Source organism: Betta splendens, chromosome 4 (genome assembly GCF_900634795.4).
Source record: "Betta splendens chromosome 4, fBetSpl5.4, whole genome shotgun sequence".
Lineage (NCBI taxonomy): Eukaryota > Metazoa > Chordata > Actinopteri > Anabantiformes > Osphronemidae > Betta > Betta splendens.
In genome coordinates, this window is record NC_040884.2 from 20440183 (window position 1) to 20583441 (window position 143259).

Consider the following 143259-nt stretch of genomic DNA (forward strand, 5'->3'; position numbering starts at 1 on the left):
CCCGAAGCTAATTGGTTCTGGGCAATATCAGTCAGAGAGGCTGTTAATTCCTGCCGAGGGAAGATTCTGAGGATGTTTTGTTTTGTTTTGCCAGTAAATCGTTCAGACCCAGAATGTGAGGCCTGAATGATTTTAGATTCCATGGATCACGCGTGACTCGGGCTCCTCTGTGCACCTGTAGCCTAACATTTACAGAATTGATTTTAAAATGCTTTTAATTATGTGGAAGGTATTAAATGGCTCTGCTCCAAGCTGCATTAGCAATCTTTTTACACTGCTTAACATTGTTAGGGCACTCAGGTTCTTGGCTGAGGACGGACCTTCCATTCTAACAGGACTGAGCTCAAGGAGGAAACGTAATCTGACACCAGGGGAGTCTCATTCTGTCACAGCTGGAATCTTATTTTGACAATTACACAGAAATAATCAATGGCTCCTTATTAGTTTATTTCAATTTTAGAAAATTGTCAAGACAATAAATCCAAAGTTTTTTTTTTGTCATTATAGGGTCAGGTCTGACACCTGAAACACAAATTACTGGTAAAATAATTATTTTTCTATAGAAGAAGATGAGCAACCATAGTGAAATAATTTGCTTGTGTCTCTGTCTAGACTTGTTAAACCACTGGAACAGCATCTCACTCACACACAGGACGCAGTGAAGATGAACAGAATTAATCAAGAACAGTAAAATAAAGACGAAAACAACATTAGTCAAAAACGACTCCTGACCTTTTTCAGCTGTAATAAACTTCACTTTTAGTTCCCACTAAATCGACTGTAAATGGGAACAGTCTGAAATGTAAACATAATGGACCTTGTTAACAAGCCGCCGCATCCTCCGAGTGCATCACCTCCTCATTAGACGCCTCTCTGTTCTCCGGTCCAGGCAGTTTATGCCGTTGGAGTCTGAGAAGCTGAAGCGCAGACTTACAGGTTGTTCCACAAGCTGTGTGACTGGAGGTGCCGTCCCCAGACTGAGCAGGTTAAGCCACAGCAACCTCGCAGTCGGTCGCACCATCTGCGCGCAGCCTCGCCTTTTATTGTGATGAGAGCAGATTATTTCCCATTGGTGGCTTTTTTCATTAGTGCCTAATTAGATATCATGCTTTTATGTTTTGTTTGCTGTACATTAGACTTTTTCCTGCTTTTTAGGCATTCTGTGTGTTTTCAGGCGCCTTCTCAGAGACTTGATTGTTTACTATTCGCATCTCGCTTCAATTCGAGTCAAAGGCGAAGCACTTTAGTAAAGTGGAATACCTATTCACCACTGGAAGGAGACGGGGAGGGAGTTTAATAATACAAGATCAGACAATAAGTCTCAATAAACACGTCTGAATCATAACTAATTCCCTGGAAATGTCAGGACAATAAGGCAGCAGCTGTTTGAAAAGGCTGGCTAAATAGGAACATCTGATCCTGAGAGATTAGCTGCAAGGCCTTAATATAAAGTACGGGGGAGGAACTGTGACCAGCAGCCTGCCGTCTGTGTTTTAGAGAAGCTGTGCAAAGATAGAAACAGTCCAAATACTACACGGAGTGACAACGCACTTCACTTCTTCTTAAACCCAAACCCAGGCTCCATTTGTCAAATATGCCACAGATTTCTTCATCATATATTTAGCTTCAAATCCTGAGCGAACATCTTTGTCTGTCTCTTACACCAGAAGGAAGAAAGCGTTTGTCCCGTGCCATAATGTGGAATGTCAGTCTGACTTTCGCGTTCAGCCGATCCATTGAAAATGAATTGTAAGTGATAGAAAATGTGACTTTGACAGTAATCCAGTGTGATTTCCCGAGGATCAGGATGCATTTGTGGCTCGGAATTCACAGCGGCTCCCGAATAGAAAAGGGAAAAGTTTAGACAGACGTTTCTTTTATTAATGATATCTGCAGCTGCTGAAGGGTTCATTAGCAGAACACGATCCCTCCGCAGTTTTTCTAAACCTTTATGAAGAATTGTCTGGGAATCAGCTGGGTCCATTACAGAGCTGAACGTTTTGCTGCGGACGACTTGGTGCCAGATACTCGTGACCTGGTTTGGCGACGATGGAACCGATGTGTGAAAGACAAATAAAGAGTCCACATTGTGCGTTTTGGAGCTTCTCCTCTGCTGCCGTTTAGATTCACTGGGGGACATCAATCAGAGAAGCTTAATCGCCCCTTTGAATAGCACAAGTCTCAGGCAATGGTGTTTTGTGCTGCTATCACCACTATTGTAATGTTTTACCTCAGAGGAGTCTTCATCAACATATTGAATAACAGGTGTTGCTTGTAATGGATTAATTACAATCCTCTGCAGAGATGGAGAAATTGCAGAGCGAAACCAAATGATTATAATTAAGCCATCATTTTTCAATTGATATGAAAAGAGCAAAATGCTGAAATAGTCACTGGGATGCAACTGAAGTGCAGTAATGAGAACAGAGCAGGTCTTCCTGTTATGAAACACACTCTCACCGACTTTGGCTCCACGTATTTCAGATTACACCGCCGTGAAATTAGCACTGAAGCGTCCTGTTGCTTTGCAACCCTTCACAAGATCTATATTTAAGACGCAGCTGCACAAAAGTCAGCTCATTAGTGGGAGGCCGGTCTGTTGTAGGATTTCATGTTCCGTGCGTCTGTTTTTGTTTGCGGGACGCGTTCAGTGCTTGTGGGCTCCGCCAGCCTTCACTTTCCTCCCAGACGCTCGGAGAAGAATTGAAGCTGGACTTTCAGCCTCAAAACGCTGCAAAGGTAGCGGACACTCACCAGATCACTTACTGCCGCTGTACGTGCTCAACCAGGCCGCGGAAAGATGGAGGAAACTTTAACTTCGTCTAAGCTATGTACAAATAAAGGGTCCAGGACAGGACCGTGTAAAGCAGAATTAAAGCTGTATTCACCAGTGTGTTTATCCAGTTTAATGCTGCTGATTGTGTAGATGAAACACGAGCAAAGTGAGCTCGACACCCCAGCACCAATCACATCCTGAGGGACCTCTCTGCACAATAGGTGCTTTGGCAGCAATCTCTCAGTTTTCCCAACAACTCCTATAACACGACTCAGAGCTGCAGGAAAAAAAAAAAAGCAAACAGCCTCTCACACACGCGCCGAAAACTTCCAAACAGCTCAGACACTCGGGTGAGATCTAGTCGTTGGTCTCAGGCAGCTAATCAGAGCCGCGTCAGACAAGTGGGGCTGAGTGTGTCATTAGTACTATGCTTGTGTTCGGATGCAATAATCTTGCTATTGTCCTCACTCTGATTGCGTGGATGAACCCATTAAGTTGTTTACAAGCATTGTGGGGAAGTAGCATGTTAATAAATCCTTCTTAATTCAATCTTGCATGCTCTAATTGATTCAATACAATAATGATGTATCTGGTGTAGGACATAAGTGATTACAATCATTTCCTTCGCGTTCTTACCTGCACTCGCATTAATTACACAAAGTCTCATTGATATAACGCAAGGCTACACCCCCTCTGTTGATTTTGATTTCACGTGCTTCAAGTAAAATATCTTGGCACCAGTCAAATCTAAACCTGTGTCAGACTGAGTGATGGAGCACGTCGTCTGTCCACGCCGTGCTCTGCCTCTCTTTCTGTCTCTTAATTTCCTGTCACTCGTCGTCTGTCAGACATTAAATAATGACTGGTTAATATTCTACAGGAACCAGTTCCTCTGAAAACAATATCTGTTCTGTTGAACACTTGAAATCTGGACGATAAAACCTTGCACTCCCTCCGTCTTATCAAAACTTCATAAATTAGTTGGGCTTTTTTTACCTTTAGACACTCAACAGACCACAAATTTAGAATTTTAATCATGTTTTTAATCATTTTCATCATGTTCAGGAAACAGGTTGCAATGTAATTCATATTAATGCAGAAGCCAAGGAAGGTACGAGATATGATGTAGTGCAAACATATAAGAGATAAATAAACTGCCGTTTTAAAACACGGGCTGTTTCTGCATTAATAAATCTTTTTTTCCTGCTAAACACCATCTAATAATTTCTAATAAGCGTTAATTGTATTCATCTCTAATCAGAGTTATTCAAATGCAGTCGTTGCCCTTAACTTTAGAGCTCCAGCAGACGAGGCAAAGGCTTTTTACCAGCAGTGAAGTGTGAGCCGTTCCCAGACTTCAGCAGCTCTAATAAATAAAACATGGAATTAGCAGTAGGTATTATTCTGCAGTGATTTCTTAATATATAACACCAACACACACACACACGTATCATAAATGTTGCATAACCATAAGTAAAACCATTATAAATCTCTGGGGCAAAAGGTCTCTATAGTGACCGGGAGATTTGTCTGATATAATGTATGAGGAGACGTATGACCTCAGGGATCATCTCACTCAGAGACCAGCATGATAAATAATGCAGCATAAATACATCATCACTTCGTCCAACATGTGTAGTCGTCAATTTTGATCAGCGCGAACCCGCCTAGCCCAATGTTATAGGACCGCGGTCCATTTTATGTTTATGCATGCATGAAGACAAAACAGATGCTAAACATTTCAGCCCCTAAGGCGCGCGAAACCTTAAAGCTTGACACGGAGACGCTGGCGTTTCAGGAATATTATCATCACACTGAGCGAAAGGGCTGAGCAGCTGTTACTGCACATGATATTAGACTATTCAGAAAATAGATTACAACATGGCCTCAAAATACCAATTTAAATATCTGCGCTTTCATCAAACCGGCGAAGATCTGGGGACCCGCCCCTCGGTTTCTGACTGACAGATCAAAAAGGCCTTCATTTGCATTCAGAGTTTTCACTGTCGGCGAACATGATGAGATGTCTGAATATTTAAAATATCTGCTGGTACTGAAAAGCACCTCGGTGCTTCGTACTCCACCTGAGCTCTTTGAGGCACCAAGGTTGCAATAACAACGTATGGACTCAATGAAACTCAATGAAATGCGAGTGAGTGGCACAGAGTAGCCGTCATTTAATCCATTTGGAGCCGTTTCATTTGGGACGTCAGGAGAAGCTGTGGGATTCTGTTATTTTATCCCCGTTCCACTGAGCAGGGAGCCAAAGGGTTTGGATTGAAGAGAGATGCTGGTGCGCCTGCTCCATGGGCCGGAAAAAACACAGGCCTGGGAAGTTTGTGTGGCTGTGTGAATGAGGAAAAACATTTTGGCGCATGGTCCAATGAGCAACTACTTTATTGTGAGATGCAGGGTTCTGCTTGGAGACTGAGCTGAAACTCTCTCTTTTATTTAGAATAAGCTGTGGATTCTGTCTGCTAAAGAGGCAAGCTTGGATTTGCACGTCCATGCGTTTACAGGTACCGGCCTCAGATAAGTCAGAACCGCCTCTTGTCCTGGCGTTTCAATCGTTCCCTCGGCGAAGCAGACGTTTTGACCCAGCTTTAGCCCATTCAATCTGTGGGGTCGCACCATGCGAGCGTGGACCAACACGCTCGCTGAACCTGGGCCTCCGAGGCGCCCGGGCCTCCGGGGTCTTTATCTCTGCGGCGTCTTTTTTGGATGTGAAAGTCAAGAAGCGCTCCGTCCACAGGCCAGGCCCCGCACGGCCAGCCTGTAATAGCCCGATCGCAGATCTTTTTCTCACTTCCGGGAAATGGGCTCAGGGAGAACAGTCATTTGCCGTTTTTAAATTGATCTGTACTTTTGGTTCCAGCTCCCCTGAGACAACCCATCTCAATTTCAGCTTCGATATTGCTATCAATACGCGCCCAGAGTCATTGAATCGGTTATTCTGTAGAATCTCATTTGCATAAGTGTATGCGTTTCGCTGCAGCACCGAGCTGGGCAGAAGTTTCTAATGTTCACCGTGCCGGAGAGCACTGTGGGATATTGTTGTAGTTCCTTTGGGCGAGCGCTCTCCCAGTTATGTCCCTTCCTGCCCAAACATTTTAGCATCATCCGCCGCGGACTGGGACAGAAAAGCACAGGGGAGGATTTGGAATACATTTGGCTGAGGTAACAAATTAGATTAGTCTATTTATCTACTAGCCGCCCTCTCATCCTGCTTCACCTCCTCTCTTTTCTCAGCAGGAGGCCACAGCTGTGTCAGTCCCGTCTACACTCCTGTTTCCCCTCAGACAAAACTGTCCAAGCTGATCAGTCTCACGGCTGCTCAGCGACAGACACAGAGGATATAAGGAATCAGAGGGGGAGAGATTAGCATCTTGTGGCCAGATCATGAATATATTCAACACGCAGGGAAGAGAGTGCGACCCAGCTGTTATAAGAACATTTCATATTACCATCGTCTGCATGTGAGGCAATAATTGTGTGAATGAAAGCAATGCATATTATATTTTCATTTCCCTTCGCCCCTTTCAAACACCGGCAGCTGTGGACTTTTATTTGACTGAGCTAAAACCGTGGTAATAATGCCACATTTTGCTGCTGCTGCTCTCATTCTGGCTGAGCTCTGTCAATATTCTCTCAAGACCGTTGTTATAATGTACAATAACTGAGCAGTAGGTGTGTTGTACAATAAAAATCGCATTTTGCTTTTATTTCACACAGTGAAAATGCTCAGTGAGGCACAGCGCCACCAGGTCTTGCAAACTGCATTAATGTTTATTTAGGCACTTAAAGTAATATGACTGAATCATCTGCCAGGATGTGATTGTTTGAAGCATATTGAGTACAAGAAAATAAACTTTATTCAAACCACGCTGGGTTTTACAAAGCCACCGAGCTGCATAAAACCGGAACACACCTCACTAATGACAGCAGTAGAGCAGGTGGAAGCTGGAGATGTTCTCCTGATGCATTATGGGCTGGACAGTTCTCTCTGTTGCTCAACAAAACGGCTTAATTAAAGCCAATCTTAATGAATTCATAATGACCGTGAATGATGACACTGATGGTCAGGCTAAATAAAGGCTCCGCCCACTTTTGCCCACTGACCCTGGAGCATTCTGAGACGCTGTATTTGTCCAAAGCGCTGGATTAAGATTTGAGCCTCGGACCTGCGGGAGGGGCTCATTTGGCAGCACCTCGGCGATGTATTGATCATCATGTACAGTAGACGTGTTTTACCTCCACCCAGTGTCTTTTGATCATTTCTGTGTGTTCGCAGCTGTTTTGTGTTCCACCGTTTTTGACACCATTTAGTTTCTCTTTATAACCATCCTTTCATCCACCTGTAGTTTTGTTGGCTCTTTGTACTCATTGAATTGACTTTACGGCTTGAAATGTTCTGGTCATTTTTTTTCACAGGGTCCAGTCCAGCGGCCTCTTTGTGTAATTCACCCTTGATCCCCAACGTGTGGAGCAGAACCAGGTAGATGCAGGGAAGGAAAGCATCCGTCTGCTACGAGGCAAGGCTGCTCCACAGCTCGAGCTCGGTTGACACTTCTGGGTAAACATTGCCTTTCTCTATCTATTGGTGTCACAACATGAGACTGTGGAGGTCTGGCTTGTGTTCCAGCTCTGCCGTGCTCTCCCACGAGGATCCCACTCCACGGCAAGAAGAACACTTAAGAGATACGGTCTCATCTTGCATTATACAACGAGACAACTTGTACAAAAGCGTATGAGTGCTATGGAACGTGCCTCACATACACACAGGAGGGTGTTAAGTCTAAATGAAATATGGCGACAATTATCTAGTCGCCTGATATTAGAATTGGCAGCAAGATGGGGCCAGCATGGCAGAAAGATGTTATAGTGGTAAAGCCTTTGTATGACAACCAGTGACTGTCACTGCTTCTGTTGACCTAATTCAATTTTCTTTTCAATTACCTGTAGTATATTACCATCAGAGCCACTGGTATTGTGGTATAAATCACCCGACCGGACCCTGTGGCTACGGCGGACAGGCATCCCACTGGGTGATATAGAGCTGTGTCCTGTCTGGCCCCTGTCGCCCTTAAATATATTTTAGATTAAGGGAAAAGAACACAAAACACTCACGACCCACATTTCAGCAGCCAGACTGTGCCGCCGGGCTGCTTCATAGGAAGGTAAAGTAGCATAGGACTACCGTGACTCAAGGTTGGACGCAGCGACTGGAACCTGAGACCAGATCTGAGATCTGAGAATAATTATTCAGGTGTTTGTAATTAAAAAAGGCCTGAATGCTCTCTGTTTTGCACCTTTGCTCCAACGTAACGTAATTTAGGCCAACGAGCCTAAATTACAGGTCCAGAGGGTGGGAGGCCCATTGACTGGCCTCCACCGGCACCACCTCAGCGTCCTACAGTACCTATTGACCCATCGATTCAACGCAGGCTCACCTGGACCAGCCGGTTTGAAACACCCTTTAATCAACGGGGACGATTTATCCACTGTGCTTAATGTGCGGGAAGAATTAGCCGCGACGGCGCGCGAAGCGGGTACAGACCTAAACCGATACAACGAGCAGGCAGCGGATGAAATGCCACGCCGGCTTCTGAAAGGTCATGTGCATCAGAGGCGGAGGTGTTTCTGGGTCTGATTGGCAGGCTACAGTACGTTTAGGTTAACAAGCTCTCTCCTGCATGGAGGCCGTACAGTGCGTCAGGTCTCGGAGCCTATGTCCACGTGTTATTTAGGACACGCCGTTCACCACCGCTAAGCGGCTTTGTAGAGGCTAGCTAATTAAACGAGATGCCTGAGTTGACTTGCCAAAACTCGCCGCCTTAATGGGGTTGATAACCGTGTTCAATTTAATTAAGCTCTATTGTCTTTGACAGCTTCTAAATAGAGCCGTAGCCGCGGAAAACAGGGCAAATCGCCTGTGAAGTCCTCGGACCTTTGGTTAGCGATAACACGGTCGGTTGCATGGAAGCTAACATGGTGCAGAGCTAATCACTGACTAATGGCTGCAGCATTTACTGTACTGTACGTTTGCTGCACAACTAACAAGCTTCTCATCGCTGGTCACTATAATAATGCAGATCACTAATTTTATCACATCTGTTTCTCAAAGCAGCCGTCACTGCTGCAGTTTGTGCCTCACATTAGAATATTAACTGAATGTTTTTATTTATTTATTTAAATATATATTCACATTCAGAATATTCGGTTGGCAGCCCTGCAGCACGTCAGGCCCTAGAGCTTTGTGCACCATGACAATAGATAGTCTTGCTCTGCCAAGACACTTAATTTAGATACAAATAAACACCCAGGCACAAAAATCTAAACAATGAGCAGGAAGACTGTGAAATGTCTGCTGGGAACAGCAGAGTCTGGAGATACATATCTGTTTATGTGGCTAATAATGACACCAATTACATATACACAGGTGGACAAAACATTATTAGCACTTGAAGTTAATGTTTAATTTATTGGTTATTGGTTTTTGAAGCAACAAAACCACAATATATCACCACAATATCAGCATCCTAGAAGATCATCAAATGTCCAGCCTCCGCTGTGTTAGCGCTAACGGTAGCATCATCACGAGGAGTTTTAGCTGCATTGATTTGCATGAGGAGCTGGGAAGGAAATCAAGTTTAGTCGGGAGGACAGAGCTGAAGGGAGGCCTGCAGAGACAACGTGCAGCGCTTTATTTGCATTAAGTAAATTGGAGTTTTAGTCCGCTAAACATTTTTCAGAGCCAGAGCTGCTCCACGGACAGAAGTAATCTTATTAGTTTAGTTAAACCTGGCAGTGGTAAATGACCAAAGTTTGCTCGTTCCCTCCGTGAGGAAAGCGAGGGTCTGTGTGCTGGTACATGTACACGGTTATTGGAAAAAAGTTGGTTCTTCACTGAAGGAAATAATAAATAAGAAGACGATTCTGTCGTTGGACTATTTTTAGGCACTTTTAATTAAACACCAATGTGCTGTACAGTTTGAAATATGCTTTTAATTAAACAAAATGGCCAAAACACTTGTGTTTCTCTAAATGAGGAATCTAACAGTCATTCATATCGACATGCAGTAACATCTCTCAGAATAGCGCGTCTTTAATTGAATTCATGATGTGTATGGAAAGTAGTAAAGATGCACGTCTGTAGAATTTAAAGTGCAGATACTTGAGTCCAATTAAACCTGCTACTGAGACGTTACAGTGAGACTGAGAACACGAGCCGTAGTACGGCAAACAGCCTTTAAACCCAACTCATGTCTAATTATTTGTGTTTTATGTTTGTTCCAAGAAATACCAGCCTGTTGTTTATTGGACAACCCCCCAAAAAATCTGGGAAAGTACGAAGACGAAGGTCCATAAATATTTAACAGGATTGTCTTGTTCTGCTGTGAATTGCTTTTACCCTCACGGTTTGTTGTGGTGTTGTGAGTGGGAAGGAAGCGCGTCTGCCAGGGAGCTGGTCCATTTTATATTGAACCCCAGCCAGCCCGCGTGTCATTGACTGGCGATTAACGAGCGCACCCTGTAGGTGGTTCGCTGTCAATTGCTTAATCAGAGCCCGGATCCCTCTTTACAAATAACGCCTGGCTTATTTTTTAAGTCCCACCACATCAGCGGCTCTGGTCGGTCAGAGTGTGCTGCTGCTTTATGTCTAATTAATCTACAGCGTGTGCTAACAATGGTAGCGAGGTCATTTTGTTGATGGTGGAGGAACGCGTGTGGCTGGAAAAAGTCAAACCCTCAGAACAAAAAGAATAAAAAACACGCAGAGAAGCAATAGCAAGCAACAAGCAGTCACAAAAAGACTTTTGGTGCAGATGCCGTGTTAAACTGTTAAAGCAATGATTGCATTTTGGTTTGCAAAACGAGAGGAACAGAAAAGTATTTGGCTCAAACTGGTAATTATACTCATATACAGTATAACATGTAGGCATTTCAGGAGAGTAACTCCGTAAACTAGCCATTAATAATGTTACAAATGTGGTGATGTAGTGTAAATGTTACATGTTTAACCTTTAAGCAAGAGTGAGTATATATATATATATATATATATATATATATATATATATATATATATATATATATATATATATATATATATATATATATATATATATATATATACAGTATATAAAATATTATTATCTCCCACACTACTGACCTTAACAAGACTAGTTTGAATGTTTGTTATCAAAGTTACAGTGTACTGCCAAAATGCATGCTGGGTATTTCTGTGCACTCACTATAAGCCAACATGTCTGTAAAAAGTTGCTGTACAGAAGCAGACTAACAGCAGACTTTGCGATGATTCCTTCTCACTGCGTTGGTTTTGGACGGTTCATCTGGTCGTCTGCCAACTCACACGTCCGCATTGTCTAAAACGCCTGATTACACCTACATGTTCCACACGCTTAGTCCGATGTCAGTGCGTATTGGTGCGTGCGTGGGTCCGCGCTGACCGCACGTGGCCCGGTGTCAGACCTTGTGTTTCACACTTCCACAAACCGCGGGGAACCGCGTCCGCCGGAGTCTGCAGCGAAAAGCGGCGAGTGGTGGTTTGTTCCATCTAAAACCGCAATTAGGAACAGAAACGTTGCACCTTCCTGTTTCTACAGAACTTCAGCACTTATGTAAATTGTTTTGATCTGTTTAATTAGCTCCTTCCCTAAGTAATTGTGTCTCCAGGTGATTTTCATTACGCGTCTTTTTATGCTGTGTGTTTAACCAACCCGCTGATCTAATATTTGTTTTCCTCCCACAGACGCTCGCCCTGTGACAAACGGGGATGGGGACCACCTCGCGCCGGCTGTCCTGTCACGTCCTCGCGCAGTCGGCGCCGCAGACCCGCGTGTGCATGCGTGGCCCATTAAGCGTGTGGGAACGCACACGCCACCTCGACGGAGGCGCCGGTCGCCGCTCGTGTGCCGACGGACGCTCCCCCAGCAGAGAGGAACCCTCAGCAGCTCGCCCTCCCTCCTGAGCAAATAAGATCAGAGTCAAATTGAATATTATTACCGCTGACATCTTTATCTGCGCTCTACCTTACTTAATAACCAATTGCTTTCAAGGCTTCCTGGAGGAGTCGCCTCTTTGCTGCCTTTTCCTTACGTGCGCTCCGTCGCCGGAGGGGAGATGCTGATTCATAGCTGTTAGCCGCACAGTTACACGCCGCCTGTCACCTCGCCCGCTATTATGTGTGTTCTCATAAAGCTCTCGGGAGGCGTCTCACCAGGTGAAGGTGCTTTAAATAAAGCCGGGGGAAGCAGTGGAATGAAAATAGGTTGAGAGGTGTTTGCATAATTTTCACTTCCATAGTTTGTCTTTGAAAGCAAGAAAATGAGTCGTGATTAATCATTTATAGCGTTTACTACGTGCCTCTTTTTTCATCCATTGGATCAATTCATATACAAACCTAACTGAGGCTGTGTATACTAAGAACGGGCCTACTGGTATATATGTGCACATGCTCTGGCAGGTCAGTTCATCATGTTTACCAGCATGGTTAGCAGCTGCCAAAGTGCTGGAAGAGGTTACTTTATTATAGTTCATTTATTTGAGGGGCTCCGTGGTGGTTCAGTGGTAGCGTCAGCACAGGGTCAACAGTTCTCTGAAGCCCCCACACAGTCCACGAGGTGTCACGAAGAGCCTGAGCACCAAACTGAGCAGTAGATGCTGTAGGACAGAAAGCGCCATCACTGTGTGTTGCTTTGTGCATTTTCAGTTTACAGCCATTAGTGTTTTGTTTTTTTTTACAATCAATTCATACTAATGTTGGGCACTAAACCCTAAAAAAGCAACTGGAGATGATGGGACTGACACCATAATAGATCATAAGACTAAGGTAAAAGACACGTCTGATCAGGACGATAATAAAATCAGATGTTTCCAGTAAATATTTTTAGTAAAATCACCAGAGCATTTAATTCCACTTGAACACGAGTCAGTCGGTCGGGCAGCGCTCAGCTCAACCTTGACCTTTAAACCAAGCAGTTTCCTCAGAGTGAAGCTGGATGGCGTGTCTCTTAGACACTCCTATTGGAAACCGATGCAAACCCACTGATGAATGAAGTTTCAGTTTTAGAGCAGAACATGTGTACTGTGGAGGCTGTGATTGAGAGAGGATTTACAATTAATGGTACAGCAAGAGGGGTGGGGCGTGGGGTGGTGTGTGTGTGTGTGTGTGGGGGGGGGGGGGGGGGGGGGGGATCAATTGCAATTAGGTGTCTGTAACACACTGTGGCTGATAAACATCCCCATCATCGATCAACGTGCCGACAGTCGAGTCTCGTGAACCCGGAGGCGCTCGGCGTCTCCGCGCTGCAGACGTACAGTAATTGACCCCACAGGGTCAATGAACAAAGCTCAGGATTTGTCTTGGCTGCAGGATGATCCCCCGTGTGAGGGGGGGGAAATAGCAGAGCCCGCATTTGCACTCGTACTTATTTTGATGCAAATGTCCAACAACAATATATGATGACATGCCGCTGTATGCTAATGCTAAGCATGAAGCCTGTGGCAGGTCCGCAGCGCTCAGCAATCCACAGATTAGCTCCTGGAGGCGACGCCTGTAACAGAGTGGAGCGTGTCTAGGTCGGGTCGGGACACATCCGCACCGTCTCCACCTCTCTTACATTAGATATCAAACTATGTAAGTATTGACTCCTGCATCTGCCTAAAAACAATAAAAGCTGTATTTTTCTGTGGTTTATTCTCGCTGCAGCTCCACCAAATCAAGGGATTTCAGCTGCATAAACCTGTGTGTGCTGAGCTGAACACTCGAGCGCTTTGATCAGCCGGTTCCTGTGCATTGATTAGTTGCATGAACAAGTGCCGCGAGTGGATTTTGGGGAAAAAACTGTAGTAAATATGTAGTTTTAGATCGTGTACAAAAATGAAAATGTCCAGCAAAACATCAGGTTATTATTAAATGCTGAAGCCCAAGAAAAGAAAAAAGCACACTCGCAATTTTCTGCACAAACTTTTATTTAAATTGGATTTAAAAACACCACTTAGGACGATTCATGGAAATGTAACTGGGAGCTAGAATCACTTGATGCACTGATGCAGACTAAATTTCCTTCAAATATAATCATAGTTTTAAAAAATGTAGTTCAGATGGTTGTTAAGTCATTTGTCGGGACTCAAAAGACTCTGACTCTAATCTGAATCAATACGGTTTCCACTGGCGCCAATCACGGCAGAAGTGAGGCAGAGACATTGCAAAGCCCAGAGGATGCTGACCCCGTCAGGATTTCCAGAAATGGAGAGGAAGAACGGAGGCAGGGAGGATTAAGAGGGAAGAAAAGAGCATTCAAGAGCTGACGGGGACGGAGCACAGGGCAAAGTGAAGGAGAAAGAGAGCAGCTCAGCAGAAGTGTGGGCCGGAGACACAGGAGCCAAATGTCACCGTTTGTCAGATGTGTCCAGTTTAGGCCACAGACGCACACAGTGGCCACTGGGCTAAAATACCGGCATAACCTCTGAGGTCTGTACTCGCTGCCAGACGTGGAGGAAACACAAGTACTGCGACACACTCTGTCTTTTACTTCTAATCTTCACAGCTCCATCGAGGTGGAAGTGTTGATTGTTGACAATATTATAGATTGGACTTTAGCGAAGCACAGCTTGGACTGATGTAATTTCATCTGCCGATGTAGAGCATAACAAGCCCAGTCTGAGACGTCATCAATTATTGATGATACAGGAAACGGATAATGAGAAGACAGACTCTTCGTCTGTTTCATATTAAAAAGTTTTTTAATTAAAACGCCGCAACACGCAGCTCAGAAACAAACACGCCTAAAGTTAGAGACGCGGTGAAGCGAAGGAGGCGAAGACGTCCACCAGGACACGGACGCTCACGGATGAGCGGATCCGGTCACCGGATCGACCTCAAAGTTCAGTCAGCGCCTCGTTTTCATCACATTTGCAGGTTTTCTCTGAGTTAAAACGAGCGGATGCCGAATCAGGAATCAGGGAGACGCTGTTCTGTGAATTCTGCACCGGACAGGTCTGATGCATGTGCACCGACACCTCACCGCCTCCGCCGTACAAGTGTGCGATCACTGACCTTGACCTTGAATCGCGCCTGTAGATTAATACCGGCGGCTTCTCCCCGGAGCATTCGCGGCGCTGATTTATGATTTAGAGATGTTCTCAGCAGCGACGCACCTCAAAATGTCTCTCTGAGCGGAGATGTTTGATACCAGCAAAAATTATTTGTCAGAAACCACCAAAGATGCAGCGGAATAATAACCAAACTCACATTAATACTAATAATAGGTGAGAGTCAGGGTTTTAACACTGTTGTCACATTTGACTGATGATTTAACAGCACAAGTCTAATTGATTGTGTTAGTACAGTATGTGCAGCTAATTATCGCCCTACATGTAACTACATGGAAGAAAACAAGCATTTGCAGCTTCCTCCTCCACTGATAATTATTACTTTGGAGAAATATGACTTGATTCATTCAGTACGACGCCACGTGTTTCTGACTAGAGCACATGGAAACTGAGAGCAGACACACGAGACGCCGCTCTGCCTCCCGATATTTGATATTTGATAAGAGGTCAAATGTAGCACAACACAGACACAATGGCAGCAACACATATGTTATAATATCACATTATATCAAATTTTATTAGATTTATTCCACTAGTTCGTATCTGATCCCGCGCAAATGGGATATTTGTTCATTCTCAAAGTGACAAATAAAGCTCTTAATACCTCTCTAATGAAGAACGCACACTGTAGCCGCGCACGGCTTAAAACGGGCTTCTGGGGGAAGGAGACCTCCAACACGGAGCCTCCGACTCCGTGCAGCGTTTGTGCAGAATGCAGCGCCACATTCCCTGTTTCCCGGCGCTAAATGCGTCCGAACGGGAATCTCAGCGGGAACCCGCCGTCGACACGCTTTGGCTTTAGAGGCGAATTCTCCGTCTTGTGCCGAGAGGATTACACGGCTCCCGCTGTAATCGACGCGTCTTTTCTGGCGCGTTCAAAGCACCAGCGTTGCTCAGTTTACGGAGGTTAATACCTGGAGCGTCCTCCGTGCGCGTGAACGGGCCGCTGTGCTGTGGATGCGTCTTATTGTGAAGGTTCTGAATCCGTTACCAAGTAATTGATCTAAATGAGACGATCCAGTGTTTGCTTAAACATGCACGTGGTAGGTCCACCACTGTGTTCTTTGTTATTTGTCCTGACATCTTCAAAATCCTCTTGTTCCAAAGGGTTTGTAGCTCTTTTCTTCGGACTCGTGGGTCATTCTGAAATCCCTTTGATGCTGCCGGCCGCTGGACGGCGGCTCGTGCTGCAGCATCATGTATTGCATCATGTGAGGCTGCCACTTAAAGGACACACGCTGCATTCAGGGCCCGCTGCCCGTGTCTGTTATCGCTTTGTGTCATCTGTGGCTTGCAGGGAGGAAGTCATGTGTGCCTCTGTCTCTTGTCATCATGAAAGCGGCAGAGACACAGCAACTATTGCAATTATTCAATTTATTCTGATGATCCTGATGTTCCTGCGTTTCTATTCTTTGTCATCTATGATGCAATAGTTGCACAAGGTGCATCAATAAAACATTACACAAATGTAAAAGCCAAAAGCTGTGTGACATGTGAATATGCTGATGAGTCGACTTTAATGTTTTAAATGGTTCCTAACTTCACTAAAGATGCGCTCTCTTCTCCACCCAGATACATCATAGACGGACAGAATTGGGTAAAATTAATCTGAGGTGGCGCCTGGAAGCCCCCGAAGAGAGCGCCTCTGCTCCACTCATTACTAGCAGACTGAGATGTGCTAAGTTCAGCTGAGCCGCGTATGAAACGAAGAGCGAAGAGGCCGCGCTCACATCAAAAGGAAAGTTCGAAGAGGTAGAGATTTGAAAAGTCAATCCCCACCACCCTGTTGGCCCCAGATACACTCCCTGATAAGGTCTTTGGATCGATAGACTGATGGACATGGTGACAGAGCAGCGGCGGTTCTGTTTCTGAACCGCCGTCAGAGCGCCGGCTCAGAACGTGGAGCGTGACGGCCCCTGAACATCTGTGGAAAAGCATTTCCTGGAAATAACATAACAGCCAAATTAGCACTCTCTTAAAGCCATAGTTCAACAAGTAATCATTCAAATTCACATTTGTCCTGGGTCTGTGTTTTTGCATATGCATCATTTTTAATATTTTAATGGTATTTTAGAAATTCTTGCTTCCATGACTTCAGTGTCCTTGTCCATTAGAAAAAGCTCCTCGGGTCCCAGGTGAACCACAGCTTGACCAGCCTACACAGCGCTCTGACCTGAGCCCCATCCGCCTCCTCAGGGATTGTTTGGGACGCAGAGTGTGAGCCAACATCACTGCCCGACCTCACTAACGCTGCTGTGACTGACTCGGAGAGAAGCCGAACAAACAGAGAGGAGGCAGGTCCAGCAGCAGATGTCTGCCCCGGGCTCTGGAGTTGAACTAATGCGTTTAGGTGCAGAATGCATCACGCTGTAGAAGGTGGTGTGTGTGTGTGTGTGTGTGTGTGTGTGTGTGTGTGTGTGTGTGTGTGTGTGTGTGTGTGTGCCTGCCAACAACAAGGACTGCTCTTTATGGGCAAAAGGTGCACCGGCCTCTCATCCTAAAGCTTTTTTTAGCATGATTTGAATGTAACACATACAAAAACAATAAGTCACACATTCTGCTAATTATGAAAGCTCGGTGAACTGAACTCCGCTCTAGTGGAGATTCTGCTGGTATTGACAGCAGGTCGGCAAGACAAGAAGGCCCTCCTCCGTCCTTCCGTCTGCAGACTCCCTCTGTTTGCACCAACAGGGGGGAGACTAGGGTTTGATATACTGTAAATAGATCAGACAGACATTTGGTGTTAGAGCTGCAGCACCGTCAAAGAAAAAGAAATTCACTCTAAACAAAAATAAATTGATTTGGTAACGACACCTTTGAGCTAACGTGAGCACACTCAGATCACAGAGCCCAACGTCCCACATGTACAGTCACAGGGAACAGATACAGTAGCATCAAAACCCAGTACAACAACTAGAATATGGATCGTTTTATAATTTTATTGCATCCAACCATTAGCTGTTGAGATGTTTGAGTCTAGACGAAGGTCATCCCTGCAGACTCCACTCTGGAAAGACTAAAACATTAAAGGCTTCAAAAAGGGAAGAGCTGCGTGCACGTCGCACAAATTCTGCCGTTTCCCGTCTTTCGACAATTAGCCCCATTCACCAGAGGCCAAGTTAGCGCTTTTGTTGAGCTCTTATAAGAAGGAGGACAGTGGTCAGTACATCTCTGAGCTGCTGCTTTTACATATTGCATGGACAGGTTTCTTGTTTTTTGTGAAGGAAACTAATGTTAATGACAAATAAACACATTTGTACTAATATAATCCTAAAATTAAAATTCAAGATTGAAGAACATTAATCCCAGGGTACAGAGCTACAGCTGTGATCTTCTTCAGTGTTTACTTCAGTCCATTTATTCCTACTGTAAGTCGACTTTTAATAAGTCTGATCACTTTAGCTTCTCTTTTGTTTAACTTTGTAAACACTTTAAAACTAAATCCACATGTGGTTTTCTATTTTTATGCAAATCTCAATGGGGAAGAAATTAAAACGTAATTGGTTTCGTAAAATAAATAAAAAAATCTCAAGCTGTCAAAATGGAGATTTTTCACTTTCTAAACTATGTTCTAAACAAGTTGTTGATTTTGTTGTAGCTTTAATGTGATGCACAGTGTTGTACCATTTTTGAACCTGAATGATTATGTATTAGGTGAACTCAATATAATAAAAAACACTGGATGGAAAGATTTAACAACACTTCAGTTTATTGCCCGATTATAAAAACTGACTCTGCAGCTGTTATTCAATTGGTTCCCTTCAATTTAAAGTGATTTATTCCAGCGCTTCCAGAGCGAACCTGCTCTGAAGACGTAAGAGCCGCAGGGACGACAGGTTTATGACAGAGAAGAGAGAAGCCGGCGTGTTTCGCTAATGACAACAGGTGCTGGTCGCAGTTTAAATGATATCACACACTTTGTGACATTTTGAACGAAACATTTAGCAGCTTTGAGGTTCGTCGTGACGGATATGTGCAAAATCAGCGTAACTGTAACTGGCTGCTGTTGGTCCAATACAACAGGTGCAAAACGCTTTCAGCAGAAAACCAAAGAAATCACCTGCCTGAAATAGATTTAAAACATAAACCAGTACAGTAAGACAGACACCTGTTCCCACTGCACCACATTGTGTCATTGGTGACTTTAAATGTACAATCTAATAGAGTTGAATTTATTTGTTGAAGCATAAAATATTTATTTCAACAGCAGCTCACAATTTCTTGTGCCTGGAACCAGCTGTGTGACAGTGGAGCCTTACAGACAGAGCAAAACACATAAGTGCACGATAAATCCCCAAACTATTCTAAAATATTAGCTAATCTTCCTGCAATTCAGAATGACATGGATGGGGATTCTGTAACAGGTGCATTACTACTGAAGAGCCTCGGGGGCAGAGATTAGCTACTGTGCCACTGCATGGCTGCAGGGCTGAATGAATAATGCCACGAGCTGAGTATTACTGAGGCTGCGACTATGAAGACGGATTCTGCTGCAATCTAAATGCCAATATTCAGCCTTATACTGTATTTCCCCCACAACTGACACTTTTTCACCCTGCAGATATTTTGCAGCTTAAGAAATAATGTCAGAATCTGTAGTAATTTGTAAACTCATCTATTATTTATCAGCCCGAGTGATGAACTCCTCGGGCTCGCAGTGTATCTACACGTTAACGGCTTACAGTTTGTGATTATGTTTTTATTAAATATACACCGCTGTCTTTTCTCGGGCTGTAATAAATAGGAGAAACGTCGGAGGGGCGACTGCGCCTACTCAGCCTGGAAAATAAGGCAGAAATCAGGGTGGCACCAGTTAACAAGATGTGCCGTTCTCTGCACTTGTCAACATGTGTCAAGATGCCCTTTGGCTCGTACTTTCACTGCCACGTATCCTCAGGTGAGCTGCACGTGGCTGTGGAAAGTGCTTCCTGGGGTAGGTAGCGTGGCGCCAGCCTTAACTGTGTGAATGCGCCCGTACGCGGACGTTGGTTGAATAGTCAAATCACATGCTGTTAATTCATTTGTGAGCTTTCATTTCACTTTGTTTCGCCCCAGAACTAGAATGGGCTCTAAAAGCACCACAAGCACATGCAGCCAGATGCAGAGGAGCTTAGCTGACAGACTAATTATACATACATATATGTATTATTTAGCTTTTCATTTAGGATTACTGCCTTGTAAATTAAATAAAGCCTCACCAAACATACGTATATACACAAATTAAACCATAGTTATTCAGTGGTTCTTGCCCTTTGCAATAAGAGTCCTGGGTTCAATACCCACCCTTTATAACACTCATCAACTACACATTACATCAGTCATGCCAGAGAGTTAGTAGTATTTTTTTTCACAATGTACTGTACTATGTACTACTCACCATATGAGACTTTTTTCATGAAATATTAAATTATGACACTTTTTTCACCACATTTAACACTTTTCATCACATAATGTACTATGATAATGTTTTACACCACACTATACTATGTACAGTACTACAGTACTCTACTATACTACAGTATGCTCACATATTACACTTTTTAACCACATGATATACTATGACTTCATCAAATTCTATATTATCACATATTTTTAACTACTGTACATATTATACTATTGTATGAGCATTTTTTTCATCACATACTATGATCGGTTTGGTAACATACTATGCGATCATATTTTTTTACCACATACTAAACAAGTAAACACCTTTTTGACAACATACTCTAATATTACACATGTTTTCATGATTTTCTATATTATAACAAACTATACTGTGACAATTTTTTCATCACATACTATAATATGACTCTCAGAGAACACATCAAGGCAGTATTAAACCTGGGCTTGTGAGGGCGAAGGTCAATTGTCTAATCATACAGTAGCTGAAAAGTCAGTTACATGTAACTACAGTCTACCACTAACTCTGTGTCATGACCGTACTGTATATAGTGCAAAGTGTGATTAAAAAGTAGTAAGAAAGCAGGTGCCCAAGGTGGGATTTGACCTAAGGACCTTGGAAACTGTCTAACCATTAAACCTCAGGGTCATTTAGCAACAACCTATTCCAACTCTGTGGTATAGTCTGAGTGATCTACTTTATAAAGATGATAAAAGGTCACCTCAGGAGCATATGGCCTAGCTGGGTATCAAACCCATCTCCTCCTGCAAAGAGTAACTACAGGGGCTACAGTAGTTTTGTTGGTTATGAGTTTTCCTAAGAACTCTGTGGCATGACTGATAAATTGCAGAGTGTTGAGTAAAAAAGGGTCATAATATAGTGTGATATTATTAAAATTAATAAATAGAAAAGCATCATGGTATCCAGGGCTAACTACACCGTCCACAGGATGTTGTCAGCAACCTGCCTTTATAAAGTATGTGGAGTGGCGTGCTGGTGTTATTCTAGTGATGGATCTCTAAACAGTTCTTAACTACTCCGCTGAGTGACTGCTGCAGAATGAAACAGCTGTCTACCCGCCCTGCCAGCACAAATCACTCATTAATCACCTGTTTGTCTTAAATACTGCAGCTCGGAGGTGCCAAGAAGGTGCCAGCAACTTTTATGTTTTCATTAGCAGCTAATAGTGATGATTACCTGAAGGCGTTTGAAGGTGATACCAAAGTTTGATGGAATTCGCAGAATATTAACTCGGCGGCCGCGGTCACAAAAGCGGTGCGGCAGCAGCTTGATGGGGGATACGCCGTACGTTTTGGTGAGAGGGAGGCAGGAAACTGCTGCCGTGGCACAGGCCGGATGACAAAAGAGCCGAGGTGTCGACGCCTCCCTGTTGTCCTTATATAAGGCATTCTCGTCGCAGCTCTTACACTTAGCCGGCCACTTTTGTTGGCGTCCCCAGAGGTGGCTGCTTTCCCTCCAACTCACGGCAGAGGACATTGTCAGGACACGGTGGCTTATACATGTTAATGTTCCCTTTTTCCTATTCCGCTCCTGTTAGATTGATGGCTCAGCAGTGGTTCTCATTGATCAATCAGACACAATCTGCGTCTCCAATGAACCCAGGCCACGGGGATTGTGAATTCTTCCAGGGGAACCGCATCCCTAAGGGCATGACAGTGTGGCGCGCTGGATCGATTGTTTTCTACTTATTTGTATAAATACTTTGTAACCTTGCCGATTTATCATCCGCATTTCTCTGGCGCTGAGTGAGAAAACTACAATAGATATTAGCTCGGCTGAAGTCGCGGGCCCCCGCTTCTAATTTTCATCTTTGCGGTCAAGTCGAGAGAAGGATTAGAGGAATGATGAGAATTAATTATGCATTTCATCAGCGTGATGGATACCGCGCGTTCCACTCCAAACTATATTTCCCCCGAGAAGCTTCAGGATGGAGTCCTCTGAGAGACGGCGTCAGTTCTCACTCTCACAAGATAAAACTGTGCTGACATTAAATAGAACAACAGTGATATGACTATTTGTAACCGCAGCGGTTCAGGCAGGTGGCGTCGCTCGTAGTCGGCTGAAAATCACAGACTGATGTCGAGAGAAAGCGCGCTAATAATAAAGTAGACTTCACACTTCTAAAATAGACTTTTGTTTTTGAGTATTTATTGCCACTGTAAAGTTGCTACAAATTAGTTCATAAAATTCATCACTTCCCACCTTGAGCTGCTGTATATTATTGTAGAACTCCTTCTTTCCAGCCAAACTAAGAGACGTGTGATTTCGATGCTCAGCAGCAGAGTCTGAGCTCGTTTGAAGGCTTCGTGGACGATCGTGAGATGTCTCACATGCGACCGTCCAGCAGCTGCTGTAATTCTGCCTCCCAATGTTTAAAAAGCATTGAGGAATGAACTGAATAATGGCTGCGCGTCTATTCGACTTTCCAGTCGTGACCCGTGTGTTTCCTCCTCTATCAGCACAGACGGATGGCATATGCTCAGGCTGCTGTGGGGGAGGCAGACCCTGGGAGAAGACGCTGACGCTTCCTGCCGAATAGAGAGATCCGCCTCAGACAGCGGCGGCTCCATCCTTATTTGTCATAAGTGTCTGCTGTTTCCCATGGCTATAGACAAAGGCCAAAGAACGCACAAGGAACATGCATTTTTAATGTGACATCCTCATCAAACTCACCACGGCGGACTGAGCCGCATGCCAATGACGCTTTGTTCCTCTTCCAATTACAGACGGGCGAAGCACCAGCGCCGCTGTAAGCTGTGAAGGGCACATCTGCCGCCGGCACCGCCGGCGCCGAGCAGCACGGTTTGGTCGGCTGTGAACTTTGTGCTGAGGTGCGTTTTTTTGCGTGTGGCGAGAAAATAGCTTGTTTTCACAAGTTTGTGGGAAAACGTAAAAAAAACAAATCCCGGGTTTAATGTCAGAGCAACATTATCCTCCCTTTGCGCTGCCTCTGGAGAGAATGATGTTTCAGTGAAAGTGACTGATACAGGATATAAACCAGCTGTATATCACTGTTATAGCTTACATTATTCCTACAACATGACATCCTGGTGAATGCTGATTTGACCAAACTCACCTTTATCTTGTAGCAAATATGCTGACCATTAGTGGGTGCCTATTATTTGACAGCGCTGAAATGTCACCGGAGACTGAGAGATAGTCGGATTCAGCGCCGCGCTCGGAGGGAGGAAGACACCGGGAATGTAAATAATTCTAGCTGGCACCAAACCGCAGCTTTCATCTCTGATGTTCTTTTGCAGTGGTCGGTCTACACTCCATCATTATAATGAGGGAGGCTCAATTAGACAAGGTCTACAATGGGGGTTTTAAATGTCACAGAGCAGGTCCTGACATTTCTCTGTTTGATATGGAATCAGAATGGGAGTCGCCGGGTTCACAGACAGAACTAATCTCAACTTCGGAAATAACAAAAGTGCAGCCTGTCAGGCAGCTCTGAGGGAAGCCTGCCTCGACACCTCCTCCAGCCTCCTAACGAGCGGCTCTATTAGCATTGTTTGGGCTCATAATTAGCCCTCACAGGTTCATGTGTTTACGAGAATGCGTAATGAATGCTCTTTGGGTATTTTATCGAAAAGGTTATTTGGTCATCAAATTAAAAATGACTCAGGAGTGACAAAACTTTTAACCCGCGGTAATTGGACTGACCACAATTACCAGCAGGGCTGTGGCCGTTTCCACCTCTCCGATTATGAAATAATCTTTGTCTTTCGCCTCCCGTGGGCCTTTCAGCTACTTTACACTTCAGCTCTAAAACAACTGGTCCTCTGGTTGTTGCTGCTAAAACCTCTTACAGTATCTTCATCTGACAGTGCGTTTGCTCCAAATTGCACCTCTTACCCTTTTCACGCTGCAGAGACACTTTTAGTTTGGCACTTATCAGCTATAACAATGTAAGAATGTTACAATATTCCTGTTTTTTTTAACACAAAAACATGGCTTTTCAGAATAAAAGTGGATAATTGCATTTTTTACAGGACAGCTCGGGGCGGGCGTCCATCTGCCTCGACCCGTAGAGCTGCAGGAGGCCGCGGGCACGATGTATACAACAACTAATATCTCCACTGATTTCACAATTCTGTGTTCAGTTATTGCATGTGACTATTTTAGGACCGGGAAAGCAGAAAGAACACGCTCGCTTGGCCTGAATGTCAAAAAGCAGATGTGCTGTAATGAGCAGAAACAGTGGCGTTGCAGTGGACGGGCTAGCATCCCTCCATGCTTCAGGCCGGCTCTAATAAGCGTGGCATTGTTCAGGAAGAAACAGGGAGGGCAAGCAGATAGGAATCCATTTGTACGTCTGGGCCCACACTATTTGCATGGGCATGAAGGCCCTGAATGTTCACCACTATTCTGATGCGAGCCCAAGACAATGGAGCCTGTGTTTGTTCTCCAGCAGGAAGTTTGAGGAGCAGAAGACGAAGAAGAAGAAAAGGGGAGGTCATGGACGGAGAGCGTGACGCAGTGATGGAGCCACGCACATTCGTGGTTTCCAGCACCGGGGAGTGCATCTGAGCAGACTGTGGTTCCTTCCACCCAGGGAGGATCTTCTTAGATGGCAGCCGGTGACGAGTGGCCCGGGACAAGAGACGAACACAAACAGGTGGGTGTGGTGAAGAGCTCCATGCATCATGTTAACGCATGGCTTTGATTAGAATGTTAATCTGACGTGTGCATAGATCTCTGCAAGAAACTTTCTCACCTCTGGAGGGAGAGAGGGACACAATGCATTTCCACGACCTTTATTTAGCCAAAGAACTTCAGACGTGTTTGAAATAGTTGACTAACCAAATATTCTGGTCCAGTCGTCGTAACGACAGCGACCGGTGAAGCGCAAATACTCCATCTGCCACTGGACAAAGGCGCAGCAGGACAATAGATTATCCAGAAACTAATATCAAATCACACGGCGGCATCTTAGCAGCTGTTGGGCCTGTAGACAATAAAAGTGAATGAAAACGGCTCAGCCTTTAAAACAAGGGTTTTGCTCATGTCACATATTCACTGAAACCTGGTCTCAAATATTCGTCGTGAACTTCTTTTCAAGACAGTAATTATCATTTCATATCGAATTTCTTTCACTTTTTTAATGTGGTAACGTTCGACGGCGTCAGTTAATTGTTTATCACATTATAAAAGAAAACGAGCAGATAACACAATGTTGCTCTTCTGCTGATAAATGTCGGTGGAAATTCCTGACACTTGGCTGAACACTAATGATTTCCACTCGTGCACATAATAAAAGCGAACAAATTACTTTACTAACAAGTACACGACGGCTTGACATTCCCCTGTTGTTCTGGCTCAGTCTCTGGACTCATTTGAGGTCTGGAATTAGGAAACATAAACCGCACGACGGTGGTATTGTTTTACGGAGCTGAACAATAAACATCACAGGCTCCCAAATGACCAATTAAGCACATTTTGTCTTGGAAGGTTGATTTTTAAAGAAGCAAGACTCAACAGATGGATGTTTTTTTCCTCAAGATCTCGAAAAGCTGCAGTTAAATGAGAGATCTGACTCTGTATTTACATCCACCGTCACCGTCTGAGCTTGTCAGCTATTACATTTTACAGCTTTTCTTTCTGCAATTATACAGACGTCAGGAAAGCCATGCATTAAAAGATGCCACCGTCAACTGTACATGTGGATGCTGACACGTCACCCACAATGTCAAGTAGAAGCTGCTCCTTCGTTACTGCTGCGTTTCAGCGTCGCCACATTACACACGTTTTAATAGCATCCTAGGAGCCACGGCTGCATCGCAATATAGGAAAGTAATGTGACGGTCGCGGAGCATCTCGTGCTTAACATGGTGAGACCGCAGCTCGTTGTCGCCGTGCGAAGCGCCGTACGTAGAGGCTGCAGGAGGTCGGCTGGAAATGGGAGGAAGTTCCTGTTAGAGGTAATGAACGGCTGTCAGCCACGGGGCACTCTGCGTGCACCGCATGTCACGGAGAGATGACGGTGTCGTTTGACCATGGGCCTCAATAATGGCTCTTATTTTTAGTTTTGCTCGATTTTATACACTTGTAAATGATAAATGATGGATTTTATTTTGAAGGGCCGTGTGTTACTTTTAAATATGAGCCTTTGGCAGGGCCACTGTTATTATCAAGCACTATCATCATAGCTGTGAGACGTGGACATGTGTTCAGCCTCCTCCCTAACTCCTTTACTATTTACAGACCTGGAGCTATGGGCTTTTTTGGACGTACCCATTAGTTTCCAAGAATTTCATCACTTATTTCTCGAAGGGCCCATCTTGTTAAATTGGCACCTAAACGTCTGTTGACCTGTGCACTATTCCATCCACATCGGTTACATCTGATACCCCCAGGAAGATTTTCCGGCGGGCTCGTTGGCATGTTGGCAGCCGAGCCGTTGCTCGGAGTAACATCATTGAGGGCTGTTGTCTCGTTTTGGCTCAAGGCTCTCAGTTTGGGCGCGTGCTCAGCCGCCCTGTGAAAGACCATAACAGCTCACGATTCACTGGCCACTAATTGGAATGTCACTCCGCAACGCTCGGAGATATGACTGCGGCCCGTAAAGACATACATAAGCACAAACACATACTCTCGTCACATTCTGTATCGAAATTGAATTTCAGAAACGAAAGCCGGTATCAGTAATTGATTTTACCAGCTCATTACAAATGGGACTTGACAGCTAATTTACTTTTACAAAATTAAACATGAACATTACGAGCTGTTAAAGCATTAATACTGCAACTACTCTAACAGCTGAAACAACCTCCTGCGATATATATTTTACATTTCCACCCAGCCCACCCGGGCTGGAAAGCAAACACCTACTTTATGAGGCTGTATATGTAATGTGCTGATATTACAGTATCAAATAAAAGCTGCCATGACTTGTAACCCTGAGACTCTAGAAAAGACTGTGTAATCTGTTTGAAGTGAAGTCAAACGATTTCAATAATGTTACTAAGCAAAGTCCTTTCCGGCCCACGAACAAGAAACAACAGCATCTCCACCTCTAGTTGTGTCCGGTGCCGATGCTTAGACGCGTAAAATGGCAGCACACCAAATCGAGAAGCAGCTGAGGAGGTGCTGCTTGCGTTTGCGTGGCCCTAACTTGTCTGACATTCGTTGTCCTTTCGCTCTTGACCCTGAGCTCGGTGCTTGTTATAATTGGCGCATCGATTCAACTCGTGGTCCGTCGGAGGCATGCGCGTCTCCGTTTTCCATGTCTGGGAAGACATTGATCTAATTAGAAGTCTTCATTAGTCAGCCGCAGAGTCGGCGTCATGCTTAAGGAATGACGTTCAGGCCCTGCACAATGCGGGGCCTTGTCTGAATTCACAACAGAGCGCTGCTTTCAGCCGCCTCTGCAGGGCCACACAGCCAGTCAGAGCTCAGACAAAGGCTTTGTCTTTGTGTGGCAAGCTCCAAATCGGATCTCGCCTTCGCGCTTACGTCACACGAACAGCAATGAAAGCGTTGCTGTGAAATGGACTCGACATAATTCAGACAAAAGGACGTCATTGCTGAGCTCGGGTAAAACAGTGGATGGCATCCTTTAATGTCTGACAAATTAAAAATATAATACAATCATATTAATGCGGTAGGTTTATTACTAGAAGAGTAACAATGCGATTTATTTTGATGTTGGAAACCAGGACCAACTGCTTTAGAGACATGAGTTCACACATGAAGCACATCATAACAGGATGGGACACAGCGTTGCCGGGATGATGAACTACACCACTGCCGAATGAAGGACTGGTAGAACTGGACCGCTGGCGCCTCTATCTGTCCAATATCCATGAGAAGTGCAGAGGCAAAGCACAAATGGACGGTAAAGATGAGCGTGGCCGGTGTTTTGGCTGCGCTCACCGTCTTGTCCATGATTCCCGGGGGGCTGCTGAGCGACATGAGAGGCACTCAGGGCCTGGAAGCCCAACAACTGGCCCAGGGGTCCACTCATCTGCAGCGTCGCCTGAAGAGAGGCTGGATCTGGAAACAGCTGTTTGTCCCCGAGGAAGATCCCACTCCTCGCGTCATTGGCCAGGTACCCGCGCAAATTGAATGCCTTCCATGTCCTTGATGCGTGTTTCCTCACTTACGTCAAGCCTCCCGTTTGGTTTTTGCAGCTCAGGTCCGATTCTGACCGAGGCGGCTTCTCCATCAAGTACGTGTTATCGGGAGAAGGAGCTGGCGACGCGTTCGAGATCGACGAATTTACCGGCGAGATCAAGACGCTGAAGAAGCTCGACCGCGAGGAGAAGGCCTTTTACGTCCTTCAAGCCCAGGCGATCAACAGGAGGTCCAACGAGCCGGAGGAGCCGCAGTCGGAGTTCATCATCCAGGTCCAGGACATCAACGACAACGTTCCTCAGTTCCAGAACGAGCCGTATGTGTCCAGCATCCCAGAGATGAGCCCAACTGGTACGTCTGCGAAAGATGAGAGAAAATTCCCCAGACAACAAAAAAAAAGTCAGAATGAAATGTAATGTCCACACACACACACACACACACACACACACACACACACACACACACACACACACACACACACACACACACACACACACACACACACACACACACACACACACACACACACACACACGTTTAACGACTAGAGTAGCCTACATCCTGATCTAAACATCTGCCTAAAAGTTCATGTAAATGAACGCCTCATCTACGAGTTGTTCTCGTTCATGAGTGTTTGCCTGCTAAAAAGCTTTTTGGGAGCGTGTTTATTCCACTCTCTCCTCCATTCACATCAATTATTAACACGCTACTACTGAATATATTTTAATTACAACCGAGTAATCAGCCAAACATGAGGCGTTTCCTTTTACTATTTACTTTAAAATATTTAAGTGCGCCACCGCTTTGCGAGGTAACCTATATAACTTTTACTGAATGCTCGTTGGTGTGAAGTCAGCAGTGAGCTGGGATCTGTGAGGTTAGACCCATCAGCGTCTTACAGGAAATTATAGTTTTCCAATTTTAGACATAAAAGCATAAACATGCACAAATAAAAAGTTATCTATTGTTTCCATAGATATGCTTTTCATATGACTACTTTTAAAATATAATCTTTAAAAAATAAAGCTTTACTAAAAACAATGAAGTAAAGGTTATGAATGTCTGTCATCTTTCCCCGTTCAGGACGTTTGGATGCCTTTGGAACCGTTCCTTAAACATTTTTATTATGAACACTGGCCTTTTCATATCACTAACATTAGCATTTCAATTTAAATGTAATCTGCTTTTGTAGCATTCAGTAATATCTCACTAGTGATAGATGATAATGTGCGGGATTAAGAAGACAAAGTACAATGGGGAGGTTCATCAGGGAGGAAGAAATGCTGCGCTACAGCAAATCCCTGCCTGTGTGAAAGACTTGGCTCTTTCTGGGGAAAGAAAAGATGATAAAGGAGGCGAAAGATACTGTAGAGAGCAAGGAGAGGAGAATGATATTGTCTGGGGGGAGAGGGGGGTAATAAGTGTGTGAAATGGAGGTAGAACCGATCCAGGAGCACAAAAGGACGGAGAGCGAGGAGCAGGTGGAGAGAGATGTTGCTATACTATAGAGCTGGAGGGACTGTCACACATGTCTGTGCCGTGGACGACCCCCGCCTCCTCCCCCAGCCTCCCCCACTTTGTCAACAACCCCCCTACCCTGCCTCAACCTCACCCCCTTCTCCTCTTCCATTCCCGCTGCTCCCGCCCTGGGCCAGACAGACAGGCTGCGGCATAATCACTTTATCTCCCTGCCGACCGGGCTAAGTCTCGCTGTGCGATCCGCTCGCCCCCCACAGGGACCACGGTGGCCCAGGTGACAGCCACAGATGCTGATGACCCCATGTTTGGAAACAACGCCAAGCTCATCTACTCCATCCTGCAGGGGGAGCCCTACTTCTCCGTGGAGCCAAAGACAGGTAGCCAAAGACAGGCGTGGAGCCGTTTCATGGAAGCTGTGCAAATTTTATAAAGCACGATCCTACAATTTATAACGCGTACACTTCAAGACATGATGGATGCAGATGTCTCCATTTTTTTATTCGATTTTAGCAAAGGAAAATGTGCAACCCATCAGACACTCTCTGTTTGAAAAAGGCTTCACCTCGACAGTTGTTAGTCTTCCAGTAAAGGTTGTAGCTTATGTCACTAATTAGACGGTGGGGACGTGTCTATAATTAATCCATAATCTCATATAAAAGGTGTTGTTTCTTTAGCCTTTTATTAAAATGAAACATCATGTCATTTTCCAGTAGGACTGAATGAGAAGTAATTAAAAGGCACCAGTCTCATCTTTGGGCTTTGTTACCTCACCAGGTGCCTTTCAGAGCTGCTGTTTGATACAGGTCAGATGTGCTGGGAGCAGACGCTTATGTCACGATTACTCACTGGAAATGACGACGTCCGGGGGCAAAAATAGCTGATAAATTAGCCGCTCTAATTCTCTTAATTCAGATCTGTTTACTGTTGCCCACAGTCTCCGCTTTGGCGAGACTGTGGGCAAAGCGGAGACTGAAAGCCCTCTTCATATTTCTTGGAGTATTGATTAAATTTGCAGACTTGAAGTTTAGTGCGCTTCCGTTTTTTACTGTGCTGCACAGAAGTCGTTAAGACCAACTGGGGCAAAGTTTGTTTAATTCCATATAAAACTCTGGACATTGCTGGACTCTGTGCCCGCAGGAATCGTCGTCACGTCCTGGCCCAACATGGACCGCGAGGCCAGGGAGCAGTACCTGGTGGTGGTGCAGGTGAAGGACATGCTGGGCCTCAGTGGCGGGCTCTCGTCCTCCACCACGGTCACCGTCAGCCTGACCGACGTCAACGACAACGGGCCCACATTCCAGCACCGTGAGTCACTGCAATGACTGCCAATGACGCAAGCGCGAGCGCTTAGGGAATCGATGAAGCATCCAGGACGTGTTTAATGTCGTACCTGAGATGGTTCCGCGGTTCTGGTGGTGGCGTGCGCTGCGGCTGTTGCGGTCTTTCTTTTTTTTTTCCACATTCTGCTGAAAATTAAAAGAAGGCAGTGAAGAAAAGAGGGAGGGAGAAAGAAGACAAAGGGGTGGGGAAGTTCTGTTCATCGCCCAATGGATGAATTTAATCATTCGCACGTGAAAGGACATTTGTCATGACCTTTGGAAACAAACCGGCCCTCTCAGCAATAAAGCGGAGTAAATGAACGCCCCAGGAAGAAATCAATTCTGTGGGAACGAGACGGAGGATGATTCTGTTAACTATTAATGCCACATTCATTGCAGGTGCCACAGTCGCTCTGTGGTGGAGGAGGCCTCGTAAATATTATCCAGTCACACGTTGCTTTGAACCGAACTCTGTGATGTCACATCAATGCAACATATTAGGGCTTGTTTTCTGGAGCAGTTTGGTCACGGTTCAGCAATGGTGCTGCTCAAAGACACAATGAAACTTTCTGATCTTCTTATTAGAGTTAGGGTGGGATTATGTAGAGATGCTACAAACTCAACCTGCACCACTACAGTATGTTCCCCCTCCCAATCGCTCTGCACAGTCTCTTGACTGGAAATTAGCACTTTGGCGTCAGGTTCAGTTTTCTTTTCTCTCTAAAAAAATCCTATTGGGTAAAACCCACTTTTGTTTTCCGTTTGATTTGGAATCCCAGCGTTAAGGTCATTTTGTTTTGTTGTTTTTGCAGACATGTACATGTTTCTCATCAGGGAAAACGCCGCCGTGGGCACCACCGTGGGGAGGATTATGGCAGAAGATGGAGACACCGGCATCAACGCCAGGATGACCTACAGTCTGGAGGATGATCTGGAGGAAAGCTCCACATTCATCATCGAAACAGACCCGGTGACGCAGGAGGGAGTTATCCTGCTGGCCAAGGTGAACGCACAGGGTATATTTATGATATATTTATGAAATTTGTAGAGCTCTAGTCTCATTTTATGCTTCCTGTTCATTTTAATGACACTTCGAGGGCAGTGGTGCAGTCACACATCTTACTATGGATAATCATAGCTAACCACCGGGTTACCTAAGGGTCTAATTAGAAGTGTTAAGTATACAGACAACAACAGCGAATTATAAGTTTTATCTCAAAGTGGTGATGATGACGTCTGGTTGGGAGATCTGTGTGCAGAAGCTCCAGGTTCTGTGTTTCTATCCAGAAGAACCATATCTCCCTGCGTTTTAGGTGATGGAGGCTCCAGGAAACTGTAGGTGGATAAGGAGTCACACACACACACACACACACACACACACACACACACACACACACACACACACACACACACACACACACACACACACACACACACACACACACACACACTTGTCAGAAGCAGTGATGTTTATTTCCATATGTCAGACATACTGTAGCAGTGCAGTGAGTCTGGGCCCATATGTGCACAATATATGAGTGTATAGGCGGCTACAGGGCGACAGGTAATAACGTGGATCATTTAGGTGATGATGGTGCGTCAGTGATGAAATTAATTACAGTCTAATTATTCGGCCGGTTCAGCTTCAAGGAGAGCGTGGTGAGATTTTAATGGCCCGAGCCCAGACTCTGAGCTGATCCCAGGAAGCTGCTGGTTCTGGTGAGGATCAGCCACATGTTGACCCACAGCCCAAACCACACACGTCCTAAAGGCAGCTGCGTTTGGAATTAGAACTTTTCTACTCAGAAACTCAGGTCTCAGGTCAGAGGAAGGTGAACCTATTAACTCCTATATGAAAATACTCAATCACTCATGTAGCAGAATATTAGATTTCACGGGTTTTGTGTTAGACTTGTTCATCAGACCATATTTTTCTCACATATTGAACGCTTCACCTTCATAGCACAGGAGATTTCAATTTAGATGCAGAGATAATGAATAAAATAATAAAAAAAAAAACATTATTGACTGTCGGTGAATCATTTCGGGAACGCTGTAATGGTTCGCATGCTGTTTTCTTATTACTGGAATCATGATGTTAATCAGAAACACAGCATTATTTAAGTGCACGCTCACAGCTGGTAACTTATTGACACTGACTGAACAATTTGAACATCCAGTCTGAGTCATGTCCAGCTCCCGGTGGAATAATCATCTGTCTTAAGCACACGTTGGCACAGCACATTTGAAAAGCTATTACTCTTCAAGCTCCCTTAATGATGATGAACCAGGTATTTTCTGCTTATAACGGCCGCTGTATTAATACCAATTGTTAACGGCGTTCCGTTCCTCCGCAGCCGGTGGACTACGAGACCAAGCGGCGCTTCGTCATGGTCGCCGAGGCCGCCAACGACCACGTGGACACGCGCTTCCTGACGCTGGACGAGTTCAGCGACAGGACGTCGCTCAAGATCTTCGTGGAGGACGTGGACGAGCCGCCCGTCTTCCTGTCGCCCGCCTACGAGTTCAAAGTGCCGGAGAACGCGGCCGTGGGCACCGCGGTCGGCAGCGTCGGCGCCAGAGACGCCGACACGGCCGCCAATCCCATCAGGTACAGGTGGAAATGAGGAGGAATGGCACAAGGGGACCTCCCCGGACAGCTTCCTCCACGCGGTGAAAAATCATCCCATTTCAAACAGTGTCACTGCCTCGGTGCATCCGTTTCTACCCTTGATCTCTGGATACCCTGTACATGGTCATATTTATCTCATATTACTTTAGTCGGAAATGAGCCCTGCTGAATAAATCATGAAGATTTTTTTTTTTCATACCTCACAGGCTTTTCTATCTATTGCCGTGCTATTATCACAAAGCAACGTGGCCAGACGTGGGAATGTAATAAAGCACCATACCAGGTAGCATATGGAATAGAGATTTGCAGTAATTTGCAAGTGGGGCACGTTGCAGGGGAGACGGCAGCACCGGCGCCTGTAGTCCATCTCTGCAGAGCTTAAGAGTGGCAGGTGCTGCATATCATCCTCAGTACAGCGTCTATTACTGTCCCCCCGGTGACAGCGTCTCATTGATTCACGCATTCAAACAGCATTTTACACGATCCCCGATTCTAGTAAATATGATTAAGTTCACGTTCTTGAAATTGACACTAGCGAAGAAACAGGACAAACGACCCTGTTTGTAAAAGAATTTGATTTGAGGTATAGATTTACATTATTTTTTTATTTACATACATTATTAATATTGCAGGTGCTCAACATAAAAACTGGCTTCTTGACTGTGAGCCTGTGCCACCTGTAGCGCTGCGAGGCTGTTTTACATTTCCACACTCAGGAGCCAATAAAATATCAGGGTCAGATTAAAAATAATATTCAATTACATCGTGCGTTTGAGGCGCTTTGTTTTCCCAGCCCTGTCGCTGTCACACCAGTTTGTGTGTATATCGTCTTTGTTGGATATCTGTCAACAGATTAAAAAATTGAGCAGTTTGCCTAATTAATTTCCCAGTGGCGCCGCAGCGTTGTGTTTGCCCAGAAAAACAAGCTCGATTCTGCGATTCCTCCGCTAGATATTCCATCGGCAAGCGCATCGACGCCTTCAGAGTCGACGCGCACAACGGAACGCTGACGGTGGCGAGGGCTCTGGACCGCGAGGCCGCGGCCTGGCACAACCTGAGCGTGGAGGCCATAGAAACAAGTGAGGCCAAGCGTCCAGTGCAAAGACTCTCATACATTTATCAGTCCTAAGTATTATTTTGACAGAGCTCTTCCGAAGCTTTTATGATACATGCACCCCGTGGACTCTTTCTTCACTGCTGCAGAGCAGGGCCATTTGTCCTCCTCCGTGGCGGTGTTCATCAAAGTGCTGGACATAAACGACAACGTGCCGAGGCTCGCCAGAGATTACCGGCCGTACATCTGTGAGGGGACGCAGGCGGGAGAGGTATGTAGATGGTGATTTACCCCGTTCTGCGTTTCGCACGCCTCCTCGCTGATGCTGCCTCGTTTCCCGCAGGTCATCCAGGTGATCGGCGCCGTGGATCCAGACGAGCCCGCGGAGGGTCACCACTTCTACTTCTCCATGGTCCCGGAAAAGCACATCAACCCCAACTTCACCATCAGAGATAATCAAGGTGAGCTTCCTTTAGATAAGAACAGGAGGTTGTCAGTGTTCATTCAGGACCAGAGTCAGGAGCTACAAGCTGTCACAAACTGAGGGCTCATACAAAGACAGAACGGAGGCGTCTTTTCCGAGGTAATACACACTTTCATTTAAATTATTGCTACGTACCTGGAGGTGTTTTGACACATTTACAAATGAAATTCCTCAGCAAGTCACTTTTTATGTCTGACAGCCTCTGGATTAAGTTTTTCGAAGCATAATGCCCTGCACTCAGTGGGCAGTGGAGTTTATAATGAAAAAAAAGCTAACAAACACTCGCTGAAGTGCACATGAGTGGGATGTTGGTATATGTCGAATGGGCCCAGGTAAAATATGCTGGTGCAGTGTATGGCTGGTTAACCAGGCAAGTACAACAGTCTAGTCAGCAGCCAGGCAATGAATAATGAATTGAACACATTTCCATACGCCACCAGGCAAATTTGACTCCCACAAACTTATTGTTGAGAGTCTTGATGAAGCATTACCTCAGTCCCAATCAGAACGGACGCGGCGCAGACCTTAAATCACATTACACGCCTCGCTTCCGTCGCTATCGCTTGTTTCTAATTCGTCTAAAACACACAGCGGGCAGAACCTTTTCCTTTTTTAAGCCCGACGTGATGTTTCGCCTCTCAGACAACACAGCCAGCATCCGGGCCCGCAGGAGCTCCTTCACTCGCCGGGACCGGAGCCAGTACCTGCTCCCCGTGGTGATAACGGACAGCGGCGCCCCGGCCCTCTCCAGCACCAGCACTCTGACCCTCAGCGTGTGCAGCTGCCAGCCGGCCGGCCACTGTCCGGCGGGCGGGGTGGAGGCCCTGTCGCTGTCCATGGGGCTCAGCCTGCAGACGCTGCTGGGCGTGCTGGCGTGCCTCGTCACGCTCACAGGTAACGAGCGCCCGCTGCTGCCCGCGTTCCCGTTCCATTCCAGGCGACCCAGAGCAATGGTGCACAAAGAAACACACAAACAAAGGGAGCTCCACGGAGGTCTTTGCTCTCTGACCTCAAATCGCCCCTGGCTGCGAAATTTGTTGTAGTTATTCTATAACGGCAAGTAAGAAATGTGCATCAACTATTTTTAATTTACTTTCATTTTGTAAGATCAGTTTTTTTCACAAAGGACTCCACTGATGTAGACTGAGATATGTTAAGTGATAATCGCTGTACTGGTATTTTTTCAGCTGGTATGTTGCGATAGAGCAGTTCCGCTCACGTCCTTTTGGCAGGTATGAACGGCAGAATTCTTCATTAACAACCCCCCCCCCCCCCCCCCCTTAAAACCTCACCAGCGTGCCTTTAACACGCGCTTCTGAACTCCTGCAGAGCAGCAGTGATGTCACCTAATGAGCGTATTGGTTGCAATACATCAGTAGCAACGGCGTCCTGGGACACGACGGGCTTGCATAGCGAAGAGCTTTATTATGACCTCGGCTGCTTTGTTTCCTCCCCGTGCCCATCACATGAAAGTTTAATGACAATACCTGCTATGCTAACATTGTGTCGGGCGAGCGCGACACCCAGAGAAAATATGCCATCATGAATAATCACTCTTAGCATTTGGTGCCATGTGGAGCAAATAAAAGTTTTCCATTTTATGTGCGAGCTGAAATTAAAAACACATAATTTATAGTCTAATTTGTATTTTGACTTTTCGCATCCACAAGTTAGAGGAAAACAAATCCAGCTGCCATTATTTTGCATGTACATTCTGTGTGCATGCTCCATCAGGCACCCCCATGCTTTCCTCCCCTCACTGAGCTCGTGCCCTGGTGTTTATCTGTAATGATCTCCCACCGCGTCGTGTCTGCAGTGCTGTCTGTTCTAATGCTGATGGTGAGGAGACACAGGCGGAAGCGGCGGGAAGGGGTGGAGGTGCCGGCGAAGGGGCTGGAGCTGGAGCTGCCGGAGACGCTGTCGCAGAAGGTGCTGTATTACGGGGAGGCGGGAGGCTTCCGGCAGCCCGCCGCCCCGCTGCGCTCCCACCCGAGGAGGAGGGAGAGGAGGCTGCGGAGGGAGGCCGTCAGGGCCAGCATACGGATGTCCCTGCGGGAGTCGCACCTCATCGGCCCCGAGGACGAGGTCTTCAGGCAGTTCATCATGGACAGGCTGGCCGAGGCCGATCAGGATCCTCACGTGCCCCCGTTTGACTGCGTCACAGTCTACGCACACGAGGGCTCGGGGTCCCCCGCCGGGTCCCTGAGCTCACTGGAGTCCGTAGACTTTGGGCCCGAGCCGCCTGTTTGTCATCCCAGACCTTCCTTAGCGCGACTCACACCGTGGTGTGGCAGTGGAGACGAGGATACCATCTTCTGAGACATGGCTTAAAGTGAAATGGCTAAGGTTTTTTTTTGGTTGATTGACTTGGACAGTGCATTTATCAACATGACAGTAAAATTACTTAAAAGCTTTTGTGTTAAGTGTTGCTCTTAAAGGAAGAGTCAGACCGTTTGGGGCCACTAGCCAGACTCATCCGCTGGCTGGAGCGTCATACAGTATTTACTGCACGGTCAGCAACAAGGCAAATACATGCATCTACCACAATGTCAAAGTAGCCCTTCAAAATAAAATCAACACTCGCTTAAGCAAAGCTGTTTGACGTGGTTTGTGGAGCTGGATCCACGTTTACTTCAAATTACATGTTACTGGCAAAAATAAGTTTTGGTGGATGGTGACACATAAAGCTGTACAGCATGCGGTGTGTTGATGGTTATATTAGACCATGTGTTAGTGCTTTACAATCAAAGGGCAAGAGTCACTATTTTACAGCTCTGAGACATGACCCGCCGGGTGTCACCAGCATAACAACACCAGCTGCCACTTGTACAAATGCTAAAAATTGCAACTTACTGACAAGTGACCTTTTGTGGTCTCGTGAAAAAAAAATGTCTAACAGTAGCATGGGCTGAAGCTCCACATCTGATTGGGCAGCACACAGGACACGCTCTTCACAGACTGTAACGCATTGTACATCCCTGCTCTGGCCTCATTGAGACCTTTTCAAGGCCTCAACGCGTTCTTCATCCTGACACTATATGAACAGCAAGAATAGCTCCGACATCATCACATCATTATTCCTGTATTATTAACGACTGACGAAGTCTATATTCACTCACTGAATTAGTTGTCCACCATTTGTCCGACACGACACACGTGCAGTCGGCTGCGATCAGGTCCAGTCGCCCATCATCCTCTCATCAGCGGTTCTCAAGCTGAAGTATAGAACAGCAGAAGCCTCTGTTGAGACACAGCTGGACACTTTGAGGTGAGAGGATCTATGGGAAACAACTAATTGAACGGATCTGTTCGGCTTCACCGTTCTCGATGTGGTTACTTCATGAATATGTGTCCCACTCAGCGGGGCAATTCTCAAACACCGCTGCCGCTGAGCTTCAAATAGTTTCCGCTGTGTGAAACAATCTATCCAGCCGGTGCTTGTTAGACTAAATCATTGTCTCACAAAGGTTCCTACAAACACAGGTGTTCACAAAAAACTCTTTTCAAACAAATCCCTGCAGTCCATCATGTAGGGTTTGGGATTTGCCCATAAAGGAACTCTTATAATTCCCTTTTCAATAGTACCTTAATGTCAAAAGTCATTCAGCTCCTGGTGTCGTTTAACCTTCTGAATTTCTGTCATTAACCACAGTGAATATCACGGCTAATTTAACCTAACAGCCCCTTTCTTTGTGTAATTATACCCATTATAGCAATGTGAAGGATTTCACTCCGTCAACTGTCTCTGTCCTCTGCTCCCGAGCACAGGTTACACATTCAGCTCTTCTTTTCAAACCCGGTGCCAAACTCATCACGGAGCGCCACAATGCTCACTGGAGGGTCTCATTTGGCAGACAGCGGGCTGATTGAAAAGATGCCTAAAAGGATTCACAGAGCCATTTTCAAAAGTCATTACTAACACGCGTGCCTTAAGGTTTGCCTGAAGAGCAGATAAAAAGCATTCATGTGTAATTTGGTAAAGCGATAATAATTACGGAGTATGAAGATTAAGATCTGGACACGATTCTGACAGTGTCAATGTGTGTAATTGTGGCCATCCAACATAAGGAGTTAATGGATAGTTGAATAGACATTATGCATGGTGTATAAATCCCCAACTGTAGGACATGCTGAACTAACGAAGGCCGGGTTCTGAGAGTAATTAACATAAAACAAGTTAAAAATTAGACTTAAAAGGAGAAAATGAAAACTAAACTTTAGATAGATTGTGAATGGAGCAGAAGCAGCTCTTTGAAGTTCACAGATTAACAAGTAGTTAATCTTGTAAAATCCATTTTGTCAGTCCAAAGACACCACAGACACAAAGGTTCAGAGGAGTTACATTGCACTGATACACTGTCTCTCTAACTGTCCACACCAAGAAAACTACTGTAGCAGACAAAATCCAAAGACCATAACTAACCTGACTTTTGTATCTGTCCACCTAACGAAGCCATTTAGGTCAGGGGAGAAATAAAACCAGCCTGGAATCATATATTTGGTTCCCTAAACAACTACAGTATGCTGAGAGTGAGGATGAGTAGTACTGTAAAACTCTCAGATAGAAGATATTATAATAATCCCTTCAAGGATAGCTGTGCTGTATGTCTTCATGCAGAGCTAAGGCGTACGCACATTCCCTCACTCATTCCAGTGGAGAATAATAATAATGCAGGGTGATAAACATGGATCCTACAATGAAGTATTAGCTTGTACCAGTGATGTCACGGAAAGGAACGATGTTGATGATGGGAGACAAGTGCAAAGTGAAGTAAAAAAGAAAAAATTAAATATCACTTAATTAATTGAACTGAATTGAAGGAAACGAACTCACAGTTAGGAAGAACTGTCTTGCATGTGTGAACCCTTTCACATAATCAAGCTGCCATCACCCAGCATGTGTGCTAGAGTGGAATCTGACAGCAAACGTGTTAAAAGATTAGGCAAACTTTCAGGATTTGCAGAATATATTTCCGGCAAGTTATTACATGAAAGCTTTTGCTGTTCTAGTCCGTTATTGAGCTTCCCCCTATGTTGCAGGGAGACTTGGGGATTGTCACAGTTTGAAATGAAATTAATAGATTAATAAGTAACAATATCCTTCAAAAACTCAGAGAACTTCTTGTTGCCATCACGTTTGTAGTAGTTTGCAGTCCTGTTTGCAATTTGCCATCACACCATGAGGAAGCAGATTATTATCTAAACACGTGGGGATTTGCTGCAGTGTTTGTTGGGCACCAACACAAATGCCACTGTTACCGGGTTTACAGCAGCAGAGTCGCTGGTTGAGTCATCTCACTTTGCCCGTCGGTGAAGCCAATTCAACGTCTCGAACATTTAAGGTTAAGCATTTGCAGCTTCGCCGTATAAAACTAATGATGAGGTAAATTCAGGAGGCAGGCGTTTGGAGGCACTAGTCACACTGCTGACTTCATCCAAAAATTAGAGAGAAGCAGAACCGCCTGACTGTGATTGGAGAGTTAGTGAGCCTGTTGCTAATCACCAATCATCATTCTGACTCCGGCATAAAAATCAGGCCATTTTCTTTGACAAATCAGTCGGCAATTCAGCACAGCTAATGAAAACTGAAGAGCCAGCGACGCGAGAGGCAGCGGAGTGGGGCCGTAAACGTTGGCGGGGTCATCCTTCAACAGGAGCCCGGCTTCCGAGCCACTGTTATCAGCCACGTAGGCGCTGAATGTACAGTACTGCCTCCTGTTTGCCCTTTACTCCTTGGTGCGCACATTTACTGTAACCTTGCGCTCGGATAAGACATTCAAATAAATGAGCTGTCCCAAGATTATATTGATGTTGATGAGGTGCTTAAAGTGATCAAAGATCTTGGAGCTGTCCATTCCCATTTCATTAATTAAATAGCCTTAAAACGTGTTTCCTCAACCAGATGCTTAGAGGAAACGATGAAGTCAGATTGATGCCTTTGTGTTTGTCCTCACAGTAAACAAAGCCTCCTACACATACTGGAACCAAATATGAAATGATTTGACAGAATGCAGAAGAGACAGCAGCGCGTCAGGACACATATTTACAATCAGAAAGAACATGTTAGACACGTGAGACGACATATATAAGAAAAATATATACACAAACTGTACCTGAACAGAAGGAGCCACGCTTCACAGGATACAGGAAACTGTGGTGGCCTCCAGGCTGAGATGCTGCCTGTGGGTAAGGAGCAGAGCTAAGCTAGGATAAGCTAGGCTAAAGCTCAGGGACAATACCTGTGCTTTAGCTTTGCCCACAATTCACAGCGAGCCCAGGGCCGCTACAATACAACACTACTGCACTATCTACTGCCCAGAAAACTGAGACCAAAATTTAAAAAATACAAAGCGAGAGGAAATGAGACAAAGGCATTGTGGCAGAACAGGTGTTTTAGAAACAGGAAGTGGGCGTGGCTTAAGTCTGTGCAACAGTAAAGTGATCCAAAAGATTCTCAAATCCTCATCTCCTGACAATCAACTTCAATTATGTAGTCAAGCTGTTTTAAAACACAAGTTAAACAACCAGTTATTTTATTTTGTACATTGTTTCCTTGTTTCAATCAACTTATCCCTCTGCTCTCCATGATACGTTTTCAACAAATTAAATCACAGCGACCTTCTGTTTAAGCTGTTCTCACTTGAGCTTCCTCCATGTGCTGTTATTTTTCCTATCAAAAGGTCCTGCTGTATCTAGAAACACCTCCCACTTATCATTCACAACACATCCACTTGATCTGATTTCATATTGTTCTTTCCTTAGTCCTGTAGTATGAAAGTACTACTATGGAATACCAAAGGCCTCGGGTCCAAAGTGAAAAGTCCCATTAATAAAGAAGAGATTACTTTCACTCGCTGTCAAGGCCCTGTGCTGCTAAAGGATTGATGCTCTCACATTAAATCAGCCCCTTGAAAGGTCCTTCTAAAACTGTAGGTAATTTTTTTTCTCATGTTCAAAAGCACTATGAAGGAACTGATAGTGAGATTTTGTTTAGCTTGTTTTTTAATTGCATGTTTGTAATATTTAACAAAAATTTGTGCATACTGCACTTTTTCTTTCTTTCTTTCACTCTTTCCTTCTTTCCTTTTTTTCGTTCCCTCTCTCTTTCTTTCCTTCCTTTTTTCTTTCTTTTTTTCTCTCTCTCTCTTCTTCCTTCCTTCCTTCCTTCCTTCCTTCCTTCCTTCCTTCCTTCCTTCCTTCCTTCCTTCCTTCCTTCCTTCCTTCCTTCCTTCTTTTCTGTGTATAATGCACTTTTTTTTTCTTTCTTTCTTTCTTTCTTTCTTTCTTTCTTTCTTTCTTTCTTTCTTTCTTTCTTTCTTTCTTTCTTTCTTTCTTTCTTTCTTTCTTTCTTTCTTTCTTTCTTTCTTTCTTTCTTTCTTCCTTCCTTCCTTTCTTCCTTCCTTGTTTTCTCCTTCCTTATTTCTTTTTTTCTCTTCTTCCTTCTTCGTCCATTTCTCTCCTCAGAGCCACAGGGTTTGTTGTTCACTTTTTGTTGTCTGAGCCATCATTCAAAATGCAGGGCTTTCTTCTGACAGGCACTGAAGCAAGGAAATGAGAAATGACTTACACAGTTTAGCTCCTCTTCATGTTCACTTGCCTTATTATTATCAAACGTGCACACGCCACGTTCACACGTACACACACGTGCACGCTCGTGCGCGCTGGGGTGTGCGTGTGCGCACGCACTTTCGCAGATGATTAGTGAAGTCTCCTCAGCAGAAAGACGCCCAAATCTGTAAAGTGCTGAGAGGTTTTTTGTCAATGTCCACATGTCATGACACACAGCACATGTAGCAGACTTTGACACAGCACAGAGCGATGGTCCCTGCCCACCACTAATTAGCTGTCATTCACAAGTGATTAAGGCCCAAATGTAAATAAAAAATGAAAACTGAATTTTACTTGGGTTGCCTTGTCAACTACATTTACCCAGCGCTCAGCTAATACCGGATGTAAACATGCATAATTCACATAATTGTGATAAAAGGTGTCATGTGACTATAACAAAGCAAGAATTTTCCCAGTGTTAACATTTTTTTTTTCTGACTTCCACATCCTGAGGAGATGAAACACAGCACTTACTCTCTCTACTCTCTGAGTCTGTCTTGACTGGACTTTTTGTACTTAGAGCAGAAAGAAAATCATTTTGCTGTTTTTCACCTTTTACTGTCTTCTTCTCGTGCAGTATGACAAAAAGTTGGCTTGTGGGTTTTACACTGGGAGAATTATTGTCAATAAACAAGCTCAGCCTCAAACTGATTAGTCAATGTTTAATTATTGTAGCTCCATCTAAGAAGGTGAAAATGTCCCATTTAGCCTCATTTTGTAGATTCGGGTTTTTTATGATCTGGATCCTGTAGATTTAGCTTCCATAGGTTTTTATTTCATTCATTGATCTCAGCAGATCATCTCCAGCTCCGTCAGACGGGATGATTTGGTTTTTGGCACCCGGATGGATTTGAACCGGTACAGCATGCAGTTAAGAGTGTGTCCAGTGCGTGAGCGTGCATTTCAGACTAGAACTCCGTGCAGGCAGTATTAGCAGTCGCTCCAAGCCAACGGTGCCTTCCCACGTCTTGGACGTGTGTGCGTCTCCATTGTGTATGCACGTGTTGTGAGGAATGTGCTCATCGAGTTAGAAAAAAGCCATCGATGCAGTCCTCAGAAGTAGCACATCATTAATAACGGAGGGACCTTTGAAGATCCTGCATAAATGTCTAATTAGGTTTGGTAACCTTTAGGAAACTCAAGTGGGTGAATACTAAACAGGCCTGGAGATCTTGTACTGCATGGCAAAGTAAGCACTCAACATGTGGGAGGGAGCGTTGACATTGAGGAGGTTTGTTCCCCTGCCTGAAAGGGCACGCAATTTAAGCCGCATTACAAGCGCGTCTGAACTCATTGGCCAATTTATCGTAGTTAACCATCCTGTGTATGCACATCATCGCGGAGGTGGAACAAAAATATGCAATTTTTGCGTCCTGCCCTTCAAGCTGTGCGGATCGGCGTTCTGCATAAGCGTGTGGCATTTAGCAGAGCCTTCCCTGCGAGTGTTTGAGGGACCGGCCACGTTCACGCTGACCTAGAAAACAGCGGAAGGGGCGCACGCGCTCAGGTTCAGGCCCGCGTCCTTGTCAGTCTAATAACGCGTATTAGGAGACGACAGCATGTGACAATAGGAACGTCCTATTATCATGCGCAGTAGACAAGCCTCAGTGTCTGAATGCGGCAGGAACCCGTGTGAAATGCTGATGTCTCCCTGCGACCGTAGGCGAAACATCAGCTCTTTGAGGGCAGTAAATGTTGCCTGACTAGTCATTTTGTTCAACCCTGGAACTAGTATAATACATACAAAGCACATTGTACATGTTTCAGGTGATGTAGGACTCAGTAGTCAACACAGAACCTTGTGTGTTGGTTTCTTTGTGTGGCGTCACCTTTGACGGATTTTGTTTGTTTGCATCTACTTTAAAAATAACAGTCTGTTCTGCTCATGAACTTTAAGCTCTTTGTGGTAAATTCTATAAACATATGCGTCTGGAGACAAACATCGCAGGCAGATGCACTCAAACACATTCATTATACGCGGCGGCGGACGCATGGCGTCGCGCCGCCGTCGCACACACACACACACACACACACGCGGCCCGTGTTGTCAGAGCGCAGTGTAAAATCAAAGGGGCCGTTAATGGAGGCGGACAGCAAGGCGGCTGTTTCATCAAAGTGCAAAGGAAATGCAGATCTGTGTCCTGCAGGATGCGGGGAATTGGATCAGCTTCCTTGTGTCTGCGGAGCTGGAATCACCCAGCGCCGGAGTGCGGCGATTACTAATGGCCGTCCGTGGGAAATATTTACTGACTGTCTCGCCTGCGGAGAAATGCCCGTCGGGAGCCCAGAAACCTGTCCCCTGGCCAGATTTTTATTTAGCTGCCAGCTATAACACAACCTGGAGGATGCTTTCTTTATTTGACTGATACCAACGAGCCCGAGCGCCTCCGACTTTATGTCTGACTGTGTTAGGAATCAGTTTTATGATAATGGCAGTAACACGGTGGGAGAAGCAATAACACTGGGCTTGTAACGAATGTCAGTGAATAATGTGACATTTATGTTTAGATCTCGACGCCATATGATGAAATATGGGATCTGTCAGTTACTTCATTAGTCAAAAACAAACATTTATTTTCTGTTCATATTTTATGTATAACCAGTTCCTCAACTGGAAAAGTATTATATCACAATACAAACAAATGTCACTTGGTTTGTGTGAGGTGCTGCAGAGTTAAAACCTGATACATAATTAACTAAATGAACACGCTCTTGTTTGACAAGTTAATGGACTATTGCATCAGCACCAGCTTCACATCGAGCCGCACTTGTATCAATGCCCACGTTTTAAAATAGCCACAGCACAAACTAGGAATTTTATGTCTAAATATAGCTCAGTGGTTTTTTAGCCGAACCGTCATTAAACCCTTTGAGCAAAACACTTTTTTATGTTAATTACAAAATATCAAATCTATATTTATTGTTGCTTCCTCGCTCGCGTGGTTCATCAAAAAGAGTCAGCTCAGCTTTGATTGGAAATACCGTAGAAAATAACTGAAAGGTAGATTTGGTTTTGATACGCATCAGATGCATAAGTTGAAAACTGAACACACAAACTAATATAATAAACTTGATTATGAGTCCTGTTGAAAAAACACAACTCAACCATGTCTTTGTGCGTGATTTATTGCTCAGAGCTCATCGCCTTGTTTCTCGTCTTTCTTTGGAGTATTTCGACTGCATCTGCTTCTCGGAGTATTTTTACATGCGGGAGAGAGAGAAAATTTAGATGAAATGTGCAGCGACTAATCTAAGCTGACCTTGGGTTTGGACACATCCAGAGCCACAGCTCTTCTCTAACAGACAGAGGTATTTGTGGCAACGCACGCTTGGTATTTCTATGTGGATTTAATTTTATCCTCTAATTATCCCGGAGAAGAACAGCGTCAATTTACAGCCGGCAACAAAAACAAGTTAGGCTTCCTGCCATTACAGGTGTCAAAACAAGGTATTTACTAAGACTAAATGCTGGAGCTACAGCAATTCCATCACAGCACAGGAACAATCGACCAGATGCTTTGTCATTAGGTTCAAAGACAGCACAGTTCATCTCCACCATTCAACAAGGACGAGGTTTTTACAGTAGCATTTAACGAATCACTTTAAGGCCGACGCTGCTCTGGGACAACCCACGTGAGCCATCGGGAACCGCGCACGCGATTTTATCACGTTGCACAATCTGCCGGCTGCGCCGAAGGTCATGGGTAGGAAAAAAAAAAAAAACACGACTGTTTCATTCTTTGTCACGGTTACGCATCAGCGGCAGCCACGAGCGAAAAGCAGAACCACCTGCAACATCGGTCTCGCTCCCACGCCGGTCGTCAGTCTGACTCTGCGCAGAACCACAAAGAGAAGGTGTCAAGTGGTTCTGCCACGTTGATGGAGCCGGGGGGGGGGCCCACAGAGACCTCTAATTTTCTGAGTGAATGGTCCCAGATAGAGCTAATGATATGTTAATGCTGAATGGCAGACATTAGGGAGGCCAAATGACGGCAGTCCCAATTACCTCAGAGGGACGTGCCTTGTGCGGCGGTGTCACGCAAACAAACTCTGTAAACACAAACAGGGAGCGGAACGGCGGCTGGAAGGACTCCGGGGCTGCTGACAACGTGTCAGAGATCTGAGGCGAACTGAAGACCATGCAACTTATAGTCAAACAATCATTACGCCTCCACACTTTGTTTAGCTGTGGGAAAAAAAAAAAGAAATGAAACGGCACCTCTCAGGGAGAGATTTGCATCTTTCATTTCCTATGAGAACAATTATGTCGCTACCTTTTCCAAGAGTGTCACGAAACTTGAGAGCATCTTTGAAAATACTGCTGTAAACTTTTTTCAGTTTTTTTTTTTTTTTGATTGTTGCCTTTGTTGGTCCTTTCATACAGTAACTTTTTCTTCTTCTCACCACTGACGCAGTTTGGCAGGAACACTGGGATGGCATCGTGCTCACTGACAGCAGAGGCTGGGCCGGTGGGCGGAGGTTACTTTCGAATGGCACCAGATTGAAATATGCCACGAGAGATTTTCGAATTCCCAAGCTTTCCCAGTTGTGCAGCACGTCTCCCCCGGTGCGGGTTTACCTGTGAACGTCTGCCTCAGTGTGTGCGCGCTCCTGTTCGGCCGGGCTTAGCTGCAGATTGCTTTTCCCACATTGCTTCCTCCAGTGTGTGCAGCATATGGCCATTGTGATGGAGGGTAAAAGGAAATGACAGGCCATTTGAAGATGCTCTAGTCCTCTGCATCATGAATAATGCAGAGGGTGCAGCGAGCAGGTTCTCAGTGCGAGCTTCAAAGTTTATCGGCCTCCCGTGTCTCCCTGGGAGAGAGTCGACAGTGCTGAGGGGAGATTAGACCGACACCGAGCAGGGACCTGGTCAAACTCAATTAAATACAACCAGCATAATTCCATCCTCTCATTGCGCCATTCGGTTTTATTGGAAAAATAAACTCGCACCTTGAAACCACAACAGAAAGGGAAAACAGGCGGTGAATTATTAAGCAGGGGAGTCGCTGCGTGTAAAGAAAAAGTGGAAGTGACAACGCGTGATCGATGGATATTTTCATTTGGTGTGTCAGACGCACATCCTCGCGTCAGCGGAGGAGCACGTGGCAGAAATCAAACTTTTATGACTCGGACAATCAGCTCAGCGCCAGGAATTAAAGGCGCTGCGGCGCTGGAGTGCAGGGAAGCGGCGTTAAAGCGCTGCTGATGGGCCGTAATAGTCCCATTGATGGAAGATTTATTAGTCGGCCTGATCTGAAAGCGTAATTCACCTGAAAACCCCCCAAAACATCAGCAGTGAATCTCGCTCTTCGCTCAGATTTGCGTGTTTCCTTCCACCGTTTCCGGGGTCTTTTGAGATCTAATTAGCCCTAAGCCCCTCCTGGTGCAGATGTGGGCCTGCAGAACCACTCCCCCTCAGTGAGCCTGTTGTAGCATGTAACTATTTTCCATGTCTACATGATAAACAAACACTTATGCCACCCACGCATTGAGCGCTATATCAAGCCAGGCTTGGCTAATGATGATAAACCTACGTAAAAATACAAAGTACTGCTAATTAGGCCTGTGTTGATTATAGCTCATTAATGCTGATGCTGCCCTGACGGGTTTTTGCCAATCATCGCTGGAGAGAGCGTCGGTGCATCATTTTCTAATTACTTTAATTCTTCATTGTGCCGAGGCTCCGAGCGCGTTGGTACGGGACCCGCGGTCACGTGCTCCAGCGTGGCCCGCAGTGAAGGACAGCCGAGGGTTGTGCAGATGGTCCTCCCGATCCGCGGACGGCAGGAGTTTCCCTCAGCTTTCCACAGCAGAGACGTGTCATGATGTAATAAGACTGTATTTTCTTCAAGGCTGAAATTTCAAAGCTCAGAAGTTCAAAAAGTTAGAAAAAAAAATCACAACACAACAAAACTAAAGCAAATCTTGGATTTCTATGATCAGATACACTATAGACAAGAATGACTAATATATCAAAGACAGGAGAACAGTGACGTCATAAAATCTATATTTCTACGTCCACATAAACTCTACAATGAGAGTTCACTCGTTCTCTCAGTTGCCTTGTGACACGTCTGAGCCTGAACCCGGTGATGATCCTGCTGATCGTCCTCCATTTCACTCCCACCTCACCTCACGTCTCCATCCAGCTCGTCTGGACGGAGACGGCTCTAATTTGAGCTGTTTTATGCTTATTATCCTAAATTTCTTTTCTTTTGCACCCTATTACCCTAATCTTGCCAGTTTGACCCAGTTTTCGGCTCCGTGCGTTCCCCAGGCGCCCGGGGAGCGAGCGGGTGCACTCCCACTCACACACACACCTCTCAAGAGAATTATTTATATTGCCCAGGTCTGGGACCAGTCTAATTTGGGTGGAACTATGGAGTACACAAACCTGAGGTCTGACATTTCTCTTGCTGAAGGCGGGCGCAGCTGGGAGAAACAGAGAATAAAACATGGTGCAGCAACAGGCTTTGATCTCGCCTTCCTTCCTTTTCTGCCTTTCAAAGCAGCAGCGAGGAGCCGTCCAGCCGATCGGAGCGCGGCCACGTTCCTCCGCCACCAACGGGCACCTCGGGACGCGCGGCCAGCGCGTTATTTGTTTTGATTTTTGCTCTGCGTGAGCGCGAGAGCGAGAAAGCGAAGACGGGCTCTTTGGAGTTTTGTTTCATGCTGGGTAATCGCAGAACTACATATTCACCCACATGCATAAATATGCGAGGACTTAGTCCCCAGTTGGCTCAGAGTTAAGCTCATATTTCGTCTAATTTCTCTCTGCGTTGGAGCCGAGCGCTGCGCCGTGTAGGCACGTTCCTCACCTTCACATCTATAATGAATTATTCTCCTCATTAACACATCATCGCATCCTGTTAAAACGAGAAAAACAAAATCATAATAGGGAAAATTAAGCTGCTGATCAGTTGCCGTTACTCACTGACGGCGATGAGCGATGGAGGAACTCACACCCGCGTCGCAGAGAGAGATTTCTTTAACAGGCGGCCGAGAGGTCAAACTCCATTAGCGACAATCTGAGGAAACGCGGGCATCCTCTTTGTCCAGGCAATTTGTTGATGATGCATGGTTATGATAAGAATTGAGTGAAGTGCGGTTAGCGGCCCAGGGCCGGCCCAGCCGAGGCGGCCGAGCCGACTCCAGTAATCAACCAAGGTTCAGATTGAGCCCATGATATCAGAGGGTTTCTGATTGCTCGTAAGTGCCCCCGGGCATTTAAGACACTTTCTGCTGATTTTTTGGGGGGTTTGATTGACAGCTGTTCAATCAAAACGAACAATTGCTTGCTATCAGTGCCGGAGTTCACCTCAGATATCTGTGTTCACGCTACTGTCTATCTCGGTGGAAATCTCATGAGCCGTACGCGTGATCTGCCGGCTGTGATATCACAAAGATCTCCGGTGGATTTATCCTCTTCCGTTTTTCCAATAGATGCTCGGTTTTGGAGGATTTCTATTGTCTCCAACGAGCTAACCTGCTAATGCGATCACACGTTTGTGGGGAAGGATGAATTACGTTATGCAGAGTTTTGTGTATAAACAACAAGGAGCAGTGTCAGAAAACTTTATATTCACTTTTTGGGTTTTCAGACTCATTGCATTTCAAATTGCGAGTCTAGTTCCCTCAAACTTGCAATTGCTCCTATTTTATTGGCCGCAGACAGGATTTATCCTCCACCTGCTGCGTCCTACATCTGTCTGTCTTTTTTAAACAAAGCAGTAATTTTATAACAAGCTGAAACTTCCTACGAGAGCTGAAAACACATGGGATAATTGTCTGTAGGTACAGACAATGTCACCATGTTCTCACGCTGTCGTATGATGTGCTCTGAGGGGAAAGCTTTGCTTTTAACCGTGTTCTAATCGCTTTTATATGTTTTATTGCTGAGATGGTTGCGAGAGGCCACCGTGTCTAACAACCTGTGCATTAAAAAAAAAAACAGAAGGCAGCTCATGTGTAAGCTGCATCTTAATGAGCCACTCTGACCTTAGCTACACGCGACTTGTGTAAGAAAACCTCCGATATTTTGTTTTTGCCAGGTTCAAAGCTTCGGAAACTATGTCAATACCTGTGAGGAGACGACATATTTACCGAGGAGCGACGCATAACAAGTTCCTTGCAATCGCTTGCATCACCATGAATTAGACAGTCGGTTGCGCTCGTGGAGCTGAGTGGTGTCGGGAGGCGGCGGCGAGAGATGCCGCCCGGCTACTTCTCTAACTTGCTGAGGTCAGGGACACACTTCACAATGGAATTAGAAATATGACAAAATACGACTCAGAGCGGCTTTTCGTGTGTTTTTGGATGTTGAGGCCTGGAGCTTGTGGACTAGAAGTAAGTAATGATAAGTGTGGAGTCTGTTGAGGTCATTAGCACTGCTCCTAACTCCAACCTAAATACTAAACCATGTTTAAGTTCAGTATCTGAGCGCACACAGTGGCAGACTGCAGCTAATTTGCACAGGGCTGCTCAGATGGCCGATGGTTTGCCTGGCAGTCATCACACACACACACACACACACACACACACACACACACACACACACACACACACACACACACACACACACACACACACCACACACTTTGTGCAGCCGCAGTGCTTTGTCTCGATAAGGCCTTTCAGCTACAAAAGCCTCATTACAAAGAGCTAAGAAAAGAGAAACGTCTCTTTTCCACTCCTTCACCTCGAACCTTCTCTCCGAGTTCTTAAAATTCAGCCAGAGTAAGAATTCCCGACGTCACTGATTATCATTGTGAGCGTGTTGTGCAGTAATTTGCTATTAGAAATAGCTAGGATTGACTCTTCCTTCTCTTACCTGCGCTCAGAGAGAAATAAAGAAATCCCGTCAGCGTTTTAAGGAACTGAATGTCAACTTTATTTTCAGCAAAAGGATAAAAACATTTGCACAATTCTGCCTCTTGAGAATAAATAATAATACATAATGGTTGTACATGTCGACACCCAACTGTAACATAATTTGCTTAAGGTGGGAAAAAATGGCACATTATGATTATCATACAGTGTCCTTCCACCGCCACCACCACACAGACGCCTCTGAATGACAACATATGCAAACTACAGAAGCGAGATTCATTTACTTACAAACCGACTGCAGCTGTACCCAGGTGAGTGCTGTCACTTCACGCCGGCTCCTCGTCGTCGCCTTCTGCTTTGTTTTCTAGATTCTAGGTTGGCGAGAATCTCGTAATCAAGCACAACAAAGGGCGATCCTTCAGCGGCGCCGTCTGATGTGGCAGACGTTCCCAGGCTCCCTGCCTCGCACAAAGGCAGAGCAACGGATCCCGACGTTTAATAGCTCGGAAATCATACACTGAGTTTGGCAATACAAAGGCGAAAGGAAGGAAAACAGACAAATACGCTGCAACGTTTGCAAAATGTATTGTTAAGAGAAATGATGCGCTTTCCTGCTTCACCTAGAGGAGACACCACACTGACGACAGCGCCGTTCTTTTTATTATTTGCACTTATATCGTATATCGTTTCCTTAGCACATCAACTACTTGTTTACACTTCATTGTATCTGTGCACTTGCACCTTTCATACAGTGTTGAGAGGTATGACGGAGTCCACGAATAACGAGGCTCCGTATTTAGATGTTCATGAAAAACGCTCCCTCATCACCCTGCTCCTCCAACCACAACAACAGCAAAAAAAAAAAAACTACAGTAGAGAGTTGTCAAAATCCATCTGAACAGTCAAGTGACTACTGATTAGCCGCCAAGGACGCAGCATTTCATGAGAAACTTTTATGTTTTTTTAGCACAAAGATAGCAAAGGAATGCATCAAAGCAGGAGCGCTGGGCCGGTGCCCGTCGCTGGAACCAAAGGACACGTGCCTCGCCGCGGAAACGCTCCACCATGTATGCATTCAGCAGTCAGCGCTTGGACGCCGGCCCCAAATCTGAAACCTTTAATGTCTCCTCGCGCGCAAGGTTTCCTCCACTCAAGCCACTTTTGAAGTCAGTGTCAAGCTCGCCCCGGCACGCCTTTAAAAATCCATACAAGGAGGTAAACAAACACAAAAACCTTTGAAGTCAAAGTATTTTCTTTCAATCTGTCTTTGTTGTCTTTGAATCTTTTCCTCCGGCGCGCTAAGGCAGACAAAATCATTTCTTCGACAATAATTTACTCTTATGTTGTAACGTCCGATAGGAGAGTTCAGAGGCTATGAGAAGACGGCGGCGCCGTCGCTGTTGCCGTACAGGTCGGCCAGCTTTTTGAAGCGCGGCCCCCAGTTGCTGAGATAGTCATAGTTCTGATCCGAGTCTGTACTTAGAGACTCCAGCGAGCTCAAGGACTCGGCTACGGAGCCGCTGCCTTCAAAGGCGTACGTCTGCAGAGAGTCGTACGGCGGCGCCGACGGGTCCACGTCGGCGTCCTTGAGTCGATCCCAGATGAACTCCCGGAACACCACGTTGTCCGGCAGGGACTTGTAGGACGGGCGAGTGCCTGAGGGGTAGTGGAAGAACGTGGGCGTGTCGGGGGTGACGTCCCGCCGCACGCTGGGGTCCCTGATGACGTTGAGGTTGCGCAGGGTCACCATGTCGAAGGCCTCCGTGTCCTCCTCCCCCCCTCCCTCGTCGTCGTAGCGGACGATGTTCTCTCTGATGTCTCTCTCCTCCTCCAGGATCAGAGGCTCCTTCCTCCTCCGACGCATCATCACAATCAGCAGCACCATCACTGTGGAGGGAGGCAGACGGCTCGTAGTCAATGTTGACTGACGTACATATGCACAGGCAGTGATGCTGAGATGTCACGTTTGGGTTTTGATTTAAAGGCTGGAAAAGGGTAAAATCCTCTATATAAAACAGACAACATATGAAGTTCAATAATTCTGTTGGACAGTGACTTCCATCAAGGTTTATTACACCAACTGTCCCCTCTGTGTTTGTCTGCGTCTACATTTTGCTCTGGGACATGAAACCAAACTCCACCGAACTGGAATCCGCGGCGCTCTGAGGTCCAACCAGCCCGGCTCCCTCTCCCATACATTATTGCTGAAAATAACTCTACACCCAAGCAAACTGGCAAATGTCTAATGATCCTCTATCCATCAATGTCAAGCCGGTGCCGGTGAAATATCGCTCGGCGAGCCCATATTTCTTTCCCTTCTCGGCGCTGAGCTACTGCAGGCGGCGCCGTCAGAGGCCCGGGAACCAAATTCAAATACCACTTCGCACCCTCTAATAAGAGAGCAAATGGAGGAGATGGAAGGTAGCAGAGGCTGCGGGAGACGAATGGGTCGACTCTGTGTCGACTGCTAGGACCTTGCAGCAGCAGCGCGAGTATCTCTACCCAGCGTTTCCTGGAACGCTCCCGCTAGTCTAATAGCACTACTAATATCCATGACATTTTTAGTGCTTTGAGAGAGAATGCCAAACATCTCTGTGGAAGATTGTTTCCTCAGATTTCAGGAACTTGAGTCATTTTAAATTCTTTTCAATTCACCATGGCTTCTCCAAAGTGAATTACAACTTGGCACATTGAAATGGAATATTCTCGGTGCTTTCCAGCAAAGCTCTTTAGGGTTTGATGGCTAGAAAGCGGGCTATGATGCGTCACGGCCTGGAAATGGGCCAACGTCCGACCGCGTTCCCATGGGGACGAGCGGCCGGATGAGGGAGCGCACAGGAGATCGGCGCGTCCGCGGGACGAGGGCGACGAGAAAAAACCCGCCGCTCGCGTCACACGGATGATGTACTAAATGAAAAACAGAAGTAAAGCAGATCAATTTCATGTTACAAAGCCTTTTGCTGTAATTGAATTGTTTAAAGGCTCGGGCCCCACGCGATCGATAGCGAGCAAGGTGAGTTTTCTGGGCTGCCCTTTTCTTACCGCTGAGCATCATTGAATTCACTTTCTCATTAGCACTTTTCGAGGCGCCGTGTGATTCCGGTGAACCTGGAACTGATTATTGCCTTCCTCGCCCACACACACTTCCTGTTTCTTTGTGCTGCAGTGCCACGTTGGGAGAGGTCTTAATCAGCGGCGAGTGCAACTGGAGCCCTCCTTTCTTAAAGGGCGCTTTACGGCACGGCAGCGCTGCATAAATGATCACGAATTCATGCATGATTTCATACATTAAACATGAGAAGATCATGCATGTTATATTACAGGGATGTAATAAAGAACACACCTCATGCATGTGTTAATGCAAGAACAATACAGCAATTTATCTACAGCTGAGCCGCCTGAGTCACCATGAGTTATGGGTTATTAACGATGTCTTATTCCTAGTTACGTCTGCAGGCAGCAGCACCTTTACAATAAGGTTAGAAATAACAGCTGTTTGTTTCTCCAAAATATCAATATACGTATAATAATATTGTACAAACTCAATCATATAAACCAGCGGCTGTAACTATGGGATCAGAGAACATCAGGCCCCGACGGGAGCGCGGGAGGAAACAGAGGCGTCGTTACGAACGGCGTCCTGGACGAGGCGACCAAGGGCAAGGAACGCATCAGCAAGTACAAAAGCCCCTTTATTCTTCATGTGCTTTAGGTTTCACGACTCGAGCAGCTTCTGCTGTGTCTGCCTTGCTATTCATCACACTTTTAACTGTGCATTAGTTAGTTTATTTTTACTGTTCGCTCTCTGTTTTCCTCTGCAAGTTGTTAGCAATTCCCTCACAAGACGTCGTTGCAGCCTTTCATGGGATTCGTTAGCAAGACAGATACTCCCTTAGTTGACTAACTGGATTTAAAACCTCCTCCTACTTTTTTTTATTTTTAACATGTCAACCAGGGCTGCAACAATCACAATTAATTACTTTGCGTATCCATAAAAATCTAATAAGGTCATTTGCGGGTTATAATGTGCACAGTCATGCTGAAAAAGAAATGGCCGCCTGTCGGAACGCAGACGCATAAATACAGCCGCAGACAGACGGCTAAGAGGCAGACAGTAAAATAAGAGACAGATGAATGGACACGGTGATTTATGGAACGAGTCTGATAAGCAATACTCAGACAGAAATAACTGCCTGGAGGTTTGGAGAGCTACGTAATGTCTTAATTGGCCCTCGGGAGGATTGAGCAATACTTACTGTACTAACCCTAACCCTCAGTAGTTTGGGGCGTCTCATCTAAAAGTCGCTGTATCATTAAGAGAAGGTTTTAAATGTCTTTGGCAAAAACATTTCTGTGCCCAGGTATTTTCAGGAATATTACTGTAAGGAGTAGAGGACAAGCTCAGCGATTAAATCTAAAAATACCTCCGTTTGATTAATGACCACTTAGCTTATGAGGACGTGGAGCCAGAGCTAATGTGGACACAGCGCTATGGTATGTAGGTTATAGGCAGTTAGGTGGAAACGGCACAGTTTGTATCAGCTGTTACGACTAAAGTTCCGCGGCGCAGGCGATGCATACTAATATGAGGAGGAGTGGCGCTCTGAAGAGCCCTCCAACGCCCATCGTAGTTATTGGACTCAGATAACTACAATCAGCGCTGCCAGTGGGAGTGAGCGCTCCTCTCACCTGATAAGAAAGAGAGAGATTGATGGAGCAAGGAAAAGAAGCGGATTTGGAGAGTGACAGCATCCGAGGACGGCGAGAAGCGAGACGCGGCCCCGGCCTCGTCTAAAACAATACAATCACGCGCAATCATTTGCCGCCTGCCGATCGGGAGAGGTTTTGATGGAAGACCGTCAGGGAGGATCAGAAAGAGGAAAAGGATTGCGCGGCGCGGCCGCACACGCGGGCCCGTTATTAGAAGGAGCGCGGACAAAGAGGAGGGAGGCATGCTGGGAAACGGCCGTGAATATGCACAAAGAGGAAGCGGGAGCGAAACAAAGGGGCCGCTGCCATTGAGCGGAGCGGACGGATGGGGACAGTAAGGGCACGCTCACAAACACGCGCGAGGCAACTTGGAGGTATATTAAAATGGAGGCCATTAGTTCTCAGCCTGTGGCCCGAGGCCACGCTGAGCCGAGCCGAGCCGAGCAGAGCCGCTCGGTTCAGGGTTGCGCCACCACGTCTTTCCCCCTGTTGCTCTTTTGAAGTTTCCATTTATCGCACAACGCATTCTCTGATGTAACAGAGGAGCAGGCGAACTTCAAGGGGACTGGGATGAAAAGGGCGAGTTTGACCCCATCAAAGAAGTCATTGGAGTTATTGTACACGCCGCACAGATCCTCCTCGGCGCTCCATGAAGCTCACCTGAGCGTTAAACTACAGCGCGACTCTGATGGAGCCCTGATGGGGCGACACCGTCTGTGGGTTTTTATGCGCCGCGTCGCCTTTAAGGCTATGCTAATCAGCGCCTTTACAAGCGTCTTTACCAACATCTGAACATATGGCGTGACGGAACCGAGCGCACGCCCTTGAACTGCGCTTTTCCATACAGTTCCGTACAGTACCAAAAGCCTTTAAGTGGCAGAGTTAAGCAGTGGAACCCGCACCAGGGGGACGCCGGCGTCACGGCTCCCTCAGATGAGAAAACAGTCTGAAATCTGAAGCCTCATCACTGACTCAGGCTGCCTCCAGGCGCACATTCCTCTGTGCACATCATTACACTGTGGTGCGTTCAAGTGCAGGAGGGGCCGGCTGTCACATAAATGACACATAATCGCAAGTGGCAATAGAAGGTTTTATTAAAAGTTTCTGGAGACGTTAAGTTAGAGAATAAAAAAGCTGCGGAATTCTAACTTCATGGACTAATATTCTCTTTGATTCTCCGGCAGACTGGACAAACAGAATAGAATATTGTAGAGGAAGTCGCCGTAACGACATCTTTCAATGGTTCTGGGTTCAGTTTGGTGAGCAAGCCCCAGAATGAACGCTAGCGTCTCACTCTGAATCTTCCAGCGTATCCACTGGAGCTAATTGATGATGTTGGCAGGGTTTCACTGGTAAGCACTCGTAAACATCCCGGCTGCTCTTCAGAGCCGACTGACCTGGGTCATGTGTATTTACCAAAGAGAAAAAAACGAGGGGAAGATATCCCCCCCGGAGGTTTGACCTGTTCGAGACCTCGAGATGCAACTTGAGCAAGTCTCCTCTAACATATTCAGCAGTTCTGAGGAACATGGAGCCGCGAGGAAACGCCTGGATGGGCTGTGAGCACGGAGGTAGGCGGCGTTGGTGGCGCAGGTACAGCACCTAGTAATCAACTGGCTTCAACTTTTAATGCAAACAATCACATTAAACTATTAAAGGGCCAAAAGGTGGAATCTGGAAATGTTTGTTTCTCCTCAAGTCCTATTATTTAGTCATTCCTCTGAACCCGCCTCCACAGGTCGGACCAGCATTTACTCCTCAATTTATAATCGGAGATGTTTTCCTGCTAAATGTGCTTGGGATAAATAGCAGTAGCATTTCCACAGCCCCGGTACTCCTGAGCAGGAGACCAATAGGAACTCTTTTCACATTTCTGTATTCCACCCAGTTAAATATTTGCTCCTGGTGCGAAGAGTCTGGCCCGTCTGAGTCTTGGAGCTGCTGATACCGCTGCTTAATTGCCTTCCTGCACATCAGCTCTCGCTATCTGCTAGCGTCTGCTCACACTACGTCCCGCAGACGTCGACGTAAGTGTAGCGACTGCACTGACAGTGTGAATTAGCGGTTGTAATGATCTGGGCTAATTCCTGTGAGTTATTGGTTAATGGCTCGCATCTGAAATGTGACAGGTAGTTGCAGGTTGACATTCATTCAAACACTGCCCTTAATTACAAGGTACTTGAACTTAGATTTTAATAATTAGCACCTCAGGAAAGGAAGTTCAGGTATATATCATCAGGTAGGAGACGATCCATTCCCTTTTTTTTTGGTCAACGAGGTAAAAGTCTTACCCAGAAGTGTGAGGATGCAGCCCAGAATGGCCATGAGGGCGCCGGTGCTCAGGCCGGTGGCCGTGTAGGCCACGGCTCCGCAGGACAAGGCCACGCCGTCCGAGTCGCAGTCGCACACGCGCACCGACAGCGTGTTGGTGCTGCTCAGCACCGGGCTCCCGCTGTCCACGATCAGCACCGGCAGCCGGTACATGGGCTGCTCTCGCCTCCTGAAGCCGCCCCGCCTCGTCAGTATGGACGCTGTGTTGTCTGTGGAAGAAAAAAAATAAATAAATGAGCAAAGCGTACATGGAGCAGATTTGTGGGAAAAAAAAGCCTTGGGAAGCTGTGTTTAGTTAGCATTTCAAGCAGGAGGCTTAACTTCTACTCGGAAACCGTTGCTGTGCTTTGGTTGTGCAGCTCAGAATGATTTTACAGTATTAAAACGCAAACAGATGGTGTCATTAACACAATTCATTACATGACACACTGCGGCGTCTCTCCCTGGTCTTGACCACCTGTTGCCTAATAACAGGCTCTGGTGAAATCTTATATGAAATTGAAGCATATGAGAGGGAGCGAGGCAGCGCCACAGAACAATGCAGCACAGCCGCTAGAACCCCGATTCACGACTATATCAACAGACCCAAACGCACTTTCAAAGCGAGTCACAATTGAAATGTAGATTTAGCCTTGAAGAGCGACGCCTTTGTTTCCTGAGTGATAGTCAGATCGCTCTCTGATGTCTAAGAACAAGGTGGAAAAATTACCATAGAGATATTTCCTCTTGTAAATGCCACGTTATTAAAATCAGTAAAATGCTCTCACGGGTAAAAGTAAACGTGCGGTTGGTTGATAACAGCTGTGATGGATTTCAAAATAAAAGGCTTAAATTGTTAATTTGTCTGTTATTTGCTCTCTGGGGAGGCTCGCGCTGACTTGATTTAGTTTTGTGAGACTGGGCCTTGATGCTGTTCTCCACAAAGCAAACAGCCCCAAACAAACCTCAGTGCTGGGTTAAAATCATCCTCAAAAGACAAACTGCATATTTTTACTCTAACTAGATCCTGTGGCACAAAGTGGCCGCTCCCAGTGAAGCGTCGCCTCGTCCCACATGTGTGAACAAAACACTCAACACGGGTCATTACTGTAGCTCAGAGGGTTATCAGCTCTGCACGTGCTCACAGCGACAGTGTCCTACACAAAGAAACATTTAGGTTTCGCTATAGGAGATAATTCCTTCATCCACCTACTGGTTGCAGTGTAGGTGGAAGCACATTGTTGTGCAACGAAGGCACTTCCAGCTTGTTGTTAGGGTTAAGTTATTGTGTGATGTAGTACACAGAGACCTACGTAGCGCTGAGCAGAACAGAGCTGTGGAGCCCAGTTACTGTATCTCCACCTGCAGAGGGAAGTTTGCTTTTGCATTACTGTAGGTTTTGATGGGCAATTAGAAAAAGCAGGCCGGCGAGGGCCTTGTCACAGCAGACTTATGGCTCCACCGCCGGCAGCCGCCAGTAACTCCGCGCTCCGTCTCCCCGCGTCGAGGTACATACAAGGCGGATGCAGAGAGTCGGAGTGAGATACGGCCAAAGTGTCAATTGCACCGCTGCCAGGCTCAATTCAAAGGAAGTAAGCAGCAAATAGACCGTGCCTAACTTGACCAACACCTTTTACAGACTCTGAAGGCCACTAGCAATTCACTCAGAGGAGTTTCTGATGTCAGAGCCGCGTGCAACAGGCTCCATCGGAAACATGGACCTTTGCCAAGGATCTAGAATTTTAGTCATACTTCAAATTGGTCCCTACAGGGTCCATACAATTATGTTATACCATGTATTAGCAGCAGGATGATGTTTACTCTTTACTGGTATTACTGATTTTAATGTTGTGACAAGAATGAATAAGGCTTGAACTGTGGACACGACACCAGTAAAGATATCACAGAACATTTGCCATCTGTAACCACTGGTTAGTAGCGGTTATGCTTCAATAAAAGCCTGTTCTCATGAGAACAGATGTAATTATTGACTGCAGACAAGGTGAACATAGCAATGAACTGTTATATATATATATTTATATATATATATTTTATTTTTTTTATTTTGCCATAGTAACTATTGTACTAATGCTTCCTGTGTAAGGATGAAGGGTTTGGCTAAAATCACCTGAGCTGCTTTAGTTACAGGAGTGATTAGGCCTCAAACTGGGCTCACAATTCAAATCTCCTAATAAACACTGCCGCACACGTTGGTGCAGGAAAAAGTCCCTCAGAGGTTCAACTTCCATTTAACCACAGATAATCACAGAATAAACAGCAGGACCGGGCCGCCCGGAGGCAACATCAAACAATAACATGTAAGGCAGCGCACCTTTATTATCTCGCAGGGTGAAGTTGAGGTTGCCGGCAGCCGGGGCAGCGAGGGCGAAGTAAAAGCGATGGCCACTCAGAGGTTCGTCCTTATCCACGGCGCTGATGGTCTGGATCACCTGAGGACGCCGGGAACACACACGAGCACGTTTAAGATAGTTACCCTGCTGATCCTTATCCGATGTGACCGGCTGATTAGGCGTTAACTCAGGCTGTAAATTGTTTAATGTGCGCATGCAGTAGGAGCTGGCTGCCGTCCCTCATGGTAGCAGTTTGAGGAGAGCTCAGCCGCCGAGCCTTTTGTTTACCCGCCGCTTTCCGCCGTGTCGCAGATTTATGCGCGCCAACACATAAATCTCTCTTACAAGTCAAATCAGGCCTGCGAGTGAACTGGAATAATCGAAGCAATTCTGATTGATGGAAACGATCCGTTTTGTAATGTCTGGCCGCCGTTTGTCTCTTGAGGTACAGTAAGTGCTTATTTGGCAACCTCACGCGAGTGAAGTGCTTTGTTTTGGGGAAGGGACTTCTCTGTCCAGCAACTTCTCTGTGGGGACCAACAGAGATGCAGCAGTCAAAACCGACGCCTCCTAATAATGACAATTTAATAATCTGACCCACTTCTAAAAAAAGTAGTGAGTGCACGTTGTTAAATATGATGTTATTCAAAGGATTAAAAAGGCCATTAAAGGGTTTAACCTTTTCGACTCTGCCTGCTTGGACCAGATATTAAAATAAATTCTAAAGGAAGGTAGTTATCTGGTGCTGCATATTCTATGCATCCAGGCCTTTCTTCATTATTACTAGTATGAAGTGACTCATGATGGAGGCTGCTCTCGCTGCAGGCGATCGCACGACAAGCATTCAAATCCGAGAGTGAAACGAGTGACTGCTAGTTGTTTCAGCCCACTTCATCCTGCCTCCGAACTCGGGACTAAACAGAGTCGTACTCGCTTTATTACACTATCTAGCAGCTTTGACAACTATAAATAAGGCAGGAAATGAAATTACCAAATAAACACGTTTATTTACACCCACCATCGTGTGCTGTGGTTTTTCTATTCATACAAACACGCTATCTGGAAATCGGGTTTTTATTTCCAGCAAAATAAATAAAAGGGAAAATACTGAGCTTTAATTTCAGTTTCCTTTGTGCTAGAGCAAGAAAAACAGAGCAGTCTGACTCAGTACATGCTGAACAGGAGAAGCATATCACACGCAAACATGCTATATAGAGGACAAATGATGGCCACCACGGCGGCCATCAAAGGGGGTGTTACTGCAGCAGTGTCCCTATAAATTTACATCAAGAGTCCTGAATCCTTTGTAGGCGCAGAGAAACTCAACCCCGTGACAACTCACACCCATGGACGCCATCCAGGAGCATCTGACGAGCGATTCAGACGGAATTATCACATGTTCCAGCCCCGAAAAGCTGGGCGACGAACATCAAGACACAAAAGTCAATTAAGAAACATAAAAATAGAAAAAAGGGCAAAGAAGAGGAAGAAAAAAGGGAAAACGATCCATCAGCGCTGAGACTTGGATTATCAGTTGTCAGCCGTGATTAAATGCTGCTGGTTACAAGCTGTCAGGTATTAGGGGCTGGTGTAGGTGGTAAATGACATCCTGCCAATTATTAAAACTGGCAAGTGGGGGGAGGGGGTGTGTGAATGTTTTACTCTGTGTCTTAACAACATTAAAACAGTTGCTCTTTTATCGGCAAAACGGATCGCGCCTCGTGGCGAATATGCGTCGCAGCCCGGGCGAGGCCCCGCCTGCAAAGGTTATCGGCCCCGGCTCAACATTTGTGATATCTGGCGCATAAACAGACAGAAGCGATGTTTGTGCCGGCGCCGGATCACCGGCAGGTGGGCGCCTGAACATGCAGCGCGTGCATGCTCGGCAGCATATCATGAAAGCTGCCATTGATTCCGGGATCATAATAACTCACATGCCTCTCACTCTGTTATGGAAATTTCCACATCTGATAGAAACCTCTCTTTGTGCTTTCTACACCGACGATGAATCCTTATACACAATTTGAACCCTTTGATGTCCACTGAATATTGCAGATGGGTTCGCAGCTTATCTCGGGGAGGGTTTTCATTCTTCACTGCAGAAGGAAAGGACTGTAAATCATCCTTAAATCAAACACTTTGTAATGTATAATACCTTTCATTAGCGCGGCTCTGATGCAAGGCGCTCCTGAGAACCTCTGGTGGGGAATTCTCTAATGGGCCGAGTGGGAGACGCGAGCAGAGAGGCAGGGATGCACACATAAATTCTGAGGGAACGACATTAACAGTGGCAGCAGAGTGGTGTCTGTCGCAGGGCGAGATTGAGGAGGCCTATGAATCACAGAATTACTGGGTTTAGGGTTCACACATGACTGAGCGTCAGATCACAGCGGATAGAAAAGGACAAAGGTTGAAGCTTATCTCTATTTGTGGCTTTGCTGGGGGAGACTGAGTAACCGAGGCCACACGTGACCATAGGCAGAGTCTGGGGTTATTTGTTCAGTCGCGTTAATTTGGCAAGTTTCATTAAATACAAGATAGTATTTTTATCCATCGATTTTACAGAGTACTTGAGGCTTCTTCTACACACGGAAAAATGTATGAACCCTTATCAGATTTCCATCTGTATTATGTATCCTTAAGAAGCTGTGATGAAATTTGTGGTTCGAAATGCTTGAAATAATGAATTTCATCCCGGACATTGTTTTGGCTCGCTGCTAATTCGGACCGTTAGGTCCTAAAACTCCAGGTATAACTCCCCCAAAAAAGCTGCCTCCTTTCATCCCGACCCAAACCAGTCTGGTCGCTTCCATTGAAGACTCAGTCTGGTGACTTGGATCCAGTTTGCGCCACCTGGAAAAGTGAACTGAGCCTTCGCAGGCCAAATACTGAGAGTCCACATCAGACAGCGCGCCACCTCAAACGTCTGTGTTCTCACCAGCATCCGCTTCAAACAGTGGCGATTTCATTGTCCTAAACATTTATAGTATGTGAAGAACCAGAATTCACTGGAGCATCTGTCGTCGCAGAGGTGCTGATCGAAGGAACTGGCTCAAATTCGGCTCCTATAATGAGGAGCGACAGAGGCGAGTGGGCTCTTAGCTGTGCGAAGCTATCCGACACGTTTAAGTATCGCTCCCCCTGTCTTCGACGGCCGGCGCTGATTCTGAAACCCGCTCTCTCAGCTGTCATGAAGCCGTAATTATCAGAATCCGGCCACCTGAAGCCCGGCTGGAAGGTGACTCACACGGCGGGATCAAGCGAGCCACTTGAAAGCTGCACTAAGAGTATAAATAAGCAGCGGCTGGAATAGGTGGCACTGGTTGCCATGGCGATGACAGCTGTCACCAGGGGTTGTGTTGACGAGGGAAGCGGTGGGCCCGCAGCTTTCACACCCCTCGCTCGGCGCGGCACCGCGGCGGCGGCTTCCGACGACATCGACGCCCCGACACCGCCGACGTGTGACACTCATAACTTTGTTCAGCGGCAGAACCTACCACCCCCCCCCACCCCCACCCCCTGCTGTCATCACGCTGGCTCACGAACACACACACAAACACACACACACACACATGCGGAGAGCGCTGTAGATAAATTCAACGGTAATCAATACCCGCTATTCAACAAATGTCATTTTTCAATCTCTCTTTCTGAGCCGACTGCCTCATTTCACATCGATTGCCTGAGTCAGATGCCGAGATTCGTCTTGTCACAACCGACGTTTGTTGGCATGATCCTGACGCGTCAGAACTGCTGAGGCTAAAGTGACTCCTGGAGAGAACTAAGATTAAATTTGCTCAATGCTCTGTCTTTTTATAGAACAGACAATATGCTGCCACACAGTAATACTTTACGCGTCCCCTGTGCCGTGACATATCTGCTTTCATCTCCCACCTTGACGCGACACCTATAACAAACTGATAATTTGAATGACGACTGGAAGTGTGAAGATGCTTTGTGTTGTTTGTGTGAATGATGTGACAGTGGAGACACTAGTTACCGAGCGAGTGAGCGAGCGCGCTGCTATTCCTCTCGCTGCGGCAGAAAAGACAACTGTCACAAACTTGACCAGATGTTTTTTTTTCAGATGATGACTTGGGATGTGCAGAAATACAGCTGCTGACCCCCGCTCACTCACAAACTCAATAACACTAAAGCTCAAGGAATCAGCCAAGAACTGTAATAAACCTGCAGATCACCCGCTGCATCTCGCACCACCGCCTGTCTGAGAACCCTCCGTCCTCACAGGCCTCTCAGGGTTGCTGGTTCCCCTCCGGGAGGGGCCGCCGAGCAGATTGGGGGCAGGGGACCACTCATGTATGTAATGGTTACACTGAAGTGGCTGTGTGACGTGACCTCCCCGCCCCCCCGTTCGCCACCACCCCTGCCCCCTCCACCCTATCATAACATCAATTAATATTATCGCAGAAGACAGACGCACTGATGATCCGGAACAAGTGGCATCTCTGGAGAGAGCCGGCGCCACGGACGGCCTTAATGAGGCCGGAGGAATGGCAGGTTGCTCCATGCCCGCGCTCCCCCGCTAATCTGTGCTACGTAGCCGCAGAGTCAACCCCGGCCCCGACCGGCAAACGTTATTATTTCATCTTGGTCGCAGCGGCGGACGAGCCGATGGGCGTGACAGTGTCTGCGGGTGCTCAGAGAGAAGCCTGCGCGGCGAGCACAGCCGACCGCAGCGGCCGGACGCAGAGTACACAACGGGAGTATTTTAATTAATTAGGACTCAGCGGGGTGGTGGAGCGCACATCTGACAGGTTACAAGTCCACACTGCTAACAGAGCGCCGACACCTCGTTGTAATTCACACAGTGTTTTCATATTCAAATGTCAACCTATCTCCTCCGCTTTGCTCTTTGCTTTTGGGTGTAAATTTCATGAAGGAATTTCCATTTCGCCTGCCTTCATTATCCAGGCTGACGGCCGGTGCAGGAGGGTGAATCAGCTCCTGTGTGACGACGCGGTGGGAAGCGATCGCATGTAGAACACAAAGTTCCACGTAGGAGACGACAGCTGAGACGTTTCCAAGTTGTAGCCGGTGACTGTTGGACCTGTGCGGCGTAATCTCAGGCCGAACTCGCTGAGCAGCCGGGTCGAGTCCACTCCCCGGCTCCTCTGGGACGTTCAGGACCCTCCCCACACGCCGCAGACCCGACGCTGCCTTTTAAACGGAGGCACTACGGTAGCTCGTTTTACGACGGCTGCACTTTAGGACCACGAGGACGGAATCTGAATGCGGCGTTGCTTCGTGCCGGGCGGACGGGGGCGGAGGCCTCCCCCGCCGGGGGGGGGGGTATGGTCTCACCGCTCAGCTTTCGCCGGCATCGACTAAGCAATCCGTCTGCTCCAGCTGAGTAATTACAGATTTGCTGTACCTTTTCCCGCTGATGATGCCGTCATGGGCCGTGGCTGTCGCCAGGTCCCCGGGGGCGCGGTTTGATTGTTGGGGAATGACTTTGTTTCAGCGTTGTCATAGTCTGCGCGTCATAATTTATCAGGTGCTAGTGGGGAGAACGTACAAATTATCTGTTGAGCACAAAAGTCAGCGAGTGTTGACGTGCGATGGATCGTCGTTTGCGTTGTTCTCAATTTAATGTCAGTGAGCAGCAACGGTCGCGTGAGGATACGTTGAAGGATCATTAAGCAAAAATAGACTTTCAGCTCTGGTAGAACGCATCCTTCAATAATGATGCCGTCGAATCCAGAGGCCATATTAATTCGCGTATACACTCGGCACCCTGAGGCTAATGTCTGATGAGTTGTACTTATATTTGGGAGCATCTCCAAATACCTCAAGGTATATTGAATTTCATACAAAGAGCAGCATTGTGCCTTTGACGAGTCAAACACAAAAATACCTCAAAAACTCAAACACGGATAAAAGCCTAAAAAAAAAAATCCACAATACCTGCGAGGCTCTGCAGCCTCATTTAAAAGAAGAGTCACCGTGGTCAAGCATCATGCGTACACGCACACACGAACACAAATAAACACATGAATAATAGGCTCTCGCTTTTGCAAATGAAATCATTTGCCATTTTTGTTCACTCTCCTGTGAGCACGGTGACAAACAACGGCAAAGTATGAACGCAAATAACATATTTAAATGGGTCTAATAGCCATTCCAAACGCTATGCATCATTCTGATCAATCGTACTTATTCAGGTCTGCACGCCTCCTTTACCCTTCCCGTCTGATTGTATTTTCCAAATGCCAGGAGCGGATGAATCACACAAGTCATTTAGCAACGATGAGGCCAAATGCTAAACACAGGGACAGCGTGATGCATGGCGGCAGCGGCGGCTCCTTGGCCTTCCCGCTTCTCCTGGATGCAATCTTCAAGCCCCCACAGCATCCCGCGGTCGCCCTCCACGCTGCCGCCGTGCCGTCTCTGCCCCGCCGGCCTCCGTGGCCATCGTCTAATTACACGGAGGCAAACAGTGGAGGAACACGGCTCCATCCCAGCGTGAGGTACCACATTACCACCTGATATCGTTGGGGATTAAGACCACAAGCAGAGTCGAGCACCGTCATTAATTTGGTGGGCTTTGACGCTATGAAATGAGAGTAACATCTCTAATGAACGATAACACCTACAATACCTGCTATTAAAGCTCCAGGATGTGTCTCATACTAATGATGCCGTCTGCCTCGAATGACCTCGAGCCGGAGCCCGAGTGTGTGCGCCGTGGACTTGTTTTGAGGAACAGGAAGGAATTTTAATGGCTTTGAGAGTCAGCAGGCTGCCTTTGTGAGTCACACTTCAAGGCGGCGTGGAGAGGGAAGAAGGGGGGAAGTTGGGAAGCTCGGACCCCCCGCGGGGACGCGCGGGTCCTACCTGTCCTGGCACGGCGTTCTCGCACAGGAGGGTTTCGTAGTCAATGGCGAAGACGGGGGCGTTGTCGTTGATGTCGAGCACCGTGATCAGAGCGGTGCCTTTCCCAATTTGTGACGGGTCCACTGAAAAAGAGAGCAGAGAGGAGGGCGTCCATCACGTCGCAGCACTCAGAAAACCCCTTAAAACACTTATTATAACAAAGTCTTCCCTTCGCCATCATTCACTTGGGCAAATTATAGAATATTGATCTTTGCGATGCGTTTTAATTAATCCCTAAGTAGGAGAGGGCTGCTGTAATGAAATATGCGGTGAGCTTCCAACAGCCGGCGCCCTCGGCCGCGGCCCGATCGGCTGCGGGCTTTGCCTCCTCCCGCCCGTCACGCGCCGCCGGCCGAGCGGCCGCGTCCGAGCGCGGGGCGATGACTGGACGCGGTGACGCGCTGACATTCAGGCCGCGCGGCGCCACGGGGCCGCGGGCTCGCCGTCGCCGAGGAGCGACCGAGTGCAGCTCGTCCCTGCACCCTGTCGGGTCGCACGCATGCCGTTTACTATAAATACTGTCACAAAGCAGGCAGGGCAGCGGAATCTGTCGCCAGCGCGGGAACTCGGCGTCTGAGCTGAGAACGGTGCCCGGGTGTCGCTGTGTGTCAGAAGCCAGTGCCTCATGCATGAGGGACTGCTGTGACATTTCAAATGACTATTATTTTATGCAGCCTTCTCTTTGTTGCTATATCAGGCAAGCGCTCACACTTGGGAATCAACCAAGTAGAGCGTCTCCTCAGTGTGTGTGTGTGTGTGCGCGTCTGCTGTTAGATGTAAATAAAAACACGACTTTGAAGCAAGGAGCGATAAAAAGGTGTTGGGAAAAAATGAAAAGGCTTTTTCACACAGTGATCAGTCTGAAGATGTGAGAGCAGTGGAGCCGCCAGACTGACAAGCTGGTTGTCTTTTTTAACTTACACTGATGGGACGCAGCTGTCTGAGGCGCTCTGTGGATTATGTGCTGATGGTTTTGTCCATTGTGTTTCTGTGATGGCAGTGAGATGATAGGAAATAAAAAATAATAATAAAATACGCCTCGTGTCCTTGCAGCCGCCGAGAGATAAACTTCTTCACATTGCATTAACATAGTTCACCCGCGGGTGATGTCGCCCGCCCTTGGTCAGCGTCTCATCCCCACGGCTTAGGGAGACGTGGAGGTCAAAACAGGCGTCCGGCGCATGAATTAATATTCAGCGACGGCCCCACGACTAACGCGGCGTTTGTGTCGTCCACAGCAGACGCGTCTGGCTCAACCTGAGGATCCTCACAGTGGCTGTTGACCGGGCAGCTACACCCCAGCGGCAGGCGCCAACCTCCCCATGCTTGTGCTGATTTAAGAACACAACTGGGTGTCATTGTAAGAGACGCACAGCAGCAACCCGGCTGAGCTGCTCCGCACTCCACCACGCACGCGTAGAGCAGCTATAATGAACCAGGACGCTCCAGAACTTAATCAAGCCAGCACAAATAATTGGAATTCCTCGGTTCGTGAGCAAATATCTGTATGATTCAGATCCAAGCGCCTTTGGACGACGCATAGCAAAGTGGCAAATGATAGCGAAAACAAAACGGCAGCTTCATGAAACTGATTTCTTACAACCATGCATTTATAATTGTGTGGGGGGAAAAGCGAGGCTGAACAGATGTGCCACTGCTGACGGCCAGATGTGCCCCATGGAGAACGCCTGCTTTAAAGGAGACTCACTGCTCTCGATGGCCAGGATTGTGAGGTTATGGATGGAGTTGGCCTCTCGGTCCAGAGGCTTGGCTGTGCTGATGACTCCACTTAAGTTGTCCACGTTGAAAATGCGTTCCAGGTCTGTGTTTCTGTCAATAGAGTACCTGGAAGCAAACACACAAGCGAAACACTTTTAAAATTGCTTTTGTATGGCACTATTGATTTGACATTTTAGCTGTTCTTCTACTTTTAAGGGAAGTTTCTGACCGCGGAGCTGGAGCCGGTCATCATTCATCATTAGCCTGAACGCGTAGCGTGTCATTCCGGTGTCCAAACAACACAGACAGCCAACACGGGGTTAAAAACGCTGCGGCAGGAACTTCGCAGCACGAGCGAAACAAAAGACTATTAAATTCTGGTCAAGCTGGAAACTTGTCCCTCAGCACATGACGCTGATCAAACCCTCACAATACACAGCAATGCGCATTTCTGGAGAAAATTACAGCTTCAATTAGCCTACATCCAAAGGGTATTATCGCACTGTAATTTGACTCTTGTGGCTGCATTAGTTCCACAATAATTTTAATTTCAACAGATGTAGTGAAATATATTACAGAGGCTGATAACACGCACAGGAGCAAAAAGAGGCAATTTACAGCTACAATGGTGCAGTAATTTGATTTTCTGATTACAATTACTAACAGTCCAAACAGACCAAGCATGAACTCCATACAATATTCATTCAATTAATGCTAAATGCGCTGGGATCTCATGTGTGCGCTGCCGCACAGATGGGCCACTCGAGTGCTGGTTGTGAGTCACAAATGCCACGGCACATGTGCTGCTCCTTGACCCTCCTGCAGGAATGCCCTTCTCGCCTTCAAGTTGGCATTTAACTTCTGCAAACGCGGCGCTCCTCAGCCCTCCCACCATATGGCCCCGTCTTTGTGTCGGCCACACGGGGACTCTGGGGGTCTGCAGATGTTTATCGATAATATGCAGCACTCCATTAATCTCTCTCTGTATTGTTTGGGGCCATTATCAGGATCATTTGGGACCGAAGGAGCGCATTTGTCATTCGTTACAGTTATTTACAGTTTGTAGCGCATCTTTAATACCTGATGGGGCTGTTGGAGGTGTCCGGGTCGTGGGCCGAGACTCTTCCAATCGAGGTGCCCACGCTGGCGTTCTCGTAAACAACCATCTTGGTGAGCGGCGACGAGAAGGCCGGGGCCTCGTTCACGTCTTCCACCGTCACCTTGACCGACGCCGTGTCGCTAAATGGGCCCAGGCTCAAGAAGTCCGAGTCAATATTCCTGTTTGTGGCCTCAATTCTCAGAGAAAAGGTGCTTTTTGTTTCAAAGTCGAGAGGCTGGAGGAGACAGACAGGAAAAGTACAGCACACGTGTGAGAGCTACACTTTTCTTGTCTAGAAAAAGGTGAGCTGGGTCGTGAGGCAAAATGTCTTTTTGGTTGGAGTCGTGCTGACTAAACCTCCATTCCACATCTATAGTTATATGTAATGCATGTAAATCTGTAAATTATCCACACGATGCTGCGACATTGATCCCAATGAAGAATGTGGACTTTGAACACTTCACAATTAAACAGGCGTTTTCAGATGAATTAGTTACTTTGTGCCATCATTGATTTCAGGAAAAGGCAAACAACATGGTAAAAAATGTGAACCAAATGCTTAGAAACATTTTGTCATTGTGTCTCTTATTGAACTCCCCATTGGAACATATAATATACCGCAGGCGAACATTGATTTGACACTTTCATTGTCGGTAACTCTCCCCAGTGTTGTAATTGTCTGAGTTTGGTGCAAAACAAACAAAGGATAAAATTGGCCTCTCTGACAAGAACTGCGAGCGCCCAACAATGGCTTTCTCCTACAAAGGAGCTGCGGCAATGAACTGTCACATCCGCGTGGCCTGAGGAGACCATTTCAAGTTCTCTGAAACCCTGAAATGTGGAGAGTGAACCATGAGCCCCAGTGCATCCAAGAGTGAGGCAAGAATGTGCAACAGACTTCCTGTTGGAATGAAAACGAGGCCCTGCTTCCCATTTAACCAACTTAAATGTAGGCACCTTATTTCATGTGGTAAATGGAGGGTTTAAAATACCTAAGATGCGTTCCTATCGGTGATGCGTTCACTGTCTCTCCAGTGACCACGGGATGTTTATTTCGATCAAATATGTAGAAGAGTCTCAACCCTGATTTGTCACTAGTGATTAGCCTTAATCCAAAGGCGCAGAGACATTTGAAAATACGGAAGAAGAGCAGGACAAACTGAGAACAGCAGTAAACAAGCGTCTGGTAGAGCTCTCAACAGACATAACCTTCCTGCTCAAGTGATGAATGTGTGATTCATGTACCTTAAGGAGGATGATGACCCCGTCCTGGGTCTCCTCGTCCGTGGTGATGTTGAACATGCCGGGCCCGTCTCCATCCATGATCCTGTAGTCCATCTCCGCGTTGGAGCCGATGTCGGCGTCGGCTGCTTTGATTCTGGCCACCACGGACCTCACTGGCAGCGACTCCAGCACCGTGTACTGATAGCTCTCTGGAGAAGAGACGGACAGGAGCGGATGCTGGTAATGGATGCGCCGCTTCCGCTGCGAGCTCACCTTCAAGCGGCTCAGCTTTTGTTATAAACCTTCAGCTTTGATTCAACTCCGTGGCTCCATAATAAATTTGTGTTGCATAACACAGACTGGCAGCAGCGACACAAAGAACGCTGCATTCACTACAGGTACGTACTGCAGAACCGGCTGTGCAGAAGCAAGATATTCAATCAGAAAAGTAAAGACTGGCTTTGGCTTTTGTCTGACTGCAGTGGTATAACTCTCTATTGGTGTCTAGATGAGAGGCATAATCTCTGTAACCTAAACTATAGCAGGAGGTACAGTCAGATCCCTTCAGCACTTTTCTCGGGATGAAATGTCCACTCGAAGATTCTATTACCCCAAAACCCTCCATTGTGTTCTCCGAGCTTTTGTCTGACCCTTCAGATTTAAAGTACTCTTATAAGAATAAAGAAGGGAATCATATTCATAATCATAATCTCCCCAATCACCATGGCAGAGCTCATTACCAGACCTTTCTGTGTTTCTCCCTGTGTCTCCCTCAGCCACTGTCTAAATGCTAATCTGCCTGACATTGTTTGCCGCCATGTAATCTTTATAATGGCTTTTTAATTTGCCGTGGAATAGCGGCTCTTTAAAAGACCAAAAAATTGCTTCCCTCCCTCCGTTGTGCCACTGCACATACCTCCTTTTTTCTGGCCCCCTCTTGCAGCCCGTCCCCTCATGCGGCTAACCTTGGCTTCTTTCCCCCTCTTTTTCTACCTTGGCCTCGTTATATCTCCTGCACTCTATCAGCTCTGATGCTCCACGATGGTCTATTGATTCTGACCCATGACTCTGCGAGTGCGACAGCGTGAGCAAAACCCGAAACTCCTCCAAAGTCTCTTTCTTCCCAGCACGACAGCACTGGGTTAAAACGGCATTGATGACTTGTTGTGCAAACTTAAACCCGTCTCTCACCCCCCTCTCCGCCCCAGGGGCCAGCAAATAGACTCAGCTCCGCGGCAGTCCAGCGGTGAGTGCACCAAGCAGACAGCGCTTGGCTATCAGCGGTAAACCGATTGCTAGCGCTTCGGATTATCATGAGAAGCGCTGCATGCCTTTGAATCCCAAAGCTGTGCCTGGAACCCATTAGCAGGCCATGAAATAGGCTGACAACAACAAAAAAAGGCGCCTGATTGATCCTAGTATCCAACGCTGAAACAGCCCCCAGCCCTGATGAGGAGTAAAGCAGGGAGGAGCACACCTTGCACACAGGCTGCGTTTTAATTTGGTCATAAAAGTCTGAATGTTTGCTGAAAATCCGAAGACGACGTGAGGTTAGGAACACGGATGACGTAACCGCGGACGAGTGGAGAGAGGAATTTCAATTATAAGGATTTAATGACTGCTTTTAAAAAAGAAGTTTTTAAACTACAGCAGATTTTCTACTGACATCTTAGCCTCTTGGTGCTGCTGCATTCAGCGCATACAGTACAAAGTATGCCCTCATTTGGCTCTGTGAGTTCAAGTGGTTTTGCAGTTATTAAAGACATCTAAAGGGCCATTGAGCTGGAACAAAAAAGAAAAACACTGCAAATGAATCAAGGAGCCGGTGGATTTATGCTGATTGCTGAGTAGCTATTGAGAACACGGCTGGTGCTGTACGGTACATGACAGGCTTAATGGACCCTGTGGGGACAAGCGGGAGTCTTACTGTGAGTGAACCGAGGCGGGTTGTCGTTGACATCGGTGAGCGTGACGGTGACGGTGGTGGTGCCGGAGAGGCCGCCCATCTGGCCCACCATGTCCTTGGCCTGGATGACGAGCACGTACTGGTCCCTCGTCTCCCGGTCCATGTTGGGCAGGGCTGTTCTGATGACGCCTGAGCAGAAGGGGAGAAGCTGTCAGGCACCGAGTCGCTGTAGAACCAACGGGGCTGCTTACAGTCTGGCACCGAGTCTCTTTGGGCCTGGCACCAAAAACTTGCTTTGTCAAAGCACATGCGCCGACGTTTCAGTCCAATCAACAACATTGATCGAGGCAAATGCCTACTTTCACTTCACCATTGTTTCTCTCACACAAAACAATCAAGAAAGCTTCACGGCTAACAAACAAATGACGTGACTAGAACGCGCGCCGTGCCCCCAAAATTACCGCGCAAGCTAGCTGGTACGCAGAGCACTCAAGTGCTAGAAGCTCCATTGATGTCACCGAGAACGGGCTCCAAGTAATGACTGGAAGTGAAAAGAGCCGTCCACATCACCCTGTCAAGCAGCAATTACACAAACACATTACTGGGGGGGTTAATAGGGACGTCCAGCGTGGCTGCTAGCTTGTTGACACAACAGCCGCGACTTGTGACTCGTCAAACGCGCTGTCACTCCTCGGAGTTTAGCGCTGTGACGTGTGATGGGGTTAATGTTTAGATGCTGTCAGAAAAGCGAGGGGACGTCTTCGCCGCCAGGGGAGGCGTCGTGATTGATGAGCATCAGAGACGAACCAGCAGGTGTCCAGCGTTACACCAAACATCCAAAGGCCCGTGGAGACTTTTCATTAGTGCCACTTCTTCTGATCTCCATTTTATCTCTTGACTGCAAAAAAAACGATAAATCCAGGAAAAATTAACACAACACATTTAAATGCAAAGAAAAGTGCCCTAATCCTCCAAAAGCTATCACTGATGCTTTCAAAGTTAATGACGTGCCTCACAATGTGTTTCATTCATTAAGTGGCACTTATTAAAGATTCCCACAGAACGCGGGAGGTTGCTCATTAAGGACCGCACAAAGCACATGAGTCATTTTTAGGTGTTTTATCACATTCACAGCAGATTTCATAAAATGCATTAAAGCGCAGGGGAGCTGGACGTTTGAGCGGCGTCCAGGCTCACGAGCAGCAAAGCAGGAAGCTGGTGTGGTGGATACGAGGGCCATGAAGGGAAGACCTGTTAATATGAGGGGACCTGTGCAGGAAAACATAATGTGGTCACAGTGTTTGCAGGGAGAGCTTTCTATTTTGGGATTGTCCTTCTACTAAATGTACAAAAGAGGAATTCTTTTTACAAGTTACCTTAAAAGGCCACTAAACAAGAACGACCTAGAGACATATTCCTGCTTTTGGGATTTTAACAAAAAGAGTTTCTCAGGCTCAGGAGCACGAGCCAAAAGCCTGAAGACACCTTCTCCAGTTGTGTTCGTGCTCACATCACTCAAACAATGACCACAACATGACATCATTGCTTGGCTGTTTTTAGATTTAGTGCTATATATGAAATGTCACGGGCCACCAGTCGATTACTGACAGGAGCAAATGCATTAACACTATAATTCCATGAGTCAGACACATTGGTAGAAAACAATCCTGCTCATGACGAAGGTCCACCAGCCCAGCAGCCTCGGTTCTGGTTCATAAATGACGGGTGCTGTTTGTTCCTGTCCTTGTCATTGCTAACCTGAAACTGAAGTCTGGCTCCTTCGTGAGGAGAAGAACGAGCCTGCAGCCAGACTTTAGTCAGACTTAGGCCGAGTCCAGGAACACAAGGAAGAAGAAACAAATGAAGAAAACTGGGTCAAAAGACTTAAAAAGACAAAATGAAGACGCCTTACGAACGTCGATCGTGGCTGCGCTTGAAAATAAACGATTCCATAAAGTGTTTAATTTTCTCTCTGCCATCCTTTATTAATGTCATTACAGTCCATCTAGCCGAGAACCGTTATTGGCTGCTCCCACCAAGCGCCTCACTTTGCTAAATTATAGCGGGCTGTCCACTTGTTTTCTGCCAGTGGGCTTCAGTGGGATGACAGTGGTCAATAGAGCAATAATCTTTTGCCGTTGCTCCACAAAACATTCTATTTCAGCTCCGCATCAAATAATGAACAGTGGGACGCTGTCACGGAGCACAGAGGGAAAAGACGACAAGCGACAACAAAGTCAAAACATGTCATCTGCACAAAGCTTTAATGCTCAGAATTTGGGCATGTGTGCACTGTGACTATTCACCCGTCTGCTCTGGTCATCCTTTACACCCATCCATTCGCCCATCCATCCATCCATTCGTCCATTCATCCATCCATTCGTCCATTCATCCGTTCATCCATCCATCCATCCATCCATCCATCCATCCATCCATCCATCCATCCATCCATCCATCCATCCATCCATCCATCCATCCATCCATCCATCCATCCATCCATCCATTCATCCATCCATCCGTCCGTCCTTCCCTCCTCCTTCCTCCTCCACAGTGCAGCCTCACAGCCAATTAAAGAGCTCCACCACAGCTGCACAGTCTGCTGCAGTGACACCTGTGAACCCTGTTTACTGAGTTGTAACACAAGGGTTACATCAAGCCTCCGATCCGGCGAAGCTGCCTCAACACTATAAACAGAACAAAACTTTTTTGCGTTCTCTCCTCCAGACAGCACCGGCACAATGGCAAAGCGTGCATATCTATGCTTAAAAGGCATCTTTAAACGTTTGGGGGAACAGAAGCTGAGGAGGAAGCTGGATAATGGCTGGATTATAATACCAGACGCAGCGGATGGCCCCGAAAAAGGTGGAATAAAAACATGTTAACTTTGAGCGGTGGCAGTGAGACAAATGAATGCTCCCCCTAAACCACCAATAGGATTTACACACAGTTGATGTACTTATTTAATATCAGCTCTGTGTGCTGGAGCCTGAAAGATATTGGCTGTGCTTAATGATGCCATGAATCCTGATTCCAGCACGCTAAAAAAAAAACACAGACATGTTTCTTTCTCCCGCCGCCTGGCCAGAAGCGCACACACTCCTCATTGAGCGACACGGCAACGCGGCGAGGCTGTTGTTTGTCTGCTGGGTGCCGCACCCCCCCCCCGCTCTATCTCTGTTACCCCGTGCGGCGCTGGTGTCATTCCTGGGGAGAGGTGATGATTAAAATCCTTCTGTCACCGCCGCGGCGCGGGGCCTCGCGCTGCGCTGCGCCTCCTCGCCTCCGGTGCGAGCCAGATGCATTGTAGCCGCGCATTTATCTGGCTGTCTCCACACCACTGGCGGCAGACGGGTGGGCCACGCTCCCCGCTAAAGCCCAGATACTTGACATTTGTCTGGAGAAAAGGAAATAAAAGCGCAGACTTCGGAGGGGCCCTCTGGCTGTCGCGCCGCGACGAGAGGCGCTGATGAAGGTGACGTACGCTTAAACATGAAAGGTGCAGCATGTGATTTGCTGAACCCTCGGGCGCTGCACTTACAGGGAATACATCCCATAACACGAAAGCAGGACACACAAACAGCGAATAAAACCTGCAGCCCAGCTTGTTCTTTCACTGAGTGACATTCTAGCATCACGCACTAATCACGGGTCACTACACCTACTCGGGTAACGACGACGCCACAGTTGAGAGAGAACCAGTGTTAGCGATGCAATGCATCATTACAGCGCGTCCGGCATTTTAGAAACATTCATTTACAACGCTGAGCCGGAAGGCTGCTCATGCATCTGTGCAAAGAGCCCAGCGTTTGTGCTGCTTGTGATTAGAATTAAAACACGGCACCCTCCTCCCTCTTTGACCTGTCGCAGCAGCAGGAGGCAGACAGATTTATATCTGGCCTTAAGCTGTAATGTTTCCCATTTAGAGCACTCGCCACGACGAGGATACACGGAGCCGCGGCAAACCTGTGTCCCCTTGACGTTAGCATCTCGCGTGGAGACGATGAGCCGGAGCAGGCCGAGCTTTTGTGCTCGTCTGAGTGTTTTTAATTGAATTAGACGCTGGATTCAGTCCACCCGGCTTTCTATCACCTGAGTAGGAGTCATATTATATGTCATAGTCGCGCTTTGAGAGTAAAAGCCGTGTCACATCTTAAATACGCCCCTTTCAGAAGGTAATTAATCCTCTCATTCAGGCACCTGGCATTCGCCACTAACTAAATTTCCCTCTTGTTATTGCAGCCATCAAGGCCTGCGTGCATGCGTGCATGCTCAGCAGTGTTAATGTGCACGGATAATTGTCTCTAAAGGAGTCGCCATATCGCCAAGCTGTACGCGGCTGCAGGCAGCTGCCATCAATTAAACCCCAGTCCTTAACAGCAGCCTCACCTTCACACCAACCCACACGCTATCGATCAATATATGTTGACTGAGAACCTTTAGGCCCGGCAACTTATGTATTTTGCTGGAATTATGCATTGCATGGAAGTTATTGGAGCCATTCAGGATTAAGTACTTTTCCCAAGGGCACCTTGTAGATTCAATTTGGGATTAAGAAGCAGAGTAAAGAGACTCGTTAGGAGAAAAAGAGCCAGGATGCTACCCACCTAACACCAGGTCACACACATCTTCTCCCCTCTGACCATTAGCCCTCTGCCACTTAATCGCTAGTGCAGAATTGCAGTGTGGAGCTTAGAGTGTATTTCGGCGCAGGCACTTTGTCAAAGTCACCCTCCGCTATGGCCCGGGCGTGTGCTGCAAATGGGACTAATTAGTAACTTGCAAAGACAGAAGCACAAGGCTCATCCCACAACACTCAATCCTGGGCTGCTGTCTAAAAGCCAGCGCCTCAGCTCTTGACTGAGCCCTGGAAGATACATGGTATTGACAATATGTTAAAAACCAACAGTTAACACAAGCAGCGCGGCCCGTTTCACAGTCGGTACACGAGTCACGACCCTGTAGAAGAGAGGGACGGCCGGGTGTCACTTTACATTAGGCCCTTCTGCTTCGCTGTTATCATCACAAACGTCAAAGAGGCGACGGTGATTCAGATTCAGGGCTCAGTTTGTGTCAGACTGCTTTTTTTTACGCGGCGCTAGAAGCTTTAGCGCTGATACAACCAGCTCCGCGGATGCACAGTGTCGTCAGACTCCATCCTCTCCTCCCCTCATCCTCGCATCACGTCTATACCATGTCTCACCCCCCCGGCTGGGTTCAGTATAGACCACGCAGCACAGGGCACCGCCAGCGAGCAGCAGGAATGAACTCCGGTTCTCCTCACAATCAACTGTAGGAGCCCGGCGGCCACTCAGAGCAATCATGACCCAGTAAATCTTTTGAAATATCAACCTCGGTATTTAAAGGAGCCACTTAGCTTAATGAAAAACACGTCATTGGTGGAGGCAGTGAAAGCGTGAGGTCCGTTCAGCGAGCTGAATGGGAATAAGAAAAACATGATATGAGACTAATGTGGACTTTATGGGACAGACAGGCTGTTTGAACATCACTTAAGTAAATGTCTGCTCTCGCTTTAATTAGTATTGGTGTTCACACGAGTCTCACTTGAGACTCATCGATGGGTTCGAGTGCTTTGTTAAAGAGCGCCGAACAGCCGCGGGTGAGCGGTCAAACTCCCACCATTTCTGCTGAACACATTCTCCGTTTGTTTTGAAATTTAACATATAAATTCATCCGAATGACAGCGATGAAAGCTGATCACAGCTAAAGCAGAGTTTTAATAGAAGGTCATTTATTTCCTTTGAAGGGAACTAGATAGAAATAAAGGTGTAAAAAAGGATGTAAAGCTGAAAAGACCCTAAACCGGTGCTCCTCACTGAACAGGTGACTACTGGATGAGACTGTGTCAGTGTCGAGGCTCCTGCTGTCAAACAGGAACACGTGTCCCGGGAGTTCGCGCCATTCAGCCCTGACACCATTACGGCTTCTCATAACCATAATGCCCCATCGCCTTCCACGCGGGCGGAACCAGAGCCAAGTACAATCAGTAGTGGTCAGGCAGCGGAGAGCGGAGGTCCTGGCAGGGGCCCAGGCGCCAAACCCGGCTGCTGGAAGGTGTGTGGGCAGCCTGACAGGTTAATAAAGCAGCCATTGTCCTGCACAAGGAGCAGAGACGAGCGCTTCATCCACAAATGTAAAGCTACACTTACAGTTCAGGCCCATAACCATAAAAGTCCTATGCAATCTATAAACATTTTCACACATGATGCCAAATGCTGGGATGATTAGCATAAACAGTGAGGTGCTCTCAGAAATAACGCCAAGAATAGTTTTTATGAAGCGCAGTAAAGCAGAAATAAGGGTTTTGCTGTGACGACACTGTTTTGAAAGCAGCTCCGAGCCACATCCACACTTTAAGGTGTTTGGCTGAGAGGCCGATGTTCAGTCTGGCGCTGACCATCTGTTGCAGGACTCCTGCGTCTGCTCGTGGTTCTTTACGACACTGGTTCCATGTTCATGTCGCGCTGCAGAATAAACCTGGAAGTGGAAGGATCTGTGTAACGGCTGCACGCGTGGTCGTCTGACGCCCGAAGCCTTTTCGCGCTGCACTTTTAAAAGGGGTGAGACTCTACAGATAAGAGTCACGGAAGGAAGTGGACCCGCTGGAAGATATTTGCCTCACGCGTTCCCAAGACTGAGATAAGAATGTTCATGTTTTTTTGGGTCGTCGTGGAAACGAGAGCTCAACGTGTGACGCTCACTCAGCATCTTTTAATGGAGACCAACTCAAATTCTCAACAATTCCATTAATCTTGGAAAAAGGAAATGAGAAAACCACCAAGGCACGACTTCAAACTCATCCGAAGGAAGGTGATCACAGCATTTTAACACTTTAATTAGACCGTGACGTTTTTCCTCCTGAGCAGCCCCCGAGGAATCCTTCAGTGGAAATCAAAGATGTACAGTTTTAGAGAAGTCCCATTGGAAGACTTCCCGTTTACAGTCTTTAAACCAGAAATGTGGACACACAACAATGTCGCCTAATGGAATGTTCAGCAGGAGGCATCATTAGTCTGAGGTCTCCAGAAAAGCAAAACAACAACAATTCTGTGATCCGCTGCTGAAATTTGGACTCTCCAAACATCTTCCTCCACTTTTCACACGGCACATCCACAATGCCAACACAGTGTGAAGCCATTTCCTCCCCTGCAATATACATTCATTTTCCTGCAACGCTCCATTTTCCTCTGGTGGTTAGGTTTATTGAATGTTTACAGTCAACCTAACAGGTCACCGCGGAGCGTTTCTCCTCTTATTTCCGCGTCTGCCTGACTGTGGGAAATAAACGGCGTAAATCCCCGCACGGCAGCGACTTTCAGCACTTCATGAATTAGAGCCACATTTATGAAATCCCTCCGTGTGTGTGTGTGTGCGGGTGTGTGTGTGTGCGCGTGTGTCTCAAATCAGGAGGATGAAGCCTAAAATTATGGGATGGCCCATATATTTCCATTTCCACGTGAGGCTGCTTCCGTGGAGTAGCCGAGCCTCAGCAGGGCGGTGGCTAATGAGCCGGCTATGAAGATGTAGCAAAGGCTGCCGCTGCATAAAGCGGGCGCCGACGGGCCGCCTCGCACCCTCCTCCCGCTTCCGCCGGCTTTAAAGCGAGGACGATGATGATGATGAGCGATCGATGCGGCTGCACCCACCTGTCTTGGGCTCCACGGAGAAGTACGGCTGCCCGTGGATGATGCTGTACACCACCCTGGCGCTGTTCCCGTACGTCGGGTCGTCCGCGTCCGTGGCCGCCACTTGCACCACCATGGTTCCTGTGGGCAGACGGCGCTTGATTAATTTCTAAGGCGACGTCCCTGCAGCCGCGGCGGACGCCGCATCAACCGGGCGCGTGTCCGATTCCATTTGAAAGGAAGAAAAGGCAGAAGGCAATGAAAATGTAGCTTCTTAGGCAGTAAATAATCTCATTAGTCCTTATTCATTTCACTGCCTCCCTTTGTTGTCACGGTGTTTACTGTATTGTGCTGAGTTGGGTTTGTGTACAGAAGCCTGAATTTAAAGCAGTTTTTCACCTTCAGTCGCACTGAGCGATCTGACATGTGCTGCGTGCTGGCTCCCGGCCGCGGATGCCGCCAAACAAACAACACCTTCGCTCGCTGCCGTCACTCGCGGCACGATTGAAGTGGAACTCTGAGCCTTTGCAGATAATTTCGTCGCTATTGTTTTCGTTCGCCTCCTGCAAATCAGTTAGCAGCGTCTTTTTGTTTTTTTTTTCCCCCGGATAACTTCAGTCTGTTGGTTCGGATTCGGCAGCCAAATGAGTTGTGCAGCCCATCTGTGCATGTTAAAGAGGCTCTTCACCCCCACCGAAAACACAAAGCTCATTTATTATGCAGCTCATACGAAAATTATTATAAGTGCAACTCCTTTTGTTTTAGAAATGTAGAAGCGATGTCAAAGGACAATGAATCTGCTGTGATACTACTTGGACTCAATACCACTGTGTAATGACCGGATGGACATTTGGGAAATCTTATTTTTTATTTTCTTCCCTTTTTTACAATTGCATTTTCTGCAAAGAATCGCTGCTAACATGCACAGATGGTTTCCCATTGAGCTGCACAGCTTGGGAAATTGTTACTATAAAACCCAAATGACATCTCAAAGCGAGGGAGCGGTGTAACAGCGCAGCGGTGCAAGCCTCTCAAGTGTTTACCTTTCATTTGCTTTTCATTTACATTCAGTGTTTATATTAACAGTAAGACATGAACCAGGGGAGTAACTAAGGAATAGGAGGTATCTGGAAGGTTTAATCAATCAGTTTATTATAGAGGTCATCGTGGGCGGTCGCATATTAAGAGTTTGTTTTAAGAATTCTATATAAATAAACTAGTTAGTTTACTTCTTAGAACACATGATTTACTTTCTGCTGGACTTGAGAAATGCAAGTTGCTATAAGGGGAATTCTATATAAACCGACTCCAAGCCGAGCCGTGCTGCAGCTGAAGTTATAAAAGCTGAGATATAAAGGCTCCTTTTGTTTTACTGGCCGCTTGTGCCCCCGAATCCCAAAACTTCCTTCCAGCTCGCGCGAAGGGAATTTGTTTTCAAACTCGACCGTGAACTCCGCTGACAAATGACAACTGTTGTTTCTGAGCGCGTACAGTATCCTCTCCCACTCGTGCGGCGCCGAAGGAGACGCCGCACATCGCCCCCCGTGCGTTCTCCTGAGTGGAGCCGACAGCCGTGCCTGCAAAGGTGAGGACGGAGGAGGGTTCAAAGATTTCTACAAGGAAAACATAATCAGTGCCAATCAGCTTCAATAGGTCATTCATCGCGGCGCAAATGAGCCTTGTTGCCATTTAAGTTCGAGTTTTTTATTTCCTGCAGGCGAGGCCATTTCAGGGAAGAGAACTGATACGCATCTAATAATAGGGAGGAAAAGCCAAGTAATAAATTGTTAAATTATCACAAACAACCATTATGGAGCCGACTTTTCTGCACTTTTCAGACTGTACGTCAGTGTTGCTCTTAAAAGCTGACGCCTACAGTCTCACAGTTGGCAGCGATGAAATCATCAACAATAGTCATTGTTGAAATAACCTTGAAATAAAAAAAATAAAAAAGTTTTCACAAATGAGTCTCTTGCAGGTAGTTAGATACTGTAAATAGCAGCTTTAATCGCTGGTGGGACGTGGTTGGGCTCATCCTGTAGCACACGCAGACAGGAAGTGCGCCTGTTTAAAGTGGCGGCGTTTTACTTTGATGCACACGCGCTAATAAAAATCTCACTTTTTTAACATGAGATGCGTTTTACAGGCTCTTACAGAATGAAGTGATCATGGAAATTGAGGATGGGAGTCCTCCACGCTGGCCGTAAAGCAGCGCTAACGGGCTCTGGCCGTGGACGGGGGCCATATAACAGGCCTGGTGAGGCTGGGGAAGTGATCACCAGGCTGCTGGTAGAAGGACACCCAGATTATATCATCAGCTCTTAGTCATGACAGCTTATATTACAGGTAGTTTAAAACGCCAAGGTCAAAGAAGGAAGAGGTCCCAGCCAGCGTCTGGATCTCCATTACAGGTTGACTTTACAGACGATGCTGTGGATTAACATTCGGTACTCGGCATTTGGAACGGTCACGTCAGAAAAATGGAGCCGAACACATCCGTTGCGTTTCACCGACGCCCGTCATCCGCCTCTCAATTCGCCGAGTGCGGCCCTTCAATATTTGTCCATCTTCATCGACGCGGTGCATCCGATCCGCGCGTTTTAGATTCATTCCCCGCAGCTCAGGGCTCCCAATCAATTCTGCATCTCGGGTGAGCGACTGTCACCTGGCAGTAATGAAAATGAATGTGTCATGGGCTGCTTAGTGTGCGAGGGGACAGGTATGTGCAGGAGGACGGCGCTGATGAGGCGCGTGGCCCAGACCGTGTCCTGTGACTCCTAATATACACACATTAAAAGCAATCCATGTTCCAGCGTTTGCGTTGGAGCCGGTCTGCGCTTCTCAAAGCTGCCACCACTGATTAACTGATTACATTCATACACGTTCACACTGGCTCCCTGTTGTTTCAGATAAGCAGGGATTATCGCAGAGTTCATTTCACATCTATTTCCAATTGTAAAGTGAAAATAAATTAATAGCTCCTGCTGTTTTACTGTACGTGTTTTTTAATTTTTAATATTCAGAGAATGCGGCTTTTAAAAAGTCTTTAAAGTTCACTTTGTTCACACGTTTAATTGTTCCAGCGCTGAGGTGGCGCTAGGTGACGGTGGGCGTGTGTGACTAGTATGATCCTATGTTCTGCGGTAGCTTTAGAAACATCACCTCATAATGTAAAGTTCAGTCAATTAAAAACTGAGCAGTAGTCGTGTAAATGGGTTGAAACGCACGCTACAGGTGTCGATGAGCGTATATTTACAGACAAGAGTCAAACGTGGCCAAACCTTGAGCGCCACTGTAGCAAAGACAAAAAAAAATCATTGGGGTCAAGTCTCCCTAAACTGAAACACCCTTTCCATTTCTGGAGTTAAGCGACTGTCTCGTCCTGACTCTCATGAATTAGACAGAGCCGCTGACAGCTGCACACGGAGCCGGTGAGCAGTAAATCCAAGAGCTGTGGCCTTGGGTTGACATTACAATTTCTATGCTTGTAATGAGCCCTCGGTCTGCTCCTGTTGGCCCTTTGGTGTGCAGCGGGAGACTTGTCACACCTCCAACTGTCCTCGAGCTCTCTTGTCTTTTATTTGACATCCCCGTCGTGATTAAAACAAAAGCCTTCAGAGATCCCTGGGCCGTAAGGTCTCCGCGTGTATGGGCGAGCTCTGCCTCTAATTACTTTAATTAATTAAATTCATGATTTCCTCTAAATTGAACCCATTTATCAGCAGTGCAGAGCTGTGACCAATAATGATTTAAAGACATCCATAAAGGAATTATTGAGGACAAGAGGTGCTTGGCCCTTCCCTGTTCTTTACTGTATTGATAATTGCTCTGAGCAGATATTTAAAGAAGGAGCCAATGCGCTGTTCTACTGGCAGAGACAATAAAGCGGAGGGCGAGCCGGCGTCGCGGCGCTCCCGGCGTGAACGCATCCTCCTCTGCGGTTGATGCACTGAGTTGCCGTCTTATCTTTGCTTGGACACGAGACTCCGAGCCCTTGTACTCTAATCCTCTGGTTCCTTAAGCCGGAGCTCTGTACCCCCCGTTGACAGTCGGCCGTGTAATCCTTCAGAGATCTCCCTGCCTGCGTTGTAAGCAAAGCACTGCCTCCCTTGGAACGAGTCCCGGCGCCACTGTACGAACGGCTGCAAATTTCCCTTCTGACTCTGAAGGTTGTAAAAAAGCCAAAAGAAACACCGTTGCTCACGCTCATTTGCATGTCTGAGGTTTTTGAGGAGATGCTGAGACAAAGAGTTTGTTGTCAGCCGCATGTCTATGGATGCGCTGCACTTATAAATAAATGCTTCTTTCAATATCAAATATCTAATGACTTCTTTTAAAAAGAGCTTGTTATTTTCATGCATAAGTGCAATAAGTTTAAAGCTTAACTTAACTCCCATGGGAAATATTTAAACCTCCCGTCGACTGACATCCAAGTTCATTTGTGTCTCCATCCCACTTGTGATTAGCCCTGAGCTCCTAGCAAGCCTCAGAGCGCCCTGGAAAACCCTGGGAAGCCCTGGAAGGACCTGGAGAGCGTCACCTCCAGCCAACAGGCAGGACGATGCGCAGATACAGGGCGCTTGTCTGTATCAGACGTCTTCCACACACAGCGTCAGCAGCCAGATACCTGTAAGTACTGGCTAAGGTGGACGCTGAGGCCAATCTGTGCAGAGAATGCCTTTGGCCTCCGAGGCTTATTCAGACATTAAGTTTGCTTGAGTCGCTTTTTAAACATGCATCATTCATCAACATTTCTGAGCCTAGAGGTCTTTACTGGCATATGTGAGGTGATAAATATGTAAATGAAGGCACATCAGACTTCACATTACAATGCTCAGTCTGGAAGACTAAAACACCACCAACAAGCATATCGAGACAACATTTTCTTTTTTACCAAAAAAAGAAGATTTCTAAGTTTGCTTCAAAAATCCCAAACCTTCGAAAATGAGCTTTGGTAAAACGATGACATTTGTGTATGAGGAGCACATCAAGTCTGGCTTATCAGTATGGAGGTCGACCCCTCTCGCGCTCGCTGTGTTCCTCATACACCTGCTAAGTCAAGCAGCCTCAGGATGTTGTTGTTGCTCATTTGCATTCACTCGCATTTGGAGCTGAAGCGTGACCTGTGCCAAACCTTGGAGGAAATCTTGACCATGCAGCCAGTTAAAGACAGATATTATGTCGTCCTCCAGGAATGTATCTTAAATAAACAGAAGAAGGAAATGCAGTTTTGAAAAATAATGAAACTAAATGTGAACCGCAGAGACCCCACAACTAGATTAAGGGAACTATTATGACAGTTGCCACCATTTTAATAAAGTTTGTTATTAGTGTCTGAGTAGACAGTTTATTGGCACTAGTTAGTAGGTAATTAAGGTTAGGTGTCAAATTTGGTGGTTTTCTTGTGTTTAACCTCCTTAAACTTTAAAATTCAGTTTAAAAAATAAAATATCTCTTTCCTGACTCATCAGCAAAGCTTGTAGTAGATTTTACTTGAAATACTGATTTTTATTTAGTCGGTTTTACTTATTTGAGTCCTTCTTTTATAGAAGATGTCTGCGTCCTGTTGGATGGTTCAAGCCTATAACCAAGCAGTTTAACCTGGACACATAGTTTTAAATTGGGCCCAATGTGATTAGCACATGTTGAATCTCAGAACGAAGACATTGGATTCCAATTAATATTGCAAACCTCCTGATTCCACTGAGACTGAGCGAGATGAAGAGACGCTCAGTGAGGTGGAAAATGATCAGATGTAGATGCTGGCGTGAGGGAAAGTCAAAGAGAAATTTAAAGCATGAGAGAGACCTAATAAAATGCCCAAAAAATAGAGAGGGAACCTGCTCTGGGATTAGGATAAAGACAAGCGGGGAGACTCACCTAAGGGTGACATCTCTGGCACCCCTGCCAAGTACGGGCCATCCAGGAACTTAGGCTCGTTATCATTGATGTCCTGGACCTTGACCACGAATTCCGACCTGGGCTCCACGGGCAAATTGGTGAGTCGGTCCACAGCTTGAGCTTGCAGGGTGTAGTAGGCCTGCGCCTCCCGATCGAGCCGCTTCGTGGCGTGGATGTCTCCTGTGTTCTCATCAATGGTGAAGATGGAGGTGGCGCCCTCGCCGGATAACACATACTTCACCTTGCCGTCTCCTTTGTCTACATCCGAGTGCAGCTGGAGGAGAGAAAGACAAGATCAGTGGAGCAGTGGTCGTGAGCAGAACGCTCTCAATGCCTCATTTAATGTCTTTTGTAAATATCTAATAGCATAAATATTCACTGTTTACACCATGTACACATCCGCTTTCATTTTTACCGTCTGAAACACAAGCATAGATATTTATTGGACAAACTTCCAAAGTGGATCAAAAGATCAAAGCATGCATCATTTATCTATGAATGAATTATGTTACAAAATCCCATCGCGATTTGCATTTTGCTACAATTAACGGAATGAAATGGAACGATGCCACGCGCGGCGAGGGTCCTTCCAGTCTCTGGCTAACGCGCTGTAATGGCCGTGGCAACCGCCACCACTGCCCAGCTCGCACCACCCTGAAACGCCACCGCGGCTATTGTAAAGAGGGCTGGAACGAGGCCGCCCCCCCGTCAGAAAGAACAGCGCTATAGGTTGCCTGTGCAAGCAGCTTATAATGACCCGTAGTTCCGCTTTATTGCTAGGCAACCTCCTCGGGCTGCAGTAATTAGGTGGTGTTGTGTAAAGACAAACAGAGTCTGCATCAATACAGATGTGGAGAGGAGGTGAGGCCGTGGATGTGGCTCATTCACTCATCCACAGTCAGCGTCGTGTCTCAGCAAGGTGCCAGATATGCATACGGACACGTCGAGTTCCATCACTCTGACGGCCATTTAAAGGAGCAGACTGGACTGGAAGGCTCCGGTCATGTGTAAGTATCATATTTACAGGGAGGCACGGAGGAGGCGACAGCAGGCAGCCATCGGTTGACAACGGCAAGTTATCGGCTCTGCTCGAGGTCCACACCGCCGGCAGCGTCTCTCAGGTAACTTATTCCCTTCCCTTCATTGGCTCCTCTCCACAGCAACATCACAGGACTTCATGACACGCTGTAGATAAGGCGCCGAATAAAAGGAGGCAGACGGCGGTTTCCTCCATCCTGAGAGCGAGCGAGAGGCTTGGTAGTCAATTAATTTATTAACGTGACAGATAACAGAAGTTCTGCTATTTGTCACGTTGCCTGAAGGAGGAATGTTAAACGCAAAATGAAAAGTTAATTTCAAATTACGGCTTTAATTTGAGACTTGAAAGCCCATAAAAAATAATCACAATTACTGCTCGTGTATAAAACATATTGCAGCCACACGGGCCGCGAGCTGCCGACGTTTATCACCATGACCACAACCATGAAGGGCCCCGGCTGACACCGTGGCAGGGGGCAGGGGCCAACATCTGTGGGCGACTTGTTGGATTAATTGAACAAAGCAATGAGACTCGGGGATCACGGATTCATCCAGTAACCTGTCATTGGGAGCGTCAAGCTAAAACGAACCCTAAGAAAACATTTATCGCCTTGAAAAGCTTCACGTTCAAGCAAAATGTAAGTGCTCTTCATAGCGAAAAAAGGCTTTTATGCAAAAATGCATCTAGCCACTGAACATCCCCTAAACGTATGTTTGACACCATTGCTTAAGTGATAGAGGTGTCAGCTGTAGATACTACTTTGCCCATAGGTGGTGAGGAATCCAATACACAAAGCACCACTTAAACAGCAGTCATTGAATGCTCTGCTGAGTCAACCCTGCACCCGGCGTTGCCTGGCTTTGCTTTTCATCCAATCTGCCCTTTCAGAATAAAAGACGTGCAAATGGAAGTGCAGCTTCCCAGTGACTTCCTGTGGCATCTGGAGTTCGAAGCTCAAACATTTTCTGCCATTAGGAGCAGCCGACATGCAAAGTGTGGGTTTAGGTTTATCCACTGCTGACAGAAATGATTTCGCAGGTCTTTTGTTCTTGCAGATCAATTGCATGAGCTGATGTCACGTCCCAGGAGCCAAACCGGCAGATCAGACGTGTTTAATGTCCATATGAACTGCGCTTAAAACCGGAGATGAGTTCACGTTGTCAAGTCTGTTTCATCTCCGAGCATGTGGCCCACCTTTGTGAAAGTTGAGTGCTTTTCCTAGAGTAACTAGAACAGGCAAATATATTAATAGGACTCTTGTTATAATGTTCCATAGACAAGATGTGCAGGTTTACAAAGAAGTTACATTTTTATCACCTTTGTAGTCACGACAGCAACCCTGTGCTCATGACAGAGGTCTGATCTCAGCAGGAGCAAGCCGCAACTTTAAAGATGACTTTAAGACCTCGGCTCGTAAAGTAAAAACAACCCTTGAACAAAGACATCTGAGCAGTAAAATCACAGTGACGAGTCACACAGTGATGATCCTGTTTAAAGTCGGAGCTGCCTGATGGTCACCAGCGATCATCAAACTGATCAGAGACGCTGTCACATGTCTGTGCAGGTGTCAGGTGAGAAGCCTCTTTATTCCAACACTAGACGTGATATCACAAATTGACATTTTTTTTATTTCTCACCAGTTACATAAGCCGAATGGTTTGTGAAGAATACGATATAACCATCAATAAACCAGCGTCAACATTGTCCATTAAGCTGGAAGACGTCAAACCAGATGCTAAAGAACAAAGAGACATGTTCACAATGAGCCCCAGACGTGGGTCAAGCTCCAGAAACACCAGGCTACATTCACCACAGCGTCACTCAACAGCAGCTTCCATTAAATCTCCTGCACGTCTCATCACGAGCCGTGAAGCAATCGAACTAAGGCCCACGTACTGTATGTAATACTGGTGGAGTGCACCTTTAATGATTTTACGTTCCAGACAACAACCACTAAAACGCTAAAGCAAAAGTTTATTGGAAAGATCGTATTTGACCAATTTAATTATTTTTATTATCATATACTTGCTGTCAAACAAGGGAAAGTATAAAAAGTAATAACTGCGAACACGCAGCGCTTTTCAATTAAGTCTGGCCTTTTTCTTGTTTATTGCGCCGAGCAATAACAAAAAGCTACTGTACAGCATTTCTGTTTCTATTACAGTCTGCTCTCAGGATTGTTGTTGAAAGTCTTCTTTCAATTTATCTGTAAATGTCAACATCTCATTACGGGATAAATAACAATGGTATTTCAGGTTGCAAGCAAGCGCTGCAGGGGTGGACGATGATTAGGTCAATATTATATTGGAGGAGCTGCAGGAGAACACGCTGAGCAGAGGATACAACAACAAAGGGCTGGTATTAATGGAATCCATGGGCCGCTTGATAGATGCCGCGTTAGGGCGCCGTAATTGCTCCGGTTGCGTCCTGGAGCCTCAGCGTGCATGCGCCGCCTCGCTTCCAGGGCTCAATGCGCTCATTCGCCGCCCCCCGCTGTCACAGGCGGACTCGAAAGCGAGTCGCCGGGCGCCAGGAGAGTCAACATTTAATCTGAGGGGCGGCGGCGACGTGCAGGCGAGGAGGATGGAGGCGGAGGTCAAAGGTCAGGCACACCGCGCTGTCTCTGTAGCCAGTGTTTGGTCTGCTCCCTTTTCCCAGTCTTGGCCTGGCTGCATTCGGACACAGCGCTGCAGCTGCTGGCTCTGCACAGACCTCTAACTCTCATCAACACTGAGGACTATTAAATATGTATAGCTTGGCAGGGCTTATTAAAGAATACCCTGGTCAAATATCTCCCCGCTCATTAATCGAACCCGTTTTAAAGCGGCCACTGCTCATGTTCAGGTTATATTTGAAGTTTCATCTCTTATTACTTTTACCGAGCACGATACTTGCTTCACTTGCAAAAATGTAAATACTTTTGGAAGTCTTTTCGTTTTTTTTTTTTTTTCCTGCTTCCCTTGAGGTGAGCGTAACACGTCGTGCAGCGCGGTGCTGTAGCTCAAAGGCACTCCCAGGAATTGCGAAGGCGGGGTGGGATCTCAACACGAGCCCTTCTGAAATCAGCGCTGACACTTATCATCGCTTTGTATACAGGCGGTTCTCGGGGGACTAGCCTGTTAGCTTCGTGTTTGTCTGTTTACCTTGTAGCGAGAAAGGAGGAGGGTGAAAAAGCATGAAAGGAGCCGGAACAACACAGCGATACGAGCTTGTCCCGTCGCTACAACCAGTGAGTTTCGATTTGAATTTTTTGTTTTTCCTCATTCAGTGCTACATGAAAACCTCCTGTTGGACGGTGTGTAAATCTCTTTTGTTCCTCTTTGAGACCGTTTCGTCTGGTTTGGTGCAACACTGGAAGTAGAAACAGAATGAAACCCCAGATAAAACAAAAATATAAATGGAAAGGCTCAAACCCCAAAAACTCACTTTCTAAGCTGCGTGTTTGCGTTTGTTTTGAAGCGAGTACATTTTCTTCTATTCAGTGGACTGTGTACAATCCAAAATGGATACAGAAGTCAATACCTGCAGGCAACCTGTAAGCAATCCTGGATCCAGCACTAAAACACCCTCTGCTGCTGCTCCAGAGCCCTTAATCAACAATCGCCCTCCAGATATTTCACAGAGCAACTTGAACAGCTGAGCTTAAAACGGCCTGGAACAGAAGCAGCAACCTGCACATAATCTTCTCTCCCATGATGCATATACAGTAGCAGGCCAGTCTGATGACAGAAGAAATCATGGCTTTGCTAACAAGTAAAGGTTGCTACCAGACACTTGATGTGTGTGAGACGCTCAGACTCGACAAATATGAAGTTTAACAGGATGGGGCAGAGAAGGGTTGCTGTGAACTACCAGTGGTGGTGGTGGTGGTGGTGTGTGTGTGTGTGTGGGGGGGGGGGGGGGTTCGTCGGCACAGCTGTCGCTGACATCAGTACCCGCCATGCTTGGCTTTTCATCTATTTACTCGGCCACGTTCTGGTGAGTAGCCATGGCGCCGTGCTCCGAGAGGCTCAGTGTTGCAGCCTCTCTCACTTCAAGCTGGGAGGAGGGGAATTAGCGGTCACCATGGAGAGACCGGTCGCTTCCACGCAGAGCACCACCGATGCTCGGGGTCTGTACCGGCTTAGTCCCATTCACTTTATATTTACATCATGGCCAATGGTTACACAACTATTGTTACAGTACTTCTCATATTTGAGAAATAAGCCCATATCCTCTGATTAACCCACTTGGCAGGTGAAGCACACTATTGCAGCATGCATTGTGACTGTCCTATTAATACAAGAGACACAAGGCAAGTGTTGCATTGCTGACAAACAACAGAAGCACGTTGCTTTCACAAGTGATTAGCACCTTCATATTTCCTAATACGACTTCCAGTACTATCTGCTAATTCTGAGGAAAGATCTCATTACAAGTTATGGATCCGATGATTAAAAAGCTCCTGCTGCTATTATTCTTTATAGAAACTAAAGGAATGATGAAAAGCATGTGTAAATGCCCATGTCTTAATAAACGGGTGTAAAGTTGGTGTGGATTTAAAAAGGCACCAGATCCTGAATCTACTGTTTGTGCAGAGCAAACCTGAATTGTTTCAGGCTCATCTGACTGAAATTTTGTGCGTGATGTCTCGACAGCAGGTACACAACTCTGTTTGTCTTTATCCATGAAAAATGTGAAGCTGTGCAGAGGCTGACGACGCAGGGCTCGCTGCTCGCTGCGACGTGGCAACCGTCACAAAGCTACAAAGCAAAGACAGGAGTGATGTTTCCAGCATCCTGGCTGCCATGTACAGGCTTCATCAGAGGGCGGCTCATAGTTTCATGTATTCATACCCATGGTTGATATAACCATGAAATATGATGTACTCATTGCCCGAGGTGCACGAGATCTCGCCTTCTGATCAGGTCTGACAGAAAACAATGGACGTTACAGAGCCAAAAAACAAGCTGGGCCACAGCTCGTTGTCCAGAGGAACAAGAGTAATAGTATTGTGATTAATGGTCGCCTTATTCTACAAAAGGGCATCATGAGCACAAGCAGCAGTTACAAATGGGCAAAGTCGATGCCTACTGCTGAATACTAGATGTGAATGCAGCTCACTTCACCTGACAATGCACTCGGAACGTTACTGCATCTGAAGCCTCCAAAACATGTAGAAGAGGCCCAGCGGTCGAACGAGCTACATGCTAATGAATCCCATGCCCATGTTTTCAGCGTGGTGAAACCGCTGCCTCCTCGCCACAACGGCCACCATGGCACCGGACCTCCACATCAACCAAAGCAATCACACTAGCAATCAGGGCAAGCTTTTTTACTCCAGTGTGTGTGTGTGTGTGTGTGTGTGTGTGTGTGTGTGTGTGTGTGTGTGTGTGTGTGTGTGTGTGTGTGTGTGTGTGTGTGTGTGTGGACTTGGCACCCCTTCCAAAGTATTATAGAAAAAGAATCAAAGTTCTTTGTCATAAAAGGATCCTTAGATATGATTGTGACAACAGCGTTTTTGTTTGTTTCTTATTTATGTGCATGTGAGGAAAAGCTGGAACCGACAGCCTTTTGCATCCAAATGAAAGCGTGAACACAGAAGGGAAACGCATTTCCATCTCCGGCGCTATCTGAACACGGAATCACATTTGGGAAGCTGAACTTGTAATAATATCTGTGCCTTTGTGCGCGAAGGTTAAACTGAAGCACAAGCAGACAAAAGGCGTCTCGCGGTGTCGTCTGCAGACGCAGGTCATTTAACGAGGGCCGGTGTGTGGATTGATGGTGAGATAGGACGGCCGCTCTGAAAGCAACCCTCATCAACGACAGTGGGTTCGGTCCAATAAAACCTGAGACACAGGCTCAGCCTTTTAGAAGAGGGCCCTGTAGAAAGGCTGTTCTGAACCCCTGCTCCCAGGCAACCGCTGAATTTATGGTAAATTCCTATTGATCGCGACCACGGCCCATAGATTATGAGTGTTCCTCATTGAGCCGTCACAGTTTGACACGTTACATTCGAGTGTTATTGCCGCGCATCTGCAAAGTGCCCGGGTCAACTCGCTTCCTGTTCGGTTTAATGTGCTACAGTAAAACACGCCGCGTGTGTTTCATGGGAAATAAAGCCGACACAAAAGGTGATTTCAAGGATTTCAAGAAAGATCCAAAAGTATTTAAAACCCCAACTGCTAATTCACGCTGATCCAGCTGGAAGCTCAACGCATCTGTTTCCACCAGTGGTTCTGAACTTTTACACTTTTGAAATTGTCAGCAGATACAGTAAATAAATATACGGCGTTGGAATCAGGGGGCTGAGATGCTCTTGCAAACGACGCATCTCCTCCAGGAACAGCCAGTAGCATGGACTCTGTCCGATGGTCTCTGAACCCCTTCCTCCTGTACTTGATAAATACGTGTTAGCATTTAATCAAACACGTTTAGCATTCAGCCAGTTTGCGTATCTGATGCGTTCTGTCGAATGAACACCTAGTGCAGCTAATCAAGCCCTGGATTCATTGAATTAAGTGTTCCTGAGACAAAACCACTAAGTTCTTTTTTAAAGAAAATCAAAGAATGAAACAAACAAATCTAAATGCAGAAACTCAATAACACTTTGGATTAAATCTAAATATTTTATTAGTTTGTGATGCTAATTGGAACTAGTGTGCGTAGTTTCTTAGAAAGTTTGATTTCGTGCAGAAGATTCACCACAGCCCCAAAATGATGCGACGGGCATCGGCGCTATCACGACAACCAGGTGCAGGAACAACCGTGACACTTCTGTCTTGGCAGACCACAGTTCACTTTGTGTGGTCTCCTCTAAAAAGTTAAAATATTCAGCAACTTTAAAAAGTGCTCCGCTCTGCCAACAAAGCCTCTTCCAAAGTGGCGGCGTTCCATCTGTCTTGCAGCTGCTCCCCATTGGCTTCACTCTGAAAAAGGCCCTGGCAGTTTGTTAAAACGCCTTAAAGCTGCTTTTCAGACGGTTTTCACAAGAGCTGCTTCTCGTATACACGCAGCATTACAAGGACTGCAGGAATAATGTATTGTTCTACATTTGTCTGAATATGTCGCGTGGAATGTGATTAGAGCCGGTTAAAAAGCTTTATCGGTCCTACTGAGGCCGGCGGTGGGGGGCTCCCATCAACCCTCGGCCGGTTCGGGGTCATTAAGATCACATGCGAGGTCACATGGCACTCATGAGAGTCGTCAGAGTCACATTAATTAATCTGTGAAGTGATGTGCAACTGCCTGAGGGGGGATTTTGGGACGGCACTTAAAGTAGTTAATCACAGAAGTCGTCTGCTCAGGAATGATTGAGTCATTCAATATATCGGAGTCCCACCAGATGAACAGCGCTGCGAATGGGGACGTCCCTCTCTCCTCCAGGCATTTTGGGCCTCGGCGTTGTTTCCGAGCAGCTCTCTCAGATCCGTAGCATAAGCGTTAGCATTTCACTCTTGGTTTTTAATCCATGGGTCCATTTGACTTTTCCTTTGGTTTTCATTAGCTGAGATTTCTACTTTGGTTTACAATCAGATATCTGCTAATGACATTCCTATCAGCCTCGGCTAAATTGTGTTTGGCGCTAATTAGCAGAGGATAGCATGCTTATCTGAGATGGTAAATGAGGCAAACATACTGTATCTGGTTAATTTGCAATGCACTGTACAGATTTCCTATGCCCGGCTTGGGTTGCGTTTCCCCGTGGGGTCTGAGATGCAGCTCTTGGCCTTTTGTCATCTCTGATTATTGTATGCATCCACGTCTGCTTTCCATTTGCGAATAGTCACCATCGCTGTGCAAAGTTAAACTCTTTGACGGCTTGGAAATGGTTTCATAACAATGGCCTTTTGTCCTCTCTCGCTCTGCATCACAGCAGCGATCGGCCAAAACCGCTGCCTTTATTAGAGTCTCCACACCTGCTGACGATCAATTAACCAAAGGATGGTGGTTTACAGAACCCGGCAGCGTCTTACCCCCCGTGGAAGCAGTGAGGGCTGCTTTTTACCTTTATTTATCTGCCTCTCTATGTGGTAAATAAATAATCACCCAATAAACATACGCTGGGTCATCTGAGGTTGTATCTCTGCTACTTGTACTGTACCTGCTAGGATTTTAATTTCATTTTCATTTTTATCTAACCAACAAATAATGACTACATTTTGCCAACTTACTGTTACTGTTTTTACCACTTGTTTTCATGTCATTCACACATTTTTCTTTCTAAATGCTCAGGAATCCATAATTGCCCCGCGCTTGTTTACTCTTGTTTTGTACATGCACTCAGCCTCTCAACATTAAAGAGGTTTCGATGGTGTTTGACACACATTATTTTGATTAAAAACCTGTTCAGTGAAGAGTCCTCGTCGCTGGCAGCACTCCGAGGTGACCGCCTGACGACAGTGACATCAATAATCTCTCCTCAGGCACTGGTCGCCTACTAATCATGAATGTAGATTTCACACACACACACACACACACACACACACACACACACACACACACACACACACACAAAGAAAAACAATGAACAGCTCAAATATTGGAAATGTGGATCAGGAAAGTCATAACCACTTTTTAAAAAGCACATAAATAAGCCACAGCGGTGAGGACTGAAAGTAATTGACCATTTATGCCTTTAGTTCACCACAAACCTGCCGGCGATCAATATATGATGCTACTGTACAAAATATGATCCTCTGCAAATGCCTGGCCCTCGTTTCATAAATATAACACGCACTCGTTGCCTGGTAATTATAGCAATAGACTGAATATATTCATACGTTTGGATCACAGGTATTTACAGTCATCAAAGGCTGAGTTTCTGCTCTTTGCTGAAGTGAAGAGACAGCGGAGGAGGGGAAAGTGGCACGCTCGTAATTTTGATGCAATCTTTGTTAAAGTGAGCCAGAGGTTTGGCACAACCTGTCTCCATCAGGGGGATCAGGTGTGAAGACAGCAACGTGTGCCAAACCGGCACCGTACACAATTTGAATAAAAAGGGCCCCATCAGTCCTGAGTGTTCAGCTTTCCCTAACAGAGCTGCTTTTTGAAACTGAAGTGAAACAAGTCCCCATCAGTGATATGATGGGGAGGGAAGTGAAAGTGAAGTGAAAGGGCAGGCCACTCCAGTGTTGGGAATAAATACTGCCATCACCAGTGGGAACGGCTCCATTTGTTTAATGTGCCATTTCCGAAGTGGAGCCCTTGTAATCCTACAGCCATGGCGAGCGCACCGTGTATACCACCCCTCTGGAATTTGATCAGAGCTAAAACTGTTTACCAATGTTTGCAGGCTGACATTTATTGAAAGTGGCCTTTACTAAAAGTCATAGCTAGAGCGTGAAAAGGTTTTCTGATGAGCCCCTGAAGTTTCTCCATCTTCTGGGGGAGAGACAGACGTTCACGAGCCAATAAAGGCCGCTTCACGCATCATGGAGTCGCTGTACGACAATGCGCATCACACGTCCACATGTGGTAATTGTTGGACGAATGACTTTTGGTGGCGTCAGCTCAGGCCTGAATGTCTGATACTGGATGGATTCACCATCAAACCGTGAGGCTGAAATGACCTGAACTCGCAGGAGCGTGAGGGCAGAGCTGCTTGTGTCGGATCCATTGTCCCACGTTAACGGCAGACGACAGTTTTAGTGATTCACACTTCGTTTAAACCCGGGTCCTGACATGACATCAGTTCTGTAATCTCATGCTAATCAAGCGTCTTAGTCATTCGCACACTCAAGTTGCTAACATGGAACTCATTCCAGTGGCTGCCGTCCATCCCATATGATCCAGATTTGTTATCATAGCTGCAGGCTCTCAGTCCCGTTGGACAGGAAACCGCAGATTAATAGCTCACCACCAATTGACACTAATCTTAGCATTTCATTTCTAGGAGGTGCTATTCAGAATAAGACGCACAGACGCAGCAGATCAGCTTCCTGTACGAGCACACGTGACGTTCCCGCCGGCCTCCGTCTGGTGCTCGATGACGTTTATCAATCACGCTGTCAGGAACAAGTCAACTTTGATTACGCTGGCTGCTTTTTCGGAGAGCGGTACTGTAAGTTATTCCCCTCGCTGTGCCGTCGCCTTAAGTAGCCCCGACATCACCAGAGCCGGCGTGACATCTCTGCTGCGTGTGCCACCGTCTGCTGAAAAGACCCCGAGGCCGGGAGATGAGGAGTCAGCAAAACTTTGGGCAACGCACCCGTGTCATAACTCCTTGTGGTCCGCGGCGCTAAATCAAACCGGAACTGCATGACTTGGCAACGTGGACCTATATTTCACCTCATCATTTATCTGAAGCAGGATGACTCAGATGTTCCCTCAGTAACAGGAAAAAAGCCAGTGTGTGTGTGTGTCTTAGCTCCATTAGGCACATGTCAACCAAGAAGGGAAAGAAATGCACTTGTTTAAATTAGTATAGAAACTAGTTATCTGCAAAGTTGTCACACCAAGAAATTTTTTTAATTGTCGGATAGAACATTAAACTGCATTATATCAGGTTCATATATTTATTTATTAGTTTGTTGTCAATTTTATCTTGGGAAACTATGATATTTCTAACTTTAATGTTTCACTGTTTTGTGACATCGAGCGTCTGGAGCGAATAATCAACACATTGGTGCACAATACAGTATAACAAGTACTGTATAAAACCCTAAAACTTTTAAATTGGCTTGGCATTTGCATCACACTGTTTAACAAGTAAGCACAAATCAAACCTTTCTGGTAACATCAGCACTCCACAAGCTACAAATGCTCATTAATGTACGGTATTAGCGACTTAAACTCTAGAATCAGGCCAAATGGCAAACAGCAATTTTCTGCCACCAACTTTGTTGAGGGAGGTTGCATGAAAAGACTTGATTAGTGATTATTTGAGGAGGTGTGACTCATTTTGTTGATTTAAGAAAAGTGATAGAAGTCAACGAATGCAGACAATCAAGTTGAGCTTCAATAAGGGAAGTTAATCAGAGAGCAGCTATAAATGGAGTTTTGATTGCTGGGCTTATTTATAAAGAAATTGCTATTTGTGCAGAGTGTTGTCAGTGAGATGGGGAGGAACACTCAGTTTATTAGTGCGTCGTCCTCACAGGGACCATGGGCTTTGCTCTGCATACACTGTACTGTGCTGTAAGTGAAGTTCAGGGACTGACACACGGAAGATAAGCTGTGCACCTCCACCGCCTGATGACGATGTACTGTACACGTCCGAATCACATCAGCTCTGTTACTTCTGACTGTGATGTATTTACTACATTTAGTGAATATGAAGGTCAAACTAAAGCACAGCCTCACATTATGTTAGTCATGCATTACCAACGCTCAAAGCCAGTACTGTAATTACTTTTTCATTTTAGTGGGAGCTGATCTCGTCTTTTCCCTCGTCAGTAAGTGATCTCCTACACAGACATCCCTTTATGTGAATAGTGCTGCATGGAGTCAATGGATCAATGTAGTAAAAGCGAGTGTCAGCTGTTGTGAGGGCATTTAGTTATAGATGCCATTTTGTCTGGCATTTACCATTAATGTTTCATCTGTAAAACAGGCGTCTACTGTATAGAGACACTTCACTCTGCCATTTCTGCATTAAATCACGTCGGTATTATTGCAGACGGACATTTTCGGGCTCACGACAAATGATTAAATTCACCAACTCCTGACCTTCTGTGCTAATTCGGGAGGTGAAAAGAAAATTACATTCATGTGCAATAAAATCGCTGCATATCAGGCGTCTGAGAAAGGACAGTAAAAACCTGAACCTTTTATTTCTACACCGCCCGTGTATACGCGCCCGAGTCCGGCAGCCAGCAGCTCTATATGATGCCGCTGATTTGATGCAAAGTAGATGTGATCGCTGCTAAATATAAAAGGCGTGCAAACGGCCAGAGAAAGGCAGAGCGTCCCGCGTCATTAAAGCCTAGCTTAGGGTCAGCGTCAGCGCCTACGATTCACACTTTGTATCAGAACTGTAGGATTTGTCCGGTCCGTGTTTCTTGCAGTATTAGTACTATGAGCTGGTGTGCATTTAATTTTGACATGGCTGCACCTGCTTTCGTGGCTGAACACGTTCGCCAAATGCCTCGTTTCCTTCGACCCCCAAAAGCTCCCAAATATTCAGTTTGCCTTTCAACAATCCAAAGCTGAGAGACGCTGGGAAGGACGTGAACATGTCGCATTAGCTCCATCTGAGCCGCTGATTTCTTTCAGAGCCGAGGCATTTTTAGAAATATACCACGCTGTCACGAAAAAAGGCCAGCGAACGAGTGTCCGCTGAGTGAAACTAGTGGAGTCGGCTCAAGGACTGCGGCCACGTCGCGCGGGCTTCTAACCTTGATTACCTGGAACTTCCCGGACCTACACATTTCATTTATAGATAAACATCTTCACCTTGCCCCAGCTTTTCTTCCGCCTTCCATTCTGAGTAGCACCCACATGCCATTACCAACAAACAAGCCCGTCGCCCACTGCTGCCACTGAAGTGTATAATTTGAAGGCTGAGTCCTGTGACTCAAGCCTTCCCTGAGTTCTTTGGGGAAGGAGAGAAAAAGCCCACCTGGATTAGACAATGTAACCAAAGCCTGGTAGCAGCCAGAAAGAAAAGAAAACACGGGGATAATGCCATCTCTCTTACGCTACCAACTGCGCTGCTACGATCCAAAGGGATTATAAACAACTCAAACAAGCAGTACTACTTCAAACAATAAAATACCTTATTAAACCCCAACATGAGAGGGCCTTTGGGAAGGAAGACTTTTGATGTGTACACAATCCCTGCAGTAGTGAATATATTTAGGCTCGCACCACAAAAAGAGCAAATCACTCTCCTGACTCCATTCTTCATTCTGAGAGATATCAGGAGCCAAATTCAATAACAACCTTAGATCATAGCCCAATCCATCTCTGAATCATCCCATAGTCTTTGCATAGCCTTAGCCCTCGGCATAATTTAACACTGTCAGACTATGAACTCATCTCCTCCACAGAAAATGAATGGGCCAGGTTCCAAGAACAGGATATCTTCACAGAAATCCCTCAAACTTCTCCGGAGCCACTAAATTTAACTGAATTCTCCACTGTGTCAATGCGATATCCACTGGCAAGGAAAAATGGACTAAAGTGGAATGAAATTTGGTCTGAATGAAGGGAGAAATTATGCGTGTTGCACCTTTAGTTTAAATCGTACGTAGGCCAGAACAAATTGTCAGCTTAAGGCTCAGGTCCTTCTGAGTTAAGTTCAGGTTTGAGGAAAATGCTGAAAAAGAAATTGGAAAAAGGGAATCATAAACAGCATGAATACTATATGAAACACAATTCAAATGACATTTTTAAATTTCACACTTGGATAAAGTCCTTGGTTTTGCATGGTAAATTCTCATAGGACTCCAGAGCAACAAAGACAGAAAGTACTATGAAATACTTTCAGCTCCAGCCAAGATCTGCTTATCCCTGATATCCCTAAAATGAATGAATGCACTGGGGTAAAACAATGAGGAGAAACAGAAACGTATTCAGCCACCAGCTATTTTTAATACACTCATTGTGGCTGAGTTTAGACGAATTAGCTTTGGTCTCCAAAAGTGTGATCCTAACTGGATCAAATTTCCAGAATCAGTCATGGGAGTCATGAGGGGAAACGTAATGAGGGGAGTTAGTTATGTTCACTGGAGCATCCAAGTTCTGAATCAAGTCATTATGCTTGTACAGCCGGGCCTGTTCGTCAAACGAGAACAGAGAGCAGGAAAGGTCACTCCTCACATTCTGATCATTTAAATCGTTCGGTCATTTGGCTCAGACTTTGAATGAAACGCCTTAGAACCAACCCAGCAAGAACCAAACGCGGAGGTGAGGTGTTGTTTGTTTCCTATTGTGATGCTAGGGCACGGGTGGTACATGGATATGATCTGGAAAGAATAATGCGCTCGCGTCCCACAAACCGTATCTAACGCTGGTTTGGCTTGACTCCGATTGAATCTCAGCCAGGTGTATCAACCCTGCTCCCTTTATCTGAGAGGCCTGACAAACGTACAAGCAGCAGCAGTACAGTAGGTTTAAACTGTCCAACAAATCCAAGTAGTGCAAATGCAAAGATAAAGGTAGAGGACCTTTAGTCTAGACAGGGAAGAGGGAGCAATTTCAAACAGCACCATCCACTCTGCCCACCTTTTAGTGGCAGGTGATTGACAGGACGCAGCCATTACAGGCCCGAATAAAAGCTCGAATCAAAAGGGAAAAGCTGAAACTTGCTATGATGTAATTAGCAACGACGTGCAATCAAGCGAAATATAAAAAGACTGTAATGAATTCCGCACAATGACTGGAACATGCAAAACAAAGATGGGAATGGTAATTAACGGACTTCCCTGCATTGTGAGCGAGTTCACTGTTTCTCCTGGATGCGGGGCCATTCAAAGCCCAGGAATAAAGTAAAGCATTATGTCCGTGTTCTCCCAGCGCCAAGTGCATTTTTTACACAATGAAGCGCTGACAGTATCTTGGGCTGCAACCAACACGGCCCGCGATTGATAAAATGCACCTCCCAGAGTAAAGGTAGAGCGGCGCCGTGCTGAATCACTGGCATTAGTCCCACGACTGGCCCATACAGTAATACTAATTATGCACGCGTTGCTATTCAAAGCACAGAACACTGGACGAGACCAAAAATTATTAAAAGCATAAAAAAAAAAGATTCCGGGCAGATTATTGAGGAATACTATCAAACTGCGACGCGACGCGCCGTGAATCTTCTGAAGCTGCTTCCCGATTGTGCTGCGCACGGCCCGTGTGATATATATATAAATGAACAGCGCTGATATGGAAATAAGCGCGGTGCGTGTCGTTTACTTTCAACGCAGCTCAAAGTGAGGTTTGTGTGCTTTTGTCATGCTTTCAGAGCTGATGCCAGGGAAGGAGGCAGTGGTGGAGCGGCTGCACTCAGCGTTTCCACCACATGTAGGTCATTTGGGCTCCCTATGGAAATATACCCTGTTTAAGACTAGGGGCTGTGATTCATTATGACCGGATTTAATTACAGCGAGCGGTGGCCAATGCATCCTGGGTTTGAGCATATTAGGGTCTCTCACCCATTGGACGGGGAATGTCTAAAAGGAGGGATCAGAAAGCGTCTGCTGCCGGTGGCTGGAAAGGAGGAGCGGAGGTAAAAGGCTTCAGGTTGCTTCGGTTTCAACACATTTACATGGATGCACACACACGTATAAGCAGATTACTCCGTGTAATCAGGTTACGCAGAGAAAGTTGGATAACTCGATTATGCCCTTTGCTAAAAATGAGCCCGTCTCCCACAAACCTGAGGACGACTCCTGCACCCAAAGACAGGAGGCAGCGATTTCATTAGGGCGACACACAACTAGCTGAAAGTTTGTTAAAGCAAATTTATTGTCAAGAGGAGATAAGTTGGAGCGGCCCAACCTTCATTTTGCCTGATGAAAGTTCACAACCTCCGATTCGGGTGCTTTGGGTTCGCAGTCTGTCCTGAAAGTGGCGTGACTGTGAAGTCTGAACCTTTAACACTAATTGCTTCATGGCCATAACTTTTTTTAGTTCAAATTTTAAAGCACCGTCCCTGTAGCTTTTCCTTTCATTACATTTCTCCTCCCTGGCTGCTTTGCTACTTTAAATTGCATTACGTGTCAGTTTATCAGCCTGTTTGCATTTATTTCCCTTATAGCTGTAATTATGTAATAACAAATCATATAAGACATATTTTTATCAAATCATAATTTCTGCAGAGATTTAGCAATTAGCTTAGCAGTCCCACAATCCTTAGAGGTGAATCCCTGGTTACTGCTGGAGCTCCTCCAGGGTGTGTTTGCTGTGTTCCCTTCAAAACTGGTTTTACATGAAACCACGTCAAGGAACCAGGAAGCGCTTACATTACACATGTCTAAGTAATCAGGTTTCATCTTCACAAATTTAGCCGGGTTAATCAAATTATCCTTCCTCCTGTAACCTGAAAAGGGAAACCTGGTTCCTCGCTCTGATGGATGCGGCTGGAATTAGACTGCAAAGAAAGTGAGAAATAATGTGATTACTATGATGCTCCGGTGTTTGTTAGAGTCGGATTCAGTGGAGTTGTGATAGGCTCAGAAGCCAAGGTCCCACAGGCAGCAGAGGGTAATACATAATGAATCAATCTCAAAACACATTTGACAGAATGAGCAACTCTCTGAAGGTATCAGGAGTAAAGGAGGAATAATAGAGATGGGAAACTCAATAGCTCACTGAGCTTAAGGAAACGTTTTTAATGCCTCAAGTCCTGTCTGCTGGTGTATCAGGCTGTGTGAAAGCCAATTTCAGACGCACTGGACTCAAACTGCTTTCATTTCATATGGCAATACATGAAATGCAATTAGCCAATCCATGAAAAACGAGCTCCGCGGACGTCCGACCGGTCGTGGCTTTTCCGCTCCCAGCGGGTCCGTCTCCAGCTTTTCACCGGCAGAAGCGTAATCTTACGTGTCACAGGATGTAAATAGCCTCGCCCACGTCCTCGTTAAACCATCAAAGCTTTCGGATCGAGCCTTAACCAACTTCATTGTGCCACAGGAGCCGCCAGTCTGCAGCTGAGTCCTGCCACACTCGCTTCATTACTCTGACGTGAGGACCGATGCTTGAACCTGCCTTTACACACAATCGTCTGCAGGCCACCTGTTATCCACTTTGTAGAGAAAATGTGCAGAGATCTAAAACCTTACTTTTTGTGTGCATTCATTCTATGCTCTCAGCACACGCGGAGGACCCCTCTTTAATTATTCAAGATCAGACCTGTTGGGGATGCAGAAAACTCAATACATCAGCGTTTCAGGAAACTTCAGCAACCACATGTTCAGACAAAATAAAACATAAAAAGAAAGAAATAGAGAAATGTTTAAAAAAACACACAAGTTCACACCCAGAACTCCCTCTGCCCACAATATTGCTTAATATTTAATTAAGCTGCAACATTACTCACCGCAAGAGAGATGGTTTATATTATCCTGTACTGTAGATCCAAATGCAGAAATAATGTGCTCTTTTTCTAGCGCAACCGTCATCAGACTGTCATAAATCTGAGGAACTTTGCTGAGGGGTGTGAGACCAGAGCAGAGCGAGTAAATCCCAGCTCTAAATAATAATTTAGGTCCAGGACGAGACAAACAGCCGCCGTAGTCAGTGCAAATATGAGAAGTAAATCAGGGCACGGCCCACGCGGTCTGGTGACGGGCCCATCACCTTTAACCAGCTGTGACCAGGAACCTGTCTGAACCAGTAAAGCGTTTGTATTCCTCCAGGTGCTTCAGCTTCCTCCCACAGTCCAGAGCCATTCGGCTCATTGGTGACTCTGAATTTACCATAGCGACGTAAGTGATGGATGGACGGACGGACGCATGGACGGTTCTGCTTCCATCCATAGTGTCTGTTTCTATTTTGATTCGGTCTCCGTACTGACTTTGCTCTGACCTCCTACTTGACTTTGACTCAAACTTTACTGGACTCTGTCTAAAAATTGTCCTCCTGATCCTTTTGCCCTCGCGTGTGCTTGTGTGTGTGTGTGCTTGTGTGTGTGTGTGAGGGAGAGCGAGAGAGAGACGGCGCCAGCGTGAACAGCGCTCTCCTCCTCTCTCCTCCCGTCCTTCCTCCCACCCGGCTCCTAACAACCCTCTAGTCTGGTTTATGCTGCGGTTCTCATCCTCTTTGATTCTCTGGCTCAGATAAAGGCTTTCCCACCATCCCACAGGCCCCCAGGACGCCTCATGAGCTCCCCGCTCCGCGAGCTCTCGTCCCTGGGTACCGCGCCTATGATGTCCCCCCCCACCCGTCAGCTTAAATCACCCTCCTCCACGGCTCGACATGCTGCTCTCTCCACTCCCCAGCTGCGCCGCCGCGTTTGCGGCACCAGCGAGTGTGAGTGGATGCTATTGAGACTGACCTTTGCAGCAGCGCCCTGTGCTCCATGATTGTAACCCATTCGACAGTGAGCGTCTAATAGAATGCTAATGAAGCATCGTGCATAGTAACACGTTGGGTTCACTCCATTGTAATTATGTGTGGGACAACTCCCGATGCCCATGATGCATATTGTTTGATTATTAAACCGAATTACTGTCAAGCGCAGCGCCGCGTCCCGGCTACGAGGTCGCACATTACTCATGACGCATGTTCATAAAACGTTTAATTGTTGTCAGGATAAACACAACTGGCTCCTACTGTATCCCTTGTTGGGAGGGTGAGAAAGAACATTTCCAGTTCCTTGCAGCTTCGGAGACAAGTGCTTTTTTTCCCCCCCGACCACATCGGAACATTTGACAACAACCCAGGAGAAATGCTTCCATCGAGAGACGCTTTCCATTTTCTCCGCTCTCATCGGGGCACTTTCATTTGTATTGGAAGAAATCCTTTTGTGAGCGGAGCAGGAGAGCACGCGCTAATGCCGCCTGAATGCAGCCTGAATTATAAGGTGAAATAAGTCCATCCATTACTCGGATGGTTACTCCGGCTGCCAATTTTGAAGACATCTCTATAAATAAGTGAGATTCAGCATAAGTGTGTGTGTGTGTGTGTGAGTTTGTACCTCCTGCGATCTGAAGCAGCACTCTTCCTCAGAGGCTTTGAATTTCTCCACTCGCACATAAACAGATCTATGAAGGAGTCCCTAATAGTGTGGAGCCGCAGCTTTACGCGGCATATACGGCATGCAGGGCTGCTGTTAACAAAAAGATCTAAACACAGATTTTGCATATTACAAACCCGCACGCCTGCTTATTCAGCAGAAGCCACAGATCTCTGTGTTTCAACACTTGCAAATATTTAGTCACACGCATACCCTGCAGAAAATGTTAATCGCATCATGTTTACCAGTAAGTGTTTGTTAAGTGGATGAGTTGCTCGCTTGTTTAAATATGTGCGTCACCAATTTGCAGCGGAGGCTGTGGTTCTTTAATGCATGCCTCCACTGGCGTGATGTGACTGCCGCTGATTCCAGGCCAGCACACTTACCCAAGGCACGGTGCCAAAGCATAATGAGATATTTGGTTGTGAAATTCTGAATCTGACAGAACGCATTAAAGCCGAGCAGACTGCAGATGCATAGGAAGCGGCGCCGCCAAAGTGATGACTTCCCATTTCCTAGCAACTATATCATGTTTCCCTTCGCTTCCAGCCAAACCGACGGCCAAACTGTGCAGCGGCTGCTCCGTTGTTTGGACACAGCTCCTCATTGTTTGTCATGTTGGATTCCTGGCTGCGTCTGACAAGAGCAATTACAGGTCACGCCACTCTGCTGGTTTTGCATATAACCTACTGGGACTTTTAACGCTGAGCACGGAGAACGCGCTGCTTGAGGATTTCATTTCCAGCGAGGTCATTTTCCCGACACGTCGTGAGGTCAGGGTTCACCGCCCAGGCCTTTTACAGCAGCGGTGATCCCCAACGAGCGCGCACACGCACACACGCACACACACGCACACACACACGCACACACACACGAACACGCACACACACACACACACACACACGAACACACACACGAACACGCACACACACACACACTGACAACTATGATCTAAGGGAACAAATAATTTGACAGCTTCTTGGGCTCCCAGGCAGCCTGCTCTGCCCATGGGGGGTAAATGAATCTGATTTCTCAGACTTCTGAAAGGGTTAGACTGCGCTCGTGCACGAGGTCAGATGTAAAGATGGAGCCAGGTTGACGTTTTATGTCGCGCCTGCTGCTGTTGCCCCGGAATGAAACGGTCCAATTCGCGTGCGGATAAAATGTGAACTACCACCTGTTAGAAGCGGGTTTGCAAATGAGTTTGTGTACATTTCACGCAGATCCGCAGACCTCTGCACAGCAGTGAATGAGTAATCAGCCAGTCGGTGTCCTTGGGGATTCACCAACAGAAGCAATCTAACACAAGCTTGTGATAAAGAAAAGGAGCACTTAACATCGCAGACTGTTGTGCTGGCCCCGCTTCTTCAGCGCTCAAATGGCCAACGCAGGACTAGGATGAATCGCTGGGAATCAAGGACCAGCGTGCCGATGATCATGAGCATCACATGTAAGCGATATCAGCTGCAGCACAGGTCAGCAGAGGCGCCGCGTAAGCCGCCGTGGATTAGAAATGACCTTTGGGTGAACCCCAGTGCTCATTCTGATTTAGATGCTCTCCTGCAGCATCCCTCTGGCAAAACCGGGGAGGAGAACAATAGGACAGTCAAATGTATCCTAATTCCAGCTGGAGACGCTAATCCAGTTCACAGACAGCAAGGAAATGGGCTTGTGAGAGCAGACCCGGCAAATACATGCAGATGAGAATGATTATCCTGCAGATGAGCGGAAAGATGAAAACTAATTTAATAATAAGACCAGAAAATTCTCCAAGATAACAGGGATCTAGAGACCAATCCGAGACCCATCTGGCCTGCGCAGCACACGCTGCAGCCCCATTCTGTTTGTGCAAACCCAACCCACCGACTCACAACCAGCCATTTTAATAAATGTAGATCAGAGTAAAATGGGAAAAGTCATTGCGTGCCACAGTTTGTTTGTTCGATGTAGTTTCTCTATATTATTCTGTTTCTACTTTATTATTTGGCTTTGTGAAAACAATAATATTAATAGTGTTTGTTTTATTATTAGATACTTTTCCAAAGCGCCCGAGGACCTTTCCCACCTTTGGTCTCCACCAGCGGATGTGTGAACAGCTCCGCGGCGTTAGCACATCTGATGATTAGTCACTTCCTCGCGCTAACTTTGCCATTTGTGCCTGGCTTTAAATGTCATTTGGAGGCTTTCGTACTTATTTACCTGCCAAAACAAGCATTACTTTGATCTATCTGCTTGTACTTTGGCAGAACAACTACAGTACAAAGACACATTTGAGTAATATATACCTTTTCCAGGGACTGATTACCATGCAAATTACCTTGTCACATTGTTTGCCAGCGTCTAAGCTAAACCTGCACATTTGCACAAGCACATACTTCAGCCTGGCTTGAATATAAAGCAGAGGATCTTCTCATGCAGTTTGCATTTTGCAGTTCTTGTTTGTTTACCTTTTTATATAGGGCACTGGGAATATATGCAACTCTAAAACTGCGTGCTGTCCCAGATTCTGAAGCCATTATGCAAAGTGGTTATCGATCGGTCTGCTACGTGCACAGGTGCACGAAACCTGGAGCCACAGGTGCAAAGGCAGGATGTGTTTACCCAAACTGTGAGTCAGTCGCGGCCGACGTCCGGCGGCGAACGGCTTACCTTGCCGACGTAGAGCGGCTCGTTGCCCGTGTACTCCTCCAATACGAAGAACTGGTTCCAAACCCAGCTGCGTCTGTGCCTGTTCAGGACGTCCCAGGGGTCTGGAGCCGAGCGCGGGGACTTCTCCAGATCCCCAGAGCTGGGCTGCAGCCCCCAGCAGCTCCCGTCCCACAGGGGGAACAGGAGCGCCAGGAGAGCGAGGGCTCTGCGTATGCCTGAGCAGCACCACCCCATCATCTGGGCCCCCTCCAGGACGGCACGGAGGCCAGGAGAGGAGCGAAAAAATAAATAAAGATGGGGAGAGAAGCTGAAATGTCAAAACGCTCTGGGTTTTATCCACACGGTCCTGACCCTGTGCTTCAGCGGGAAGCAGGAACAGTCAGGCCCGGGAAAAAAAAAGCGCCAAAATGAGTCAAGCTCTGCATTTCGCTGCGTGACGGCTCTTCCTTCTGTCCTGATTGGAGGATAAAAGTCGGGTAATTCCTTCCACTTCGGAGCCCGAGAGTTGACATTAAAGCTGGCTAACAGGGTCAACGGCAGGCAGGGAGGCTGCAGCACGGAGGCTGTATAATTGGCACCTATCACAGCAGAGACAAAGACACAGAGGAGAGAGGAAAGAACACACCGTCAGCAAAAAGGCCTGCGTGACCGCAGTCACTTTAGACGGCGAGTAATGTGCCTGCTGATGCAATGATAATGACATTTTTCATCAATCATGAAAAAAAATGGTCAAAAACGAACAGACAGTAAATACAATCAAGTTAATGTCCTTCACCTCACGCGGGCACACAGAAAGCGGGCGAGGTCAAAATATTAATAAGGATAAGATGGAGAAGGAAATGACCTGGTTTCTCTGCTCATACGAAGAACGGCGGCTGCGTGGAATAACAATCAAACGCCATTCAAGGGCTCCCAATTACCCGGGCGATACCTCGCCAAGGTCGTGCTTTTGTCACATTTCCTCTGTATACGATCGCGGCTCGATGGCGGCGGCGGCCACGCTAACAAGCCACGCCATCCGCGCGCCGGGCTCCCGTCGCCGAGGATTAAAAATAAACGGGAGCTGTCAGCGGGCGCGGCGGCCGGAGCGCCCGTGACCTCTGCTCCCAGCAGCCCCGGCGCCGGGCCGGGCGCACGCGAGGGGGATCTGTCGCCCCGCCGCCGTCACGCCGTGACAGATCCCCCCCCGGACGCCGGGCCGCGCCGGCTCGTCAGAGCGCGGGAAAGCGTCAGCGCCTGACAGATAATGTTCTCGGTGTCACAACACATCCTGACAGTCCTGAGCAGTTGAGCAATTACAAAACAAAACAGCAAAAAAGCGCTCCGTAATATTCCCGGTATTATCTGTATAATTTGACGCGGAACGGCGCCAACGAGCTCCCGCAATAAATATTTTGAGAGAGGGACGGCGGAAACACTCCAGCGAAGCCGGCGAGGCTGAGGCAGCGGTGCATGCTGGGAAATTTATGCATCATCTTGGGACGCTACTGACTCAGAAATGCCATTTAAACTTCTGAAAGGAGATGTTTAGAAAACTGAGAGCTCGACCGCGCGTCTATTTATTTCCGCGCTGACCTCTCTTTCTCTCTCCTCGACGCCGAGTATTGGCAGGGCCCTGGACGAGGAAGGTAATTGCTTTGGCATACAGTGACCTCTTTCTTCCCACACAGATTCTCCAGCTCTCATTTCACTTCCTCTCCGCCCCCCCCCCCCTCGGCAAAATAAAAAGCGCTCAGCACACACATCCTGTGGAAGCGATTTGTTGTACTTCACCACGGCAAACTCATTATCCAGCTGCTAATTAACATGGAAATAAGTCACAACAGCATGATTGTCACCTCTGCAGACACCTATAGGCGTGTGCGAGGCGTCCCCCCAAAACATGAAATGTGTTTGAAACTTTTATTGCAACACCCTAAAATTATCGATTTTTTTATTTATTTTTTACTCCCTGTTTTGCATTTCTGGAAAAGAACAAATAGGACGAATCCTCCTACATACAGAACCTCGCTCAAGGTGTCAGGAAGCCGTGGAAACACTCAAATCTCATCTGCTTGTTTAATAAAGTCAAATCCTCTCTGATTCCAGCTGCTAGAATGTGTTCATTTGGCTCTGTTCCGTTGCCATAAATTAAACACGTGGCCCGGTTTGGACGTCACCTTCAGCTGTACAAAGTCTTGTGCGTTTGGCATTTTCCGACCCCCTTGATATGAACCCAGCACGAACACGAACACACACACACACACACACACAGGCAGATTCAAAGTCGCTGCCTCTGTATGACAATTTAATGGTAGAGGTGGAAAGTGGAGCAGATCTGGCTGCGGGGCAGCACGAGTTGTGAAGGCAGGTTGCAGCTCCGGTGCTGTGGGAAGAGAAGATCAGCGCGGGGTCAGGTCGAGCCGAGCGGCCGAGTTAATGCCTCTCGCCACGCCGGACCCTCAGCGCCGGCGTCCGGCGTGCTGAGGAGAACGCCGCTGCGCGAGAGACGAGAGCGGCCGATTTAATGGGCGTCTAATTACGAATGCATTTACTCCCTAGAAAATAAAAAGCGCGGTGTGAAACTCGCTGCTCTACTGGCGAACAAAAAGCAGATGTGGCACGAGCGACACGTCCTCAGGTGACAGAGATAAACAACCTGGACGCAGCCGAGCAGGCCGAGGCCGGGCCTGGCGCTTCCTGCGAGGACTCGTGCCCGCGGTAACGAGGCCCGATGTCTCCCGGCGCAGACAAACACCAGCAGGAAGGAAGAGGCCGGAGGAAACGACAAGGATTCCACCAAACGGGGGGAAACACAGAGACGGAGCTCCAACCGGCAGACATCAAACCGCCTATTGTAGCCTTCTGTTGAGTAGCTGGGGAGGGTCACACCGCCTTAACACACTGTCAGTGTGTTGGTGCCAACCGCTCGAAATGCTTCAGTTGCTTTTTCCACCCTGCAGAGAGAATCAAACCGAGGCTCCGTCTTATCATTTAAAAAGATATTCACCGTTTGGCTTTTTCTCTTTAGCAATTGCGCCTTTCATCGCGGCCTGCGGTGGAGCTCCTGCGGGGAGCCAGACTCATTGCTGGCCGGTGTCAGAGTGATAGTGGTGAATTAAGTGAAAATGAGCGATAACGTCGCGCATGTAAAGCCCCCCCCCCCCGCGCTCGTCCGCTCGTCCTGCGGCTCCGTTCCTTCTACACACCGTCCTAATCCCATTTGCCAGAGCCACAACAGGATTAGCAGGGCCACGGTGCCCGCTAACCTGCCACACGCTGCTTCTGATCCATGTTCTCCTCAGTCCTTGTCTACGTGCACTCACGGGCCACGCACAGCGCAAACCTCGGGCAATTAAAGCCTGAGACACTTCATAAAGACGGCTGATGGTGTATCAGAAGCATGAGGCGCAGTCAGAGTAGAGTTTAGAATCAAACAGCCTGTTTTGGATCTTCTTGTCTTGTGTGTGGTCATCTACTGCACGATGACCCTAAAGGATTTACAAACCAGTCTTGAACCCGGGTTCTGTCAAAGCACCCCCCACCACCACCACCACCACCACTCCGAGATCCACCTCATCCCTCACATTTGAATTCCCCTCAAACACTGTGTGCAGCACAGGAGACGCACGCAGCGTCAGTGAGTTTCACACCTACGAACAAGCGATGCAGCGGCGCTCGAAGGCGGCGACGAGGACGCGGTGGAGCGATTAAAAATGTGATCGCTTGTGAAAATACTATAAAACAAAGACTGTCTACAAAAGTGCAGGCGGAGAATCAGTAAATTAAAAAAGCAATGATTTAAAGAGTCGCTCTCTGGTTTGATTTCATTCTTGACAGGTGCAAAAAATACTGCTGGTCTTAATTTGAATAATGTTTTTCCAAGGTCTTGAGGTCCTCATATAGAAGCTTATCTCACCATTCTGATGGCTTCAGCACTATACAGTGCATCATACAGCATCTAAACTATGTCCTGTAGCAAGCCATTGGTTTTCTGCAGAGAAACCAACCAGCACTTACATAATTTATCAGTTTTCATAAGTTGCTTTATTGTCTATTGATCCGTGATGCGTTTTTTCATCAAACAAATGGAACATTGTGCCAATTTCTGCTAAGCCTTCACTTCCACTGCAGTTATTAGTTTCATGAATTTCCTCGAAACACAATATCCAGAGCATGTCCTTTTAATTTAGAGAGGCTTAATTCCTAATCTGATTCATTTTATTCTGTCTTGACGGTTTTTTTTTTTTTTCCTTTTTTTGCTTCTTTGCAAAAAAGATGATTTTGCAGCGCCGCTGTGGACTCGCAGCCTTTGCTGTGTAAATCAGCAGGTGCCCCTCGGTGCCGCTGATGTGACTTGACTGATTTGACCCTTCTGTTCGGTATCAATCACTGCGCATTAGCTGTCACCACCTGCGCGACGCAGAAAAAGTTCGCAGGGCGCACCTGTTCCCGGATCAATGAGACGTTTCCTCCGTGAAGAGGGAAAAAAAACGCAGCTCGCTCCATTAAAAGCCATCGATTACACATCCCAGCAACTTCAGCTTTTAGAGAAATAAGCCAGAAGGGGACGGAGGACGGAGGCGAATGAGCACGTGATGGGAATCGGGCAGCATCAAAACACCGACTGTGAGCGCCCGCCGCAGAAAAGCCGTGTCCCCAGAATACTAATGACGGGATAAGCGACGGGACAATAAACGCACAGAATATCCAAGTGGAGCATACATTAACTTGGGCGCGTTGTGGAAATGAAGAGCGCGACACATGGCCGCAACAGCCGCCGCTGCGCCGCGACGATCCACTGGAATTACTCACCAAAAGAAGAGGGGACAACTTCACGGACGGCGCCTGGCGCTAAAAGTTGCGCTTTTTTCTCCCTCCACGCTGCGCACGGAGAGGGGGGGAGAAAAAGCGTACGTCGAAATGAAGAGTTCAAAAGTGTTGATGGTGAAATTAGTCCTGGTGGCGGAGCTCGGCTGCCGGAGGTCGGCGACTGGATCGCGCGTAAAATGCTCACCCTTGGCAGAGATGTGGGAAGTGTGATCTCTCTCTCTCTCTCTCTCTCTCTCTCTCTCCCCCTCCCTCCCCTCTCTCTCCCCCTCTCTCTGTTTATCCTGCGCAGTGCTGCTTCTGCTTCTGTGCAGGGATCCCCAGCTGCGGGGTTTCGTGCGTGTTATCTATCTGTCGCTTACACGGGCAACTGGGGACGCGCGGCAGCGGCGCGGGGAGACGAGGAAACGGAGACGCTCCGCTCTCATCTGAGCCAAACGCTCCGCCGACCGCAGTTGAGAGAGAGAGGGAGAGAGAGAGAAACAGAGAGAGAAACAGAGAGAGAGCCTATCGAAATAGTTTGACCAAAATAAGTTGGCGGGGAGGGAGCCAGAAACACACGCAGCGCTTCTGGCAGCGACGACGAAAAACCAAAATTTCCAAACGTGCCAAGACTTTGGCAGCAGATGGCTGCGCGTTCCGTGAAATGGTTTCCTCGCTGCTGATTAGAATCCCAGGAAAAAATGACTATTTGTTGCATTAAAATTGCATCTTGTCTAAAAATCCCATTCAATAATTTACCGGGCGTCTTTTTTTTCCTTAATGTTGCCGTCTTCACACGATTCACACTTTCCAGATATTTGGGCTCGTTCTGTTGCGAGTTGAGTTTTTCATCCAATTAGCCGCACACTGAGCGCGTGTGCGGTGACAGAGGAATGCAGCGTGAGGCTGGCCTCTCTAAACCACCGCACCTCCACTCTGTGCTCGCAGACCCTCCAAACCCGCCGCTATTACTTACACTCCTAATTAGTGACAGTAAACATACAGTGTGCAGCAGCCTCTGCAGTTAATAAGCACATGCATCTGCACAGGGAACAGCGCTGTTCTCCTCAAAGCCTTGTCAAAGTCAACAGTTTCACTTTTTTTCCTGCAGGTGGTTTACATTTATACATTTGTTTCAAAGTGCACGGCTGATTTCACATTTCCAATTTCGGTTTGAACACATTCCTGGGCATTAGTCACAAATGGATTATCCTCTTTGTGTTTTTCAACAGATATTTGCATGTTTGGAGGCAGAATATATTACAGTAGTGCTGCTGTTTTTGTCTTCTCTGTCTGGAAGGGAGCAGTGACCCAAACTAATAGAAAGAGCAGCCTCTGTCTGTCATACCTGGAAGAGCAGTTGGCAAGGCTGGAATTAGAGGCAGTGGAAGAGCCGTGTTATTGTGGGAAAGCAGGAGCTGAAACACCAGAATAAAAAAGCGTTTAAATGAAGACGAGGGGAAGCTAAAGGACGCGTGCGGTAGCAGAGGTGAGGAGGCAGCAGTTCAGCTGCTGAGTTATTTAATTGGGGAGTGACATTGGGAGCTGGGCTCGTCAGCTCCTCGCCATCAGTCACTGAGGTGACGCCCCCCCCCCCCCCCCCCCCCCGCGTCCTCCTGCCTCCGGACCCCGGCGTTTAGCTGCGACCTCTGCTCACCTGTACGGCCGCGCTCCCCGGTGGCGCTGAGCTCCGCGGGTCCGTCCTAACAAGCTAAACGGGGCAAAGATGCTGCAGCGAAGGGGGCCTCAATGGAATATGACCTTCACATGCAACCTGATTAGGTTTTTGCATATTTACCCCTATGTGGCATCGGGCTGCACGTGTTTATGTTGCTCTAATAGCATCAGGGCTGAAGTACTTGCTCATCAACACCGCCCCTCGTGTCCATTTGAATCCCTCTTCAGCTTCTCCACTACGTCTGCTTCCAGCCCACACGCATGTCAAAGCCATGTTCAGCGGCTCCACTCGCTTCTTCAGCAGCTTGTAAGCCGCTTTAAGCCGTTCCACCCCGACCCGGGCCGCGGTGCAGCGCCTGCGTCCAGGCCGAGCTACAGCGGCAGCCGCGTCCGGCTCCGGCGGCTGCTCCTCCAGGGAGCAGGAGCGCGCGACCACCGCCGCTGCATAATTCCGCTCAGCATAATTGCATGTGAGGTCCGCGGGTCTGTGGCTCAGGAGGAGCCGGTCCCACCGGCCTCAGACCACAGCGGTTCCGCCGCCAGGCCACTTGCTTCACACTGCATGGCAAAGCTCATAGCATTTCAGTGTACGGGCAACTGCACAGTGATGATAATGAACCACACTGATCCGAATATTAATCGTAATCGTAATAATAATCGTAATCAGGCTGTTCACTGGTGCTGTGGCTAAGAGACACTGAGTCTAGTGGCGTCACTGCAGCTCCCTCAGAACCTGAGGGTCTTTGTTCCTGTGTCTGAGGTTCCCCTCAGAGAGCAGCCAAGAACTGTACAAGACAAGGATAAGTTATAATGCGTATGGATTAGCCCTCATACCCAGAAAAGAAGTGGCTCAATTGATCAGCAATGTTAATTGCTGTTCAATGTCTGGCCTGCTAAGAGACAGCTGACATTATAATTCCAGTAACTGCCTTTCACTGTCATTGGAAACAGATGATTGTAACATTGATTAGCCAATTTCAGCTCTAAACAAGGTATTGATTTCCCCAGTGAACATTTAAAGAAAACATGCTGCCGCGCTCACGGCTCCTCGCGAGTTGCGTTCGCTGCCCGGCACGCTTTTCTCCGCTTTAGTGGAAGATGGAAATGTTTTGACACCAGTTTAAATCCACGTTCACTCCTTTTTTTTAATGAAAGGAGACTTGTGGTCGTTGCCTCCTTTAGTCTTCACACACTGATTCAAACCAGTGACCTTTATCACACCACAGTCTGGAAGGTGGGTTGTGATTGATCAACAAGCTGAACTCTACTTAGCCGCTGATCTAATTCATTGAGGTGTTTGAGCTCACGTTTTGCTGCTAACCCCGGACACGAGGACCAGCCTCTCGGCTGGGGTTTTGCATAACGCGCTGTGCGAACGTGCGTTTCTTCCACACAGAGCTCACGGATCACAGGCTGCACAGCGGCCTTGATGTTCAAGGGGACAGGCCTGTGAAGTCGACGTTCCCCCGACTCCGGCGCCATGGCCGAAATAAAAAAGCGCGGCCCATTTGCATACGCCGCATCAAAACATCAAAACATGTCTCCTTCTCCCCTTCGCGAAGCAGGGATTTGGACTAATCATCCGGCAAGTATTGAGCGATTACATTTTCATCAAATGCAATGCAGGAGGGTCGAAAGATCAAGTGATCTAATGGATGACCTAATCACGGGGGATTGGCTCTATCGATTCCGATGGTCATATTCTCATTGTCTATCAGGCCGCGGGAGCTGGAGGCGGATACAATCTCTCTCTGGCTGAAACTACCACATTGGAGGAAGCCTCATTCAGATTACACTAATTTAGCCCATACCTCTCCGGTTCCCCCGGGGGTTAAATAGATTACCGGGGAGGAATGGCAATCCTGCTGAGTTGCAGCTTAGAACTTGACTTCCAGTGGGTGAGACTCGGAATAATTTACTGTAACAGGTTTTTATCAAGCCGACCCTTTTTCCACCCGGCAGCTCGCGGGGCCGTACCTCTGCCCGCTCCCCACCATATATAAATTGTCTTAATCCTCATTGATATACGGCGTGTTGAAAACGATGTCATGCTTGCAGATGCAATTTTGCCCGCAAGCAAAATTATGACTTGGCGGATGGTGAGACTGGCTGCCAACGCTGCAGAGACAGTCATTCTTCAAGGACAATCTCCTGCATCTGTGTGAATAATCAATGTTACTGAAGGTTTATCATAAACGCGTGGCGTCTGTCACGCAGCGTCACCGCGCGGCCCGAGGAGCCGATCGCGGAGGAACATCCAGGAGTTCGGGGCGGAGAGGCCTTAAAAATAGAAAAAGAAAACATCTGGGTAAAGAGTTGAGATTGAGAAGAGCTGCAGATAACAGACGAGCACATAGGTCATTCAGCAATTTCCCTCCAGACGCGTCACAGCAGGTTCTGAGAGAGGAACGTCTCACTGCAGACAGACGTGTTCATTCACCCCGGTTTGTGTCGACCCAGACGGCGTCCTGATCCGAATCCTAATGACACAGCGCCTCAGCGCCAGCGTTTAGTGGTCGGCGTGTCACAGAGCAGCGGAGCCGTGGCGGCTCGGGCTCCGCTCCCAATTCACACCCGAATCTGCACCTACCGAACCCACGAAAGGGGAAATAAGGGTGCAGAGCAGCTCCTTCCTGTGGACACGGCCCAATATTAAACACTGCGTGAAGCAGTATCACCGGCACCAAACAGGGCTTCTACTGCAGGTTCCTGGTTTGTTTTAGCTAAAGGCCTCTGACAGACTGAGTTTAAGAAGGGTCTTTCTGGTCATGGGGGTCGTTGCAAATGTTGGGATTTCGCTTTTTGGCCCAATATGAGGCAATAAAACCGCCGTTGTCTCAGCGATCAGAGCTTTACTCCCACTGTACAACAGAAATCTACTGCGACGGTGGAAGCCTCACGCAACCACGCTCAACCTGAAACAACCAGGTGAACACATAAAACCTAAATACAAGCAGAACATCCAAATCTCTGCAGAGGAAACACCACAGAACTTTCCTCTGGCCTCTGCTTTCGCGTGTTTAGCTGCTCCATTGCGTCTGGCGTTCAGCATTCCCAGCAGCATTCCCAGGTTTAACGTGGAATATCAGCATACAGCGCTGCCTCTCAGTCCTCGCTGATTGCGCCTCAGATTGCATTTGTATTCGTGTCTAGTTTATTTGTTGCTCCCTCGGCAGCCATGTTTTCAATTAGTCGCTCCCTGAAAGGTGGCAAATGTTCCAAGGTTTTGACAGCTCGTCCTGACTGCACATCACCCAGATGCTTTCCTTTTGTGAAAAAAAGAAAGGGAAAAAAAAACCAAACCAGGGGAAATAATGTCACCTTGTGTTACACTATACAGTGAAGACGAAATAAAGAGCCGCACAGCGAGAAAGCACAAACAAGACAGAAGCGAGGACAGGAAGAGACGGAGACACAGATGAGGAGCGGGAGAGGACGGCGCAGGAGAAGGAGGCAACGGCACTGGCTTTGTGATGACAGTCTTCTCTCCTATGGAGGAGAAGATGTGTGTTCACATGCTCCAGTACTCAGGCTGAAAAAGCCCGGCCTGCTGCATTCACTCCAGCTGAGCAGCACCACTCATGGTTGCCTGCTTGGCAAAGAGCTTGTTATCCCCAGCCCTTCATCCGCTCGCTCCTCTTCCTCCCCACACCGCGAGCATCTGCATTCTGTTTGCTTCAACAAGTCCCCATGTTTCCCCGCCGCCGCCGCCGCGTTACGGGGGAAACAAACAGAGTCTGTCTCCGCGTCAGGTGAACACGAGCGGACGCCGCCTGCTCGACCGGCCGGCGCCGCGTCCTGATCCCCCAAAACCGGCTCCGCTTTAGTCAGGCTGAACCCGCGGAAAGGACTCCCCGGCCTCAAGAAGAGGGAAATGAACAGTGATAATGTGATGGGCTCCATCAAGCAACAAGTGTCAGATGGGGATACACAGGCGCACGCGGAGAGCCGGGTCGGCTGGCTACTGGGTAATGAATGTCAGTAGGAATCTGTGAGAGGGATAACAGATCTGCTTCCTCTTATCAGGCATATTTCAAATGTTTCTCATTAGCTCAGAGAGTCTCTTCTGCCCATTACATTTTCTCCTCTTGCTTATGTGAATGGGATCGTTTGAGCCAGAAACACTTGCTGAGTCAGTGGGTGGAGGCCGATCGGCACCAAGTACAGTACAGTAGTATTTCATGAACGGGGAGCGAATGTAAAGCAGGGCGTTGTTTTAAAAAGACACAGAAGACGGAGTTCAGAGCAGGAACAGGAGATTATGTTTAAAATGAGTAAATGAGGACAAATATTTGCTGTCAACGGTGGAATGGTTTAATTCCTCAAAACGCCTGGTAATGAAAGGGAGCGACACGCATCGTTATGAGGCGCTCTGTGTCTGAGGAGAAAGGATGGAGCCGCCCAATCTGCCTTTTGTTAATTGTTGATTTCCCGCTGGGCTTGGAGTGAGCGTCCCTCTAGTGAGCGTCCAAGCTCCACTACGGCGGATGGAACACATACTGTACTGTACGTCCACATATGGCGTCAGAGCCGGGCCAGACTCTTACTGTACGATGGGGGGGGGGGGTTCCTCCTAATGAGGGCACTGTAGGAAGTGGAGTAGAGTGTTTGAACCATTTGCTTTCCATCATTTCTGCACGTGCAAGGATGCGAATGTGATGTGTCTCCTTTGACTTTCCAGTCATGCGTCCGTCTTCATCCATCGCAGGTCATCACGGGTCCGTTTAAAATGACCAAAGTTACACTTTTCAGTCCAGAGAATTGACAAAGCTTCACAGATGGGAAAAAAGAGAGGACGGTAATAATAAGAGGAGGAAGATGACGAATGGAGACAAAATCCACTGGGTGCAATCAGACTGATTGTTGCCGTAAAAGTCGCATCACAAAACACAGGTTTTTATTACTTTGTCCTTAACTTCAACGCTTCAGTTCCTCGTGTGAGAACAAACCCACGTTCTAAATGAGTCCTCACTTCTCAGAGGGTTTGTCCTGGGAGCCTTTTTCCAGGCAGGGCCCCGTGGTGTTTCATGGTTCAGGAGGCTGCCAGGGCCACACGGGCTTCAGCTGACAGGACCCCCCCCCCCCCATCCTCACCCCCCACCCCCCCGCTGCCAGGACGGAGGCGGCGCTCTGAGTGGACACCCGGTGACAGCGTCCGCGTCCATCACCGCCTTCATTTCCTGCGCTCCACCATTGATCCCACGGCCGCGTGACGTTACTGACACTTTCTTTTAATCTGCTGCAAAGAGCTTGACCTCCGGGGCCGCGACTCCTGAGGACGGGAGCAAACTCTGGAAGCCACGCTTGACGGAGACCCACCAGCACAGTCGCAGACGTTTGCGTTGGGAACTTGTTTAGCTCCGACGGCGACGATCCCACGGGAGAAAAGGAGAAAGAGCAACGGTGAGCGAAATGCAAAACGAAGGGGACGGGCTGCACACGCGACGGCCTATTAACAGAGCAGCGCTGCAAATTATTGCTTCGCAGGAAGGCGCCGGCGTATAATTTCCTGGCGGACGTCTGAAAAGCCGGGGAGTGACGTCGACGCGAGCCACTTCGCCGCCGTTGACACGTCGTCGAGAGCCGGTGGGAGCGGGAGGCTGCGCCCGCGCGGACGCGGGCCAGATGAAAGGTCATTTCCAGAAGGCGAAAATTAATGTGGGCTATCAATTCCAGCCTTTAAAAAATGTGACATATTTCAGCGTGACACGTTTTAATTAGGCCATCAATAGCATCGCGCGAGCGGCTAATGGTGCAGAAGACACAACCAAGATAAGTGACTTCACTCGGGCTGCTGTGGCCACTTTTAATGGCGTCTAAAGCGTTGACATGCAGAATAATTCACGCTGCGGAGCAACACAAACACACCTGTAGCCGCCTGCTGTATATTAGAGGCCGACGAGCAGCGCGGCGGCGTCGGAATCACCCGGCGGCAGGTTTCACGTCCCTGGAAGGTGGACCCTTCTTCGTTAGCGACACTCTTTAGCGCGCTGCTGCTTTCACCCCCACCCCCCTCCCTCCCGCCCACCCGGCGAATAAATAAGATAAGGGAGAGCAATGAACGCATCCATCATTCAAAGTGGAAAAGGGTAATTTAGCCTGGCCCTCCTGACAGCTTTACAACTTTGCACGCTATTCTATTTTAATTGGCAATCATGAATTAACTGAATGAGAGCCCCGTTCACTGCCGACGTCTTTCTCATCGCAGCTTTTAATTGGGTGGACTTGATGAGTTCCTGAGATAAATCCAGACAATATATTCTCATGATTGGCAACTCATTTGTTGCCATATAATTAGGCTGCAGACAACTGGAGCACACGCCTGTTTCCTCCTCAGCTGAGCCCCATCCTTTCACCACCTCACCTACTGTACAGAGAGTTCTAGGGAAAATATACTGGACACGTGCTGCACACGCTGCCTGACACGCGAATCTGTCTTATTTGTCTCATATTTGTCTCAAATGCTCCGTTGTTATCATTTGAATATCATCTAAGTCCAGTCTAATAGCTCGCTGAGCAAGTTCTTTTTTTTTGTTCCTGACTGGCTCTTAATGATTAAGACAAGCCCTGAGGCGCTCCAGACTCACCCTACACTTCTACATTTAAGGTCAAATGTTCAAAGCGTTCCTCCATCCTCCCTCCATTTTAAAAATAGGGAAAAGAGGAATTAAACATTAATGGGCTGATGAATAAATATTTTGTGTCTCCCGGACTCAGCACTTTTCCCCATTACTGCAGCTGGCTTAATTATCTCCTCCTCAAGCCTTCTGTAAATTAACACAGCTTTTTTTGTGTCCTTCGACATTGTTTTTTTTTGCCTGCTCCTGCTGCTTTTCCTTTTTTTTATTCCAGTGCCACACGTAGGGACGCATAATTACTCGACCTTAGAGTCACTATTTTACTTACAGTGCAGATTTTCCCTTCAGATGTAAGTCGGACCATTTGCTCCAGGCAAGAGCTCGCTTGGGATGTTTTTGTACTCGCCAAATAGTATGCGAAGCTCTGAATTTAAGACTTTCATATCTGATATTCACAAGACCGCGGGCCAGGAACTTGGACTAGAGTTCAGCATTCGGGTTTTCAGGTTGTCTCAGTTGGATTCTACTGTTCAATATCCTATGACTAGTGCTGTGTGTGTTGAGACAGAGATGTCTTCCTGAAAAGCGCTCAGCAGATCTATTATTCACCATTCCCCTATTTACTATTCTCATACACAGCAGAAAGGTGAGAGGCCCGACCTGGAAGTGCTTTCAAGGTGGGGCCTGAGCTTTCGGAGTAGAAGAGAAACGGTGTATTTGTAAATGGTCAGATTTCCAAAGCAGTGACTCTGAACCCGCCGCACGCCAGCCGCTCCCGTCGGCCTTTTTCTTCTCACGCGAAAGTTAAATGTTGACACATGCTGGTCTATTAACTGACAGCTATCATTCAGCTATCACAGCCATTTTAAGTGGCCACATCTGCAGGCTGGGCTCCGGGCTTTGACTGCGTGGCTCAGGACCAGCGGTGCAAAGTGCCGATGAATAGCTGCAATGATAACGCATCTCCAGTAGATAATGGGTGGATTTAAGCAGCTTCCACCGGGTGGACGTGTAGAAGGAGCAACACAACTTAACTGTTATCTGCCTGAAGCAGAACTGTTCCACTAATATACAGCAGCAGGGTTCTGGATCCACACCAGAACACGTCTAAAGACACACGAATACTCAGGAACTGCCTAAAGGTTAGAGCTGTAACCGTGAGGTTGGTGGTGTCCCTTCCTGGAGATAATGCTCAGCTAATACAGCTGAAGTCAAATATGTAGAAGATAAACAAACGGAATCAATTTCTTTTGACCTGAAACTATTGGTTGATTAACCAATTAGTCATGAGGACGTGTGTCCAGTAATGGTTTCAAAGATTGGATTTGGTAATTAGGACTCTCCTCGGAGGCAGCATCAAGCTCTGCACTCGCACTACCTCACTGTCCTATCGAGGGAAGCTGCTGGAGACATTTCTGCACATTCATTTTCGGGACTTTACCCTGAATTACTCCTGCTGTCAGTCAAAGCGCCGCTCCTCTTCCTGCCTCATATTGTTTGTCTTTTTCGCCCTGGCCCGTTCTCACCCCTCGGATTCTGCCCCGTCACATCTGCCAGCGAGTGATAAATGTGACGTTACTCCATCAGAGGATCATTAAATGTCAGGTCCTGCCGTGACAGCAGAACGTCATGGCAGAAAGTCAATGATGTGGGGGAGGGGGGCGGGCGAGCGCAGGGATCGCCTGGTGGAGGAGCCTGCTGGGAAGGATCAATGGCTCATCTAACAGCCGCATGCCCACCGCTGCACCAGGCAAGGCCACTCACACACTCCCCGCCTGGCACTGAGGTAGTCCAGCTGCTCGGAGATGAGTGTGCACAGCCTGACACAACCACTTGTGGTGATTTGTCAATGTATTACCAATAAGGGTGGCGACAGGACGGGGAAAGTTGACTTTGCACTCTCCTACACTTACAGTAGATTAACTGTCTTCATGGAGACAAAGCGAATTAAAGCTAAAAGGCAGATGCATCCCGGCCGAGCGCCGCCTTTGTCTCGCCTGCCTCTGATATTTATGCTCATGACACTGCTGCGTAGCGTTCGCCACGCCTCCGACAACCATATGGAGCCTCCGACATGCAAAGCGGCTTTGTGTGGGGTCGTACTGCATTTAAAGTGCCATTAATAATATCAAGTTGCCACCATGCAAACAAAAGGCCTCTTATTTTTATTTATCCAAATGAATAAAAGCCCAATAAACAAACAGACTGTCTTTGTTTACTCGTGTGAAACAGGATGTGAAATGACAAAACCAGCTTGTGTTGGTGTTTGACCTTAAATATAGAGGTGAAACAGAAGAATTCTTTTTCAGTGATAATGTAAACGGTCATTTCCTGTTGTAAGGTTACGAAGTCAGTAAAAGACATCAGATTATATAGTTAAACGTTGGTTTGTATCTTTAGCTCACATTTAGTTTGTTGCTGTTCTTCTCTGTGCTGGTTCATGAGGAGCAGTAACATTGAGAAAGCAGAGCGTTCACCTTGTAGGTCCTGGTTAAATTCCTCTATCTGACACTGCCCATCTTTATGCTAAGCTAATTTGCTATTTGCCAAATATCAGATGCAAACCATCATAACTCAGGAAACACAAGGAGAGTTGTTTTCTTGTATTTCGCCCACACACGGTTTTATTAAATGCTTGTAAACAGAATGTAACACATCAAAACAATTCCATAAGCGCAACACGGTTTACCTCTGTGGGTTTTATCTGAAGATGCCACACGGTGACAAAACGCTTCGGAACCGCAAGAGGTTCCTGTCTCGCCTGCATTTATCCAGCAGAGCATATTATTATTGTTACCATGGAGCCTCACGTAGGACAGAAAGGACAATGCTCATTGAAAACAGCGCCTGTTTTTTTTCATGCGGTAATAGTCTTCAGGCTATTGAAACAGTAATGTAGCTCGCCTCAAGGAGTCCAAACAGCCAGACAGGCAGAGGAACAATAGGGATTCATCAAGCAGCAGCCTCTAAAGCCCCGAATTGTGACAGAGTTAAATGAATTGGTCTATCAGCGCGACACCTGAGAGACAGTCTTTGGGAGTCTGTCAAGATAAACTCTTAAGGATCTCGCAGAAGGTGCACTGCAGCAAGGTCATCGTCACATTGCATCAAACGGGCCGCCGCCAGCGCCGCTTTTGTTCTGCCGTGTGAAGTCCCGTTTGCCAGAGGTAACAATTAAGACTCATCTGTCAGCACGCGCTAATGTGTTCATCCGTGCTGGAAGTCTTCACTTGCTCATTTGTGCTTTCCACGGTGTTTGTGCGAAGTGGAGCAGCCTCCACCGGCTGCGACAGGCTCTGATTTAGCGGTCCGGTGCGTCCGAGGCTGCGACGTCCATTCCTTTGTGATCACCTGGCGGGAGCGCGGGGAGAGGTGCGTTTCAGTGTCACACGACTGTGGCACCAGCCAATCTCTCGGCCGCCTCCTGTCCCTGGGTCGCTCGCTCGGCCGCTCTGAGCTTTATCAGATGTGACAGCTCCGGTCCAATAAAGAGGAGGTCTTTAACAGTGTTGTTGTAGTTGAATTCGTGCAGGGGGTGAACGAAAGATCCCATCTCCGCATCCCAAAGCAATTTATTTGTCATATTCTTGAGCTGTTTTAATGCAGCCAAAGGTCACAGACTGCGGTCGAGGGTGATCACACAGTGCGATTGACACCCACTTTATTTCTAATCACCAAAAAAAAAAAAAAAAAAAAAACGCCACAACAACTTAGGATGCATGTGTCACACGAGCCAAGAAACACAAGAGCCATGTATACTCGGATCCAAGCATATTTCAAGCAGTAATGAAGTTGCACTTGAATGAGAGGGAGCTGTTTGTGATTCAGGCTTTTGGGAATAACAGACTGCGAGTCAATTCCAGCAGGTCTGCCGGAGAGTGTGGCGGCGAGATAAAGGCGAGGCGACATTGTTTAAGTCCTGATCCTGATGCGGCTCCCCTCCGCCGGGGGGGATTGCACTCTAATACATTTACCATGTAGAAATCAGCCTCATCCATTGTCCTCTTAGCCTCGCCGCACAGACGCAGGGAAAATCCAAACATTTTTCCCCTCCATCTTAAGATTACACTTTGGCTGCGTCTCCTCCCCTCCCGTGGTCTCCTCTCTGTTCGAACTCTTTCATTTCACAAACATCTGTTGGCAAAGGGGAATCGCTAATCTCTCAAGGGCTTTCTTTCAAATTTCATTATTGAGACAGAATGCAGATTTGAGTTGCTGCAGATGCTCCCATGTTTTTGTTTTTTTAATTTCCCCCGTTTTTCACTCTATTTTAACAGATTGGGGGGGCATACAGTACATTATATTACAGATGTTGTGCATTCTGACAGATTTCAGTTGATTGTTGTCTGCACAGCATGTCTGTTCTCCATAATCGCCTTCTGTGTGGGGAATGCATGTGAAACATGGCTGCATCTTGGGAAAATAACACCTCAAGAAATTGGACATATTGGACAAAATGTTCTCAAGCTACAAGACACAGTTAATGTAAAAACTGATTTGAGTGGCACTGAACCTTAGAGCTCAGGCATCATGATGGGACCAGACTTCGTCCTTCAGTGTCAGAGTGCAAATGTGCATGAATTTATCAGGTGCTCATTTGTTTTCTTGAATGTATAAATCATATTCACAGTTTGACAAGTACAAAGCTTCTCTTTATAAACAAATCTGTGCTAGAAGCATCGGGTTTGTGTGGCCCTTTTCCTGACCCCATATAGCCAAAGGGATAAACTAACCATCAGTGGGTGGTGGCATTGACATGATATCATTTAAAACCAGCACAGAACGCAAACACTGGATTGACCAGACAAACATTTCATATATTTAATCATTGATTTTCAAGTTTAAAATCCTCACGAGATGCACTGACTGCAAAAGGCCCATTCCCCTTTGGTCGTGATCTGGGTCTTAGGAGCAGTTGGAAGGATTCTGCTACTGAGCTCTGGCTTGTGATCGAGCAATAGCTCAGCGATGTCGCAGGGAGTTAGACCCGAAGGTAAGATCAGGAAAACCCTGAAATCGATGCTAAAACATGAGGAACATGGTCGTATTCTGAAAGTCAGTTCAATCATGTGTTAAACTCTCAAGAGCAGAAGTTCCAGATAATGTTTCATAATGTTTTTTTTCAAACTTCATGATGTTTATGGATACTTTCTAACCATTGCAGGAGCTTCGTTTGTAAAAAAGGAGACTTGATAAGAAAGGATAAAGGTTTGTAATTTGTACATTTATATTTCAGTTAATTACTTCAATAAAGCCCTTTATAATTATTTTACTGTACCTTTCCCATTCGTTTCCAAGGACTCAGGCAAAAGCTTTACATCATGACGAACTCATCGCTTTGGGTATTAGTGGTTTTATATCTTGCCTTGTGTTGTCGCCGTTCATTCAAGACGCGTCCTAATGCGTAAATGGATCCTGAAGCCATTAGATGCCATTTAATGGAGTCAGTAGAAATCTATGGGGCTTTTCTAGAGAAAGGACAGGCTGGCTGATTCACCGGCCGCCTCCCGGAGTGCAGCAGGAAAAGTTGTGACAAGCGAACGGCAGCTTCTGCCTGAGTCGACCTCACGCTGTCCCCACGGAACGGAACAAAGCGGTCTGGAACCAGAACCCAATCAGGACGCAGAATAGAGGAGGACGAAGCCTGAACAGAGCCAGGACTCATAATAGAGTCCCATGACATTTGGAGTATAGAGACGTGATGCGTTCATACAATAAATACACATTTTGGCTCCTTCCTCGACGCCTGCACAACAAATTAATGGAGATTCTTTTCTGAGCATCTTTGATGAGAGATACATGTTTCATGACGGTTATTTTTTTAAATGTGTAAAATCAAACCACTGCACGTCCTCGCAGCTACAAAACATTTGAAAGATTTGAAAAGGTGCCATTTCGACACTGTACACTTTATCTCTCGCTGCTTTGATAAACATGCTGATGCTATTTATGTTGAGAAGGATGATTGAAAAAAAAAACCCTTCCTGTTCATCTTTGTTGTTCCTGATTGTTGTTGAAGCATCTTCCAACTCCGGTCGCATTTCAGTGAAATAAGCACATTTCCACAACGCAGCCGGCTCATGCCAAGATGCTAACACTTCAAATTCTAATATCAGTTTTGAATTAATTTTCCTCTTTCATGTGTCAGGGCCCATTGTGCTTCCTGTAAATGACTGACAGCAGAGGCTTTCGCCCACACAAATAATAATAAAAACAGCTCAACAATAGCAGCAGCAGCAGGGGAAACAGGGCAACACCTTAATTGTAAAGGAAACCGAGGCGTTCGAGTTCCCAGCAGCTTCTCGGCGTACAAAACAACCGGATCACCGTGCGAAAGTGGTTTTATTTTAGCAACCTAACACCTTAAAAGGTTTGCAGCCATTTAAAGAATTGCACTCAGTATGTTGCTTAGTTTAGCTGGTACCTGTGAAGCATTCTGCAAGATGGAGATAAAAGAAGACATGATGAATCCATGCTGGTAAAAGCTGCACAGACACATTTTGGGATTATGGGACGTTCGCCAGTTTTGTTTCAAGATTTTTTTTTTGCCAGCTTCCTCCAATGTGAGTAGTTGAGCTCTGGTTTATGAAACAAGCGCTTTCACAGAACAAGATTAATCTGACAATGGATTGAACTGGTCAGTTCAGTCCATGATATGAGCCAAGTCCAGCCCATTCACCTGTGGCTCCTTGCACCCCGGTTTACTTCAGTGTCTTCAGGTGACTCTATAAACAAGAATTCTGCAAATATTGATTTGCTGTAGCTCTGCACCTGATCCCACCATAACACGAACCCCTTCATAACTAAAGTAATAGGATGAAGCATTTGAGCAGTGGCCCTGTGACGGACTGTCTCTGCCTCTCATCCACTGACAGCTGGGATGGGCTCCAGTGCCCGTGGCCCTTATGAGGACAAGCCGTCAGATAATGAATGGATGGATTGGAGCAGAGGCGCTAATGTACAGGCAAGTATTCCTACATTCATCATTTAGGCACTACTATAGAAAACCACAGCAGCAGAGCGACAACATTTGTCCATATTTTTGAGTTGTTAACATTTAATTGTGATTTTCTTTAAAGCCATAATGCTTAATTAGTGGTTTATTACTGGAGGCGATGATCCTGCATTACTAGTCTCCTTTCATTCTAGTTCGTTATACATCATTATTAGCAAAGCTGAAACATTACGATAATTAAAATACATTACTTGTGCATCGCAATCGCTCAGAACAAAGCCTGGCTGCAGACGGAAGCACTCTTGTGGAAAACTAACAGTCAACACGTTGCCGAGGCTCCGTTTTCCGACTTTCAGCCTCAGAACAAAGCGCGGTTTGATTCTCCCCTGAAGTGTCCACATGAATGCAACAGCTGACTGGTAATTAGCTGCTGTCCACAGAGGTAGCACACAGCTGCAGGTCCAGACACAATGCAGCAGGTGCGTATTGTCCATATTTGTACATGGTTGATCTCATTATAATGTCACGTTCCTGTTGCCATCATGGTCCCGGGAGGAACGGTCTCGCCTTCACGCCGGGGTGATTCCACTCGTGTGAGTGAACGTACTGATCATTGATTTACGCTGTGTGTATCTTTGTATATCAGTGCTAAAGAAGCTGAGGTAATTGGTGGCCATTCAGGAGGAAATAACCCAGCTGGGTGGCGTAGCTGCTCCCACAAAAAGGAGGAAAAAGTATATGCAATCAAGAATTAATTGCTTGTAGTTTAAATTGGCCTCATACAGAGTGCAGCCGATCTTCTCTGTCTGCGTCTCGCCGCTGTACATTCTGCAAAGACGGGGGGAGGAATCTCACTTTGGTATGGAAATGAAACTAAATTACGGCGAAAGAGGGAGGCATTGGTCTCCCAGGGCCGGGTTTGGGCAGAGGGGTCGGGACAGGGGTGAGGCAGCCAAGCAGTTTAACCCCTCTCCAATTAGCTGTGAAAGTCCTTTGATTTTAATGCGGCGCTGCAGACCGGCGCTACAGTACACGTCCCTCAACCCTCATTATTCCACAGCCTAATTTTCTGACATCGCTCGCAGCCTCTCCCCAGATGTAACGCTGCTGTTAATTACCGCCGCGGAGCCGTGGACGAGCTCGCTGATGGGCAGGAGGGGGGGTGGACTCAGAGGCCGGCGGGACGCGGGGAAACCGGACTCCGCTTTTATTGAATCTACGCTACGACCGCAACAAATCCTCGGGAATGTATCTTTGTGCAAATCATCTAAACACCACCGAAGGGAAATGAGCAGTGGGGAAATATGCTAATGAGCGCAGCGTTCCCAAAATAAGAGCACATAAGTTAGAAAATGTTTCTTTTTCTACATTAATGGCCATTAGGGAGAGCGCCTCGTCTGACTGCTTCTTAGAGGATCAGTGCCTGCAGTATCTCTCCGCGCACCTGACGTCAGGAAATATACTTCTCTTTCTCTGATTTGAAAGTCTTATTAGGTGACACCTCACATGACACGGCACATCAAAGCGCTGAAAACACAATGTGGTACAGTAACTCCCAGAGGAATCCTGAACCCGGTTCCTGTGATTCTGTCAAGGTGACATTGCTCACCGAGGAAAAAAAACAAAAAAAACAGAGAAACTCTTCATCTCTGCTCTGCAGTAAAGTCCTTTGTGACAGCGACTGGTGATCCAAGCACTCCTCCCAAGCAGCGGCGATGTACAAGAGCACTGCTGAAAGGCAAAACACAGGAGTTTCATTATTTAAATCATAGGAATGAATAGACAAAGTAAAAGGGCAGGACTCAGGGATGTCGAACCTGAAGTTACTGAAAGGCTCATGAAATAAAAAACACCAAGAAAAGCATTCGTTCCTCGCGTCCTCGCTCCATAGAAGCGTCAAGTGCAGCTATTCTCAACCTCGCCTAATAGTCCGCAACTCAGCGCAATTAGGCCCAACGTACTGTAGGTGGGCGACCCTGCGCGAAGGAGTGCATTGTTCCACAGCTAATTACAGGATTTTATTTTATTACTACAACAATGCGAGTGAAGCTGGATGAGCTAAAGGGGTTCAAGCCACGGCTTTGCAATTATAAATGACAAAAATAGCATGAAATCTGGTGCGTTTGACGAAAGTATTGCTCTACAGTGTGAACGTGTAGGAGGACACGCCTCCAGGTCAGAGGCTGCTCATACAAATATGTTCAAATTACACCAAACATCTCTTGGCTACTTGTCCGAAGCAGATTGAAGTGAAGCAGGAAACCGTACGACTCTAAAATATTGTTATTGGCCATGCTGGTCGTCACAGTCGCCGTTTATTTATAGCTCTCTTTACAGTCTCAGCTCTGTTTTCCTGTGTTATGAATCCTAATGGATATTTCTGGCATGAAACGCTTTAATTATTCCCTATTCTCTCTGGTGCTCTTTGTGAGTAGAATAACTTCCTAATGATATATGAAACGGTGCTATGGTTCGCGGAGGATATACAAGCCTGCAGCTACACAAAAGCTCTGCATCACCAGCAGAGATCAGCTCAGTGTTTATTTTAGGCCGAGGCGTCTGGTGTTTAGTTAAATGCTGACCTGTAGGAACGCTCCTATATGTTTAAACAGAGCCCGCAACAGCGTATATGACCAGAAAACCTGCATAAGGAGTCACTAGCAAGACACTTCTGGTATTTTACTAAATTAGATTAAAGCGACAATATGCAGGTTTGGGGAGTTAAACTAGCAGGAGCATTAACTGAGAGAACCATACATCAGTGATTAAAGCCCAGTGAGTCTCACTTTGCATGATACGATGCACAAGGTTTGATTGGGTAGAAGAAGGAGGTCCTCTCAGGAACAAACGCGTGTCACGGGGGACCACTTCATGATAAACTTCAGAGCATCCAGAGAGACAACGTTCGTAAAAAGCTCAGGAAGACAAAAGGGAGGAAAATGTGTGGACACAGGAGAAGCCAGCGGAGATTCATTCAGAAGCTGTAGAAGCAGCGGTAAAAGATAGAGACGCCTCTCTGAGGTATATACCTCAAAACACTGGAATTAAATGGGTCGTGGTGAAGTGGTCCATCTGTAAGCTGAACATCAAACACCCGACCTTGCTGTTCAGTTTCTGGCATTTACACCCTGAAGCCACGGAGCTTCACCTAATACCAAGACCACCCACTATAATATATATATAGCAATAGCGCGAATGACGACTACATAATTTTCTCCGTCTTGTTACCGGAGCCATTAAGGTTCTACATTCATTTAATCCGGCTGTCTGTTATGGCCGACGCGCACATGGGAAAGCCTCTGAAGGCTGGAATGGACACGAGGAAGGCTGTAAATGAACAGTGGGCGTGTGAGCAATAGAAGAGGTGAGCTCGCCGTGGCAAGGTTACTAGTTTCCAATATCTATGAGAGGCCCGTCCATTTATGTGATATTGAGTTTTCACCGCGAGGCCCATTTGTGTCCTGTTCCTGTGCTCATTTTATCTGATTTACTAGGCCGCGTGTGTGCGGTGGCATCTATTCATCTGTGTTTAACATCTCCGGGGCCACGGGTTCACCTGCCTCCCCGTGTTCCCACTGGAGCTTATTAACCGCCGCCGCTAACGGGAGCACTCCTAGTTAATTACATAAATGGATATGTATGCGCCAAAATGTAGCACATCCTGGCGTTATCTCCTAAATCATCTCACATAAATCTGACTCGCGTTCCCCGAGCAACGACTCCCTGCTTGAGTACGATTGAACAGTCCGCCGCTCTTGCTTTTTGCTTATTTCCTTCGACCGGACTCCTCCGAGCTCCCGTTCTGGCTGCGGAGCCACGAAACTGGGGATTTAGAGGAACACCGTGGAGATTCAGTAAAGCAGATGGATAATAAATGGCCGTAGAGGTGCCATATGTCCCACTTTGGAGGAATCAGTGTTGCTGCTAATTTGCTCGAGCGGCCACTCGCAGTAGAACTGAGTGTTTTTCCCACACGCGTCACTTCCATATTCAAGACAGCATCTCACAAAGAAAACCGGCCTGTGCTACTGTACGGGCGACATATGCTACTCATGACGCGTCACACAGGAGAACACTTGTTTGTTCGCTCTGCTGGAAGCGGTTTGTTTGTCATTTATCTAATTCATATTGCACTGAATCCATATGTTGCGTGAAATCTTTTGCTGATGATGTATCGAGGCACCGAACTGCCTGACGGGGCCTAGCATGGAACCGGCGCCGCGCTAAAGCTAAGCTAGCTACCTCTGGCCGGAAGTGATTGCGCCTTTGCTGGGACCGATCAGCCTTAAATCAGGATCAACCCGTGCGCCTGCTAACTCAAGGTGACGCTGCGTCACGGGGACGTGTGCATTATTCATCACGGAGCCAGCGCTGCGACTGGGCGCCGGGTGATGCGCGGCCACACCTCAGGCCAAATGCAGTAGGTGGGTCATGAATCATTCATGGCTTATGCTGCTGCAGGACAGAGGGGAAGTGGGCCCTTACGGAGGATCGAGCAGCGTGAGTGTGTAAAAATGACAGACGTCTGATGCATCGGGAGGTTCGCCATTCATTTCCCCCTCTGTTTGCTCCACATGAGGTCGCTGGATGGAAGGGCTCCGATCAAAGCAAGGTACTGTATCACGCGTTGGGAAGATTAGTGCTTTCACCAGCACAAACCCACACAAGAGGTGAGGGGACGGACGGCCCATGGCTGCATGTTCATCTTAAGAAGCTGAAAAGGCTTCTCACCTGTAGCACTCACAGAAAGTCTCCTAATGGAAGAAATTGTGTTCTAACAGCGTTTATCGGCTTTTCCCCGCGTGGGGCTCAGATTTCCAGAGGGACTCGCTGAAAGCGAAGCAGCAAGGTGACCAGCAGTGAGACTTATTTTCTTTTACGTTGCAAAAAACTCCCATTTCTCCTCTTACCCTAAAATAATGAGATGCAATATTTTAAAATATTATAAATATACTAACAATCCTTTGATGCTTAATGATGCTGTTGTTGCGGAACAGAAGTCACAGGAGATGATTATGAAGCAACTTCACCCATTTCCCTAGAAGTCACACTTGCTTTCGAGGTAGGAACTAAATATATCTGTGTTTTATGTTAATGCCGAGGGAAGTGAGGCGCTTTTTCAGAACATGCTTATTCTTATGCTGTAAACACATTTCGTCTGAACTTAAAATTTTAAGACACAGGACAAAGTTCAGCAGCGGGGCTTTTCTGTTCAGGCTCGACAAATTCGCATTCATTCCAGGCAACGGTAAACAAAAACAAACATTTCTCTCTACTTTCTGCGAATCAAAACTGAATTAGCCCACTGCTGGGCCTGTGCAGGTCTTCAGGCTTCGCTCTCTAACCTCGTATGCAAAAATCAGTCATTTCCCCTCAGCCCTAAGGTGCTTAACACATCCTGCGCTTCCCTGCAATCAGCAGCTGCATCTGACTAACCAAGAAGAAATGAATTTAGCAAACCTTGTGCACTTGACAAGGAGCCAAGTCTGAGACCTGAAGCACCAAGGACTGAGTATGTGGGAGGGGTACGGATGGAAACCAAACAGCTGTTTGTGACCAAGGTTTCGTCAGAAGGAGTAAAGAAAGAATTTGTTTTGGAAGGAAACGGCTGGAGTGGATTTTGGAGGTCGTTTTTCTTACTTAGCGAGACAAAACGGAGGAAAAGCCCTGTGCATGAATATGAAGATGATGTTATTAGACAAGCAGCTGATGTTCCCTGCCCCGCTCTGTTTCACCAGCCGCAGGTTTACTCATGCAAAAGACAGGGCTGCCTGAGTCACTTCAGCCAACCATTAATATGATTTAATATTAATTTAACATTAATATTAAAGCCTACAATAAAATGTATCAGCCTGGCCCGATCGTATCACATCACCGAGCAGCGGCTGAATTAAAGCGCCCGTCTTGTATCCGTCTCCTGCCTGGTGCGATGCGCAAAGATGGCGCCGCCGCTCACGCCAACGGATGAGGCGCAAACGCGAGCGCAAAGAGCGAGCGGCGAGCGCGAGGAGACGACGAGTTAAATACCGCTCGTGGGTTTAAGTCCGACCCACATGAACACGCCGGGAGGGAGAAGGTAAGCAAAAATAGATCCGCTCTTCAATATTCACTCACTCGCTTTCCACCTCAAAGAGCACGCCTATTTATTATTTTATATAAAGCAAGGAGGGAAGAAATTGAACCCAAAGCGGCTGTGTCCGAGCTCGGGACAATAAAACCCACTTCATTTTCTCGTTTGTGTGCTCTCTGTGAGGTACAAATGCATTCGAAATTCAATCACAAAAGCACAAAATCAAATCCGCTTCTTTGAAACACATCCAACAGAGCCCCTAAGCAACAACGGGGGCATCTACATCCCTAATTCACAGATTTGTATCATGTCGCAGACTTAATGTCTTCCTTTGTAATTGTAAGTTAGTTGCTGCCAAAGAAAGCAGTCATCCGCTCGAGCCCTGGAGATTTTCTATCAACTGTTGATGTGCTGTGCTGTCAGTCGGAAGGGATTGGCTTTTACAAATAAAGCCATCGCGAAGCCAAAACACAAAACTTGTTCTTTCTTCGCTCATTGTCTCAAATGCTTAGGCGCCAGCTACAGATCGATGGCTCCATATGAGCGCGGCCTCTGCAGGTTCTCCCCCTAAATGTCACCTGGATTGTGTCCTTCGCAGGAAAAGCCCCCAAAGCCTCGTCAGATCCCCAAAATGAAAGAAGTCCGGCTTCTTCGCGCTCCGTCGTCTTCCTGCAGACTCCTCCGCCTTCGCGTTTTGGGGGGGGGGTGGCATTTGCAGTTAACACCTGAAGGAATCTAATTAACAAGGGGCCGGAGTATTTAATCACATCTTCTGGGTTCACACCGCGCCCTGTACTTCGTTTATTAAAAGTATTATGGTTTTAAATAAAGCCATCATTCACTGTCAGGGCTCGGGCATTTCTGCGCTCGCTGAAGGTCTAATCTCAGCATATAGAGTTTTCACAGCGAGCTGAGATTGAGCTGCTGGAATATGCAAAATGCCCCCAACTACACAGAGCTAAACACACACTCACTCAAACGCTGGACCGGAGTAATGTAACGAGCATTTCTTTTACATTTTAGGGGAAAATATGCTACTTTATGGGAAAATATGCAATAAACCAGGGGAACATAACATTAAATATTAAAGCGCTGCCTCTAGTTCTTTTTTAGTTTTTTACAGTCAGGTTTATATCCAGTCGTAGCAAAACTCTTAGGGAGAGTGTTGAAAAGTAAACAAGGTGCCTGTCAGGCCTCAAATGTGAATAAAACTGTGATTTGCTTCTGTTTGATGTATAAAGTTGATGAATGTCACAGTGATGCTGCTAAGTAGAATGTGCGGGTTATAATTCACAGCAGATTGAAGATATATGTTCTGTATTCTGTATCTAATGATTACATCCAGCAGCTGGTTACACGATTAGGTTTTATTAGTCGGAGGCTTCTGATTTATTCTCCCCTCATACTTGTACCAGATGTCTAATAATCACGCTTACATCAGCTCCAGAGTCGTCGTGATGCAACCGAGACCTGTGGAGACGTCTTCCACTGCATCTGCTGCCCAGACGCATGAATCACTCCAGGAATTAGTCTAATCAGTGACGCACCTGAAATTAATGTGACACATAGCTTATGAGATTATGTGGATCTCTGCCTATGCACAGTTACCGCTTCTCAGTCTGTAAACATATAGGCCTGAGTTCCAAGGATTGCTAACCAAATGTGTCAAAATAGCATCCGATGGGGATCGCAGACGGCTGACGCCAGAGCAGTTTGCATTGTGCTGGATAATGGATTAGTGAAGGGATCAAAGAATTGAAACCTAATGTGGCTTTTCAATCATTTCTACTTCATTTTCTTGCCAGATGTGTCCAAATTCTGATGGGATGTTCTCCGTCTTGCACCACCATTTGGCTAAATTTATGATCCAAATTTTTGGAGTAAAGTAAACTTGTGAACGAAGATTGAGCGAAACAATGAAAACCGGTTGAGTACTGAGCTGGTCCCTTCATTTGTGGCATGGCACCAGACTTCGGTCGCGTCTAATGTACACTACACTGAACAAACCACTGACGAATACGAGAACAAAAGAATCCGCTCAAACTCGTCTTAATCTTCATTTGCTCAACCCAAAGTGTGCATGTTTGTAGTGAAACCAACAAAGTGAGTTTGTTGGTGAACACAACTGGATGTTGTGCAGGAGCTCCTCCAGGAAAGAACAGCAGACAAAAACTAATCAAAACAAATGCCATGCATTAGTTACAAGAGCCCAGGCCTTGGCAAGCGAGCGGGATGTTACAGCCCAGTGACTTCCCTCATTTCAATTATGACTGGGCCGAGCAACAGCGTGACCCGAGACAGGGCCTCAACCAAGACGCATCGGGCCCCAGTCCAAGACTGGTTCTACGCAAAGTACAGCCTCAACACTTTAACCTGAACCATTTTCCTGATGCTATAACTGACATCACAATTGATCTGATCCATAATTAGTAGTGATCAAAGAAGGTTCAGGCATTAGAAATCTGCAGTAGGAAGAATGTGGGCCGGACGTGGCCGTGGGTTATAGAGCGACTTGGAGTGAAGAGCTAGGATTTCACGCCATTCTAAGGGTAAGCGACGCGGCGACTTCCAGCCCCTCACACTTTAATCACTTTAAAAATGAAGCTGATTAGCGGCGGCGGTAGGAGGCACACAGTGCAGCGCGTCTTCCTCCCTGCGCAGCCTATTCTTTGATGTTGTTGTTTGTGTATGTTGCGCCGCCCCGTCATTTGAATATCACAGAGCGGGGGGCTCCTACTCGGCCACTCGCTGCGCCTTTGTTGCCGTGATTAAAGCAGGTGTCGCGCAGGGTTGTGTTTGTTAATGACGGTTTGCATTTAAATAGCTGTCACTCGTCTGTCAAGGGGAGGGAAGGAGGGGAAAATGTTTGTTTCCTGGCCTCCGACGTACTCGGAATGCATCTCTTTTACATAAGCTTAACCTGCTTTGCAAATGAGCAGGCAAAGTTTTCGTACCTGTAAAGACTCTCCTCTGATGTCGGCAAGTGATGAAAGTCCAAACTTTAGAGAGGAAGAGTGCACGCTAACCCGAAGTGCTGCAAGTATTTGTTTACAGCCGTTAGATCCAAATATATATTTATTATTGCGTTTCTGTTGAGCATCATGGATAATTTAAAGCTTTGTAGAAGGAAAGAGCGACTGTCACTGAACTAAAGGGAGAGAAACGTGAGGACAAAGTTCGGTCAAGGCAGAAACAAAGAAACTGTCCCTTCAAGTCCTCGTTGGGTTAATGTGAGAGGATATTTCACCGCCACCTCCATGTGTTCTGTTTTCTGCAGTGACTCCTCGCTTTAATAAAAGCTCATGTTCTACTTGCTCTAAACGATGCTGAAGTGCAGTCGGTCTGTCGAAGCGTTTCTGCTCAATAAAGCCGCTGTCTGTGACTGAATATCCTGCTGATTAAAGCGATGAGTGCACCAAACCTGTAAAGTTCCAGGTCTTAAAACCAATTAGCTGAGAGACACTAAACCGCACATCAAGGGCCGCGGTGATAAATTCTGGATTTATTCTGGGGTAATTGGTGGGTTTGTCACTAAAACCAACATGTTTTACGTTATGAAAAGTTCTTCAGCCCATTGTTAATATACAATATTGATGGTTTTATAGCTTAAACCAAATAATTTAGGTTTATTTACCATTAGGATATTATTGAAGAATTGCTGTTTCTGCAGCTGCTACAAATTTATATATTTTCTAAACCATTTGGAGACATTGTGTGAGATTAAATGTAGCGGTGCCATGTTCCCCCAAAGTTTTCCAGCGCTTTATCACGTGTGTAAACAGAACATGGCCCCCAGAGACGTGCTCGGTGTAACATCCTTTCAGAGGAAAGTGACAACCAGGAGGCAAACATGACGTTTTCTCGACAGTGAAGCAGATGATGTTCTGTGCTTGGATGTAAAGTGCATTTCACAGGACAATCCAGGAGTTTGGTTTCGAGACGCGACGGCGGAATGGCAGCGGAGAATCAAGCCTGGGTATTAACTCTAATCAAGGCAGAAACACTGCAGGACCCACATGTCAAGAACTATTGTATTGTCCTTGAGATACAAATTCCACTTTGCAGCGATGGCTTCACAGCTGCTTCGTCGGATTGTTCATCTGCCCTTGGTGGGTCAGCGCTGGCACTCACTCATTCAGGAGCTACTTTCATCATGGCGAAGTTGGGAAAACAAAGGCGACGGAGGAAAATTGCCTTCTGGAAGTAATTAGCCACAGTTACAGTTGCTCCGTGTTACGTTTGCTCTTAATCACTGTTTTTAGGCAGCCGGAGGTCGACGGGTCTGTACGCACTCACGCCACCTGTACACCCACGAGGAGTGAGAGGAAGTCGCACGTGCTCTTCCGAACACGTCGGCGTATCGACATTTAAACACTGTCTGCACCTCAAATCCTCCATCCATTGTTTTACAAATATGTTTCTCGTCCAAATCCAATTCTGTTTATTAGCACCCAAGCTAGTTTGCCCGTTACACTCACCTATTGATCGCCTCATCCTGGGAGAAAGGAGATTAGTGCTCAACTTTCAACACCCCAATCAATAATCATCTCCCTAATTGGGTATTAGCAACAAGAAAGTGGACTTACTTGTCACACAAATAAGGGAAAACAAAGAGTAAAATTCTCCATTTTGAGTCGAGTTCTGGCTGTTATTCATTCGAAGCTTTCACTCGTACCTTTAATTTGAAATTAGAGTGCGAAGGTGCGAAAAATCCCGGACCTAAATAATGCTGCAAATCCCAGCAGACAGAGGTGCATGATGTCGTTAATTGGCAGAGCTTCTTCTATTCGGGCTTGTTTGGGAGGAAATTTGGCCAAGTCTGGCAGGGAAAAGGGAAAACACCTCAGTGATGAGCCTTCACACGACTCGGCGTCGGCATAAAACCTAAAAGCAAAAGATGTTTGTTGTTTTTTTTTCAGATTTCCTCCTCCCAAGGTCAGCGACACTCGAGCTGCCGCTTTTCGATTGATTCCAAAACTGCTGAATGAGGCTTTGCATTCTTTTGGTGCACATGGCATTTATCTGTAATTGATTTGTCTCAGACGCTGTGAACAACACACACTGCGACTCGCTCCCTCTTTCTTCCCATCTGGCTTCCCATCCAATCAGGAGAGATTCGAGGAGCTGCGCGGCTCTCGTCCTATCTACTTAATTGAAGCAAACGCGCATTTGAAAGCGAGAGTGCGCTTAATTCGCAGACAAGGCGACTCGAAAGCAGCAGCGCTCCTTCATAACCGCTAACAATGCATCTGCACTCAAAAGGCGGTTGGGAGGGAAAACACACAAATAATGTAGCAAATGAAGATTCCTGGGAAATTGACAAATACACAGAAGACAGTGATTGGAATATATCAGCTTTAATTGGCGTCTGGTCTATCAAAGTTTGATGAAACTAGCATGCTGTCTCCAAGTGGAACATATACAGGCTCTACGCTGGGTAGGTATAGGAAGCTTAGCCTGGAAATGAGCTGCAACCTGAGGAGCATTGCAGTTGGTGTCACCGTTTCAGCTCCTCTTGGCATCTGTAGGCATTTATTTTAAGCTGCACACGGCCAGACACACGGAAATGTGAACCAATAAAAGTCAGGTGGACGGAAAAATGACTTTTGAGATGGTCTCGACAGCGCTGACCTTTGAGGGACGACGGAGCTGTACAGTCCAAACAGAGGAAGCTACCGTGTAGAGCTGAAGTTATGATGTCACGCTGTAATACACTGGTCCACTTCAGGAGCCTTTGAAGCCAATGAAAGAACAGTAGCTGCTGTTGCCCAGTTCTTAAGTTTATCCTTTGCCTTTGTCCTTTTTCCTCCTCGCTCCATTTCCTGGCGTCTCCTCGTTCAAGCCTAGCATGAACATATTTCTGCGTTTCCTAAGGCCGGTGCCTGGGTCCTGAGCAGCACAGCAGGGGACCGTTATGTGGACTAGCGGTCCAGCATTGAGCCCCTCTACCGGTCCATCGGGCTCCCAGGGGACGCCTGGTAAACAGCGCACGTCAACCCAGGGGCCAATTAGTCTTCGAGATCAGCCCAGTGAGAGGTCTGTCTGAGAGGGGAGGGGGACTTAATTCCAAGAGCAGACTCCGAGTTCGGCTATCCTAATCACTAAAAGAGCTCAGGTCCCAGGGGTGCCATTCAGGCTTTCAGAAAATATAAAGGAGGTTTATTGTGGCAAAATAAAGCTCCATGGTTACTTATATAATCATGTAGCAGTCTAGTATGAATAATAAACAATGAAGAAGCTTTTACAGAGGGGATGTTAGTTCCTGACACCTAAGGCCAGAGCCACCCACAAACTGAGCCTCTGTCCACACAACAACGACATTCTGTTCACTCCTTCTTTCAATTCCGACCAATAATGTGGAGAAATTGAATTTGGTACGGAACGAGGCTCATGAGCTGTAATAGCATAGCAAGTGTGGGATACAGGGGTTAACAGCAGAGCATGTGATCACAAAACTGTTAATTAGAAGCGCACAGTATCCAAGCAACCGAGTAAAATTAGCTGTTTAGTGGGGCACCGTCCTGCTCCCGTTGGCTTTCCAGGTGACCTCTGCCACGGACGCTTACGCCTAACGCTCCGTGTTTTCCTGCCAGAAACTGAAACCACGACGGCCGAGCGAGACACGCGGCGTGGGCGTCGTGTGTGCGAACAACTTTACAAGATATGACAGTGTTTTCCTTCACAATATTGTTTCTGTTTGCAGTTTTTCTCCAGCAGAAGCGGCGCAACTGGAGATCAAGATCAGCGCTCGGGATTAAAGAAGCCGGAGCTTTGTCGCGTGTGGTTCTACAAAGCAGCACGTTGGTCCATGAGATCTACAGTATGAGGCGAATGAACACAGATCTGGAATCACAGTTTCACTAACTTCCTTCCTGTGTTTTGTTTTATTACTGCATGTGGATTTGCTGTGAGATCAGCTGCATCACATCCAACGGCGCCTGCTTCTCGTCTCAACACCTCGAATAGGAAAACAACAGCGTGTTTCCACCGGATCGAGCGACGTGTGGCCTCACATTTAAACAGGCTAAAACCACAGGTTGCCAAATCCTAAAAATGTCCATAATGATCCAAATAGGGCATCTTAGATTTCATTCTAAGTCTCCATTGATGCAAGATTATAAGATTTTCAAGTTAAATACGCTAACGCGTGCTTTAATCCTTAATGCAGCAGCTCCTCCGGCTGGTTTCAGCTTTAACCCGCCCCGTTCTGATTGGAAGAGTCTTTGCCGACGCCACGTCTCAGTAACTCATAGACAGAAACCTCAAGTCCACGTGTCCGTACGGTATCTGCGTAGATTCATGCAGACCAGCTGTTGTGAACCAAT

At 46.8% G+C, this 143259-nt stretch overlaps 2 protein-coding genes and 2 long non-coding RNA genes across 7 annotated transcripts; 2 read left to right on the forward strand and 2 right to left on the reverse strand.

Annotated features, from left to right (window-relative positions):
• The first annotated feature begins 13019 nt into the window (after positions 1 to 13019).
• LOC121202209 (uncharacterized) lies at positions 13020 to 18443 on the forward strand. Its single transcript, XR_005897653.2, has 2 exons — positions 13020 to 16663; positions 17026 to 18443. It is a non-coding gene; the product is annotated as an uncharacterized LOC121202209 (long non-coding RNA).
• Positions 18444 to 24776: 6333 nt separating this feature from the next.
• Positions 24777 to 37793, forward strand: cdh19 (cadherin 19, type 2). Of its 3 annotated transcripts, XM_029147999.3 has the most exons (13): positions 24778 to 24954; positions 27995 to 28386; positions 28469 to 28763; positions 30149 to 30268; positions 31029 to 31196; positions 32023 to 32213; positions 33568 to 33821; positions 34794 to 34921; positions 35046 to 35167; positions 35240 to 35357; positions 36023 to 36274; positions 36568 to 36612; positions 37197 to 37331. In XM_029147999.3, the coding sequence occupies exons 2-12, from the start codon at positions 28141 to 28143 to the stop codon at positions 36582 to 36584; spliced, it is 1911 nt and encodes a 636-aa protein (XP_029003832.1). In that variant the 5' UTR covers positions 24778 to 24954; positions 27995 to 28140; the 3' UTR covers positions 36585 to 36612; positions 37197 to 37331. The 3 variants fall into 3 exon arrangements, 2 of the variants coding, with proteins under 2 accessions (XP_029003832.1, XP_029003831.1); XR_003785714.3 differs by having other exon boundaries at positions 24777 to 24954; positions 36023 to 36612; positions 37197 to 37300; XM_029147998.3 differs by lacking the exon at positions 36568 to 36612 and having other exon boundaries at positions 24782 to 24954; positions 37197 to 37793.
• LOC114853998 (uncharacterized) lies at positions 31423 to 43133 on the reverse strand. The gene is made up of 3 exons (XR_003785715.2): positions 41494 to 43133; positions 35188 to 35366; positions 31423 to 32543 (listed from the first exon to the last, which is right to left on the reverse strand). It is a non-coding gene; the product is annotated as an uncharacterized LOC114853998 (long non-coding RNA).
• An 8724-nt stretch (positions 43134 to 51857) lies between these two features.
• Positions 51858 to 114913, reverse strand: cdh7a (cadherin 7a). Of its 2 annotated transcripts, none has more exons than XM_029147508.3 (12): positions 114658 to 114913; positions 109864 to 110441; positions 87557 to 87851; positions 81698 to 81817; positions 74055 to 74222; positions 72149 to 72336; positions 70885 to 71138; positions 69794 to 69930; positions 68047 to 68168; positions 61173 to 61290; positions 58822 to 59070; positions 51858 to 53707 (listed from the first exon to the last, which is right to left on the reverse strand). In XM_029147508.3, exons 2-12 carry the CDS (start codon positions 110098 to 110100, stop codon positions 53193 to 53195), a joined length of 2403 nt encoding a protein of 800 aa, XP_029003341.1. In that variant the 5' UTR covers positions 110101 to 110441; positions 114658 to 114913; the 3' UTR covers positions 51858 to 53192. The 2 variants fall into 2 exon arrangements, with proteins under 2 accessions (XP_029003341.1, XP_040926347.1); XM_041070413.2 differs by lacking the exon at positions 114658 to 114913 and adding an exon at positions 110708 to 110989.
• Positions 114914 to 143259: the final 28346 nt, after the last annotated feature.

Bases quoted from the DNA above. Each gene is read 5' to 3' on its own strand.
- cdh19 (XM_029147998.3), top strand. From the start codon at position 28,141: ATGAGAAGTGCAGAGGCAAAGCACAAATGGACGGTAAAGATGAGCGTG. The intron at 28,764-30,148 runs GTACGTCTGCGA...CGCCCCCCACAG, and splicing joins CCCAGAGATGAGCCCAACTG to GGACCACGGTGGCCCAGGTG. The intron at 31,197-32,022 runs GTGAGTCACTGC...TTGTTTTTGCAG, and splicing joins CGGGCCCACATTCCAGCACC to ACATGTACATGTTTCTCATC.
- cdh7a (XM_029147508.3), bottom strand. From the start codon at position 110,100: ATGATGGGGTGGTGCTGCTCAGGCATACGCAGAGCCCTCGCTCTCCTG. The intron at 72,337-74,054 runs GTAAGACTCCCG...TCTCTTCTCCAG, and splicing joins CCCGCCTCGGTTCACTCACA to AGAGCTATCAGTACACGGTG. The intron at 61,291-68,046 runs GTAGGACCCGCG...CGGCGTCCTCAG, and splicing joins AGAACGCCGTGCCAGGACAG to GTGATCCAGACCATCAGCGC.